This window comes from Triturus cristatus, chromosome 12 (assembly GCF_964204655.1).
Source record: "Triturus cristatus chromosome 12, aTriCri1.1, whole genome shotgun sequence".
Classification (NCBI taxonomy): Eukaryota; Metazoa; Chordata; class Amphibia; order Caudata; family Salamandridae; genus Triturus; species Triturus cristatus.
The window spans coordinates 591871290-592015468 of record NC_140595.1 but is presented as its reverse complement, the minus strand read 5'-3'; positions in this window follow the sequence as shown (position 1 = coordinate 592015468).

Here is a 144179-nt window from a genome sequence, read left to right as displayed (position 1 = left end):
CCGGCGGGAAAAACAAGTGAGGAAGAGAGGTGTGCCCACCTCTGTCAACTCCACCCCTAAGGTGGGGGAGGCGAGGTGAAGCACAACCTCGAGTCCCCGCCATCTTGAGGATGGGGGGACCCAGCCAACCAGGCACAGGCTCCTTTACATGTAACACCCCTAAATTTAGTATTTAGAGGCACCCTGAACCGTCCTTCCTCAGATCCAGCTACAACAAGAGAAAGAAGATAAGAAGAAGGACGAGAAGCCGTGCAGAGCTAACAAGAGGACGACGACCACTGGCTTGGCCCCAGCCCTACAGGCCTGTCTTCCCTCGAACCTGCTCCTGCAAAACCCCGGCGTGTCCAGCGGACAGCAACCTCAAAAACCTCGGAGGACCTGCCTGCCTTCACTTTCCAAGCTGTTTCTCCCGTGAACACCGGACGTGTTTGTAATGCAGCTTCTGGTGCCAGCCAGGACCCGCGAATCCAGCCCACTCTGCACCCGCCGAACCGGACCCGAGCTCGAGTGGAAAAACACCACAAGGAGGTCCCCCAGCGATCCTGACCCAAGATCCGGCGACCCCTGACCTGCCTCAAGCCTCCTGACAACGCCTGCAGCCTCAATCCAGAGGACCCTGTGGAAATTTAGTTCGTATCTGAACATTATCTGCGCCATCTTGTCTCTCCCCAAGCGCCACACGCAGAAAACGCGCGACGGCCATTTTAGGCGCCATGGTCTCATTGCCGATCGCCAGCGCGTCCCTCAGGCGCTGCAAACATCCCCCGCGCGCCGGCCACCCCCGCTCTCTCATACATGGGCCATAAAACCCTCTCCTTCTGCGCGACCCTGCCATGGAACCACATCCCGCGCCTGACCAACACTTCCTTTCATCCCATACATGGTCATACATCCTTTTTGATAACCCCCTTCCCCTGCGCCCGATTGTTCGAACCGATCCCAGGCCATCACCTAGCCCTGCGAATGCAGTTTATTGCCCCTACTGTAAGGGAAACACCTCACATCAAAGGGATTACAGTAGATCAAGGCCCCCACCCCCTGAGACCCGACCAGTCGCACACACCCCCGGGAATTGGCGGAATGTCCAGCTGTGTGATAGCCATCTCCTACTGTGGGTGGGGTGGGGACTTCCACTGTAGATATGTTTGAGAACGAGCTTGAAGTGGAGATTCCGAGGATGTTCTTTCATGTATCAAAGCAATCTCAAGAATGTGCCATGTACAATAAACCGGTAATAAAGCAATAAACCTATGTATAAGAGGCCAGGCCTCAGAGATGTGGTTAGAGCACCTCGAGACGATACCTTGCTGTCCGATCTGATGTGTTCTGCTCCGACGGAATAAAAACTTGTTTCCTGCCTTCCAGTCTCCGGCACCTGCCTCTTTTGTTGGTTAATCATCGAATGGTATAAGAGGCGATTACCGCCGGGCAATACTTGAAAGGTTATCGACTGAAACTGCCGCTACCATTTAACAATTGGCGTCCCAAACGTGGGGCCCATCAGCGACACGTGGATCCAACGGGAGAGGTCCCGACGACAGAGTGAACGACTGCAACGATCGGGAAGAGCTCCTGCCCGATAGACCCTCGTCTGGCAGCCGATCATCCGAACTTCACTGGTTCCGAGCAGACCTCTCTCAAGTGATCTACGGTCCTGACTGGGAACCATCAGGAGTGCCGCGGCAAATACGGAGAGTAGAGGACGATCGGGCGCTGGAGGCGGAAGACGAGAAACTGTCCATGCGGTCCGGGTAAGGTCGTGTAACACGACAAATTGCAAAACGATTGATTGATTGATTGAAAATACTAGTATTGCTTATTTGATTGTTCTTTTTGAGATATTCGCTGTCTACAAACGGGGAAGAGTAGAAACACTCTCTCTCCCTTTGCAGATAGTGAAGGGTAGGTAACGCGGACTTTTGTCCCCCGTTGTAACCCGTCGTGCCTATTATTCTCCCCACTGATTGATTGTCTGAACATTGATTGTTTTTGACGAATAGTGCTTTTTGAGATATTCTCTGTTTGCAAATAACGTAGAATAGAAATATTCTGTCTAGTCTTTGCAGATAGTGAAGGATAGGTAACGCGGACTTTTGTCCCCCGTTGTAACCCGTCGTGCCTATCTCTTTCTCACCATTTGATCGATTGATTGTCCGAACATTGGTTGTTCGATATTGGTTCTTTGGAGGTATTCTCTGCTTACAAATAACGTGGAATAGAGATATTCTGTCTAGTCTTTACAAGCAGGGAAAAGATAGGTAGAGCAGACTTTTGTCCCCGTTGTAACCCGTCATGCCTATCTTCTCCCCACTGAGTAGTAGTTGGTTCTGCCCGGACCGCTTATTAGAGATGAACCATCCGGCTCCACTGGAAGGCACCCCTAATAAGGACATGTTTACTAAATATGGACTAGTCGCTGTAGCTTATAGCAAACTATGGCATAAATATACAAAGAAGGACTCCGAAAGTCAGTGGCCACTGATGGGATCCTTTGATGACCATAAAATAGAAACGCTAGAAATAGCTCTACGTAGCAATAAAACGACGCCCACTATGCTCGACAGTATCGGCATGTGGCGCAAAGATACAACGTAACGGAAAATGAGAGAAGAAGTAAAGGCATAAAATGAACTACGAAAGGCAGCTCACCTTGCCGCTAGAAAGTTAGAGGAAGAAATAAAGGAGAGAAAGGAAGCTAAACAAAAACAAGAATCTGAAACGTCAGGCCAGTGCCCTGTTAGGACCCCCTCTATGCTCTACCCTGAGTTGCCTTCCAAGCAACGGGCGAACGATGAATTGCTATTAGGTCCTCTGATCATCTACATGCCCCCTCCATACGCTCCCTCCCAACCTATAGTGCAGCACCCACAACCCCCGAACGCAAGCGAAAGCAGTACCAGGGCCTCGGTCCTCACGACCTCCGCGCCGGCCGAGCCTCTTTTACTGAACACAACGTTAGCAATAACGTTAGATGACCCTGAGACGAGAAAGAAAGATTCCGCCAGAATGAATCGGCTAACAAAGGGTGAACGAGCCGGAATCGATAAAGTAGTGAGAACACTAGTAGAACGGAAGGAAAGTGAGGAATATGTGACAGATATGTATAACTCGTATGCCGACAACCACAGACGACACTTAGTCGTATGACTTTGTTATCACACTCTGAATGCCTATGAGGATAGGTACCAGGATAAAGCTCCCGAAGGCTTAGCAACCTTGTATAGAAAGGTTGATATTGGGGAAGAGGGAGAGGGTGATGTGACGGACCTCTTCACGCGTACACTCGAAGTCTTCCGACATCTTAAAGAACACAGGCAAACGACCAAGGCAGAAACCCCCATAACGACTGAACCCCAGGCAGGAAAAGCTGATACCATGATGCCCATCAAGGAAGCCGCTCCTTACTGGGTCTCCCCACGAGGTCAGGGAACACACGATGACATCAACCACCAAGATGCGAAGGGAAGGGTTGTATATAACTGGGTCTATCAGCCATGGGACCGACAAGACATCCTGACCTTTAGAAAAACCCTACCCGACTTAAGAAAGAACCCGACTGCCTTTTACACAGAACTAGGTACGGCCTTAGGTTCAACTATAATGACCTTGGCGGATATCGATTTGTTCTTCGGGTTATGTCTGCCGGCTGATGTGTGGAAGCAAATCCGGAAAGTCGACCACGCTGGGCCGTTCGGATATACCTGGGTACAACTCGATACCATAGACAAGCAGCGAGAACCTGGACAGAAACCTCTAAAGGCCATATTGGAACTCCCAGACAAGATTGTTCAGAAATTAAAGACCCTAATCCCAGAAAGGAAGGTAGACTGGTCGATTGTGACGGCTTGCCGCCAGAAACCCCAGGAGGATGTATCCGAATACTTCTCTCGATTCGAGACAGTGTTTTCCAATTACAGTGGCCAGGACATGACCACTGCAACCGGACATCACCTCTTTGTCCAGAATTATGTGAAGGGTCTATCACAGGAAGTCTCCCAGAAGTTACAAACCAGCGAGAGTAGTTGGGCAGCCTCCAAACCCGCGGCTATCCTCCAGATGGCCCAGTACTACGAACACCAAAAGAATGAGAACGATAGGGCGTCCGAGAGAAAGAAAAAGGAGCTGAAGGAAAGGGTAATGATTGCACAGTTGCAAGGGGTGACCATAGGGAGGGAACCTCCCAAGGGAAACTACCAACCGACTGCTCCTAGAAAACTACCCCCTAGAGACCATGCACCCACACCCTACATTGGACGCAGGGACTTAGACGAGAATCAGTGTGCGTTCTGTAAAGGGTTCGGACACTGGAAATCCCAGTGCCCGGTCCTTCTGGATATGAACAAGAATAGGGACACAAGAGACATAGCAAACAGCCCCAGAAATAGAGGACAGGGACGAGGGTACACGAACGACACCACCAACGACAGGCCAGACCGACCAAACACCTTCGACCGCCCCCGACAGAACCAGTGCCAGCAGTCCGACTACGAAAACGCCCATGACTTTGCATAGGACCGCCAGGGGCAAGGGAGGGATCCAGTCGAACTCCGTGTTGACCAGCAAGGTCCTTACGTCACTGCTAAGGTCCTGGGCACAAAGTCTCCATTTTTGGTAGATACTGGGGCGACACGTAGTGCGCTATCTAAACAGCTGATCCCAAGGGCACCCTTGTCTGGCTCACATGTAACCTCAATAGGCTTTGATGGAACGCCCTCCACTAATCCCTTGTCTGCACCAATCTCCTTTGACTTGGAAAATAACACCACTGACACAACATTTCTGCTCTCCTCCAACACCCCCGACGCCATTATGGGTCTTGATTTACTAAAACATTTCCGGGCTACCATCAGATGTTCCCCAGACGGAGTTCGAGTCATACTGCACGATAACCCAGATCTGTTCAGGCCTTGTCTCGCACGACGTATGTTCTCCATAACCGATGCTGACCTGTCCCTACTTGACACGTTACCCACACATCTATGGGCTAAAACCGACTCAGACGTAGGACGCATGGTGATCGACCCTGTACACATAACTGTCTGACCGGACGCAGTGCTCCCAAAGCTTCCACAGTATCGGATATCGCCCGAAGGCGAGAAGGCGTTGGTGGAAATCATCCAGTCCCTAGTCGATGCAGGAGTGGTAGAAGAAGTAGTTAGTAATGTTTGCAACAGCCCTATCCTACCCATTGTTAAAAAGTAAGGCGAGGGAGATGAGAAAGCATACCGCTTCATTGTCGACTTACGAGAGGTTAACAAAGTAGTCATACCTCAGTACCCCGTAGTCTCAGATATCACCACCATCCTCACCCTGATTCCGTCCACTGCCACTACCTTTACCGTTATTGATCTCAAGAACGCATTCTTTTCCATTCCCATCCACCCAGACAGCCGCTACCTTTTCGGCTTCACCTTAAAAGCCCGTTCGTACAGATTTTGTAGGGCGCCACAAGGCTACACTGAGAGTCCCAGCATATATAGCCAAGCCCTCAAGAGACAACTGGATGCAGTTCAACTACCGGACGGAGTGGTGTTAATACAGTACGTCGATGATATTCTTTTGGCGGCCGACACCACTCCGCTTGCTGTCACAGCCACCATCCACCTCCTCCACTTCCTCGCGGAGAACGGTCACAAGGTCTCCAGGAAGAAGTTGCAATTCTGCCAACCCCAAGTGACATACCTAGGCCACCTCCTATCCAAAGATGGGAGGAAGCTTACACCTGACCGAATTCAGACCATCCTAGAAACCCCTGTTCCTAAGACTCAGAAGCAAGTGCGGTCTCTGGTAGGCCTCACCTCCTTCTGTCGACAGTGGTTGCCAAACTTCAGTCTTATTGTAAAACCTCTGCTTTCCCTGTTGGCTAAAGATGTCCCCTTCCCCCTCCCCTGGACACCCGAATGCCAATCCTCCTTCAAAGAATTACGGGAGGCCCTTTGCTCAGCACCAGTCCTAGGAACCCCAGACTACACTAAACCTTTCTCCCTCTTCACCCACGAAAGAGAGGGATGCGCGTTGTCTGTTCTAACCCAGTCCATAGGTCCCAAGCAACTCCCTTGTGCCTACTTCTCTGCCACTCTTGACCCTGTAGCCAGAGCTTTGCCCGCCTGCCTTCGAGCGGTAGCCGCCGCTGCTGTCTCTATCCGACAAAGTGAGGGGATCGTGCTTTCAAACCCCCTCACCGTGCTAGTACCCCATGCAGTTGACACCCTCCTGAACCAGACTAAGACTCAACACCTGACTAGCGCACGACTGACTGGTTATGAACTGACTCTGCTTGCGTCCCACATCACGTTGAAACGATGCACCACTCTGAACTCAGCCACTCTGCTACCTCTCCCTAACAATGACCCCAATGCGTCCCCTATACATGACTGTGTGACCCTCACCGACGAACAGACCAAGAGTAGGGTTGACCTCCGAGATACTGCCTTCCCAGATCCTGACGGAGAGCTGTGGGTAGATGGCTCATGCATCAAGCTCCCCGATGGCACCACTTCAGCCGCCTATGCAGTCACCACGGCCCGAACAGTTGTTGAGACAGCCCGCATCACACAGCGATCCGCACAGGCGGCTGAACTGATTGCTCTCACACGAGCATGCATCCTAGCAGCGGGGACAACCGCAAACATTTACACCGACAGCCAGTACGCCTTCGGGGTGGTTCACCACTTCGGGCTCCTATGGAGGGAGAGGGGATCCCTGACTTCCCATGGCACACCCATCCTACATGGAGATCTAGTCTCCGCCCTGACCGAAGCAGTCCTCCTCCCCACACGGCTAGCTGTGATCAAATGCCAGGCACACAAAAAGGTGACGGACATTATAGGTCAGGGAAATGCGCTGGCTGACATCACTGCCCAAACCACAGCCGAGAATAGGTCAACAACACGCATGTACGTGACCAGATCACAAACTGAAAAATGGAAGGATGCTAGGGAAACCATTAGAGACATACAATTGGCCAGCTCACCACACAAATTGACTGAATGGGCACGGGTGGGATTGAAAGACGATGAAGGTTGCTGGCGAACTAAAGACACGAACAAATGGTTGCTACCTGACTCATACCTGATTCCCATGCTGACCATGACACACTCCCCCACACACATAGGGTCTGCCCCCATGATTGAACTCATCTCCAAAGTCTGGCACAACGAGAAAATCCCAGACTCAGCTAAACGCCTAGTCCAACAATGTCTGATATGCCTCCAACACAACCCTGGTAAAGGAACTGCTGTACCTCGGGGAGGGTTTGGGGTTCCTAGTCGCCCCTTTGAGGTCCTACAGATGGACTACATTCAGTTAGAAAGGTGCCAAACCCTGAAGTACGTGCTCGTCGTTGTGTGCGCCTTCAGCAAATGGGTGGAAGCCTACCCAACCCGCGACAACACTGCTATGACTACCGCAAAAGTACTACTGAAAGAATTCTTCCCCCGTTACGGCCTTTGTCGAATTTTGTGGAGCGACAACGGCCCCCACTTCGTAGCCGAAGCTATCCAATTCATCTTAAAGGGGTTGGGTGTAAAACAGAAGTTTCATGCGGTCTTCCACCCCCAATCTGCAGGCTTGGTTGAGCGACATAATGCCACGTTGAAACTCAAACTAGCCAAAATAGTTGCCACCACAGGACTGAAATGGCCAGACGCCCTCCCACTAGCATTGCTATCAATGCGTTCCACTCCTACCAAACACCACTTAACCCCCTACGAGGTCGTCTTCGGGCGACCCATGAACCTTTGGACCGCACCAAAACCAGCATCCATTCACGACGTCCCGGACGTCCTCATGTCTGACTATCTGTACAATCTAACTAAAACGTTGTCTGTTATCCATCAGCAGGTGCTGCAAGCCATTCCCGATGCTTCCAGGGGCCCCGGACACGACATCCAACCCGGTGACTTTGTCCTAGTGCGCAACTTCCAGCGCACCAAGAGTCTGGAGCCCCGGTGGACGGGCCCCCTGCAAGTCCTGATCACCACCCGAACAGCTCTTCGAGTGGAGGGGAAACGTAATTGGCTGCATGCACACCACTGCAAGAAGGTATCATCGATCCTGACGACCACCGACAACATCACCGCCCAAGAGGAACTTCTGGACAAAGACCGACCATCCCTGAGCTGCTACCCGAATACAGAGACACTTGAATTGACTGAATATCCCGATCCCACTGTGCCATCCAAAGAAGGGTATAACCTACGACGAAAGGAGGGAACTTCGGCTAAGCAGACCACGAACTAAAGTTGAAATCTCAGAGCAGTAGCCTAGTCACCTCAAAGGCCTCCAGGAGAGAAACTAAACAAAGTCTGTGGTTCTGCCCGCTACCGAGTCCCTTGAAGGTGATGGAAGCGCCCGATATGAAGATGATGGAAGCAACCGGACGTCCGAAGATCCACTACAAAAACCCAAAGACTGACTAAAAATGCACAGCTCAAAGACTATTGCACTCTTTATTACCCTTCTCCTTTGCTTCCTTCTCATGGTCACTTTCTGGATCATGGAAGAAAACGCACCTGTTCATAAGACATTACTGACCACTGCTCAACCCACCACCATGAAAGAACACCATCTGATTTCTCTTTCACCCCAACTCCGAGAAAGACGTAAGGAGTTCTGGAATAACTCTTTTGTGCAACTGCTCCACCAACACAATCTTGCCGCCAATGCCACTAACTGCTGGATCTGTGGATTGCTACCACATGCCACTGGACACTCTATCCCTTTCATCCCTTCGCCCTTCTCTGTCCATGGCTCCTGCCTCACTTGGCTAATCCTCCTGCAAGAAAGTTACAAGGACAATGCCATTTCCGGCAAAACTGTGTCGCACTTCTATCATGGGTTCTGGCTGAACCAAACTGGAAAAACCTCTGCCCCCTTTTGTCCTCTGAGATCAAACACCTCTTTCCATATAGACATCCCTGCCAAGGAGCGAGTTGAAATGCAGGTGTTCAACAACCCAGCCAGACCCACCTTCTCTTACCTCCGGAAACGAACGGCCGCCACCCTAACAGTGGCCCTATCCGTCGTCAACATCACAGGTCTGGTGTGCCTCGAAGGCCTAGGAACACAGCCGGTAGGCCACAGTTCCTGTCTCGTCACCCGAACATTGGACTCAGTTGACCCACCCTCCTTTGTTACCTCCCCAAACATGTACTTCGTCTGTGGTACTAAGGCCTACACTTGGCTTCCGAAAGGTTGGGGAGGCACCTGCTACATCGCTTTTATCCTTCCTCCAACATATGTGGCTTCAGTAAACCATCACCGGCAGAAACGTGAAAAGGACATTGTACAAGCCGACTCCACTGGAGCACAGTTCATGGATGCAGTGAAGGGACTTGTTCCACTGTGGGGTCCAATGGCAAACAGCCGTGCCATCCGGCACCTAACCCAGGCAGTCGAAACCACAATGAACATTACAGCCGGCATCCTCACCAACAACACCGCTGAGCTTCAGGCCGTCCGCCTGGTAGCTCTTCAGAACCGCCTCGTTCTAGATGTGGTTCTGGCTGATCGTGGAGGAGCATGCCGCATCATTGGGTCCAGCTGTTGTACCTACGTACCAGATAACTCACCTTCAGTCTACAAGGCGATCGAACACCTCCACAGACTTTCCGCAGAGGTTCATCAGGAGCAAGAAGAATGGTCGCTTGGGAGTTGGTTTTGGGACACTATTAAAAGTTGGGGGTGGAGGTTGTTTACATTTATCATGATACCAATTGTGATACTGTGTGGGTGTTGTCTGGGAATTCAGTGCTTGTCACCTTTATGTTCACTTTTCACGAACTACATCTGCCCTAAGACTCTGAACTTTGAAGCAGAACGAATGAAAGCCCTGTACGAAGTAGAAGTACGTGGTATTATGGGGATAGATCCGAACTAAACAAGCTGGCGAGATATGTTAAAAGGGAGGACTGTGGAAATGTAGTTCGTATCTGAACATTATCTGCGCCATCTTGTCTCTCCCCAAGCGCCACACGCAGAAAACGCGCGACGGCCATTTTAGGCGCCATGGTCTCATTGCCGATCGCCAGCGCGTCCCTCAGGCGCTGCAAACATCCCCCGCGCGCCGGCCACCCCCACTCTCTCATACATGGGCCATAAAACCCTCTCCTTCTGGGCGACCCTGCCATGGAACCACATCCCACGCCTGACCAACACTTCCTTTCATCCCATACATGGTCATACATCCTTTTTGATAACCCCCTTCCCCTGCGCCCGATTGTTCGAACCGATCCCAGGCCATCACCTAGCCCTGCGGATGCAGTTTATTGCCCCTACTGTAAGGGAAACACCTCACATCAAAGGGATTACAGTAGATCAAGGCCCCCACCCCCTGAGACCCGACCAGTCGCACACACCCCCGGGAACTGGCGGAATGTCCAGCTGTGTGATAGCCATCTCCTACTGTGGGTGGGGTGGGGACTTCCACTGTAGATATGTTTGAGAACGAGCTTGAAGTGGGGATTCCGAGGATGTTCTTTCATGTATCAAAGCAATCTCAAGAATGTGCCATGTACAATAAACCGGTAATAAAGCAATAAACCTATGTATAAGAGGCCAGGCCTCAGAGATGTGGTTAGAGCACCTCGAGACGATACCTTGCTGTCCGATCTGATGTGTTCTGCTCCGACGGAATAAAAACTTGTTTCCTGCCTTCCAGTCTCCGGCGCCTGCCTCTTTTGTTGGTTAATCATCGAATGGTATAAGAGGCGATTACCGCCGGGCAATACTTGAAAGGTTATCGACTGAAACTGCCGCTACCATTTAACAATCCCCCCACCACGACCAGAGCGGGTAAGAAAATCCGACGTCCCAAGGCACCCCTGCACCCGACGGCGCACGACCTTGTGTGCCCAACCAAGAGGTGCCTAACCAACCCTCTACATCCCTACTTACCCCTCGAAGTGGTGGTCACTCCTGGAAGATCCTCATCCTCGAGCCTGCAGTGTTTCTTTGTCCCGGAGAATCTCCATTAAAATCAACAGGGCACCTGACCTCAAAACAGCACCCTGCACCCGGCCGCCCTAGTGCCGCTGAGGGTGCCCCTTTTGTGCTAACTTGGTCGCCAACTTGCCCTGAGCTTAACCCTAGGAGCTTTGCTCCCACAACCCCGTGGCCTGCTTGCCAGCAGCCACCAACCAGAGTCCCCCTATCCTCCATAGGATAAAATTGAGACTCAACACTCTGCACCCGGCCGCCCTAGTGCCACTGGGGGTGCAACAACAGTGCATCACTGACCCTGGGAGACCCCTGAGTCTAACCCCAGAACCCTAACTCAAAAGACCGATTACCTACCTGGAAACCGATAACCTCTTTTTCCTCATAGAATAACTGACACTTTTTCTCCCAAAAAGTTTTGAAGTGTCGACTTTTGAAAATTACAAATATTCCTCAAAAATCATACCTCTAACTAAAACACATTTACTCACCTAGTTCAGGAAATGTCCCAGGGCTGAATCTAGGATCCAACCCTGTGTTAGTAAAAGTAATCTGAAAAGCAATTAACTGCATTTTACTTAAAAAGCCCATTCATTTGAATGTACTATACCTGCAATGTGTTGCATACTGCCTATTTAAAACTGTAACCAAAACCAGTACAAGTTACACTGCAATTTTGAACTGTGTTCATACAAGTAATTTACTACTGAAAAGTATTTATTTTTGCTTTCCTGTACCAGGCTTGCTTGGTTCTAAAAATAAAACAACAGTATATTTGTTTTTTTTTGTAAATATTTTTTTTATTGTTTGCAGAACAGTTACAACAGATGACACTGATTCGAACCATCGCACACAAATCCTTTGACCAACTGTTATCCAAATGCACAATCCCTCAATCAACCCCAATGCTAATAAGGCGACACAAAACGCGCCTCGCCACCCCCCCACCACCCTGTCAGCTAGTTCAACCATCCGAGTCAGAGGAGTCCTCATCAGATATCGATGGTGGGTCACATATTCCCCCCCTATACTTGTTCCAGGCCCCCCAAACCTTTTCCCACTTGCGGGGGCATCCCCGTCTGATAAAGACTGATCGCTCAGCGAACATGGCGACATCCATATCTCTCCTCCATTTAGACAGCAACGGCACCTCCACCGCTCCCCATTTTTGGGCTATGCTCCTCTTGTCCGTCATCGCCCCCAACGTCACCCAGCTCTGCGCCTGGCGGTTTAGATAATTGGATTCCCATACATTTAATAGACAGCGCCGAGGCTCCGGTAACAACGAAACCCCGCATGCCTGCGACATTGTTCGCAACATTCGCTTCCAGAAGTCTTGTATGACAGGACAATCCCAGATAGTGTGATAAAAGGTGCCCTCCTCCCCGCACCCCCGCAAACAGAAGGGGTGTAGCGCCCTGCCCAGTCTATGTAGTAAGCACCTGGTATAGTACGAGCGGTGCAAAATACGTAGCTGCACCAGCCGCAGCCGCGACGCTATGCCCGCCTCGCGTGGCGAGGCCAGCGCCTCGCGCCACTCCGGGTCATCAAAGTCACCAACCTCAGCGGCCCACTTCTCCCGTAGGGGTCCCATAGGGTCCGGTCGGTTGTTGATAAGTTTGCGGTACGTGAAGGACGTAGCCTTGTTTGGCATATACTCCGTCAATAGCCTGTCCTCCAACGGTTCAACAGTATATTTTTTATACAAAACAATTGGCCTTGAGTTCAGTTCTTGAGTGTGTGAATTCATTTGCTGACTGAGTGGGTACATCAAATGCTTAATACTGTCCTCTGATACTGCCTTACTGCTCGACCAAGCTACCACTTTAGAGAGTAAGGTTCTATCTAACTTTAACCTCTGCCAAACCTCTGAAGACCCTTGGACTCTATACACACTGTACCTCACTTTGGTGCAGTATATATAGAGCCAGTTTCTTACAATCGCACTACGCTACTCACTCCACTCGACTCTGGGACACTCTACTCTGGGACACTCTACTCTGCAACACTCTACTCTACATCACTCTACTCCATGCCATCCCACTCCGCCACCCCACTCTTCACCACTCCATTCTACGCCACTTTGCTCCTCACCACTCTACTTTTACTACATGCCACTCTACTCCACGCCACACAACCCTAATCTGTGCCACCCCACTCAGTCCCACTCTTTTCTTCGCAACTCCACTTCATGCCATTCTACTAGCCACGCCACTCCACTTCATGTCATACAGTGCCATTCTGCACCACTCTATACCACTCCGCTCTCTCCACTTCACTCTACACAACTCCTCTATATTCCAATGTACTTCACACACTCCACTCTATGCCAGTCAACCCTAATCCACTCCACTCTACCCCATTCTACTCCACGCCCTTCTTTGGCAGTGTACTCTACTCCACTCTATAGCAGTCTAATCTGTGCCACGCTACTCTACTCTTTACCACTGTATGCCACTCCACTCAACGCCACTCCACTCAACACAGGGCCACTGTGCGGCACTCTATAGCACTCTACCCCACTCCACGCCACTACACTCCTTTCCACTCACACTATGCCACTCTACTCTACGCCACTTCAGTCTATGCGACTCTACTCTGTTCTACGCCACTCAAAGTCTACAACAACTTCGACCTTCAACCGAACCCCTGCACCCTTACCTCCAGCCTAGCCACAAATAACCACGGAAACTCCTTAAAAACCTGGGAAATAATCACCACTGAAGCAGCAGCCAACATCATGAGGACCATCCACTATGGGGCACTGACAGTCCCCTGCCCCCACTACAACTACATTATGGGTGCCTCCCTAATCATCAAAATCCTCCCACACATCCTGAACAACTCAATCACCAACGCAGCGTTTGCGGGTGCCTGGAAATACATGATGGTCAGCGCAATGCTAAAGAAACCTTAATCAGACCCCATTCAGCTAGCAACCGCCAGATCTCCCTTCTACCCTACAAATCTAAGTTCATGGAGAAAGCCATCAACAAGCAACTCACTAACAATCTTAACACATACCAACTATTAGACACCATACAATCAGGTTTCCGGGACAACTACAGCACTGAGACAGCACTCATCATAGCAACAGACAACATCAGGTTGATCCTTGATCATGAAGAAACAGGGGCACTCATACTACTCGATCCTCTCAGTGGTCTTCGACACAGTCTCCCTCTCCTTCCTGCTTAGAAGACTACAAGAAACAGGCATCCAAAGGACCCATCCTCAACTGGATCTGCTCCTTCCTTACAGGTAGAACACAAAATGTCAGCCTGCCACCTTACACGTCGGAAGCTAAAACCCTCATCTGTGAAGTCCCCCAAAGATCCTCGCTCAGTCCAATCGTATTGATCATCTACATGACCCAGCTGGCTGACTGTAGGAAGGTGGAATCTGACTGCATGATTGCCCCCACTTTTTTCTTGGTGTTTTGCTGGTTTTCGACTTAGTTTGGCTGGGATCCTGCTATTCAGGACCCCAGCCTATCTGCTTCCCCTTTAAATTGATTACCAGTCCTTTAGGTACACTCCAGATTGGATTCTGCGGTACCCTTATAAGTCCCTAGTATATGGTCTACTATGTACCCAGGGCATAGGTACCCCAGAGGCCTACCAGGGGCTGCAGCATGTATTATTCCACCCCTGGGAAGCCTTCCAAAATGACACCACAGGACTGCTACTGCAGCCTGCGTAAGGTAGTGCATGCACCCCTTACTGAGATATAGGTTCACTATATCTCTCAATATCACTGCACATATAAACCTATCAGTCACCCCTATGGCAGGTCTTACTAATCCTGAAGGCAGGGTGCTGGGTTTTATGTGAGAGGGTGCCCATGTATGAGCAGAGCCCCTCTGCAGCATTCGGAACCTTTATTCCTGGGTTGTTTGTGATGCAGCCAAACCATATACTCTTAAGTGCATTATAACCAAAGGGAAATGCTAACTTTGGGATGGCTGCACGGAAACATGTCGTGTTTGGTGTCAAACACCTTGCAATCATACCCCCACACCAGTAACTGGTGTGGGAGTATGATCCCACCCTTCTAGAGGGAGAGACATGACAGCACCGGTATACTCAGTACCAGCTAACAGAGCCCTGGCATCACAAAATGGATGCTGCCAGCCACAGACACGAGTCTGCCCTCCTGCTGCTGGACGAAACTCCGGCAGGGGAGGCCTGGACAATAGGTTTCCTGTCACAGGGAGGTGTCACCACCTCCCAGACAGGCTTTAGTGTATTGGGGCTGGGTGGGTGCACTCCAAACAGTGCTTTGAAGTTCAGCACTGGGGGCACATTTGGTGTCCCTTTGCATAGTCCAGTTCAAACCGGTTGCAGGGGCTACCAGCCCCTGCTCTTGCGCGAAACTGGACAAAGGAAATGGGTGTGGCCACCCCTCTTTCCTGACCTTCCCATAGGTGGGTCCCCAGAGTATGTCCAACCCCTACCTTGGGTATAAAGAAGGAACCCCTGACTACAGGACTTTAGATTACACTTGGACGAAACTCTGATACTGAATCCTGGAACTTCGACAATCTACACTGAACTAGATGACTGAAGAATCTCTCTTGGAGTAAAGGAGTTACTCCCCTGCTTGGCAGGCACCAAAGACGCATCTGTCCGATTTGCATCTCCGAAGCTCCCACCGGACTCCGAACAAATTTTGAGACACAGGAGGCGGGTTTCCGTGGTCTCTGAGGTCGATCTGTGCACTCAGCAATTCTGAGGTCTGTATCCCTCGTGGAAGACCGTGCAACCCGAACCCCTGGACACCGCAACCATTTGCAGAAGCATCAGCTTTCCAACGACTCCTACAGCTGAGCTTTGGGTTACTTGTAGCCCTGACCCCGAGCCGCATTTGCACCGAAGATTGCCCGCCTACACTCCACGAGTGTTCCGTGAGCTGGCCCTTTGTGTTTTCTCTCGAGGTCCCTTCGCGATCCCTGGTCCCTCGACTGGTGGGTCCCTGTGAAGGTAACTTTAACTTTAATTGGGCTTACCTGGTTGCTCCAGATGTGCCCTGACTCTCCATCCCTTGGGGAATCCCCAGGACCTTGCTGGTCCGCACCGAAGCATCTTTTCACTTCCTGCGTGGGTTGCTGTTGCCAAGGCTTATTGGGTCCAATCCAGGCACCGACACTGCAGCACTCGACATCCTTTGTGGGACAGCTCAAGTCCAGCTCCTGGTTGTCGTCGAGGCCTCCTGGTCCTCATGCTTAATCTTCCCGGCAGCCCCCAGCGCCTAGAGACCCTTACGGGTGATTGTTTGCGCTTTATAAATGTGGATTATTATTATTATTATGGCTGCAGAGTCAAGCTTCACCTCTTCAAACCTGAAACACTCGACATCGGTGGGAATTCGTCTATCGTGCCCCTGGTCACTGGCAAGTGACCCAGACTTTGTCCCCTCTGCTTTCAGGTTCTTCTGATCTTCGATCCAGGCTTGGATCACACCGGACATTTCTCTCCTTCCCGGCAGCAGCACTTTGCAGCAGATCGCCTTTGAAATCAACGACGATTCCCGACACCATTTGACACCTATGCACCCGGCTTCCCTGGGTGAGGTAACTCGAGTACTACGGTGCTCCCGTGGGTGCTGGCCCTAGAACCCCCTAAGTCTAAAGGGGTTTGCTCAAAGTCCTCTCCTAAGTGTCCTTAACTTCTAAAATTCCAACCGCGACTTTCCCATAGAATAGAACGGGGCTTTTCTCACACTTCACACGTCCCCAGTGGGTCTCCTGTTTTACTACCTTGGGTGGTTCCTTGGGGTCCCAGCGATTCTACGTGCTCTAGGTACTGTGTCTAGTCAAGTCATGGTTCTTATACCACTTTCTTCATGTATGGTTTGGTCCTCCCCTAGGGACCATTGTATATTGTGCTATTTACTGTCGTTTTAGAACTGTATTATTGTGTGCCTGGCTCTCTAATCTAATAAAGGGATTAGTAGAGAGTGTTTAGAAATAAATACATATATTTTATATATATATATACCTTGTGTGGTTTTCCTTTCATTTAGTGATTCAAGAGGTTATAATCTGGTAAACCAAGCTGCTTTACACTCCTTCAAGACTTAGCCTGAAGGCTGCTCTCCATAGCTACCACTAGGATAGCTTTCAATAAAGGTTGTCTTTAAAACCTATCATCAATAAGGGTTGTTTGGACTGGTGCAAGGTGCCCACTATAACTAGTGGACAGCATATGCCAGGCCAACTTCTCACACTGACCTTATCAGGTCACACCGAATCAACATACTTTCTTACAAAGATGACACTCAACTGATACTCTCTCTGTCGGACAAGACTCCGCCAACAAAAAACAACTTTGCAACTTGCATGATGAGATACAACTGCCTCAAACTCAACATAGACAAAACTGAAGTGGTGATCTTCGGAAGGAAAACCTCTGCTTGGACTCTACCTGGTGGCCATCACAACTCAGTCCCACACCTACCACCACCACCCACACCAGAAATGTAGTTATCATCATGGACGACAAGCTTGATATGACTACTAGGTAAATGTAGTGACCTCCACCTGCTTTCTACACTCTAAGGAGGCTGCGAAAAATCTTCAAGTGGCTACCAGGAAACATTAGAACTGAGGTTACGCAGGTCCTGATTACAAGCAAACTTGACTACGGTAACAGATTCTACACAGGAATCAATAAGAAGCTCCTGAACAGACTCCAATACCCCGCAGCAGGACTCATCCTCAACCTACCTCAACACACACACATCACCCCACACCTCAGAGAATTTCACTGGCTACCCATACACAAATGCACTCAGTTCAAACTTCTCACAAATACAAGGCACTACACAACATTGGTCCAGCCTACCTCAACAGCTGTATACACTTCCCCCTCCCTCCCAGGTACCTCTGCTCAACCACACTCTCACTAGCACATGCAACCCGCATCCACAAAAACAAAACTGGGGTCGCGCTTTCTCTTACAACTCCCCCAAAGCGTGAAACAACCTCCCACATCATATCAGAGCCTTCTCATCACTTTTTGAGTTCTACAAGAAGTTGAAGATCTGGCAGTCGCGTCGGCTGCCTGAAAGCAGCAGTGGGGCGGTCGTGGGGATCACTTTTAAAAAATCACTTACCTCCCGGCACGCCTGCTGGCCGGCCGCCGCCGCCGCCACCTCTCCTGTGTCCTCTTCCTGGCTTCTTGTGAGAAACAGGAAGCACCAGGGCTCCAACGCTCCCCGCAGCCAATCACAACACTGCAATGCAGCGTTGTGATTGGTCTGAGCACCGTCACATAGCGCTCACCCTGGGGCTGTAGGGGTGGGCATGTTCTCCATGCAGGCTGTAATGCAGGCTGCATTGAGACCAAACAGTAATTGCGCACTTAGGAGGGTTGTACCACCCCTCCCCAGCTCTTCAGAACCCCCCCACGCAAGCTGCCGCAGCAGAAGGACAAAATAAAATTAAAATAACATTAGTTATTATCATTTTATTTTTTCCTTTCTTTTGCTGCTTCAAGGCAGTGGGGCGATGCTCCTCCGCTAGTTGCCACTGAGATATGGCTGTTCAAATAAACTCACCAGGGAGATAGACACCTATCCACCTGTAAAGTGCTTTGATACCCTCGTGGGTGATAGGCGTGCCATACTAATAAGCATAATAAGCCACTCCACTCTATGCCACTCTACACCATTTTGTGCCACGCCACTAACTTTTGGCTATGTTGAACAGCAGCCACACTGTATTACAACATGATTCAAAGACATCAGAAAAGCTAATAGCATTCACATAGATGAGACCCATTGGCTTTGCCATTACTTGTTTCTGGGGTGATCGACCAGAGGAATTTTCTAAGAGGCTACAGTACTATGGATATTCAAGTAGAGCAGGTACTTACGAATATAGGTAACTAATGTTTTGTCAGATGGTAGGGGAAATGAGATGGAGATAAACAGGAGTAAATCAAGAACTAAAGAGCAGGTGAGGAATTTTGGGTGTTGGGAAAGGAAGATATCAGATTAGAGATGCAGATTCCAACGATGGAACAGGACTGTCCAAGAAGTTCTACTGGAAATAGGTAATAAAAAAAGAGGTTCTAAAATTTGCAACTCATTAAAACTGAATAAAATTACAGTTCTCATGTTTTTTTTACAATATGCTTGGGGAGTTGTACATCCTCATATAAAACCAACAAAATCTCCTTCCTCGCACAGCGATGACACTGACTTTATAATGCAAATCCATCCGCAGAGCGTGTGTTTTATCAACTCTGGAGAGAGGGGAATGGGAAAAAAGTCGCCAGAGGAGTTTGTTTGGTTACATGAAGAAATTCTGATTGAAAAATATTCTGAATAGATTCCAGAACTTAAAAATGTCGGAGCTTGGAGAATACTCTGAAAGTGAAAACAGCTGCTGAATCTGACTGGAATTAACACTGAGACCGCAAGAATCGAAAGTTTAATTTGGACTGAGTTGGAAATCCACTCCACAGAGGTACAATGTTGTGTTTTTCAGAGCATCGCTGGTGCTCCTTTTGGTAGGCTTCTGTCTAATATTCCCCGGAAGCAGACTTGCCGTCCTGCCACGGAGATCCCTTTGCTTCCGGCGTGTGCACTGCGCGGCCTTGCAGTAACGGTGGGATATGAATGGAAGGATATTGGGAGAGACTGTCAGGCCGCGAATGAGTAAGGCGGAGGCCGGGGGGGCTTCCTGTGGAGAGTATCTTTAATCTTCGAAAAGCACAGTAATATTATGTATATCGATTGGGATCCTGTGGAGTGGGCTTGCTGTGCTTTTTCATTACCCTTTGACACTGTAGCCCGACGATCTTTGAAAAGTGACCAATATCAGAGGCCACTTGACATTTTCAGAGGATTATGGCCATCTTGGTAGCTTTGCACAAGTTTCCAAATTGACAGGGCTCTTAATTTGAAAGTTAAGCCGAGGGATCACTTGGTGCAGGGTTGACATCTTGGAAGGGTGCGAGGTTGGTAAAGGTAAGAGCAAGCCAGACTGGTTTAATATAGGCATTCAGTCTTGGAGAGCGCTTAAAATGCGCGTGCATGCTCGTTTGTGCGTCTCTGTGTTGTGCAGGTGTGTGGGTTGGGTTCGAACCACAGGTTTCTTCTCTGGTAAGATGGAAAGTGTGGAGGCCTGAGATGTTGTGACAAGGTGTTTCAGTTTCTGATTTTTTTTATAGCTGTGAAGGTAAGAGAGGTGTTTCTTTGAGGAGAAGGAAAGAAATTATATTTTGTCGATTGATAAAGAAACAAAGGGTTGAACTGAATATTCTCACCATTTGAGGAAAAGATACTGGGAGCTTCGGTCTTAGAACAGACACTTAGGGTGACACTGGAAGTCATATTTATCGGAAAAAGAAGATCAAGGCACAAGTCCTAAAAAATGTTTTAAAAAAGTTGGGGGACTTGCCAAATTAGGCAATACGCAAATGATATCATGGCGTGTGACATCACAGTGGATGACATCACGGCGTGTGGAATCACAGGAAGTGGCATCGCAACCCATGACCTCACAAGAAGTGATATCGGACCTTAAGACCTCACACATGTTTACCAGGTCTATCATGAGTACATTTCAACGCATTGCAATCTTTAACAAATTAGATTTTGCGTCAGGGGTGTGTTAAAGAAGTGATGCAACCCAGATGCAAAATCTGGGCTCAACGTCTACATTTATTTTTTAATACCCTGCCACATAGAAATTGGCAACAAGGAGAAACGTGTCAGTAAATCTGTTCTGCTTAATTGGTTATAAAGCCTGCTTTTTAAAATATCTTATGGGGTTAAGGCACCTGCTGAAGAGATATTTGTGTGTCCAGTTAATCTCAGGAATAATAATAATTGTAAGATAACTATTTGCTGGAGAGGTCTGTGTTTGTCTAGTAACAGTTGTGAATCAAAGTAGCTAAATATATGTCTCCTGCAAAGCACTTTATGTAATATGTAGATGGAAGACTTTTTTTAAATGTAAATGGTAAGTGGGTTGGTTACTGCTTTTAACACTGAGATCCTTTTGTTGCAGTTCATAAATTGTAACCCTTCTAATATAGCATAGTAAGCTATCAAGAACATGTGGCTCCTACACCTTGTAACCCTCACTGTCTTGCGTAACACACCCAGTACATTGATTTACGGGGAACAACCTTTACAACGCAACTTTTACAACGCACTACACTTACAACGCATTTTTTACAACGCAACATCCACTACAACGCATTCCATTACATAGCATGACACTACAACGCATTTTGAAAAACTACCTTTACAACGCATTTCATTACATCGCATACTACCTTTACAACGCATACCATTACAACGCATAATATTACACTACACTATCCAACACTTACCCTACTGTTGCACCCCCTGGAGTTAGAATAGTAATTTTTACCCCTATACTATCCAACACTTACCCTACTGTTGCACCCCCTGGAGTTAGAATAGTAATTTTTACCCCTATACTATCCAACACTTTCCCTACTGTTGCACCCCCTGGAGTTAGAATAGTATTTTTTACCCCTATACTATCCAACACTTACCCTACTGTTGCACCCCCTGGAGTTAGAATAGTAATTTTTACCCCTATACTATCCAACACTTACCCTACTGTTGCACCCCCTGGAGTTAGAATAGTAATTTTTACCCCTATACTATCCAATACTTACCTTAAATGCAATTTAATATTATGCGTTGTAATGGTATGCGTTGTAAAGGTAGTATGCGATGTAATGGAATGCGTTGTAAAGGTAGTTTTTAAAAATGCGTTGTAGTGTCATGCTATGTAATGGAATGCGTTGTAGTGGATGTTGCGTTGTAAAAAATGCGTTGTAAGTGCATACGTTGTAAAAGTGTGCGTTGTAACGACATACATCCTTGATTTACACACACATGATTTATTGTCAATGTATAATGTGTACGTGTGATGTAAAACGCTCTGACACCCTGCAGTGGGATGAGTGCACTATATCACTATAAAAGAAATAAAACAAAATATTGGTATATAAATTGTTATTTATGTAAATACTGGGACAGGCCAACACACTTGGCATTCTAATAGTGCATGCGTATCTCATATATAAGGGAACTGAATAAAGTCAAAAGCATGCCTCTCTTAAGTACCTGTGAAGTGATAAGCTGTGTGCCTTTGTTTCCCTTCCATTGAATTTAGGTGTGAAGCTCCCAATAGCTACCAGACAGGATACTCCCACAAAATGAGACATGATGGCCCCTTAACTTAGACCTTTGCTATGGGATCAGGTGGAATCTGATAAGCCCCCTTGGCTGCATGCATGTTGCTCCGTCGAACGAGAGCAGGCAACATGCAAGCGCTGTTAAATGTGTCCTGGTGTCTGAAAATTGCACCAGGACAAGTTTAGCATATTTCTGTTGGGCCCAGCCTCTTGGCAGGGTGGACAGTGTCCACCCTGTGAAAAGAGTGGGAAGGAGTGGGTAGATGCAGTCTACCCACATATAATACATCTTGCCCTTGATTTCTACAGTGAAATCGGTGCTTAATTTGTAAATTATAAAGTGCAAGGGTTCTGACTAGGAGGCCACTGCAGCTTGTACCACCCATCGCCCTTGTCATCGCTGCCAAAACAACTACTAACCATCTCTCTCACATGTAAATGCAACACTTCAGATTATTTCAGGTCCCCAAAGCTAAAGGAATGGCTGGGGAGGCAGGTATTAGCGCTATTTTAATGTATATTGTATTCCTAAACAACCGTTGTTCTGCTCATCTCTGAATTAGATGAGCATCACAACCCTGTGGTAGACTGTTCTAAGTTTGGTGGTGACAATTAAGTGCTGTGCTGAGCACCGGAAACCAATTAAGTGCTGGTGCTGAGCACCGGAAAGCACCGGCTCAAATTAAGCACTGAGTGGAATAAGACTGGAAAGCAAGTGTTTGCTTCCGAGATTGGTCAAGGAAGAGCTGAGCCTGAGATTTGGTTCCTGCTGTGGTAAAATGGGCATGTTTTTGTTTTGGGGAGATTAGGAAAGGGAGGACAATTTGGTCTTAATCTATGAGGTAAAGCTGAGACATTGGTTCCAACAGTAGAGGAGAAAGGGGTGAACTAGAGCTTAGCTTCAACAGTCAAGGAGAACGCGGTAAATAATGCTTATTGTTTGGTTTCAAAAGTAGAGGAGAATAAGGTAAAACTTATACTCTTTCATAGAATCAAGAGGGAAGATGTAAACTTAAGAACTGGCTTTCAGAGTACAAAGGGGTAACATGGGAATGTGGCTTTAGTGGCAAGAACTTGTGGTAATCCTGGGAGCTCAGAACAATAGGAGTTTGGTTCTCAGCCAATTTCATACCATCTTATAGCTCTTTATTGTTTCTCAATATCCCTTATATAGGACATTGCATTTGAAGTGTTTTTAATACTTTATTTTAATTATTTAACAAATATAACAGCTATTATTGACACAGGGTCGCCAGTATAGCCAGTAAACAGCAGTTTCTCACAAAGTTCTTCTTACCAACGCCATATTGTATCGTTTAGTAGTGGAGAGATATTAATTTACCCTTATAACAACTAGCACAGCTGTCAGCTGAGCAACATACAGTTGGCCACACATTATGCAATGTAATTTACATTATGGAGCTTCCCGGCTCAACAAATACCCTTGCAGCGGGTCCCACATATCTCTTCACCTCAACTTCTTTGGTAACAGCAGTACATATACTCCTGAAGTATTAGTACAATGTTAAATCTTTTATCCAGTCTTTTACAATTGATATTTTGTCACGACCCTAAGTCATGGCGATCTTTCTCATCATAAGTAAAGCCAGTACAATGTATTTCCTGTAAGACTTGGGTATTTCTTTTACCGATCCCAACAAGAGGAAACATCTCAAGCCTGAGATTAGTCAGCCTTGCAAATCTCTGTCAGCCTCGCCTAGACTATACAGTTAACAGTATGAATTTCCAGGTTGAATCTCTACAATTTTTATTTTATTTTTACTTTTTTACTATAACAGTATTTAATGGATTTGGATCTTCAAGAAGTATTTCAGTTTAGTTGTGCAGGGCATTCTTAGTATAATGAACTAGTGTTGTCTGAATTTTCCTGGGCTATTAAAAAATGCACCTCAACATTCAGGGCTGCAAAACCACACCTCCTGTAAGGTAGCTGCAACATATTCCAGCTCATACAACACTGTTTACCTGCCCAGGCTAGCTTTATCATAAGTGCTCATAAATGTAATCGCGGCATTCTGGAACAGGTATATCAATTTCAATAACATCACCATTTTCATTAGTGCTATTCGCCTGGCTATGGACAATGGCAGCCTGTTCAATTTTTCTACTTGCATGGCTATATTGTGCATGCATTTGCCGTAATTCTCTCTGATGACTAAATCCAGATACCAGTGATATTGTATACCAAAGTGTCTGATAGGTAAGTTTGACAATTGAATCGGATAATCAGGCTCAGGTAGTGCAGTGTTTCTGGTAATAGGCATCATTATAGTTTTAGCTCATTTTATGGTTAAGCCAGACCAACGGCATAATGTAATGATCTCATGAATTATAAGACTGTGATCAGCATTCTGGTCTTTGACCATAAGCAGGACATTGTCCGCATATATTGATGGAAGGATCTTGCGCAAACCAAATCATAGACCTTTGTCAGGGACTGAATCGAACTTGCATGCAGACTCTTAAGGGCTTCTGTAGTAGGAGCAAAAAGGATCGGGGACAGAGGGCAGTCCTATCTGGTTGCCCTACCAATTAATATTGAATTTGGTAAGTGGTTGTTTGTTTGTTTTAATTCTGGTTGTAGGGAAAGTGTATAGCAATCTATTGCACTTTATTCTTGCCTGTCCCGAGCCTTTTCAAAATTGCAAGCAAGAACAGCTACTCTATGGAGTAAGATGCCTTGGTGGCATCTAGGAATAGTACATCCGCTTTAATATCTGAGTTAATTTGGTGTGTGATCACGAAGAGTGTCCACAGGTTATGTTCCATCAACCTACCCGGGATAAAATCTGATTGATGTGGGTGTTCCGTGCCTTGCATACGAGGCAACAACCTATTTCTGATAATTTTGGCTAGGGTTATATTGTCAACGTTATCCAGCAACAGTGGTCTGAAGGCGTCATAGAGGGGAGGAGACTTATTAGATTTTAACAAAGTATTTTAATACAGAGCTAGAGGTGCACCACCATACAATGACATCATGTTAATAAAGAATCCTCATTCAAATTCCACAATGTGTCCAATTCTTCACTTTGTTTTCTTATTTTTTCACCTTTAAGAACATCATAGATTTGCAGAAAAGACAGTCAACGCTTTTCGTCCAAAAAGATGGACTTCTTCAGGGCTATAATGCAATCAGAGCAACAAAAAAAACAATTCATGTACACAGTACTACAAAGCATATTTACAACATACAAGAATACATAAAAACACGTAGGCGACAGACACCAATTGCAATAATGGCACCTCTTAGCTTATAAAACAATACAATAAAATATATGACCCAAAATACATTCCCACCCATGAGTGACATATGACAATGTGCACCATATCAATGTGCACACCAATACTCATAATTGCTTTGACTTTTTGTTTTTAATTGACACAAAACATATTACAAAAAACACATGTACGTAATGTTGTTCATGCTGTACTGAAAATCATTACATGTGTACATCAAAAGAACCAAGTAAATTTAAAAAAACAGCAGTTTCCTGTATACTATACTACAAACAACTGTGAATAAATTACACTGAATGAAACAATCTTTGAGGTTTTAGAAGGTTCTAGCAGCATTGATGAATGGCTTTAGTAATCCTTATGATAATGACATTATAGACTTTAACTTTAGTGTTTGTGAGCACTTTTTGTTCTTGGCCAACTGGGTGCTTTATTAGCCTGGGCCAGTCCATGTATTGCTGCATTTAAAATGTCTTACTGCTTGTCTATTGTCAACTTTACTGGTTTGGTTTCAGATTTGAAGAACTAGGCTGGGAGGAGTATGGGTATTCGTGCTTCAGAGTCACTCTGCCTGCGATTGGAATTACGTCTGCGTGTGGCCCCAGCTGACTAAAATCTGAGGCTGAGTAGCGGGGAAGATTTTAAAACGATGCTTCTCTGCAGTGTCTGGGCTGTGCTCACCCTATTAAGTTTTGCAGTGCGGATCAAATAATGTCTATGAATTTCCCCAGCCTAGCTAGGGTCTGTGGTGTATTGGTGGACATACACAGGTCCAAAGCTTCTCTATAATGTCTGAGGCCATTGGGCCAGCATAGAGGGGTTAGCAAGTGACGGCGATCGCTGGCGAGGTTGGGGCAGCAACACAGCAGATGAAACCAGGACTTTTGATGGTAATTGAGTAGTCAGTAGGATGTTAACACGTCCCTCTGTGCCCATACGGTTGAAGCCCGAGATGGGTAGCGTAAGAAGCCTCATAAAAATTATTTTCCATCGTGTCCGGGCTGATAGGAGTTGCGCAAAATAGGCTGGGCATTTCCCAAGGTGTAGGAGGCTTCCAGAGCTGTGAAGATGGATCCTCAGCAGAGCCTTTCTAAGTCCTGTTCAAATGAGACTTTCATAACCTGCACATTCACTGCTTTTTTCAGGCTGGAAATGGTATATCCTGACTGTGGAGGTTTGAGGTCTCAGTTTTTAAGCAGCTAGAAGCAACTTTGAGCTGTGTGTTCCATGGAGAGCCCTCTTCTTTTAAAAAATCCTTCGAGTGTGCTTTGAGGGAGAATCCTGGGGCCCGCAGGTCCCTGATAAAATACTTTGTTAGGTCCCCTAAGCATGTTAGATCTGGGCTGCCAAGTCCCAGCTCCAGCCTCTGCCTGGCTCTACTGCCTTGCCGAAGAAATTGGAGAATTTTTTTGTAAGCTGAGATTTGCGAGTTCCTGAGATACGTGTCCAGTGCCGTGGGGAAGGCTAAGTGACCATAGTTTAGAGAGGGGATTAATTTTTTTCTATGAACTTTTAATATTGGTTCTGCCATTGGGCTGTATAGCTCTTGGTTTAGACATTTTAGGATGACCCAGCCCCTGGTTTAGCCCCTTCAGTGATCCAGACGCCTAGGTAGTTATAACTTGTGTATGTAGATATTTTCCGGTCTCCGAGTTGCTATTGGGCTATTTTTTTGCATGGGTATTTCCAAAAGATGACAATTTTGGTCTTCCCCTGGATCACCTGGAGTTTGTTCACTTGTTGTGCCTGTGGAGGGCATTGAGGGCTCTCTGTAAACCGATTCGAGAATGATCCATAATTGCAATATCGTCAGCGTACTGCAATATTTGAATACGCACTTGCCCCAACTCAGAGTTATTAGACAGGCGCCTTCCAGTGTTTAGCCCAGATCAGCTGTGTAAAGATTAAAAAGAAGTGGGGCCAGCACACAGCCTTGCTTGAGGCCATTATTTGTTGGCACTTTATCAATTGCTGTGGTGGGACTGGTTTTTATCCGTACCCAAGTCCCCTGCTATAAGGAGGTTATGGCCTTGAGGGGCAGTGGGGGGGATCCCCCAGGTGGTTAATTTCTCCCACAGTAGTCCCCGGTCCGCCCAGTCAAAAGCTGCACTATAGTCAACAAAGCAACAAAATAAAGAAGGTTGCTTGGAGCCTGTAGCTCGGCGTGACAAATGTGCAAATGCTAGAATGTTATCCGTGGTGGAACTTTCAGACCTGGATCCTGATTGGAAGATAGAGAGAATGCTGTTTTCAGATGCCCAGGCTTTCAACTCTCCTAATTTAATTTGGGCTTTAGCTTTTGCTTCAAGGTCTAATAAAGCAATGAGCCGGTTGTTAGCCGGGTTCGAACGATCTCCCTTTTTGTGGACTGGAAAAAGAATGACGGAATCATCGCAGTGGCAAAGGCGTTGTTGAAAAGTGGAGTAAGCAGCCCAGCCCAGAAGATTCGTGGTGATTTGAAATCTGTGGCAGGAACCCAGTTGAGTCCCGGGGCTCCATCGTTCCTCTGTTTTTTTAATGGTGTCAATTACTGAGGCCTCTGAAATACTGATGGCTTGGAGGGCCAGACAGGGTGTCATAGGAGATGAATGGGGTGGAATATTTGCTGTGCCCGAGTTATTTGAATATAACTGCTTTACATAGTTGCTCCACACCCGGTCTGCCACTTCGTTCTCCTTTGTTTTGCTAAGGAAGCTACGTTTGTTGATGTACTTCCAGAGCTGGGCATGGTCTTTGTCTTTTTAGGAGAGTGAAAATGTTAAGACATTCTGCTTCTATCATCTTTGCTCTTTTCTGCCAGACTTTGTCTGTGGGCTGCTCTGAGTGCTTGTATTGTTTGACCTTGATGTAATTTGCCAGCTCTTTCTCTTGCCTTCAGTGCCCTTTGGAGTCTGCGCTTGCTTGCAAGTAGCTCCTTGGTTTTAATGTTTGGTAGAGAAGATCGAATGGGGAGGTCCCACCTCATGGGAGCCCCAAGTCCGCCCCCCCCACCCCCCCCAAAGCTCGTTGATGTTCTGCGAGGAGGTCCTCCCAATGCTCTGGGGTGACTGCACTCAGTGGTGTGGACATTAATTCTTTTATTGCCATCCACGCAGAGACAGTTTTGAGCTAAGATTTACAGACCATTTGATACTATAGAGAACATTGTAGCATACTTCCCCAGTGGGTTCATCGAGTGTCAGTAATTGTGGCAAAGCTTTGCTTGCTAATTGCAGTACTGCCCGTAATATCTGTGGTAACTCGCATCCCTGTCGTCTACTTCGCAGTTGTTAAGCTTGTGGGACAGCAAGGAGCTAAATAAAATGTTGTCCATTGTAGATATGTTCTTGAAAGTGAGAAGAGTTAGCCATTGTGGGTCGTGAGACTCTTTAACAGTATGTGCGGAGCCTAAGCTGTGACTTTCAAGAAAACTCTGCAAAACGGCTGCTTCTGTTCATGGCCTAGGATGTTTAAGTGACTTGCCAAGTGTCCTGTTGTTGAAATCCCTGCCGATTATTGGGAGATGAGAAGCATATTTGTTTAATAGTACTTTGATATTAGCTGCAAGGGAGTTTAGAGCCTGTTTTTGTGATGCGAAGTAGGGTAGCATAACAGTTGATCAGCAGTAGTCGGAGGGGCTGGTTGTTACTCTGTAGCCTATTGATAAGTAGTGCTTGCAACTCGGGCATGTTATTGTATATTGCGGATGCCTCTACATTTCGGGCATGTTTTATGAAGATGAAAAGTCCCGGGCATATTTTATGAAGATGAAAAGTCCACCGGTGGCCGCCTGAAGCTGTTGCGCTTTATGGCTGGAGTGTGACTTTCGTAGTATCCTGTGAGAGTTGTTGTTTCAGTTGCCCAGGTCTCCTAGAAACAAAGGATGTCACTGTTATAAAGGTAGTCAAACACTGATTTGGCTTCTGTGAGTGTTTTAATGCCTGCCACATTCCAAGATGTGATTTAAAAGTGGGGGCTGGGTCCTGCCTCCCTGATGAATTTGCCTTTTATGTTGGTATTGATGGAGTTAAGAGTGCCTTTGTCAGGGGCAGCAGTCTAGGGGACCCCAATATCTGATTCTGTTTTTGTGGAGGGGTCGCAGGGAAGCACGGCCCGTTGGTCAAGGGTACAAATGATTCTAAGTGCGTTGGGAGGCTTGGGACAACCAGATGTTTGTTGCCCTGTTGGTGGCCGTTTGCTTCTCTTAGAATAGAATATGCTCCCTTCTTTTGCACAGGGGCATTAAGCACATATAGGTGTTTCTCTGGTTGAAGGGCTTTGATGTCTATCCCCCATTCTGCCAACTGAGTTGCCTCCTTGATCATGGCAGCCCGAGGTGGTTGTTAGCACAGCCCTACCATGGTTGGCTTACCATGAGTGTCCCCGGAGAGTCTAGAAAATGTACCCAGGGTGAAGTTATCCGATCGGATATGGGCCAGGGAGGGTATGTGCTTTAGTAGGTGGAGTATGTTGCTCCTGTTTAAGATATGATATTGTCATTTGATGTGTTCTCTAGGAATTAGCACTACCTCATAGATCACTTTTGGGGTTATTTGGTCCGGGGATTGAGCTCTGTTTGCCGGCTGGGTGCTAGTCAGAAGGGCATGAACGTTTGAAATGAGTCCAGAGGTTTGTAAAACATTAGGTGAAAATAATGCTTGGGCAACCAAATTTATGGGGCCCCAGGCAGATTGCACGCCAATGCTGTGGAGGTAGCCTGAGAACATGCGTCTGTCTTCTCCTTTGTTGTTAGTGGGGATTGTTTGTTTTCATGGGCCGGGCTTTTTCTCGCAACCTGTTCTCCCTTTGTGGAGTCAACGAAGGATGAAGCTTTGTTATCTTGTTCCTTTGCTACGATGTCTGATGGATTATTAGCGACTGACTTTGCAGCGAAGTTAGCCTACTGCTGTACGGGACCGCTTGCAGCTTGAAAAGGCAGATTCTGGGTAAATAGCAGGGATGCCACTATTTTAGTAGTTGTAGCCCTTCTGTGCATTTTCTTTATTTTTTTCTTAGCCCTCCTTGAGAGTAACGCGGCTGGCTGTTTGGGGCCAAGTTTGATCTCCAAGATTTTATGGGCTGTGGTCTGGATGCTGGTGCTGATGTTTTGCCCCATTTGGCAAAAGAAGAAGAGTTGACAATTGCAGATGTGCCTTGATTGCCCAGGTTTGATTGGGGGCTTTCAGTTAGATCTATTTTTGGATTGGGTGAAAGACCAGCTATTCTTTCAACTACTGAACTTGTGTTGCAGTAGGTTGTAGATTCACTATCTAGTGAGGTAGCGACTTTGGACCTGATTGTGACTGCCAAATTGATTAGAACCTCGGGGAGGGTTGCACATTTATCAGTTATGGCTGCGCATGAGCATGACCAAGGTTCTTGACTGCTACAGATTTTGTTCTTAATGACAACCACCTTGGTGCTCAACTCTACTAGTTGCTGTTCAAACGATTGAAGGAGATCTATTTGTAGCTCCATTTTAGAGGATTACCACAGTAGTGCTCTAGCCGTGGTGTATTGTGCTTCACTAATTATTGTAATTTGAGGGTCTTCCGACCTGTTGGGGTTTTGGGTACATGGGGAGAGTTGACTGGTTCCTTCTGGCATTCTGAATAGCTTCGGATTGAGCTCCAAAGTTTTTTTGATTTTGGATTCCATGTTTTGTAGAAAAGAGGCTGATTCCCCCAGCTCGAATTTGTGGTCAGGTGCGCCCTCCCTGGTCAAACTGGATGCAAGTTGCTCGGGAGAGCTAACCAGAGTGGAGGTCTGGGAGGTAAGTTTTTGCTGACGGTAGATTTGAACTGAGACTACATAAGCCTGTCTCAAGACCTTCTCAGTATTTAGTGTGCCTTCTAAGGCAGTTGAGTACAGCATCTGGGACTCCAGTGTCTGAGAATTTGTGTACACGTGGGTGGAGATGTGAGGGAGCCAGGGACTTATTGGTTTGTTTCCTGTGGCACTGCCCGACCTTTAGCAGGAGTTAGACCTGTATTTCCCTGTTAGGCTGCTCTGGACGTGTGGGGCATGTATCTTGCTTGCAGTAAAAACTCCCAGAGAGGAAATCCCCCTCTTTCCCGTCAGAATTACTTGTGAGTAGCTTATAGAAAATTCGTAATGCGGCCTGCTGTTTGAACCTTTGGGGGAGTCTTTGGGCTGAGGATGCCTGGGCAATACTCCGGGTGTTCCAGAGAGCTTCCAGGTTCTGGGAGGCTTCCCCTTCAAGGTAATATGGTTGGGATCCAACGAGCAGAGCACTGTATTCCTCCCGAGGGAGGGGTTGGGGGGTTTGGCGGAAATGGGTGCAAATTCAGGAGGGTGAGTGTAAATATTCAGGATAAAGGGTCAAAATTCAGGACAAAAATTCAGAACAGAAGGTCAAAATGCAGGACAAAACTTTGGGACAAAAGGTACGTTTGCATATAAGTAAGTAAATAGACAACCACTTAAGTACAAGACAAAATAAGTTTATATTAGGTTGAGACAATTGTGCACTTCACGGTTTTTCGGTATGGGTGCAGCTTTTAGCAACTGTGCAGGTCTTTTTTAGGTATTTCATATGATAATAATATATTTATATGGTTACTGATGAATTGTTGAATGTACACCAACATTCAACAATTTATCAGTATTCTGCTACGTAATTGTATTGTGGTTCGGCCACGGGGAATCTCCGTGACTCAAAAAAACATGAACCTGATCTTGTATAATGTGGTGCACATATTAAGCACCCCAATGTCCTTGGGGCGAACTCACGCTATATAAAACCGCCAAATATAAACAAATAGTATGTTATCTGCGTGGCTTATTGCCCCACCTTTTCATACTTTTCTCAGTTTTCTGTTGATGGTTTTATTTGTATTTCGTTTTATGCATTTGCATGGTAGTACTCAGCATCATGAGTTTTACAGTGGCCATACGTAAAACAAGTATTAAAATGCCCTTTCAGCGCTTTGAAGTATAGTAATTACGAAATTACTTTATCTAAAAACACAAAATAAACAACAGATTTGTATGCTTCAATCCCTCGCATGGAAACGTTATATATTCATTTTAAATTGCGGGTGTTCAAATTGTGCCTCTGGGGCACCTGATTCCAAAGATGACATTGTCCCATGCTCTTGGAAAAGTATGGTGTGGAATGTGGATGACGCTGGAGCGATGCTGGTGGCACCATTCAGGCTGGAGTGGTTTGAATGTTCCTATGTGCATCCCCTCCTTGTCCTTTTATTACCTAGTGCCCTACGCATTTCTTTGATTCTCTGGGGGCCCATGACTCTACAGCCGGCATACAGAATGACAATGGGCGGGGTGGGGCTGCTCTTGTGCTCAGAGGAAGAGTGTGAGGCAGCCCCAGAAGGGAGCTGAGGCTTCTCACTAGGGAACAACGCTGTTCCCTTCAATCTCCAAAATTACGGACAAAAGGCGTCTGTAAAAGGTATCCTCATGGACAACGGATGTGAGATCCAAATTACAGACGGTCCGTAAAATTTACGGACAGTTGGTCACCCTAGGCAAGGGAGCTTGCCGGTCTGAAAGCTGCACCTGAGACTAGTTCAGGCTGCTTCTGCAGGCTCGGGGCTCAACCAACTCACAATAGAACATAGCCACTGCTGTGGAAAGTATAGTTCCCAGGCAATGTGAGATTATCAAATCAACAGTATAGTACAGGAAATGAGTTAAACAACAAATAATAAAAAATCACAAGTTTAATTAAGAAAACATATATAGTGACATAGTGTTAAAAATACATGATCTAGTGTCACCAAAGAGTCTGTTTAATATATAACAATGGCGGAAATAGAATCTTCTAATGACATCAATGGATCTATTAAAATACAAAGGTGGCAGAAATGGGTTTCTTCTTAAATCAAATCTTACCACGTTTGCCATAGAGAGCACATGCACTTTACACTGGACAGCAGTGATAACGTGCCCAGAGTCCTAAAACCACCAGCACTAGGTAAAAAAAAATACCAGAAGGAAGGCAAAACGTTCTGGGATGACCCTGCAAAAAGGGCCAAGTCTAACACTAACCCCAGCTTATATGTTAGACAGGTATCAGATGGGGAGAGAAGGATACCTAGGAGCTCTTTATTCAAAGGTCCGGAGGGGGAGATATGTGGGCCCCACTGCACAAACGGTTGGCATTTGGCACCAGGCAAAGAAACGCTTGGGTTGGACGGGGGTGCTGACCCAGGCCTCACCCCTATGGTTTACTCAAAAACTGGGGCTCCTGTGTTTTCAACCGGGTTTTGACAAATGGGATATGATTGGTATATCCCACATTGGTCATTTAGTGAAGAAAGGCAAGATCCTTACATTTCAGGAACTACAACAGAAATATAAATTAGCCCAGGGGGAAATGTTCCGATATCCCCCTTGGAGGACCGGATAGTCTCTGAGTCAATGCCCACCAAAGCCGTATCCCTGACGTATCTAAAACTATGTAACAATCTGCCATATCCCTTTCAGGCACTGCGTGATAAGTGGCAGAGAGAAATGGGGGAAACAGAAGACGAGGACTGGCAGACAGCACTGATGTCTCCAAGGGAAGCTGCAATCAATCCCCGCTTTTGTTTAATCCAATTAAAAGTCCTTCACAGAGCGTATTTCTCGGGGGGGGCCCTAGTGAAAATGTGCACTAGGCAAAATTCCCTCTGCCTACGCGACTGTCAACAAGAGGCAACATTTTTTCCACATTATCTGGGACTGTCCACTCCAACGAAACATATGAGAAGCGGCGACAAAAACAATTGCAGGACACCACGGGGAAGCACATAACTCTCACACTATCAATTGGGCTCCTCAATATCTGGGACGCTACGGATCTTACGGAACTAGAACAACAGTTAGCTACGTTGGGATACACCCTGGTCAAAAGAGCGATAGCAATGAAATGGGGGGCAGCGGAGCGACCATCGATCAGCCACTGGGTAGCGGCAATGGACAAAATCATGGTTGCTGAAAAAACGGTGTATAGAGCCAGGGGGTGCCCATAAAAATGGGATACGAAATGGGATGGGTAGAACATACACAGGGGAGGTATATGTGTATCCCCGACTGTGGAATTGGATATGTCAAGGCGAACAGAACCAGAATTACGGACATTTACACAATTGAATGTTTAATGTTTTATCATGACGTTATAATGCTATGCTTTTATGAATATTATGCTTACCAATGCTTTGTGATGTTTGAAACAATTCAATAAAAAAATCGTTTAAAAAAAAAAAAAAACAGTCTAACACTAACCGTCTGTAAATTTCACAGACCATCCGTAATTTGGATCTCACATCCGTTGTCCGTGAGGATATTTTTTACGGACGCCTTTTGTCCGTAATGTTGGAGTTTGAAGGGAGCAGCGCTGTTCCCGCAGACATCCACGGACACCCTTGTGAATGGGTCTGCTCCTTCATCTCCGGAAGAACCCAAACCTTCAACATGGCCCCCCGTTCCTCTGAAGCACAAAAACTCTTCTGTGGAGTAGATCTCCTTGCTCAGGGCAGCGCTTTTCAAAATCTACATGACTCCACTAGCCGATGTCATATGGACTCACAACATAAACATCCTGACATACGGCAACGACACACAACTGATACTGTCCCTCTCGGGCAAAATACCCAACAACAGGAAGAAGTTCGCCACATGGCTAATCGAAGTGGCCACTTGGATGAAATCGAACTGCCTCAAACTGCACTCGGACAAGACCGAAGTGGTTGTCTTCCGGAAAGATGCCTCACCATAAGACTCCACCTGGTAGCCCACAGTCCCCAGACGCTGCTCACAAGCAAGAAACCTCAGACTCATCAAATACAACAAACTAGACATGGCTGTCGAAGTCAACGCAGCAGCCTTGTCCTGCTTAACACTCTAAGGATGCTAAAGAACATCTTTAAGTGGCTACCACACAATACCAGGAAGACTATCACTCAAGGCCTCATCACCAGCAGACTAGACTATGGGAATACCCTGTACACAGGGATAACCAACTAGCTCACAAAAAGACTGCAGCCTATCCAAAATACAGCAGCCAGACTAGTCCTCAACCTCCCATGCTGAGCCCACATCACATCACACGTTGGGGATCTCCGCTGGCTCCCAATAGACAAGCGCACACACTTGAAACTCCTCACACACACCTACAAAGCACTAACACATGCCCTGCCTACCAGAACAGTTTCATTAATTTCCACCATCCTTCCAGACACCTCCACACTGCTAATCTAGCACACATCCCGCACAAACACAAAAGCAGGAAGATCGTGGCTTCTCATACCTGACTCCTAAAGCCTGGAACAACCTCCCCAACACATCACAGCCTCCTCCTCGACTTTCGCAAGAAGCTGAAGACCTGGCTGTTCAAGTAACCCTCCCGAGTAGGCCTCACACACTGGCTACAGAGCGCCTGGATACCCTCACTGGTGATTAGAACACAATAAAAACACAGATAACATGACTGCCCACCTTATCCTTTTTTATATATTTTTCCTGTGAGTTTGACCATGTTTATCTCCTAGTCTTAGTCTTATCAGGGTTCCCAAGTGATGATCCCTCTTAGTGAAGCTGCCTTCTACAGAAAATCTGCCACCAGAATCCATCCCCTGAAGTAAGAATGACACTTCCTTCTCGCAAGTAATAGAGATGTGATCTTGAGCTAGGGAAGAGCCCTTGCACTGAACTTATGAGGAGATATGAGTATCTTCAGTAGTTCATGCAAATTCGACAACACGAGTGGAACTGAGGGAGGTCAACGGAGTTAAGAGGTGGACACGTCCTGCTCTCAATTATTGGGTTGGGGTCGGTGCAATTTCTGTGGTCTATGGGCAGAAGATAAAGCAATGCGGCCCGATTCACAAAAGTAATCTGGAACAACACCTGGACCATGCCAGAAACCTCAGCATCGTACTCAACTCCTCCCTCTCCTTGAACCAACAGGTTAACGCCGTCGCCTCCAGCTGCTTCAACACCCTCCGCATCCTCCGTAAGACTTTCAAATGGATCCCCCCCTCCCCGAGGCAAGGAAGACAGTCACCCACACACTCATAACCAGCAGACTTGCCTACGGAAACGCCTTCTACGCCGGCATCGACAAGTCTCTACTCCGCAAGCTCCAGACGATACAAAACACTGACGCCAGACTCATCCTCAGCACCCCTCGACACGAGCACATCAGCCAACACCTATAGAATCTCCACTGGCTCCCCGTTGAGAAGAGAGTCACTTTTAAGATACTCACCCACACCCACAAATGCCTTCACAACACCGGCCCCCAATACCTCAACGAGAGAATCACCTTCCACGTGCCCAAAAGAAACCTCCGATCCGCCAACCTCACCCTCGCTGAAACTCCACGCATCCACAGAGCAAGAACAGGGGGAAGAGCCTTCTCCTACATCACGGCCATGACCTGGAACAGGCTCCCAATCAACATCAGACGCGCCCCCCTCCCTGAACTCCTTCAAGAAGGCTCTCAAGACCTGGCTCTTCGACTGAACGGAACTGCGGACCCTCACCCCCTAGCACCTTGAGACCCTCACGGGTGAGCAGCGCGTTTACAATTCCCCTCATTGATTGATTGATTGAGACAAAATCCTAACTTCACAACTTTCGGTATTCACAGAAGGCATTTAGGAGTACTAAAGTTAAGATTTTGTCTCAGATAAACTTAAGTTTTGGTCTTAAGTTAAACTTAAGATAAACTTAAATTTAACTGAGACAAAATCCTAGTCGTAAAGTTAGGATTTTGTCTCAGTTAAACTTAAGTTTGTCTTAAGTTTAACTTAAGACCAATACTTAAGATTAACTAAGACAAAATCTTTACTTTGGTACTCCTAAATGCCTTCTGTGAATACCGAAAGTCGTAAAGTTAGGATGTCGTCTCAGATTACTTTTGTGAATCGGGCCCATGGTGAATAGGTCTAAAATGGAGCAGCCCTTGTTTTGCTATGATTGAAGTTAAATATATGAAACTTCGGTGAACTATGCAAAGAAAATGATACAAAAGTGGAACAGAGAAGGTGAACAATGCTAAGCAGTAGACTCTTTGAGATGTGGTGTATGCATTTTCAGTGGTCAATGGACAATAGAAGACAACATTGGTGAATGAGTCTCAGAAGTGAACAGTCTCTGCTCTGAAATTATTGGGATGAGATCTGTGTAGCTTTTAATGGTCCATGCAAAGAAGGTTACACAGAAGTGGAGCCTTGGGAGATGATTGAAGCTAAGAGGTGGACACTTCCTGCTCTGAAGTGATTGAGATGTGGTTTGTGCATCATCGGTGATCCATGAATGGAAGAAAGCACAAGAGGAACGAGGGAACGGGAATGGAGCTATGAAGTAGGCACTGGAATGAAGGGAACTAAAACATTATTCATTAGCATAGGTGTTTCATGGACTAACCTGTTAACAGTGATTTTACACAAATAGGGCCCCTGCTGCAGGATTACTCCCCAGTGTCAACCTTTCCTACTTCACACCCATAGCTTTTTACTCCATTGTTGACAAATTTGGATTATCATTAGTTGCAAATGTTTAATGTAAAGAATGGCTTTGTACTCTTAAATTGCTGTAAAAAAGTCACTAAGGCAGTCCGTTTCAGGGTCTGTCATAGTGTAACCCTCAAAAAGAAGAAGGACTTGGTCACTGTATCCAAGGCGTGCCTCAGCCAGATTACATCGGGCATGGTGACTGTGCCTTTTGTGCTAATAGCTCACCTTTCCCAACGTACCATCATATACACCTCCACTTTAACATCTGAATATCTCACAGACTCCATCAACAAACATTGCATTTCCCATGTGCCCCTATGAACAAACGTTGCACTTTCTACCTGTCCGTCTGACTAATCTATAAGGATCTTTGTAAACCTATACAATCTCTAAACCTCTCCCTAATCTCTATAAACAGCATTAGCAGATACCCATATCCTATAAACACACTTTAAAGCACCCTGTACCCCTGTGATTTCATTTTGCCTCTTCCTCATACTCATGCGAACTTGTATTGCACCTCTTCAAGCACCTATTAGCATTGCTTGCACCTTCTCTTCCCCAAAGAAAGTCCCATGCCCTCCTCTGTGCCTGACCCCATGAATCAACATTGCACATCTTCCGCACCCCTATGAACAACCTTCGCTTCTCCTTCTTACTCTTGTGGACACCTTTTAAACACCCCGAGTATCACTATGAAAAACCTTGGGCATCAACCTGGCATTATTTATGTATTGTATTTATGTCTGTTGAAAAGCACTACAAACTATGAATGCCAAGTCAGAGTGCTAAGTGAGAAAAGGAAATGTGAGATGCATAACATGGGAGGAGTGAAATGTTCCGTGGATCCTGAAGTACAAAAATGGTGGAAACCCCTATGGCCACTAAGGCATACATGATTATACTTTGCAAAGTCCATAGGGAGCATTGAATGCAGACATACAGATGTAGTTTACATAGAAAAGTATTGAATTTGCCCAAGGTGGTGCGAAAGGTCTTAATCATTGGAGTGGTTTAGTAAAGATCTGATGGTGAGCAAGAGTTTGCAATGTGTTCCTAGTCACGAAGGTGATGGAGCAATGCACATTTACTATAAAAAAGCAGAATAGCAAGTGACAAAGTATGGCAGCTGATAGCAAAATCAGAGGCTGCGCAGCCTTATAAAGGACAGATTCTATATACTGTCACTTGCTAGGGAGAGTTCACTTTCGGGTAAAAGTTCAAGGCCAGGCCACGCCACTCCTATTCTTCTCTATCCTCCCAAAGATAGACAATACCCAGCCCCGTCAGGCCAACTCGGGTAATGCCCCAGCTGAACTAGAACCCTGTACATAACAAGGAGAAACTTGAACAGATGGAAGACTACTACCTTCACAATCTGGCTCTGACGACCCCTCTTTTCTACCCTTGGCTGACTGCACATTCAAGACTCACCCCTCCAAATAAATGGTACCTCTCAGCTTCCGCTGTAAATATCTTTTGCACCAGCCCATTCTAAACAACGTTTTCATATTGTGACCGAGTAAAAATGCTTTGCTCCTCCCTGTGCACTGATGAACAACCTTTGTTACTCCCAGTGCCTATATCAATTACCTTCACACTTCCCCCTTCCAATTGTGAACATAATTTGGGCCCCTGCCTTACAATATGAAGAGCAAATGCAACCCTCCCTTACTGACATTATTGCAAACTGGTTGTTTCTTCCTTGTGCTATCAGTGACCGTTGACACTCTCCTTCCCCGTATGAACATTATGTGACCTCCTCCCTTCCCACTGTGAGCAACCTTTGCACCAGATCCTCACCCTTGTGAATAGACGCTGCACCTTTCTTCATCCATTTGAACAAACGTAACACTGATCCGTTTTCCCTATAAACAAACTTTGCCCCCAAAACTAACCCATTATAATGTTTTACTGTATTTGCACTTCTCTTAAAGTTATACTTGTTATGCATATGTCCATATCCCTACGAACTTAATCTGTGCTCCCTACAAATCACAATGAATATCTCTCAATGTCACCACCCATTGTACTCATGGGGAACCTTTATCTTTTCCTTTAGGTCTACTAAACTCTGCACCTCTACACCATGCTTTGCAGGGAGTGGCTCCCCAGTGGATTCATGGGTAATAGCTACATTTTTCCAGTTGTCTACTTCTGTAGGAGGATTCCTACTGTTCAAACTCCGGTTGATCCCACTACCTCCCTTTCCGCATTGTGCTGGAGACATACACCCAGCCAGGCAGCCAAGAGGAAAATCCCCCTCCAGTGTTCTCATGTGTAACATTTACTTTTTCCTAGTGACTTAGTGGTTTAAAACTCTTTATCCAGTTGCTTTCCAACTACTTCTCCCTCTTTCCCTGGCACCGCGCTAGAGATGCAGGCCAAACCACACAGCCTCTGCAAGACGATGAGCAGAGGAAAAGTCACAATTCTCCATTAAACACAGAGGGTGTATTTATTAATAGTGGTGCAGGGGGCTTGGCCCCAGGGGGCTTAGGGACCTGCAAAACCCAAATTTCAGCTGCATTTAAGTAAAAATCTAGTAGATGAGGCGGGGGTTATTTGTCTTGCTGGTACACAGGCCCTTGCTATACTATTGTGGGTAAATTTTACGTTTACTCAGTGGTCTACCTCTGTCCCTCCCATAGGGCCCTCATTACTGCAATTTCTGTTGCTCCATTTCCTCCCTGGTACAGTGCCGAAAGACTTATGGCCGGGTATGCTGCCTCGAATAGATGCTAATCTGGGTAGAGGTTCCTCCAGTGGATTCATGTTTAATGTCAACCTTTCCCCAATGGGATACCTCTGCAGTGGTATCCCACAGTTCTTCAGACTCCTACTGCCTCCCACTCCATTCCTCGTCAGCATGGTGCCAGAGATGCAGGCCCAACAATGCAGCCTCTTCAAGATGCCCCCCGCTCCCTCCCACATTACAGTGGTCACATCGATAACTTCTATCTTTCCCCTGCGGTGTATCCCTGCCACTCCAGTGGGAACCACATTGTTTTTTCCTGATGTACTGCTCACCCCCTGTCCAAATGCAATGCTAGGGATATAGGCCCAGCTACGCTGCCTATGAGAGATACTGACCTGTGGATAGGCTCCCAGCAGGCTCCTTGGTAACTTCTACTACTGTTCCTCAGTGGTCTCCCCTTGCCCATCCAGTGGGATCCCTACAGTTCTTCCAATGTATGATGTTCTGCTTCCTCCATCACAGGTGAAATGCAGGAGACGCAGGCCCAGCTATTCTGCCTCTGAGAGATGCTGACCTGTGGATAGGCTCCCAGCAGGCTCATGGGTAACTTCTACTACTGTTCCTCAGTGGTCCCCCCTGCCCATCCAGTGGGATCTCCAGAGTTCTTCCAATTTATGATGTCCTGTTTCCTCCGTCACAGGTGCAATGCAGGAGGCCCAGCCATGCAGACTCTGAGAGATGCTGAGATGGGGATTGCCTCCTCCCCCGGAGTCTCGGGGATAACTTGTACTGTTCCTCGGTGGTCCCCCTCTGCCCATCCAGTGGGATCCCCACAGTTCTTCCAATTCCTGATGTTCTGCACCCTCCATTACAGGTGCAGTGCAGGAGACACAGGCCCAGCCACGCCGCCTCTGAGAGATGCTGAGATGGGGATTGGTTCTGCCCCACAACCACCCTTCCTGGAGACTCGTGAGTAACTTCCTCTGTTCCGCAGTGGTCTCCCTCTGCCCATCCAGTGGGATCCCCACAGTTCTTACAATTACCCATGTTCTGCTCCCTCTGTCGCAGATGCAGTGCAGGAGACACAGGCCCAGCCACGCAGCCTCTGAGAGATGCTGAGATGGGGATTGGTCCCTCTCAGGAGACTTGTGGATACATTCTCCTGTTCCTTAGTGGTCTCCCTCTGCCTATCCAGTGGGTTCCTCACAGTCCTTCAAATTCCCGATGTTCTGCTCCCTTGTCGCAGACGCAGTGCAGGCGAAAGCAGGCCCAGCCATGCAGCCTCTGAGAGACGCTGAGTTTGCCCCCCCCGCTGCCCCCACAGGAAACTAGAGGGTAACTTCTCCGTTCCTCAGTGGTCTCCCTCAACCCATCTAGTGGGATCCCCACAGTTCTTCAAATCCTGGTGATGCACTCCTCCCTCCAGTGGTGCAGTGCTAGAGACGCAGGCCCGGCCGTGAGCCTCCGAGAGGCTGCGCAGGAGCCGCAGGTTGTAAGGTGAATAGGAGGACATCGCTTATATTTACTGAAGCTGCTCTCTATAAATCAATACCTTGTTTTTAAATTCAAGTCGATAAGAATGAGTGAGAAACAGCCAACAACTCTGACAAACCTTAAACCAGCACTTTCCAGCTATCGATTTCTAAAGCAGTCTCTTTCCCGGCATCAGTCGCACACCCTGGACCAGCAATTCCGTCTCAGCAGAACATTGAGCGGAGCTAAATATACGCGCATTTCTGTTTCTGGAGGCATTACTGCTAAACTGATTAGTTCCCTGCCTGTGAGTAGGTGCAGAGTCTTCCCTTTCCGCTCCTGAAAGCACGGTAGTCATAGGATTGGACCCTGAAGCCGCTCGCCAGACGACGGCCGACCCTACGCCTCAAACTCAGGGGAAAAAGAATTCACCGATATTACGAGAATACTTTTTTGGGCTCCTGTAGTCCAATGACGAGGCATGGTTCCTCACTGACGTTTGCCTTTATAGTGCTTACGTTCACTTGTAGTCACACCTGGGACTAGGAGTCCTATAAAGGGGAAGGAGTAGGTTCAACGAAAAACAAGCATTTTGCAATACAATAGGTATCGCATTTGGGAGAGTTAGAGCTACTGGCGTTGTAAATGACGATGTCTTTTACCTTTGTGTTTTGGTTTGGAGGGTAGTGGATGTATGTGGCGTGGGCTGGAATTATGTGGATTGTATTAGAATTGTTGTGGAATTCTGTGGGGTTGAATTGTGTGGTGTGGAGTGTATTTGTGTAGTGGAATTATGTGGCACGGTGAAAAGATAGGGGTGAGACCTGCACAGAATTTATAGAAAAAAGATAGAGAGGCATAGGTAGCTTGTGCAGGAAGTGGTGAATGAACTCAAGACAGAGGAGCAGAAAGAGTGTGTGAGAAAGAAGGGGAGAGCTGGCCGCAGACGCATAAAGAGGGAGGACCTGTATACACAGAAGACAGCTTAAGAAGAGGAGTTTGTGGGTTTGAGGGACAGAAACAGTGGCGTAATGAAAGTTGAGGTGGCCCCCCTGCCAGGTACACGGAGGGGCCCCGCTCTGGATTTAATCTGGAGCTCTCAGGCCTGAGTACTTTGCTGAGGGCGGCCCCTGCAGCTTGGGCCCCCCCGCACCGCAGGGGCTGTGGGGGCCTGTGTTACGCCCCTGGACAGAAACCTTGAAAAGGCACAAGAAAATAAACTGTGCTTACCAGGGCACAGGTCGGGGGTACACGGGGTCCAACCACTCTTTTCACAGGGTGGACGCCATCCACCATGCCAAGAAGTTGGGTCCCACAAATATGCTGAATTAGTCCTTGTGTAATTTGCAAACACCAGGACACATTCAGCAGCGCCTGCACATTGTTGGCTGCATTCCGATCCGCAAGGACTTGCAGGTGGGGAGGGGGCTTTCTTAATTCAGACTCCTGCTGGGCCCATAACAAAGGCCAAATCTGAGGGGTCATCAGGCCTCCTTTTGTTCGAGCCTCCTGACTGGGAGCAGTCATGAGTCTCACACCTAGAAGCAAATGCAGCAGAGGGGAAACATAGGCTAACACCTTGTTAGTACTTCACACATACTTAAGAGAGGCAGCTTTTCACGTTGTTCAGACTCTTTTTAGGAGGTACACATGCACTGTAAGAATGTCAGATGTGTAGGTTTTTCCCAGTATTTACACAAATTAAATAGCATTTATATAGTGCTTACTACCCCTGAGGAGGTGTTGTAATAATTTAAATCACTATTTTTTCTTGTAAAGCACTATGGGTAGAGGAAGTTTACGCTGTCAAAAGGCAACATTGTTCTATGTGTAGCTTACAAAAGTGTGAATCTTCATAAGGGTTTCCCTGTATACTGAAAATAAATGTGCTACAATGTACTAATGATAGACATGTTAAACATATATGTGAGGGCTTAAGATCTGATGACACTTCTTATGATGCCACTTCCTGTGATGTCACGCGCCGTGATGTCACATGCCGTGACGTCACTTGCATACTGATTAGCTAGGTTAGTCCCACCACTTCTTGTTTTAGGACTTGTGCCCTGGTGCTCAGTGTGTGTGAGCAGGCAGTATAGAGAGGAGATAGAGAGTGGGAGGGATGAGAGGGGGCAGTGGGATTGCGAGATGAGAGGGGGTAGTGGCAGTGTGCAGGAGAGATGAGAGGGGCAGTGGTTGTGTGGGGGAGATATTTTTGTATAACTAATACATCAGCACAATAACTTTACAAACAGTTCAAAAAAGGGTCAAAGTATTTGAAAAAAATATAATGAAGAGCTATCCTTAGAATGATTCTATGTTTTACACACCGTTCTAACGGAAATAAAAGAGAAAATAAAGGGAAAAGTGTTGCCCAAGTGTAATGCTCTCTCTATGAAAATAACGTGTTATGAACAATTCTATACACATTCACCATTTGACCTAAAAATAAATGTACTTCTGTTTATGTGAAGGGTAAACCAGATCAGTCCAGATGATGGATTGTGTTAAAAATAGTCAAATCTATTACATTAATCTTTTCCAGTGGTACCTGGATATCCAAAAAACACATTGTTTGGGATGGGAATCCCAAGACTATTACCTTCAGTGAGAGAAGGGCTTCAATCTGTGACCTGAAGAGTCAAGTTTAAATAGAAAGCAACTTGTATATTTAACTCAAGTGCAAATGATATGTGAGGCTTTGGGACAACAGAGGTAAGCTATAGTATCAAACACAGATACTGCAGCGTAACCAGGAACTGACGGAACACCTAGAGAAAAAGTCTCACATGACATATATCAAGCCAAACTGATCTCCATCATGTCAGCTTCTCCCACCTCCACCAACTGAAGAGTCTGACGAGGATCGATCATTTCACCAGGTGCTTTTAAAGGTTACCTGGCTCATTAGCCACACTTTTTATGCTCAAGATCCCAATGTTACATAGATGCAGATGACACCTAGATATACCTCAAACAAACAAAAAGGATCTGTGGAACTCATCAGTACGCAAACTGCATAAAGAAAATATAGCCCTGAAAGCAACGAAATTAGCTCCACGCTCATAGACCTGATGGTCCCCATACCTCTTGCTTTTATCTGGCCAGATCATGCATTCTGAACGCACTGCCAGCCCCAAAATATTGCAATGTTGGTGTGCTGCATGGCGTGAGTTTCATACACACTATGACACTTAGTAATAATTCCCCTACTGACTAATGCAATAGAGATACCCAGTTCCGTTACTCAAGTAAACGCAGTCACGAAAATGCATTCCTCAACCTATGATAGCATAGCTATGAAGTGTTTCCACTTCTGTGCCTCGCACACAAAACGTTTCTAGTTCTGGCTGTGGTCACATCACCAAACAAAACTGAAGGTGAAGAGAGAGGGAAAGTTTAACAGGGAATAGCAGTACATCATTCCCAACGAAATGCCTTAAGACACTATATAACGCTACTTGCTACATTGTCATGGTACACCCCTCACTGGAAGCAGTTCTGGTATCCCGCCCCAAGTGTAGCAGAACGTGAGTGTTTTAAAAACATATATATATATTTATATACTGTATACAAACACAAATACTGTTGCAGGGTTAGCCACAACTGGCATAGGTCGTTAGTGCAATGCTGTAAATGTGGTTCTCATCCAGGGGATACTCATCAATAGTCATAATCTATGAATAATCCCCGCCCATGTGCGGGATCCCGGAGCATATAGAAAATACATATATATAAATATAGTACAGTATTATCCTCATCTGAGCTGCAACTCCTTTCCTTGGGCCTCTCCTTTTGCCCCAAACACCGTTTTTCCTATAACCAAACCAGAATCGATTTGTTCAAGTTTGTAAGAAAAATAAAATTAAAAAAATACTTTCAATTGAACACTTTCGAAGGCAATACTTCTGGCTCTACTAAGAAAATCAGCACTCCATCGGGACCTTTACAGGTCAAAGACATTCCTAATTTACAGGTGCTAATTGATCTCCATAATGAAGTTGAGGGCACGGAAGTCACAAAGGCAATTTCGGATACCATGTGCTCCAAGACTGCTTCTAGTCCTTTTCGTCCCACTTCAACGTTTCTTCCTCTTATGCCCAAAGATGCAGTCGATGTCTTCAGTGACCGTGTTATTACTGAGCTCAAGGCATTAAACAGGAAGATACCTTTTCAATCACGTAAAAATGACTACCGCAATAAACAATACCATGCTTTGATTTCTAAATTGCAGAATAACTCCAATCTTGTTATCAAGAAGTCTGATAAGGGAGGCAATATAGTACTATGGTCGTGTTCTGACTATTTAGCGGAGGCTAAGCGACATCTCTCGGATACTTCATGTTATAGACATTCTTCTAAATTTGAAATGAAGTCTGCAGAAGAGATAACTCGCAAGAAAATCCTTCACTGGAAAAGAATTGGTCTTCTGTCCAAAGAGGAAATGAACTTTTTATGTATTGACCATCCGATCACTCCCATGCTGTATTTTTTACCAAAGGTCCATAAAAACAAGGTTCCTGTCCCTGGCCGTCCTATAATTTCTGCACAGGGCAGTATGAACGAAAACTTATCAAAATATGTTGACTTTTTCTTGCAGCCCCACATGACTTCACTACCATCGTTTATTAAAGATACCACAGATTTTTTAAATAAAGTTGGGAATATTGCATGGTATTCAGATTACCTATTAGTAGTGATGGACATTGAATCCCTTTATACTAGTATTGACCACAAACAAGGCATGAATGCTACAAAATCCTTTTTGGGTAATAGGGATATCAATATGCTAGAACATAATAACATGCTTCTAGAAATGATTGAATTATGTCTGTCTACTAACTTTTTCCTTTTTCAGAATGACTACTTCCATCAGGTGCGCGGGGTGGCCATGGGGGCTTGTTTTTCCCCCAGTTACTCATGTCTTCATGTTGGCTGGTGGGAGAGCAATGTCCTCATGGTCACTCACGAGCACTGGTGGAATCATGTAGTCCACTATTGGAGGTATATTGATGATATTTTCCTGATTTGGAAGGGTTCTGAGGAGGATGCTAAGACTTTTGTTAAAGATATCAATGAAAATGATTTAAATCTTAAATTCACTGTTTCCATTGATAGTTCTTCTGTGGAATTTCTAGATGTCCTGGTATATATTGATAATGATAAATTGTGTACCAAATTACATAGAAAAACAACTGCTGGTAATTCTATTCTCCACGCAACTAGTGCACATCCCAGGCATTTGATTAATAGCATACCTTATGGCGAATTCATTCGTATTCGAAGAATTTGCAGTTCTGAAATGGTTTCTACTGAGTGTCAGATGGCAGCTTTTGCTAGATTCTTGGAGAGGGGCTATAAAACTCATCTTTTGACCCTCGCCCTTAACAAGGCCAATAGTAAACCTAGGGTCAATCTATTGCAGTCCGTTACCAAAGATACCACTGCAATTTCAGAACCGTTGTTACAGCAAATACGCTTGATTACCACGTTCTGTACCCAAGAAAATGCTATTCGTAAGATAATTTATTCAGAATGGCCTATAGTTCTTACAGACAACATTCTTGGCCCTGTACTCCCTAGTCTCCCGTCTATTACTTTCAGAAAAGCCCCTTCAATGAGAGATGCCCTTGTGAGACCTATGATTGCTCCCAATGTTAAAGTCACTTGGCTAGACAAAAAAGGCTTTTTTAAGTGCAACTCTTGTCGAGCATGCACTTTTGCCACTAATAGCACCCACTATAAAACAGCTTTTAGTGATAATGAGATAGCTATTAAAGAGTACCTAACCTGCCGTACAGAGTATGCTATATACAAACTCAAGTGCACTTGCAATCTAGAATATATAGGTAGCACCAAACTTCCTGTGCACAAGCGCATTCTTCAGCATGTAAGAGCTATAGTTAACTCTGATCAGAATTACCCAGTTGCCAGGCACTTTAAATCCGTTCATGATAACAAATTAAGGGATCTTAATTTTACAGTCATTGGGTCAGTTGCTAACCCCGGACGGGGTGGCAACCGTGACAAGCTTTTAAGACAACGGGAGTCCCATTTTATACTTGCTCTAGATACAAGAGTTCCCAATGGTCTTAACATGAATGAAGATTTGCATAACTTTTTATAATCGCTGTTTGTAGTTCATGGGCATCTTTTAGAGTCATTGTCTGTTATATTATATTGCACATGTCGATTCCACTCTTGATTGTTTTCCATCTGTTGCTTTGCTGCTATTGCTTATTTTATCTTATGTATTATACAGCGCTATTTGCACTGTTTGTTCACTAGCACCTTAGTTTTTAGATTTCGTACAGACTATTTATTACAGTGGTACTTTTTACATGATGGTTATTTATTAATGATGAATTTTTTCCAAATATTTTCTAGACTACTTTTTATCCAGGGATTTTAGCTATTTATGAAGTCCAGCAGTCTTTATTGTTGCACTGATATTGTTGAAATCTTTTTATATAGATTTTACCTTGTCACCATTTGTTTTATCCTTTTGGAATATTTTAGTGGTTTTTTAATTGGTGACACTTTTAGATTTTTTGGTCTAGTTATTTATATTTGAGTGTGTTATTTGCCTGTCCCAACATTTTACTGGGAATGGGTGGCTATAACCTCTTGTCTTTCATATTCAACTACCTCATTGTATATATGTGTACCCCTTAATAATGCTTTGTTCTTATTTTTTGTGAATACCCGCAGTTGGTCAAATCAAATGAAATTATTATTCATTGCATTTTATGAGTTGGTTGCAATCAACCATGACGGGACATTGGTCTTTGTTTTGTTGGTTTTTTCTTATATCTAGGTATTCACTGAGGCGGCTAATTTGCACTATGTATTAATTATGTTTACCGCCAAGTATTTACCTATCTACATATATTATATCTTTTGGGTATTATTCTACCTGCATACCTTCTCACATGTGTATATATTTATATATTTGCTTCATTTGTTATTTATTGACCTTGCATTGAGGGTGTTTTTTGGATATTTCCAGACATTTCCGATTAGTCTGTTTTTCATTTTCATTACACTTTGGTGCTGTCTCTCTATTTATTTTCGTCATCAAGTTGCGACGCATCATGTGACCAAGCTCCCTGCGAGGAGCGAAACGCGTCATGGAGGACACTTGTCCTATGATTGCCATTGACTTATTGATTGGATTAATAAATACCTGCTTCACCCGCTAACTGTTGTGGGACTTTGTGACTTTTTCACGGAGGAGAGAGGTCCGCACCTTCATTCTTCTGCTCAAGAGAAGAGCAGAGAGGGACTATTTCTAAATATATATATATATACATATGTGAAAACATATAAATGCAGCCTAATAATGTTCAAAACATGGCAATGCTGTAAATTACATATTTTTGCATAGTAGTGCCCCCGTAACCCGTAAGGAAAAAAGGAAGCATCAGGCAAATTATAACACAGCACTGCTTTATTGCCATAAAGCAACATGTAATTGTAGGCATTCGCCAGTAGGCTGCAGTAGAGTATCAAGAATCCAAGAAAAACTGACACCTTGCCTTTAAGGCATTAGAGTAGGGGGACCGTGCCTTTAAGGCCTGCCCGTGACCCCCTGCTCCCATGATGCACTACAGGTGACAGTTGGGCCAGTTCTTTTTTCCGGCTCCTTCTGTGAGGATCCTGGAGCTTGAGCTCTTCAGTTTTTTGACTGAAATTTTGAATTACAGCTTTTTCTAGCTTTTTTCGACGTTTTCTGGCTTATAAGGGCTAATTCTGCTGGTTCCAGTGAATTTTCCAATTTTTTTCCAGTCAGAATGTCTCCTTTATTTAGGAAATGCCCTTCTTGTGGTAATAAAATGGCACTGGTGGATCCACACTCGGTGTGTATTGTGTGTTTACCATCAAAACACGATCCTGACCAGTGTCCCCACTGCCAGAAGTTCTCAAAGCGCACTCTGAGGGACAGAGAGCGCATTAAACTGCATGCAAGACTGGAGAAGGAACGAAGCCGTCGTGAAGGCGAGCATTCCTCATCAAGACCACCTTCTTCAGCTACGCAAGTACAGAAACGGCGACATACCAGCTCCCCGGGCTCCAAGAAGACCAGGAGTCCAAGAGGTTCGCCGTCGACGTCGAGGATGCCGGCGAAGAGGCAGAGAACTTCGGCGTCAAGGGATTCATCCCACCATCAAGAGTCTCCGCCGCGCAAAAGTAAGTCGGCGTCGAGAGGCGGCCCTTCGGGCTCGAAGGCTGCTAGTCTGGTGACATCTGATCTGTCTCCGTCGACGTCGAGGCTTCCGTCGACGTCGAGACACTCTCCGCCACCCTCGAGGGGGTCGACGTCGAGAGATGCGGCGACGTACATTCCGCCGCGAGTGGGCCGGTCGCCGTCGATGGTTACCCCCACTCGGCGACATAGAAGGTCGACGTCGAGAGGAAGATCGACGTCAAGAAGTCGACGTCGAGAGAGGTCGCCGTCAAGATCACCACGTCGACGTCGAGAGAGGTCGACGTCGAAGTCGCCCAGTCGACGTCGAGAGAGGTCGACGTCGAAGTCGCCCAGTCGACGTCGAGAGAGGTCGACGTCGAAGTCGCCCAGTCGACGTCGAGAGAGGTCGACGTCGAAGCCGCCCAGTCGACGGCGAGAGAGGTCGACGTCGAAGACACGGCCGACGTCGAGGTCATCTAGCCGACGTCAGGTGTCAGAGAAGAGGAGATCGACATCGAGGTCTCCACGACCGGCGTCGAGACCAGAACGGCATACCTCACACTTGCCGATGGTGACGCAGACGTCGTCGACGTCAAGGGATTCGACGTCGAGGGCGAAGACTGGACCGCCCGCGGAGAGGTCCCCAGGAGAACAGTCATCATCTCCGGGACTGCACATCGTGCAAATATCTCCAGAAAGATCACCCGAGGCTCCAGAGCGGTTTGGACTGTCACCGCGCTGGTTACGAGATGTGGGCGCTGCCGCATGTCGGAGTCCGGGATCGGACTACTCCCGCATGTATTCCCCACCGCGCAGGAGTAAATCGCCTCCGAGGGATCCACGGCCAATTTCACCACGCCGGTCTCGTTCCAGGGACCGTCGCACCGCGCCAAAACGTCCAAGATCTCCGTCCAAGCGCAGATCAGGATCAAGGGCTTACCAAAGCGAACGCTCCCACAAGAGGCGACGCACCGGGTCGTCCACTGGGACTGCATCCACAAGATCCTCAGTCCGGGACTACTCACCTACTTTTTCATCCACGCCTCCATCGCGAGTGTCCCCGGTGGATGACATTATAACTTTCTCGGACGTCCTGGGTAGAGGGGCGCAAAAGTTGAACATCGCACTGCACGCCCCTCAGGCACCCACTTCTGTGATCTTTGACACTTTACACCATCGGTCAGCTCCCAGACCTCTGCTCCCGTTGGTGCCAGGATTGTTAGAACCAGCGATGGCCACGTTCCTTACACCGGCTACAGCGGGCTCGGTCCCCTCGAGAATAGCAAAGAAGTACAAGGCTCCGGCCGAGGACCCTTTATTCTTGAGGGCGGACCCGCCAGCGGATTCGGTGATAGTGGCGGCGGCCATGAAGTCTCACTCAGCCTCAATATCTGCTTCTGTCCCCCCTGAGAAGGACAGCAAGCTGATGGACTCCTACGGCAGGAGAATGTGCAACACATCTGCCGCGCACATGAAGGTCGCTAGCGCTTCAGCCCTGCTAGGGAGGTATGATCGTTCCCTATGGGATTCCCTGGCCAGATTCGTGGAGAAATTGCCTAGGGAGGACAGGCAGGATTTCACGGAGATCCTACATGAAGGCGGACTGGTGGCCAACCAAGTAATAAGCGCAGCGGCGGATGCATCAGACCTAGCCGCGCATGGCTACTCCCATGGCATCTGCTCCCGCCGTTCAGCCTGGCTCAGATTAACAGCCCTCAAACCAGATGCGCAGAAAAGGATTCTTAACCTGCCGTTTAATGGATCATCGCTATTTGGAGCTCATGCGGACGACCAAATGAGCAAGATGAAAACGGAATTGGACACTGTAAAGGCTGTGGGACTGGAAAAACGCAAAGAGTTCCGCAAGCGCTTTCGCCAGGGCGATAAACGTGCCTTTCACCAGCGCGTTCAAACGCCCCAATGGTCCTCTCAAAACCAACAGAGGTCCCAGTTTCAGCAAAGGGGCCGGGGCAGAGGAAGAGGAAATGCTAAACAGCAGCAGTCCTCTAACAAGCAACCTCCCAAGCAGTGAAAACTTACTTCCTCCGCACTCGTTCGCCACTCCGGTGGGAGGAAGTGTCACCGCTCACCTGGCAGAGTGGAATACAATTACAAACGACAAATGGGTGCTGAGTATTGTAGAGCGTGGCTACTTGCTGAGGTTCAAATCTCCCCCTCCGCAGGTACCCCCACGGAAACAGCCACTCCCTCTCAGCCAAAACAAGCTTTTAAAGGACGAAGTTGCCACTCTCCTCTCCAAAAACGCCATAGAGGAAGTTCCAAACAGGCAGAGAAATCGGGGAGTGTACTCCCGGTATTTTCTTGTTCAGAAAAGAGGAGCGATCGGAGACTACAGACCCATCCTCGATCTCCGCCTACTCAACAGATTTCTCAGAAGGGAAAAATTCAGGATGCTAGCACTGCACCAGATCTTCCCACATCTACACCAAGGGGACTGGATGTGTGCCATCGATTTACAGGATGCATACTTCCACATTCCTGTCTCAGCGAAACATCGGAAGTTTCTCAGATTTCGCATCTTTCACCAACATTATCAATACAAGGTCCTGCCATTCGGCCTCAAGTCCGCGCCACGAACGTTCTCAAAGTGCATGGCGGTGGTGGCTGCATTTCTCCGCAAACGGAAGATATTCGTCTACCCATATCTAGACGACTGGCTCTTAAAAAGTTCCACCCCGGTTCAACTCCAGAGTCATCTCTCGTTCTGCCTAAACCTTCTACACTCGTTGGGCCTTCAGGTCAACTACCGGAAGTCGATCCTCAATCCAACTCAACGGATCCACTACCTGGGCGCCTCTCTAGACTCCTCAAGCGCAAGCGTGTGTCCTTCGGAGGAGAGGTTATCCTCCATGCTGCAAAAAAGCTGCACGCTTCTCAGCACGGAATATCCCACAGCCAGACAAGTGTCATCTCTCCTGGGATCCATGGCCTCGTGCATCTACATCGTGCCCAACGCACGTCTGCACATGCGTCCTCTGCAACAAGACCTAGAGGATCAGTGGTCGCAGAGGACCGGCCGCTGGGAAGATCACATTACCCTTCATCAAGCCGCCAAAGATTCCATCCGGTGGTGGATGAAGCGCTCCCATCTGCTTCACGGCGTCCCATTCCATCAGGCGCCTCCGACACAGACGGTGGTCACAGACGCCTCCATGCAGGGCTGGGGGGCTCATATGGGCCGGCTTCAAGTACAAGGTCTCTGGTCCGCTACCGAGCAGAGCTATCACATCAACTTCTTGGAGCTACGAGCAGTCCATCTCGCTCTCAAGTCCCTGTACCCATCCCTGCAGACCGACTATGTTCAGGTTCAGACGGACAACACCACAACTATGTTCTATCTGAACAAGCAAGGAGGGACCAGATCACGGGTCCTGTCTCTGGAGGCCCAGTCAATCTGGAAATGGCTTCTGGCGAGAAACCTGACGATCGTCGCTGTTCACCTGCCAGGGACCCTGAACGTGCAGGCGGACGGCCTCAGCAGAGACTTCGTCGAAGCGCACGACTGGGTGCTCAACGAAGGCGTCGCTCAAGACATCTTCCGCTTGTGGGGCATACCAGACATCGATCTGTTCGCAGACGCGGACAACAAAAAATGCCCCGTCTTCGCCTCCAGGTTCCCTCAACGGGGGTCGCAGGGGAACGCGCTTTTGATCAGCTGGTCGAGGACATTGCTTTACGCTTTTCCTCCTCTCCCTCTCATCCCGGCTGTGATTCAGAAGTTCTACAGGGCCAGAACTCGGATGATCCTAATAGCACCGGAGTGGCCCCGGCAGTGGTGGTACCCGGATCTACTCCAGCTGTCGGAGGTACCACAGAGGAGGTTGCCATGCCTGCCGAACTTGCTGACCAAGGACAAGGGGAGAGTGTTCCACCCCAATCTCCCCTCCCTCCGCTTGACGGCATGGCTCCTGAATTCATCCAGTACGGACATCTAGATCTTCCACCGGACTGTATGAGCATTCTTCGGGAGGCAAAGAGGCCCTCCACGAGGAAGTCGTATGGCTTTAAATGGAAAAGATTCTGCTTCTGGTGTAGAGATAACACCCTTGATCCGATCCGGGGTCAAGAACAGGTTATTCTCCCCTACTTACTGTACTTGGCGAAGTCTGGGTTAAAGTACTCTTCCATCAGAGTACACTTAGCTGCTATTACAGCCTATAGGAAGTCTCCTACCCAGACCTCATTCTTTCAGATGCCAGTGGTAAAGGATTTCTTAGAGGGGCTTAAGAAAGTTTACCCACCTGTGAGGTCTCCTTCCCCTTCCTGGGAACTGAACATCGTTCTCTCTAAACTGATGGGAGGTCCTTTTGAGCCGATTCATAAGGCCTCCTTGCAACATCTGACCTGGAAGGCTGCCTTCTTAGTAGCCATCACTTCGGCCCGTAGGGTTAGTGAAATTCAGGCCCTCTGCTGCAAGGAACCTTACACGGTGTTTCATGCTAATAGGGTGGTGCTCCGTACTCATCCGAGCTTCCTGCCCAAGGTGGTTTCGGACTTCCATATTAATCAGGTGATCACGTTGCCCACCTTCTTTCCTCAGCCGACCACACCCCCGGAGAGAGCTCTACACTCTCTTGACCTCCGGAGGGTTTTGAAATTCTATCTAGCTAAGACCCTTACTCTTAGAAAGTCAGACAGGCTCTTTGTTAACTATGGACCCACTAATACCGGGCTGGCTGCGGCCAAGAGATCTATCTCTAGATGGATTGTCTCTTGTATAGCTTTGGCTTACCAACTGTCCCACAAAGTTCTGCAGGGTAAACCTAGAGCACACTCTACTCGGGGGAAGGCTTCTACGGTAGCACTCCTTCGCAACGTTCCCATGTCTGAGATCTGTAAAGCGGCTACATGGCGCTCAGTCCATACTTTCACGCGCCATTATTGCCTAGATTCAGACGCACAGGCCGACGCCCAGGTGGGGCAGGCCTCTTTGAGGAACCTATTTGCATAACTGTAATACAAGAAGTGTCTTTTAATGTATGTTTTAACTGCTTTGTTGCTCGTCCGCGAGACTTTGGGTATGGGCTTGCTACTCTATTCATAGATTATGACTATTGATGAGTATCCCCTGGATGAGAAGGATTAGTTACTTACCTGTAATCCTAGTTCTCATCCAGGGGTATACTCATCAAAGTCATAAGCGACCCACCCACCTCCCCGGACGAGCAGTGTTTTCTCTTTAAATAAGTGATGTATGGAAGGCAGATCTACTCAGGTGCGGAGGCACCGCCAAAAAGAACTGGCCCAACTGTCACCTGTAGTGCATCATGGGAGCAGGGGGTCACGGGCAGGCCTTAAAGGCACGGTCCCCCTACTCTAATGCCTTAAAGGCAAGGTGTCAGTTTTTCTTGGATTCTTGATACTCTACTGCAGCCTACTGGCGAATGCCTACAATTACATGTTGCTTTATGGCAATAAAGCAGTGCTGTGTTATAATTTGCCTGATGCTTCCTTTTTTCCTTACGGGTTACGGGGGCACTACTATGCAAAAATATGTAATTTACAGCATTGCCATGTTTTGAACATTATTAGGCTGCATTTATATGTTTTCACATATGTATATATATATATATTTATATATATGTATTTTCTATATGCTCCGGGATCCCGCACATGGGCGGGGATTATTCATAGATTATGACTTTGATGAGTATACCCCTGGATGAGAACTAGGATTACAGGTAAGTAACTAATCCTTACCCTCTTGCTGGTGAGATTTTGGTAGAGAAGGAAATGTAAGGGGGAAAGGACAGAAAAGTTAGAGATGAAAGAGAGGAAGGGGATAGGACAGGCAAGCAGAACGTGTGGTTTTGTTGATGTGGATTTTTTTATTAAAATATGCGGAGCCCTCACGCACACTGTTCACTTCATTCTTGGATTCACTCCTTTGTGGAAATGCAAATCCCACTCAAACGAGGGAGAGCGAGGAGACTGTCCAACACTTCAGAATTGGAAAACTAACATTGGTAAAGCCAATAAGTCTGGCTTTAATGTTCCAATCCATAGTCAATATCAAACGCTGTTTGCATGTTTTGCATAAACAAATGCTTTGAGCACATTATAGGCAGCCCAACTGGCTCTGTCTCAAATAAGAAAAAACAGTAAAAAAGGATACATTCTCCGCAGAATGCGTTCAGATGATAAAGAACTGAACGTGACAAAAACTTTGATGTTTGAGAGCGTAATTAAGAGTAGTCTCTATTGGAAGCGATTACTATCACATCAACAAAAAAAAAGTTTGGGGGATTTATTGATGCAATGGTTGTTGCATATTCTGTTTTTTGAGAATAACATGCAGATTTTAGTGCTTACTGCACCAAAACTGGTATGTTTTATGAATTGAAGTGAAGGTATGTACCAGTACATTTCGGACCTTTTTCCCTTGTCAAATTCCAGTAGGTTTGACATACTGAAAATAACGAATGTGTATTCTTTATCGCACCTGTTAATTACTGGGCATGAGAAATATCATAAAATTAGTAACTGCGATCCCTGCTCAAACAGTTTGCGTAGGGATCGCAATTTAACGGGCCAATTGTAATCATGCCATATGTACATTTTAAAGAGTTGAAAACAATAAATTATGCAGACAGTTGAACTGTCAGGCTAGACATAAAACACCTCCAACAGAAACAAGCAGAACTTCTAACAATGAAACTGAGAGTCAGACACTCGCCTGTGAAAGTTCTGTGTAGCTCCTCAAAACATATGCAAAACGGAGCAGTTCTTTTTGGAAACTAATGGGAAGCATCTGAACCAACTCTTAAAAACGTATATATCAAGAATATGGGTCCCATTATCCCGTGTGACACTAGGGCAGGTCTAGATGCACCACAATAAAGAAGCATTTGAATGTGGCTACATTATTCAAGAATTATGATAAAAGCTGGAAACACCACTAGTGTTTCAATGATGTGCCCAGACTATTTAATGCTCCTTGCTGTCTTTACATCCTGTATCACAGAACATTGAGGCCGAAAAAAGCAGCACGCAGTGCTTCTCAAAAAATGAACCAGCTCGATGACGCTACCTAGGTGACTCGCACCACTTTACAAAAACCATCAGTAAATAATGGAACGAATACTACATTTTCGAGGCAGTCTCCCCCCCCTCCCCCCCACCCCCACACTCATTCTTAGTGGTTCCATAGAGTTCGATACATGTTAGCACTGCCGAATAGGCAGTAGATTTCAGACTGCTTTAAATCAAGCTGTATGTAATTTAAGATTTCTCCTGCTTAAATCATCCACAGCTTCAATGCAATTTACATGGCCCTGCAATTCATATACTTTCATATTTCTTTAAGCTGCTACCAATTGTTGGCATGTAGGTAATGTACTTTAGGGTAGGATTGACACATCGAACCTGTCGAGGACACCAAAATGTTTCCAGTACTGGGCTTTACTTTAACAAAGGGGTGCATTCTGAAACTGGTAGCCTGTTGACTTGGAAAAGCAATTCCCATTACTGAGTACTGAAGCTGTCATCGTGTCATAGAGCTGAGAGAGACGCACTGTGCTCTTCTCCTCTTTTCCCTTCTGGTACTTCCCAGCAGGGCTGGCTTTAGCGCAGGGGGCGCCCTGGGCGACAATGTCTGTTGGCACCCCCCCAATGACCACCTCTGCCACGGGTTCCCTCACTAGCACCCTATAACGGAGCCATTTAGTTTTATAGCACCACTCATACCAGTGTAAGGTGTCAGAGCACTTTACACCACATACACGTTGCACAGAGACAATCATATGTGTGTAAATCAGTGTATAGGAAAGTTACATCAGATAGGACTACAAGGTGTAGGGTATGAGTGACATGTCATCGAGACAGGGTTTCGCCCGATCTCGGTGACTCCGGTCTTCGCAACCCTTCCACTTTCACACCAAACAATAGTATGTTCCACCTGAGATTTTGACTTTTGAGAGGGCGGTACTCAAAGAGTTATCCGGTTCCCCTAGGACTAACCCATTCCACAACCTCTCTAACAATGAAAGGAATGCTGCCACGACATTGGCTACCGATACCAGCATCACCATCAAACAGGCTGACAAGGACGGGGCAACTGTTATCCAGTCTACTACAGACTATGACAGAGAATGTAGATGCCAGCTTGGGAATACACAACATTACACACCCTTGTCGGTAGACCCCACACCAAGACTCGCATCAGAGATAGCGACAATGGTCCTCGAGGCTGAAAAAAATGGCTGGATCACAAAGAAGGAGGCGGACTTCCTCATAACAAAAGATCCTAAGACATCATATTTCTATACCCTCCCCAAGATGCACAAAAACACAACACCAGTCCCAGGGAGGCCTAATGTATCAGTGATTGGGTCTTTGCTGGAACCACTATCTAGGTTTTGCAACCAGTTGCTCCAGCCCCTGGTGAGGAAAATACCATCATTCATGCAGGACACAACAGACGTACTACGTATTATTGACAACACTGAGAGCCTTAACGAGGTTAACCTGCTAGTGACACTTGACATGGAAGCGTTATACACTAACATTCCACAACGAGTGACCCAGAATGCCATTGAGGTAAGTCTGCTGAAGGAAGAATGGGATTCACCGACTACGGTCTCCTTCATAATGGGGTGTGCCACTTTAGCATTAATGGAAAACTTCTTTGAATATGAGAAACAACTATTTCACCAGTCCCAGGGTACTTCAATGGGGAGTACCTTCGCCCCAAGTGTGGCCTGCCTGTATATGGCAACTATTGAAGAGGAGGTCATTATGAACCCTAACAACCCCTATAGAAACAACCGGACACTATGGAAACGATTTCATAGATGATATCCTCATTCTCTGGAGGGGAGACATGGCTACGTGTGAGGCCTTCTGCCAATGGATCAACACACAGAACGTGTTTCTTAAATTCACACACGCCATATCAGACATGAGTATCCCCTTCCTTGATCTAAGGATAAGACTGACCAATGAGGGACTGAGTACGACCCTTTACAGAAAAGACACAGACAGAATAAGTCTCCTTCTATACGATAGTCACCATCCGATGGCCCTCAGGAACAACCTACCTTTTGGTCAGTTCCTCCGCATCAGGAGGAACTATAGTACCTTGACTGACTATAAGACAGAGGCCCAACTCCTACAACAGAACCTTAGGGAGAGGGGATACCCGGCACGTCAGGTCAGGAACTCCTGCAAGAGGGCTCTAAACAACTCACGGGAATCTTTACTCCATGGTACTACTAGAGAGCAGACTGAAGTTTTAACGTGTGTCACTCATTCATGTCCCATTCCACACTAATCAAGAGGATTATTAACAAACACTGGGGAATAGTAAACACAGGAGATCTGAACCTCCCGAGACCCAGGTTTGCTTTCAAACGCACGTAAAATCTCGAAGACATCCTAATACACACCAGGCCCAAGGCTAAGGAACCATTGACCCAGAGGACTTTATGGGACCTCCCTCCTGTAACAGGGCACTACCCCTGTGGCACTTGTTCAGTGTGCGAGCAAACTAGTTCCGTCAAGGAGATCGCATTGACTGACACGTTCACATGGAGGATGAAGCGTCATACCAACTTCAATACATCCAAGTGTATATACATGTTGGGGTGTCCCTGTGACAAGAAATATATAGGAATGACGATGAAGGCTGTGAAGGTACGCATCACTGAACACAAAAGCAATGTGAGATGCATGAAAACAACCACCAAAATGTACACACACTGCAAAGAGCTCAATCATTCAGCAGAATCCCTAAAGTGGGTGGTCCTTGAAGCACACCCCATGATCACACAACAGGCCCTCTTTAAAATAGAACAGAGATGGGTCCACCATCTCTCTACCAACTCACATGGTCTCAACGATGACATTCCCTTGGCCGCTTTGGCAAGGAGATAGTTCCATCCCTACACTTCGCAGTAACCCTTGACCTTGTTTAGGGCCATTACTAGTTGATAACTGGATGGGTGCATACTTGAAACATGACAGCTGTAATACACGAGCCTCCCCCTAACACCTGCATGCCTGCTTTAATTAACAAGAGCATGTGGGTGCATGTACCAGCCAGTCATTAGTGATGTGGACAGTCCTGATTGGGACTTGTGTGATTAATTCTCATGTTTGTATCCTTGTAACATCTAGAGAGCTCCGGTATGGGTGCAGCAGTGAACTAACCTACTGGCTAGATCACGCATGCAGATCGGCGTTCCCACGTCGTGGAGGATCTCGCATGTGTTTCCCATATTTATTCTACTCTACTGGATGCACACAATGACCAGGTAGTACACGGGTAATAATTTCCGGTGACTGCATACTCTATCTGCACACTCTAAGATGGCTGCTGTGTTTTCTCGGCCGGTGTATTCCAGGTGGCAGAGACGCCCACTGTGCCACGTGACAACACGTAGCGTGATGCCGACCCCCAACGTAACAGGCCGCGTGAAGCGAGGAATACCTATAAATCACCACTCTGATGGTAGCACGGGTATGATCCGGCTTTTGCGGCTCGGCGCGTGTGAGGTTTACCGGCACATGTCCAGCGTGGACAGGTGAGTGAGAGTGCTGTTTTGGGGTGGCCGCGCAATTATCCACATTGGCGTACAGACCGAGTAGGTCCAGTATGGAGGCGTGACTAGGACATATTTGAAGTGCATATTCTTGCCGTTTCCTAAAAGATTAATATATAAATATAAGAGAATAGGATCTTAAGAGCTATAGGTACCGATAATGCGGTTTTAAGATCTTTTTCATTATATACATAGTTTCGTGTACAACCTTAATTGATCGAGCCCTCCAGCAAGGGTCAAAGTCTACTTGTGTGACCCTTCAACATTGACGCACAGCATAACAAGAAGCACGACTGGAATAGGAACGGTAAGGTCAACATCAGCACCTCTCATAACATTCTTATAGAGTAGGAGCTACTATTTCCACCATACATTCACGATTAATTTTATTACATATCATTCTGCAGGTTATCATCTCGCAACATTGTCAACTTAACATGAAGCGTTTAGAGGTTCCATTATATATATTTTTTAATTAAGGTAGATATCTTTTTAATTCTTTTTTTAAGAAAATATATATAAATCAAATAGGGGTGGTATTTCATTGTCTTTACAATCGTCTAGGGACACTTTGAGAGCATAATTGTGTCCACCTCTTATTTTCCCTCTACATAGTTCCCTGACTTTAAGGGACACGAGCTCTTATCAATGCTGATGACTGTACACGATCTCATCTTTGCCACAGTAGTGACTAGCAGAGGTAACATTCTGCAATACGCATAAATTGAGAATTTTAAATTGATAATTTTAGTATTCACACACACAGTTTCTTTTGCATGAATATTATCACTAACCACACAGCTGATTCTCCTTTTTCTTGCTATTGGCTCATATAATTGAAATCTATGATCAGCTATTTGCGTATCATATAGGTTATACACATGAATAAAAATGTTTTAGAGTCATGTATAGTGTAAAGATATGAAAGGGCTAATTTGTACTCTAGATTAAAAATTATTTTTTTCCCTTGTTGAGTTAACCACAGTGATGGAGTCCTGACGAAGGCATTGCCGAAACGCGTTGGTTTTCAACATGTGTCACCAATCTCTGCACATTGTATTTTAGTAGATTAGACTGTGCAAGCAAGTTATTGAAATATTGGCAATAGATTAATCATGAATGTTGTATAACTATACTTTGCCAGCTGACTGCACAAGGATGCTTAATGAATTGGTTGCTTAATATCATTTCTTGGATTAGATGTAATTACAAATGTGGTTCTAACTATTATCATTGGGAACATGTATTCATCAATTTCTTTTATGTATTCTCATAAGTCAAGGTTTTTCTATTTTGATATGACAAATAATTTTTATATATAAAAAAAAGAATGAATACAAATATAATGATCAAATTGCCATTCTTTTTGAGGATACTGATCAAGAGTTTAAGCAATTAGATATCTAGAGTACACATGCCCTTCTATTGTAAAAAAGAACTGTAACCGGTGTTTCGCTTTTCAAAATTAGTATTTTCCTTGGTAGGGTTGTATCCTATTTTAAGGGGCCCCGTTTGTTTTCCAGTAGGGGTGACTAGGATGCCCAGTTTACCCCAATACTCCTGCAGTGGCCGTGTGTGTGACTCACGGCCAATATGGCTCCCGGGCCGGACTTGCGGCTTGAGGCAGGGCGGGCGGGTTGCAGGTAAACCAGTCCTCGATGCCACGGGCTGTAAGTGCTTCACTGGGGGTGGCCGCAACGTACGGCCGCAGTGACAGTGGGCAGTGTGCTTCTAACCTTCTCCCCATACATGGACGCCAGTTTCAGCCATATTCCATTGCATAACTGGATTAGTTAACCAGTGTTAAACTCTCTATTGTATACCTTGCCTCCTACTCTGCAGGACACCACGATACTTGTGTCTGGAGCCCAAAATACCAAATGGAGTGAGTTTTACCCTTCAGTTAGATGAGTTACCTTCTGTACATTTTGACCCCCTTCTAGAGAATGCCTTTGACTTTTACTTTTCCACTAGTCTCTCTTTTAGCCGTGTTTCTACTCCAGTCTCCGTTTTAATCACGCTTTTTAACTAGGGGTCAGACTATAATCTGAGTTTGCTCACTAGATGGACAACTGTTATGAGGATGTTGGGGTGAATTGACCTGTCTGCAAGATGGAAGTATCTAGTGACTATAAACTGCTTTTCATGTCATCACCCCTGTGTAGATTACCACTAGGATTGGCGGGACTTCGCGCTCGCATCCATGAAGTGTAGTAGGTAGGAGTCTCCTTTCCCACCACCACGTGTAGATAGTATAAACAATAGTTCCTGATGAAATGCAATGGCTCAGTATTGACCACAATGCATGAAACATTTCGACCACACTGTGAGAGATGAGCTAAGCTCCACTGGACGAGAGAGCGGCCACTCTGTTTGCTTTTAAGAAGGTGGATATCCACCCTAATAAAAAGTTTATTTGGATTATCCAACCTTTTTTAACGTCACCCACCCACATCACATCTACACTGTTTTTTAGGGCCCTCACACCCACGCACCATATGGCAGGAACAAAAGATCTCCGCTAAAGAGACCCTTTACGGGTGCCCGACGGGTATTGCAGCACCGACCCGACGAGGAGCAAATCCATATGATGAAGCATTACACCTAGCTTGCTGGGTGTGTGAGGACTCTTGTTCCGACAAGGAGAATTCCCTCCCGCTACCTCCTTATTACCTTGTCCGCCCTGGGGAACAGCATACTCTTCATGTAATGTATTGACTGGGCACGTATGCTGGACCCTGTTAACAAGCCCTACAGTCCCCCTTCTTTGCTAGAGATACTTGCACATGTGATCCCCGTGGGACAGTAGTAAGTAGGTTACCATACAGTGTGAGTTACCCGTATTGGCCCAACAAATTGCACGCTATACCACCCTCTAGATTCTAAGTGGATAGCAGGGTGTCCTACTAGAGATGGAGGATACCCCGGGACTCAGCTTCAAGGAGGAAGCCATAGCGGACATCTTAAGAACAGCCCCCTCCCTTCTCGGATCAGGGGGTGCTGTGGCCTCAGGGTCACTGTCCGAAGACTGGACGTCGATTGCGGCACTGAAAAGAGAATGGCTGAAAGTCACTCTACACAGAGCTCTCATGACAGAATATTTACGAGCGAACATTGCACCCCGTGGCCTCATTGTCAACATCTTGCCCAGAATTTTTCTGGAAGATGGGCCCTTCAAAAAAGACTGGTGCCAAGTATCTTGAAAATGCACCAAAGACCTACTAGTCCTTAATCATCAACACTGCCAATAGGCTGGCGGATGTACTTCTCGCCAGAATTCAGGTAGCTGAAGCTGCATTGAAATCCTCCATCCCCAAAACAGCCTTTAGCTGCAAACTAACTGAAATAAACAACGAGATCACTGAAAACCGGGAGTACCTCCTCAAACAGAAGGTTACTAAACTGCACAAAAATGTAGCTAAGTTCGACAAGGAGAAAGTTTATCCTTATTTGAAGGATGACTACGCTGCACCTAGGAGTAGTTACTCCTCTGATGAAAGCTCTGACAACAGTAGGAGGGGATCCTCGAACAGCGTTTCGAGCACTGGTAGCTGGGGCAACCATAACCAACGCAGACCTAACTACCAGCCCTAACCCAACTACAACAATGGTCCAGCCTTTCAAGGACCGATTCCACCACCGTGGCAATACCCAATGTACACTCAGGGCCCACCACAATACTTCCCTATGAGTAACCCCCATTTTTTAGGCAGAGGTTGGGGCAGAAGAAGAGGGCGAAGAAGAGGAGCACAGAAGGGTGTTCAATGGCAAGACCAGACCCCACACTCAGTAGAGACCAGGAGTGTGAGCAAGGGAAAAAGGGCTTAGTAGTTAATCTCTCGAATAGGAACCTGACCAGCACGGAAATGACAGTCCTGGAAAAAGGCCTTGGATTTGTCCCGACTCCTAAACTTGATAAATTCAGTGAGATGTGTGAAGAACAGGAATTCTTCAGGAAAGTGCGCCTCAAGGCTTTCTTTCAAGACAGGGTTTCGCCTGATCTCAGTGACTCCGGTCTTCGCAACCCTTCCACTTTCACAACAAACAATAGTATGATTCCACCTGAGATTTTGACTTTTGAGAGGGCGATACTCAAAGAGTTATCCGGTTTCCCTAGGACTAACCCATTCCACAACCTCTCATAGCTGGATTAGTTAACCAGTGTTAAACTCTCTATTGTATACCTTGCCTCCTACTCTGCAGGACACCACGATACTTGTGTCTGGAGCCCAAACTACCAAATGGAGTGAGTTTTACCCTTCAGTTAGGTGAGTTACCTTCTGTACATTTTGACCCCCTTCTAGGGAATGCCTTTGACTTTTCCATTAGTCTCTCTTTTAACCGTGTTTGTACTCCAGACTCCGTTTTAATCACGCTTTTTAACTAGGGGTCAGACTTTAATCTGAGTTTGTTCCCTAGATGGAAAACTGTTATGAGGATATTGGGGTGAATTGACCTGTCTGCAAGATGAAAGTATCTAGTGCCTATATACTGCTTGTCATGTCATCCCCCCAGCGTAGGTTACCACTAGGATTGGCGGGATTTCGCTCTCGCATCCATGAAGTGTGGTAGGTAGGAGTCTCCTTTCCCACCACCACGTGTAGATAGTATATACAATAGGTCCTGATGAAATGCAATGGATCAGTATTGACCACAATGCATGAAACATGTCGACCACACTGTGAGAGATGAGCTAAGCTCCACTGGACCATAGAGCCAGAGAGCGGCCACTCTGTTTGCTTTTAAGAAGGTGGATATCCACCCTAATAAAACGTTTATTTGGATAATCCAACCTTTTTTAGCGTGACCCACCCACATTACATCTACACTGTTTTTTAGGGCCCTCACACCAAAGCACCATATGGCAGGAACAAAAGATCTCCCCTAAAGAGCCCCTTTACGGGTGCCCGTCAGGTATTGCAGCGCCGACCCAACGAGGAGCAAGTCCATATGATGAAGGATGACACCTAGCTTGCTGGGTGTGTGAGGACTCTAGTTCCGACAAGGAGGATTCCCTCCCCCTACCTCCTTATTACGTTGTCCACCCTGAGGACCAGCATACTCTTCATGTAATGTATCGATACTGGCAGGCAATATAGTTTGAGTCTTCATTCTGGAAAAGCACAAATTCAGAATTTAAAACGTAACATCATTGTTAGGGGTTCTCTTTCATAATAAGAATTGTTTTCTACTCAAATTAACCCTTTTCACAAGATTAGGATGATTAAAGACTGGGCAAAAAACCTATAGCTCTAACATATACCTTGCATTGCATGCAGCTCTCGGATGACAGTTAATAGCTCAATGTTCTATATTAGGATTTTGACTTAGAAACAACAAGTAACAAAAGGAGCTCTCTCACAGAAGCAGTAACCCACTTACCTATTTACATTATATGCACTTCGTTATCTGCATGGTACACGTTCTTAGCAGTAGGCATGTTAACCCTCTGCACTACCTTAGGATGAGTCATAACTTCCAAAAGACAAACCTCCGATCTCTTTCCAGGAAGATGATAAATTACTGGAGTTATCTTGACGTTTTAATTGATGTCTGAAAATTGCTGGAGGCCAGGAACGCGGCAATAGGTGCTTTTAAAATGATAGTATACATTTTCAAAAATGACGCCCCCTACCCCAAGTCAACGCCCGGTGCGGTTGAACCGATCGCACTGCCCTAGATCCGGCCCTGCTTCCCAGGCTCGGTCACCTTTATCTAACTCCATCAGTGCCTAGTTGGCATCCAGCTCCTGCTCACCATGCCTGACATCTGCCAGGAATTACCTGCCCGAAGCCATGGTGCAACTCTGTTTCTGCATCCCTGGAACAAGAACATCATGCGCACAGAGCCTGGAGCACTACACAACACTGCTTTTAAACAGAAAGAGGACTAGGACCATACAGCAGTTTGCGAGCAGCAGAAACAAGGCAGCATTTGTTGTTCTTCTTTTATGTGTATTTAAGTAATTTCTAGTGTGCGGGCTATTTTTTACTACAAATAAAAGGGCGAATGTGCATCAATACTATCTGGTGGCATTGATAGAGTCAGTCGAAGTTGGCAATTTAAATTGCTGTTTTCTAGGAAAATAGGACAGTCCCATCGCTTTTGATGATCAAGGAATGTTTAAGATATTTGTTACGCCTGTCAGTGAGTATAGTATGCCATATTGAAGTTCGTAGACTATTTCAAAATCTTGTACATTCGCTCTGTTGCGACCACTCATATAGGAAGTGACAAAAGAAACAAGTAAAAACAAGCAGCGAGCGGCGATAAGAGAACAATGACACACACTGCAAATAACAAGCTGTGAGGGGCTGGAGGTGTTGTTGCGGGAACGGCACGTGGAGATTAAGTGAAGTGCAAGTGGCAAGGAGAGAACGAAAGACAAAGTAGTGTACTGAAGCAAAACATATGGCTGATAGTGAAAGGATCCATGTAGCAGGAGCAGTCTCCAGGGTGGGACAAATGCATGCTATTCACCAACAAAAACAAAGGAATTTGCAAACGCAGATGAAAGAACCAATGGTAAGCACTGGGCATGTTCAAATCCCATAGACTGAATACCACATGTCTTGAAGACAGCGCAGGCGCTGCCTCTGCGAAACCTAAAAAAGTTTTTATGCTCCAAAGAGAATGTTCAAAATTAGACAGACATTGAAGAGCTACTGGGAGCACATTTCTAAACTATGGGCAGAACGCTTTGAAAATCTGCCACAGCATCTGACTGGTGTGACGAACGGTGGTAAAAAAGAAGCTGATTTACTGATTGGAGGGAGCTAATGAGCTGGACAAAAACTCGGGCCCAGTCTGAGGAAAAAAGCGCAGAACACTACACAATGCACTGCAAACTGGATGCATTGCTTAACCGACAGCCAGTGCACAGCAACTGCAACATGTTCCCATTGCCAGTGGCCCCAGATCACTCACTGCCAGGTTTTGGAGTATTTGAGGTCTATTTAGAGCCTTACCCGAGAGCCCCAGATGAATGGAATTGCAGTAGTCTAAGTGAAAAAGATTACAATTTTTTATACTATCATAGGCACAGAAGTAAGTAGAAAAGGGAGCATCTTAAAAGGAATTTAAGTTGTAGGAAGCTAGCAACCTTGTGGCTGGGGTACTTGATTTTCAATGTCAAACCTATATTGGATCTAAGGTAACTCCCTCATTTTTAGGTCTGAGTTTTGACATTACATTTGTCAGTGTGACAGATTGTTCACAATATAGAGGGGGCTTTTGATGCTCCCTATACTGGCTTTCTTCAACCAGCCTTTTCCAGCCACTTTGTCAATCGCTTCTTGGCTCTGCCTAGTTGAATATTCATCTCTCACGTAATGCTAATATATGTTTGGGTGCATCGTTTCACCTCCTCTTGATGCTTATATTGAACTGCATGAGGGACTACTGCACACCTACAGCCATTTTTCTGCTCCTGATTTCTCTCTCCTGGGTGTTTCACTCTAATATGCAGTGTGCAAACACTGCAAATATTAGCACATTAAACCCAGAATTATTGGCATTGCCAAAGCTTGTTAACAGAAATTGCAGACCTGCCTGAATATGGGGCCCAAGTTGTCAGGCCAATATTCAGCTGACCTGCTGGAGAGGCCAGTTCAGACAGCCAAGTCACTCTAGATTTAAATGGCAGGTGAATGACCTGGAATCTGTTGTACAGGAAAAAACAGAACCATCTGAGAGCTGATGCCATAAGTCCTACTTTCTTGAAGTAATCAATCAGGATTACATGATAAACTATACTAAATGCGACAGAGATATCAAGCACCAAGAACCCTCCTTGATGGTCGTACCTCATTTAACTGGCCGTAGTGGACAGAAGTGGTAATCAATGTGATAGGTGACCTATACAATGGTTCTGTGTTTAGGTCTTCTTGAAACTATGTGTGCACAATTGACTTTGACGATGCCACAGTGTTGGCATTATCATCTCCTGAAACACTGGTGAGCAAACTAGGCTCAGACCTAGCTGCCCTCCTTGAATCGTCCTTGCACAAATACATACACTTCTAGAGGATCAATCACAACCTCTATCAGATTCTTATCAATTCCCTATACTCGAGTAATGCTAGACAGGAGACCAAGACACACTAGCTGGTTAGATTTAACGCATACGGAACGGATGAAGACTGGAGGGACCTTTTAGACCATCATGATCGAGATCTGAGGGAGGCCCAATTGAAGTTCACTTACTTTAAGGTGTTGCATAATTGGTGTTAGACTACTTATAAACTTAAAAATGCCCTTCTCCAGTCACATGCTAATTGTTGCAGATGTATGGAACCTAAATGTGACCTGCGGCGCATCCTTTAATCATGCCAGAGTTTGACTCAGTACTGGTTGGCCATTTGGCACACATTACATAATACCATTCGGAATGTCTTTCTGAATCAGCCTAACTAGCCATTTTACATGACATTTCAGATGTAAATGGCAGTACTGTTCACAATGGAGTTTGACTGCCTTGATGGTTGCAAAAATCTGTATATTAAGACATTGTAGCTCACCAAATGTACCTACGCACCAAGAATGGCTGACTGAACTCTTTTGATTAGCCGCATATGAAAGGAGAATTTATAAAATTCAAGATAGACTCTTTCAGTTTTGAAGAATTGTGGGCCCCATTTCTATGATTTTGTGGCTCTTGAAAGCCTCATAACTGGTATTACTGGGTAGCTGTAAAATATGACATCGGGATGTAGAGCTTTCACTCTCAAAAGGGACTCTCTTTAAACACACAGATATGGGCCACAAACTTTCCCACAGGAGGTCTTTCCAGTGGAAGGATGTGCCCGGACAAGCTTACTTAGACACAGTCTCAACCAGATATGATACTCTTGTCTTTGATTACTAGATATATGTACTTGTAGTGGATCTATATTGAGAAATGAGGAAGATTTAAATCACTGGAAAATGGGGGGAGACACAAAGATGGACATGAACTTTGTTGACACCGCTTCTATGTGTAAATGTATGTTTTAATGTATAGCTTTATTCTTCAAAACTGTGATAAGATATGACATGATTTGTATTTTTGAACCCATCATATGTACACCCGAACTAATTAGGTGGGACTATTGTGTTTGTCCTGTTATATCATAAAACCAATAAAGAAATATTACAAAATATTTTTATCTGGAATAGTCAAGACTACAGATTCCATACTATATTTGGGTCGCAGCCTGCTGGTGTCCCATCCAGAAATCAATATGTCTCCAGGTAGTTAGACAGCAAGTGTTTGCCAGTTGTTTTTCCATCACTTTAAAGATGGCAGAAAGTACAGTAATAAAGCCATAGTTCTTAATCCCTGCTAAGTTGAGGTTGCATTTTTTTAAACAAGGAAGTATCAATTCCCCTTTTCTAGGTTAGAAGCACCCCAGCCAAAGTCAAGAAGAGGTGATAATATAACAGCTAGTTCTGCCTGACCCTTGGACAGGGTCCTGTATGATTGCTGCTGGACAGATGTCATTAGAGGACCCAGATGTAAAGGCCTTAACGAGTAGAACACATTCTGAATTCACATGGGACAAAGTAACCAGTGTGCTACAAACGCAGGTGGTTAAAGCCCGGTACCCCATAGTAGGATCTAGGATGGCAGTTTTAGATATCCTCATATTCTAGCTGCAGATTCCTCACCTTTTGAATATTCCCCAGGCATCAGACTGGATCCAGAAGCTTTTCCGTAGTACCTCTGTATGCCAGAAGGTGATGTCAAGCCACTCTGCACTGAAGCCGTTCCGCTCCGAAAGTGACGTGCGGAGCCTAAATTGGCACCACTTCTGCATCCTGACATAATTTTCTTTCTTTCCACGCCACCAGATGCTGATCCAGAGCTTCTCTTGTCTCTCCAAGACCCCTTCTCCAAGTTTTTTTCTACAAGCTTTTTCTTCTAAAATTGATCACAGTATTCAAGGGATGTCACCCTCAAACGACAGTGTGTAAACCCCGTAAGACTGTCATGAACAGATGTTGGTGATAGATTCCCACCAGGTTTGACTTTGGTACTTGAGGTTGGGACATGACACCAAGACCTGCGGAGACTGTGCGTTGATTAATCGGAAGGCCATCAGGGAACACAAGGTGAAACTTTGTCATCTAGCACAAGAAGATATAGCGTGGGGACCGCGCTAAGTCCCTGTCCAAATCCAAGAGTCAATCCTAGTGCCACTCCTGTTCCCGGAGTCAACAGTCTTTGTCACCCTCCAAATCCCCCAGTAAGCCTAAAAAACACAAGAAGTGGAGTTTTGCTCCTCTGTGTCATTCCCACTCTCTTGATGAAGCGCTTAGGCGGTATCAACCATCTCATGCCTGCTCTAAAAGTTGGCCTACTGGTTCTGGCACTACCCAAGCCTTCAGCTACGTAGTGCTAGATCGAAGAGTTTTGATCTTCTCCGACTCATCAGATCTCTTCCGATTTCCTCTGGTGCCCCTTCGGGCTGCACAGAGCAGAAAGGCCTTCCACCTGGACTATCACTGGCAGGTACACCTTCGGCACCAACTGGACCCTCTGACCCACTTCTGCCCTCAGCTCCACTCCTGAGGCTGCCCCTGGCGCCTGTGCCCACACCAGGTCCAGGTATGTCGGCGTCAATGACTGACCTCACCGCCTGCAGAGGTGGCTGCGATTGTCCTCTCTGATGCCGATTGACTCTTGTCTGTGTTTGACCAACGTAGCACCTAAAACCGTCCAAGGTGCCAATTTCTGCATTGGCATCACCATAAGGCAGGCAACAATCTTTGTATTCACTTTTTAGGACTAAACTCATACAACAGCTATGATCATGGTGAAGAGTTCAGTCCTATTACAATGACAATTGGAATGAGGACTTGCAGCAGGCTAGTAAGCTGGATACCATCTCAGAGACAGCCCTTTTCTCCCCTCCTGGGCCAGCCACAGAAGAATGTGCCCCTATGCTATGGTTACATATAGGGCGGCTGAGGTCCTTGACCTTCAGCTCCCTACCATGGAGGTAAAAACAAAAGTATTGACTGAAGTCCTGCAACGAGGCCAAACTGCTTCTGAGCCCTTCTCCCTTTCCATGAGACCATGACTGATACCCTCCTTGGGGATTGCCCCAAGCCTTGGACTGGACCCACAGTTAACAGGCAAACTGCTAGACACCATTGCCCTGTTCCAAGCAACCTGCCCTTTTTGTTGTAGCCCTCTTCTCCGGAGAGCTGTGTGGTCCAGGCCTCCACCAGCCAGACCAACCCCAACAATTTCCCTACCACTCCCCCTGATATGGATTCAAAGCGAGTGGGTACATTTCGGAAGTGCCTCTTCTTATTAGCCAGTTTAGCCCAGCGATTGATCAGTGCCTCCTGTTTGGTAGGTCATTCCACTCATACCCTCTGGGACTCTGCAGGACATGTCCTTCCTGGTGTACTGGAAGACCTTCGCCCTGTCTCTTTGCAGGCAATTCGAAATGGTTGTGATGCAGCCAAGTTTACAATGTGTTGTGGCTCGGACACCACCAACTCCATTGACCAGGCTATAGGCAACAGCATTGCCATTCAACGCCATACGTGGATAAGATCAACTGGCTTCTTTGGCAACGTCTAGTCCTCCCTGATGGATATGCCCTTGATGGGAGTTGCCTGTTTGGAGACAAGGCTGACTCTGCCCTTTAATGTTTCAAGGAGAGTAGGCCTAATACTTATTCTCTGGATCTCTCTGCCCAGCCCCTCTAGCTGTATCAATTTCACCGTTCCTTTCGCAGCTTTGGCTGAAGCATACCTTACCGCCAACCTGTTGCGCCCCAGAAAGGAACCCAGCAGTTTAGTGGAGAGGTTGAGGTACCCATCGCCTCATGGCCAAGTTAAGCATGCCACTCGGTCCACAACCGCAGCCTCACTCCCAAAACCTTTTTAGTATACCCTTACAGGGTCACTTCCATCTAGTAGGAGGCAGAATCCACAGATTCTATCAGGTTGCAAACGATCTAGTCGGACAGAAGGTCCTGCTGATCGTCTTCAGAGGTTATGCCTTACCCTTCCTTTCTTCCTTGCTGCCCCTTCCACCGTCAACCCAGTGACTGACTGAGGACAATCTCTCCTTACTGCGGCAGGAAGTGCAAGCCCTTTGGGCCAAAGAGGCTGCTGAGAGCATGCCTGCGCCAGAAGTGGTGCATGGTTGTTATTTCCGCTAAATTCTGGTGTCCAAAAAGGACAGAGGTCTTTGGCCTATTCTTGATCTGTACCCTCTCCATGCCTTTCTTCAGAAGGAGAAGTTCAAAATGCTCACCTTGGCCAAGTTCTTGTCTGCTCTGGACCCTAGAGACTGGATGGTGGGGTTGGACCTGCAGGGCGCCTATTTCCATATTCCTCTCCTGCTAGCCCATCAACACTACCTGCATTTTGCGGTGGGAGAAAAAGAATTTCAGTTCTCAGTGCTCCCCTTTTGTCTCACTGGTGCCCTTCAGTTGTTCACAAAACTTAATGGTAGTGGTAGCAGCACACCTATAGAGATCGGGAGTAACAGTCCTCGATGGGCTGTTGAAGGCATGCTCGCCCGAGGCCGTCATCAACCCTCTTCAGACTACGTCGAACCTCCTATCATCCTTGGGGTAAACTATCAACGTGCCAAAGTATCACCTCACAGCTTCACAGACACTCCCCTTCATCTGATTCGTTCTGAACACGGTTCAGTTTCATGCCTTTCCCCGGGAAAGAGAGACCAGGACATTCAAGCTATGATCCCATACTTTCAGCCTTGTTCCTGGATTTCAGTGAGGTCAACTCTGAGGATGCTGGGACTGATATCTTGCTGCATCCTGCTGGTTAAGCATACCAGGTGACATACAGGGGCTCTTCAGTGGGATTTGAAGTCCCAGTAGGCCCAACATCAGTAGGACCACTCTAACCACGTTCAGATTTCGGAGGAGACTGAAAGATCTGCCGTGGTGGCTCCTGGACCAAGATTGGGTCAACGGCAGCCCCCCTCCTTTCCCCAGCCGGAGATGACAGTGGTGACAGATGCATCACTTCTGGGCTGAGACGGCAAGCTTGGAGAGGTGGAGATCGCAGTCCTATGGTCTCAGGCAGAGTCTTGGCACCATACCAACCTTCTGGATCTGAAGGCCATTCACTTGATGCTTAAAGCCTTCCTGCAATTCATTGGGGGAGGCATGTAAAGGTGCTCAGGGATAACACACTGCCATGTGGTACTGCAGCAAACAGGGCAGGATGGGTCATGGACTTTGCGCTAGGAAGCCTTGCTCCTCTGGAAATTACTGGACCGCCTAGGTTCCTGGTGATGAGCTCACTGAACACCAGGGTGGACGAACACAACCTTTGGCGCCTCGCATATTATGAGTGGCAGTTACACCTGGAAGTGGCACAAGGTCTCTTCCACAAATGTGGAGAACCTTTGCTCGATCTGTTTGCCATCACTGAGAGAATGTAATATCTGAAAGAGACTATTGGTTATAGATTCATGACCTTAGAATTACCCACAGGTGTCAGACTGGATCCCCCCCCAAAAATCTCAGCAGTACCCCTGTGCATTGGTAAGTGGCGTCGGTCGACTCCGCGTTTGTCGTTGGCCCCTTGATCACCGGAATGACGTCGCAGTATCTACATAGACGCCGCCCCTGCGCGCTGGATTTAGTTCTTTCTTTTTCTGCGCCAGCCAGCGCAGATCCGGGGAGAGCGGTACCCTTAGTCACTTTTTGACTAAAGCTTTTCAACTTTTGTCAACATCTTTTTCGAGTCGTTAGACTCCTGGTGCACGTAGGGATGTTCCATCACCGGACCGGCTTCAAGCCTTGTGACTCCTGTCACAAGCTGATGTCTGTCACGGATCGGCACCTGGTGTGCCTCTGGTGCTTGGAGCGTGACCACGACCTGAAGTCGTGCTTCAACTGTCAGGCCATGAACCCGAAGTCTTTGCGGGAGCGGTCCCGAAAACTTCTGGAGGCCCAGCAGTCAGCTCCGCGCCGCTCGATGTCCTGGTCATGAGGAAGGTCATGGTACCGGTCGCGGAGTCACCACCATCATTCCTCATCGAAGTCTTCGTCATCGGCTAAGTCGAAGCACAAGAAGAAAGCGAAGAAGCATCGTCGCTCTTCGCCTTCTCCCCGTCCGTCGACCTATGTGACACGGGACGCAGAGGGTCGTCATCCTCGGGCTCTGCCCTCAGAGCCTGCTGGGATGGCTTCGAGCTTCCCTCCCTTCCCGGGAGCCGGAGCATCCCCTGCCCAGCTTCGTGCCTTTTACGAAGCCCTCCATTCCATCTTTGGGAAGCCCAACTCCACTGGCGCGTCCTTGGGCCCCGCAGACTCGGCTGGGGGCTCTAGGCCTTCGATGCCGGCGGCTCCGGCTGCGCAGCCGAAGGGCCCCCAAGGATCCAGGCCTGGATCCGGATCGGTGCCGGTCGACCTGACGGTGCCTTTCCCTGCGCCGATCCCTCTGACGCTGCCTTTGCAACCTCCGATGCCGTTTGCATTCTGCGGCCGGCTTCGACCCTGGCCTCCCCCTCGACTTGGACACGCAGCCGGACCAGCATCGGCCGATGTCGGTACCGGCGCCGGCCGATGCCGGTACCGGCACCGGAGGGTACTTTTGTACTGCTGTTCTTCCCTGGCAGTCCTTATCGCCTTGAGTGGTGGCTTAAGGAGGGTGAGGAGGACTGGGAGGGGTCTGTTGACCCTCTGGCAGACCAGCTTGAAGAGCCAGACTTGAGAGAGGAGTTGGGTGATGCCAGTGGTCTGGATACTTCCCCAGACTTTGGTATGCTTTCTCCCCCTACTGTGGCTACGGAGAAGGGGGCTTCCTATGTTGTGGTGCTGCGTAGGGCGGCTGAGGCCTTGGGCCTTGAGCTTCCTACGGTGGCGGTCAGGACTAACCTTCTGACTGAGGTGCTTCAGCCGGCAGCTGCCTCTTTGGAGCCCTTGCTGCCTTTCAATGAGGCCCTCACTGATGTCCTTCTGGGATGTTGGTCCAAGCCCAGCACTGGGGCTCCTGTGGAAAGGATGATCACCTGATGCCACCGCCTGGCACTGGGTGACCCACTTTTCCTCATCTTCGAAAGGAAGCGCTTTCCCGACAAGCTCCTCAAGATAGGGAATCCAAGAAGCTGGACCATCTTGGGAAGAAGATGTTTTCTTCCGCCAGCTGAGGACTGTGGTTGGTGAACACCGCATGTCTCTTGGGCCATTACACACATTCAGTGTGGGATACGGTTGTGCAAGTGCTGCCACAGTGCCCAGAGGAGGTCCAGGCCATGCTCGCCCGCGCTGTTGCTGAGGGTCGAGATGCAGCAAAGTTGACCATCCAGTGTGGGCTTGATACTGGCAACTCTCTGGGTAGGACGATTTCCACGTCGGTAGCCCTGAGGCGCTATGCCTGGCAGAGAACCTCTGGCTTCTCTGAGGATAACCAATCTACCCTTTTGGAAATGCCCTTTGATGGCCATTGCCTGTTTGGTGACAAGGCGGACTACGCGCTCGAGCGATACGGCCAGGTCCTTGAGCCTTGCAGCAACTTCTTGCCCCATGCAGATTGCCTTTCACCCCTTACATGGCCACAGAAGGGGTGCCTCACCACGTTCCACCCAGAGCCACAGGGTCGCACGAGCCACCCAGCCTCTGCGCGGCCAGGTACGTGGGACCCTGCGTCGTGGGTCCGGGGGCCAGAGGGCGTCTTAGTCCAGCAACGCCCCCCCCCCCCCACAGCTGTCTCCACCAGTTGCCAGTGGGCGGCAGGATAGTCTGAAGGGGCTACTCCCTCCCATTCGAGGCTACCCCTCCCTCCATGCCACCTACATTCCATCGCATGTCGGAGGATCACTTAGCCCTTCTCCATCAGGAAGTTACGGCTCTCTTGGCCAAGGGAGATATCGAGCCAGTCCCTGTGCCAGAAGTGGGTGTGGTTGTTATTCCCACTACTTCCTGGTATCCAAGAAGGACAAAGGCCTGTATCCTGTCTGCCCTGGACCCTGGAGACTGGATGGTATCGTTGGACTTGCAGGATGCTTATTTCCACATCCCCGTCCTGCCAGCCCACAGGCGTTACCTACGGTTCACGGAAGGCTATGAGCATTTCCAGTTTACCCTGCTCCCATTAGGCCTTACCAGCGCCCCTCAGGTGTTCACGAAAGTGATGGCGGTGGTCACAGCTCATCTGCGCAGATCAAGGGTTCCAGTCTTCCCCCACCTCGGCGACTAGCTGTTGAAGGCAAGCTCTCCCCCGGCTGTCGTCTCCCACCTCCAGACTAAGGTGGCCCTCCTGCACTTGCTGGGGTTCACTATCATTGTGCCGAAGTCACACCTGATTTCCTTTCAGAAGCTCCTTTTCATTGGAGTAGTTCTGGATACAGCGTAGTTTCGGGCTTATCCTCCAGAGAAACAGGTCCGGGATATTCGGACTGTGATACCGATGTTTCAGCCTCTATCCTGAATTTCAGTGAGAATGCCCCTGAGGTTGCTGGGCCTCATTGCCTCCTGCATCCTGCTGGTGGATCATGCCAGGTGACATATGCAGGCTTTGCAGTGGGACCTGAAGTTTCAGTGGACGCAGCATCAGGGGAATCTTTCCGATTGCGTCCAGATCTTGGAGGGCACTGCACACCAATTGCAGTGGTGGCTAATGGACCAGGGGATGGGGCGGCTACATGGGAGAGGCAGAGATCAGAGGCCTCTGGTCTCCGGCAGAGTCTGGGCTCCACATCAACCTTTTGGAGCTCCGGGCGATTCGACTTGCATTGAAGGCATTCCTTCCTTCTGTTAGAGGAACGGTAGTGCAAGTGTTCACGGACAACACCACCGCCATGTGGTACTGCAACAAACAGGGCTGGGTGTGGTTGTGAACCCTATGTCACGAGGCTCTTCTCCTTTGGGCGTGGCTGGAACATCAGGGCATGTCCCCGGTGGTTCAACACCTGGCAGGTTCTCACCAGGGCGGACAAACTCAGCCGCGGGTGCATAATGGATCACGAATGGCGTCTTCACTTGGAGGTGGTGCAAGGTCTCTTTCAACAGTGGGGAAAGCCTTGGTTAGATCTGTTCGCCACCGAAGAGAACGTGCAATGTCAGCAGTTCTGCGCGTTGGAATTTCCAAGGCGGTACTCACTCAGTGATGTTTTTTGTCGCAAGTGGAATTGCGGTCTTCTATGCGCCTGTCCACATATACCACTTCTGCCCATAGTGCTGAAGAAGATAAAGTACGACTGGGCCAAAGTGATTCTTGTGGCTCCAGTCTGGGCATGAAGAGTCTGGTATCCCGAGCTCTTGAACATAGCCATTGATCCTCCGATCAGACTACCTCTTCGGGAGGATCTTCTGTCGCAGCGCCAGGGGGCGGTCCTCCACCCGAACATGTCCAACCTCCACCTCTTTGCGTGGAGATTGAGCGGCGACAGTTGACAGCTTTTTACCTTCCTCCCAAAGTCTGTAATGTCATCTTGGCTTGGCAGCCAGGCGTTCCTCCACTAATACGGTATACGCCTGTAGATGAAACACATTTATGGCATGGAGCACAGCAAAGGCTGTGGATCCCCTTTATGCCCTTCTTTCAGAGGTTCTCCTCTTCATTCTATCTTTAGCCCAGCAGGGCTCTGCTCTGGGTGCCTAGATGCTTGAGTGCGACAGTTGGAGTATGGGCTGAGCAGCAGGCAGACTGCTCCTGGTGGGGCTGCATCTCTACAACTCAACTACCTGTAACTGAACTTAATAAATCTACTTAAATCTACATCCTGATTATGGACGACATTAGTACACTGCCCCACCCATCCTCCCGTTCTGCGAAATGACTTGTAGAGTAAGGGACTCCCTTTCAGGGCCCTAGTTTTGTGCACCAGTGGTCAGTGTCTTGCATGGCTCTGCACTTCTGGCGTGGAATGTCGTGTAAAGAACTTTCGTCAGCGCGCAGATGCGGCGTTTAAGTAGATTCTGCGACTTCATTCCTGCGATCACGACGGTAACGATAAACGAGGATTCGACCGATGCCACCTACAGACACGCAGGGGTACTGCTGAGAAAAAAATCTCCTGATCCAGTCTGACACCTGGGGGTAATTCTAAGGTAAGGAATCTATAACTAATATGTCTCTTACAGATATATCGTTACCGAAGGTAAGTAACTTGTTCGTATGTATGTATGTATGTATAAAATATTTATAGAGCGCACTGCAACCCTACAGGCATCCTGGCGCTGACGACACAGTAAGGGGAGGGAGGAGAAGAAAAAGGGGTTAGGCTCTGGGGAAGAGCCAGGTCTTGAGCTGCCTACGGAATGCTGTCAATTCCTGGACCTGTCGTAGCTCCATAGGGAGACTGTTCCAGAGGCGAGCTGCCGCAGCACTGAAGGCACGTCCCCCCAAAGTAGATCTCTTTATCTTGGGAGTAATGGCCAATCTGGCTGCAGAAGAGCGCAAACTGCGCATGGGAGTGTACCAGCTGAAGAGATTTTGTAGCGGTCTAGGACCAAGGCCATGCAGAGCCGTAAACACTATGCACAGAGATTTAAACAGAATTCTCTGTTGCACCGGAAGCCAGTGGAGATCAGATAGTGCCCTGGAGCTAGATGAAATGCGAGGTCTCGAGAGGCCGAGTTTTGCCGCAGCTGACTGAATGCGTTGGAGACGCTGGACCAGGTATCCCGGGGACTCGAGCATCAAGGCATTACAATAATCCAGACGGCTGAGAATTGTGCAGCGAACCACTGTTCCTTTAACATGGGGGGGGGAGCAATGGTAGGAGTCTACGTAGGCCTCTCATGATCATATGGCAGTTGGAGGCCACCTTGTTGATATGAGACTCCAAACTCAGCTTCTCATTGAAGCAAACCCCCAGGTTACGCACAGTTTTCACAGGAACCAAGGGAGTATCCAAGGGGAAGGGCCAAAAATTAGAAGGTAGAACTTGTGGCACCTTGCCCACTGAGCAGTGTAGAATCTCGGTCTTGGCACTGTTGAACTGCAGGGCGTTAGATCTCAGCCATGAGGTCATTTCACGCATGCAATTGTGAAAGAGAGTTAAAGAGTCCTCCTGGTCATCTTCCAGAGAAACAATCAGCTGCGTGTCATCGGCATAGTTGACAGCCATGATGTTATTAGAGTTGATAAGTTTAACTAGTGGTTGCATATAAACGTTAAACAAAATCGGGCTGATAGAAGAGCCCTGAGGGACACCATGTTTGATGGGCAGGAAATCTGATTGGTACGGGGGCAGAGTCACTGACTGCCGTCTATCAGAAAGATAGGAACCAAGCCACTTCAGAGCCATGTCAGTAACCCCCACCTCGGCGAGTCTGTGTAGGAGGATGTCATTATTAACCGTGTCGAATGCGGCGGATAGGTCCAGCAAGATCAAGGTTGCGGAATGCCCCTTATCCGCACGCATTCGAAGGTCATCCAAAGCGGAAATCAGTGCGACTTCGGTTCCGTGCCCAGGACGGAAACCGAATTGGTCAGCACTTCTACGAATTTCCAAGATGTCTCTTGCTTAGAGACGCACGTTGGAGTTTCCATGATGTTCCTTGCTCAGAGACGTGTTCCGCCTTAAATGGAACTCTGGAATCTTGTGTACCTTTCCACCAATACCATTCCTGTCCCGAGTCCTCAAGAAGATAGGACCGACCAGGCCCATGACAAGCCCTGCACAATCTCCACCTTCATGCATGGAGATTAAGTGCACCAGCTGAATGGCTTTATTGTCCCTCTGGAGGTAGTTGGTATTGGCAGCCAGGCATCCCTTGACAAAGACTGTATACGGCAATCACTGGGAGAAGTATGTGGTTTGGTGCAGTGCACACCAGATTGATCCCCTCCAGGCCCAATTGTCATATGTCCTATTCATTGTTCTGTCTCCTGCCTGGCAAGGTTTTGCTTTGGTCACTGTTAAAAGTTATCTTTTGACCCTGCGATTGCCTGATCAGCCTTCATTATTTAAATCACAGGTTGTGATGAGGTTTTTGAAAGGGCTGCAGCATATGTTTCCCCAATGGAACCTCAATTTTGCCCTTATTTATTTAATTTGTACTCCGACCTACTCCACAGTTGCCCCCTGCGGCTTCCTAATTGTCGTTACCTCAGCACAGCGTGTAAGTGAGCTTCAGGCTCTGTGTGTCTAGCCACCTTACATCACCTTCTTTACCAATAAGCTGGTTCTGCGTACCTTGGCATCCTTTCTAACGAATGTTGTGACGCCGTTTCACGTTTGTCAGACCATCAACCTGATGGCGTTCTATGCTCCCTCTCACCCTTCTAAGGAGTAGGAGGGGCTCCGTCGCTTGGATCCCAAAAGAGTGTTCACCTACATTTATCGAACCAAAGACCACAAGGTGAATGATCAGCTACTGGTGGGGATCGCCACGCCAGAGTGAAAAAAGGCAAGGCTGTGCCGAAGTGTACCATCTCAAACTCAAGCGTGCTCTGCATTAAGATTTGCTAAGCATTGGCAAAGAAGCAACCTCCAAAAGGGCTGTGTGCCCGTTAATCTAGGGCCAGAGCTGCTGTTACTGCAGTGGCACGCAGAGTCCCTGTCCCTGTCCTAACCATCTGCCAGGCAGTTAAGTGGCCATCTCTCCATATGTTAACGAAGCACTATTATCTGGACATCCAAGTCCGCCAAGAAGGGCACTTTGCCTGCTCTGTCCTGCAATACTTTCTGGTTTGAGTCCATTCACAGCTCACCTCCTATTAGGTATTGCTTTGGTATCAATTCAAAAGGTGAGGAATCCGCAGCTAGAAGTCTCTATCAGAAGAACAAGTTACATAACCATCAGTAATGCACTTTCTGATAGAGACACTATCTAGCCACAGGTTCCTCATTTAACGTCTCATCCTCCCCGTTTTGTGATTGGACTCTATCAATTAATAAGATACCAAGCCTAGGAATCTCCTAACTGGTCTATCAATTTGCTTTTAGGGCTCCACATCTGGGGGTGTGGACAGTCTAGAAAGCAATTGTCGTCACTGCACAGGAGTGGTGTCTACAAAAACCCTGCATGTCACTTCAGGAGCGGAACAATGTCAGTGCGGAGCTGCATGGCGCCATCTTCCGGTGTGCAGAGGTACTGTGGAAATGTTTCCGGATCAACTCTTACACCTGGGGAATGTAAAAAAGGTGTGGAATCTGCTGGCTTGATCATCTCTACAAGAAAGAACATTACCGAATGTAAGTAACTTGTTGATTAAAGAAAGTCTCCAATTGGTCAACCAGTTCTAGAGCAGGTTGGGCAGAGGAGGCGTGGAACGCAGGTGACAAAAAAAATCTGATAAAGGAGAGTTACTTGAAGATGTTAGAGGCCTGTAATGTGAGCAGTACTAAAGTTTAATTTCAATTCCTGCAGCTTTGCTTTAGAGCCAGCCAGCCAGACCACATAGCTAGAGTGCATTTCCTCTGAAAAGCCAGAATTTCCTTTGATTCCCTGTGTTTTTTGCCTACTATACTCTTACGGTCGATTTTGGCACCCATTCCTGCCCATTATGATTCAGCTAGTGAACAGTTAATTTGTGAACACGCTGCAATCACTCTACCTGCTTTGCCGGTTGTTCCTGGCCATTTTAGGACAGTCCCTTATCCTTTCATGGTGTTCCATTCCTCATACTGATGGAACGGATGTATGACGTTACAACGCATGCTGTTACAACGCATGCTGTTACAACGAAAGTTTTACAACGCGAGTGCATTGACAACGCAGGACATTACAACGCAAGTCTTTACATCGACTTGCACTAGATGGCGTGCTAACATTAAAAAAGTGTAATTTACTATTCCAACTCCAGTCCACGTAACAGTAGGGAAGGTGTTGGGATAGTAAACTACACTATTTTTAATGTTATCACGCCATCTAGTGCAAGTCGATGTAAAGACTTGCGTTGTAATGTCCTGCGTTGTCAATGCACTCGCGTCGTAACAGTTTCGTTGTAATGGTAGTGCGTTGTAAAAGTTGCGTTGTAAAGGTTGTTCCCCGATGGAACTCCATTGGCTTCCCTAGCCGGCTCCCACCATCTTCAAAACTAGCTGCATTATTTTACAAAGCCATTACGACCAGCAGACATCTTGCAGACAAACTAAAAAAATCTGGTGGTTCCACATACATACGCAGCCAGGACACCATCAGACTGTAGACTAAAAAGTATAAAAATGAGAAGACAAGACAGCAGGCCTTTTCCATCTTTGCAGTCGGGATCTGGAACAGCACTCCAGCACTGCTCCAATTTAAGAAAGAGTTGATCACTTACTTCTTCAAAGAACACTACATCACAGTGCATTAACTGTCTTAAACCCAGCTTACTCTACTATTCCTTGTTGACTTTATGATTGTCTTTGCCAATGTACAGGTCTCTGCTGCCTTTTACCAAGGTTTGGTGTGTGTGTGTGTATGTGTGTGCGTGCGTGCGAGCGTGTGTGAGTGTGTGTGTAAAAAGACACTATCCACACATCACATATAGAAAGACAGCTTCCTTGGGAGATATTCTTAAACAAAGTCATCTTGATATAAAACAACCCACAACATTATTTTGGCTAAATACACCAGGCTTCTGGAAATGTCAAAATGTTGAGCATGTGAACATGGTCAAAATTCATTATCTTACAAACTTCGGAATGGAAAGATTGAGAAAATGAAAGAACATATTACTTGTGAATCGAAGTTTGTAGTTTGCAAACTGGAATATCCCTGTGGGAAACAATACGTAGGAAGCACCATCAATAAGCTAAAATTGAGAATTCTCCAACATTTACGTGCTATAAAGAATAAAGATCTTTCCTATCCAATTGCTAAACACTTTTTAGATCATCACACAAGTGCTAGCCAACAACTGAAATATTTTGGAATAAAACACGTAGGAGAGAAGGAACAAGGAGGTGACAGAACTTTAAGTCTAAGACGTACAGAATCTTGTCTCATTCTAGCAATTGAAACTGAAACTCCATATGGACATAATATGGACGCAGAATTACATTTACACTTATAGAAGTGAAATTAACTTAGGAAAGTGGAATCTTACCTGACACTATAATTAACAACTGCTCCTTTACGTCAGACTCAATAGATAGGAAAACTTAAGATTGTAGGAAATCTAATAACAGGATTACATAGAATCTACACATCTTTATAGCATGGTGTTATAACTGATACAAATAAGATTGCCAGACCAAGCAAAATACAACTGAGCAGATCAGTTTTAAATTATGATTGCACTATTACTTTGTATATATATGTATAGGAATTGATGGTTACAACAACCAATACAGAAGCTCTTATGGAAATTTAAAAAAAAGTCCAGATTAATTTTTTTTAGAATTATACGTAGTGGAAGGGTGAAGAAATCAATTATATTGTACTTTACATACAATTGGGAAGAGATTGATGATATTAACAACACTTTATTTTCAGAATTGATGATATATAGAATTATCACAATTTATAAAATATAAAATAAATCTCCCCAATTTGTACTTCACCACTTTCACGTATTACTTTAATATAGAATGTAATCATGAATTTAACTTGGAAAAATATTTTTTATAAATGTAATGTATTTCTACTCTTGAGATTCTATATTATATTTATAATTAATTTCATGGAGTTATCTGTTGGAATAATATTTTATCAATTCTTGTAAATATTTCAAAATGTATGCACCTGCACTTCCATAATCAAGACAGACCATGTTGAAATGAATTTGTAATGTACTTTACATTTATACATTAACATGACTCGGAAATGTTACCATCAATTGAGAATGAAGATTAGCAGTCTAGCAACGGATTGTAATGGAAAGCAATGAGAGGTTAATGCACATGAGCACTTTTAGAGACGTTCTAGACGCAAGGACTCTATGGTCCAGTATAAGGCTGGGAGCTGAAACGCTTAGACCGTCCATCTGTGTGTTTGCACTATAGTGTGATCAGGAAAGAAGAAACCTGCTGTCTATGGTGCCGTGAGTTTTTCCTTGTGGAGAGAGAGAGAGAGAGAGAGAGAGAGAGAGAGAGAGAGAGAGATATCTGTATACACACACACATTTTAAAAACTTTTTTCGGTTCAAAAGGGGCAGTGTCCCGCATCGAAGTTTAAGGAATAAACTTGTATCACCTGGGACCGTCAAAAAGTTAGCGAAAGGCTTGAAAGCAGTATGTGGTTTAAATAACAAAAAAGCATCTGTTAGAGGGCCACAGTCTTGCCTTCGGATTTCTGTGTCCAAAACCAATTTGCAGTATTTTTTTTTCAGTCTCTCTCTAGGTAAAGGTGGAGAACCATCAGCCCAATAATCACCCAGCCAAGCTCCGCCAGCTTGTCCTTGATACAATTCAACCATTTAATGGTACAGGATCTGTCAAGGGCCACTATTTCCTTGAATGCCAGATAATATTCTATCAAGGCAGGTGTATGTTTAAGCCTCCACTATAGAAGGAGAGGCCATAGTTTGGCTTTAGTGGCCACTGGTTGGAGGCCCAAATCGTGGAACAATGGTAAAAGTGGGGTACTTATGGGTAAATTATCCAACGTACACAGAAATTGATTTTCGGCCAAGCTAAGATCAGTTACCTATCCACACCCCTAGATCTCTGCACTATATAGCGCACCATCCCTCAGCTCTGGACCCATAGACTCTCAGAACAAGCAGGACGTTCAAAAATGGCCACCACATGGTGGGTCAGACTGAGGACACTTTTCCTGAGCTGCGATGGCCAGGACATATCTTTAGACAACGTAATTCCCAAGTAATTGAAATCTGTTACCCTTTTCTTTTTTATTAACGAGCATTTTCACAGTTTATCAAACATTTCCATGAAACGTGCATATATCTAGTTACATAGAAATATGTAATACACATTTTATATGGACGGTCAATACAGCATAGTCATTCTAGGTAGGACATGAAGGTTAAGTTAAATTCTCTCGTGCCAGTATCTGCCTCATGCTCGGACCCTGAGTAGCGACGATGTATGCTATGAAATTTCCCGTTACATTAAACCATGCTCGCTGAGACTTAACCCGTACCCCAATATGTATACTAGTGTACTGCAATCTGTTACTCTTTCTAATTGTGCATCCTATAAAGTAATGGAGCCCATGAACAATTTATGCAGATATACAGACATATACTTTGTTTTATCAGAATTAATCACCGGTCCTCTGCAGTGGCAGAACTCCCTAAATCTATCTACCAACGTCAGGGAGGGTCTTAAAAATTAAAAGGGTATCATCAGAAAATAGAAGTAGGGGGATTTTCTTGCCTGCCAACCTAGGTGCGTCATTTATGCATTCCTCCAGATATGATACAACCCCATTTAAATATAGGGAAAACAAAGTAGGATCCAATACACATCATTTCCGTACACCCTTCTGAATACCTATCTTATCTGTGAGTTCGGCCTTAGGGCTCCACCGAACCTGGGCAAAGGTATCTTGGTACAGGTTCCTGATGACATCCAGGATATCAAGCGGTAACCCCATGTCTTTCAGGAACTCCCACAGTTTTAGGCAGGGGACCAGATCGCTGTTCTCAAGTCTATAAAGACCAGGTATAAATGAGATTTTTCCAATAAAACAGTTTTCCAGTAAATAGATGTAAACCTAAAATCTGGTCTATACTGTTCACTTGACTTCTGAGCCCCCCGTAAGTATGACAGCACCCCTTAACCTACATCCACTGCTTCAATTCTTAGAGAATCTGCCTGCTGAAAACATTTTGTGTTACATCTGTCAGACGTATGGATCTGTAGTTTGCTGGGGAGTCCATTTGGGCCTTCTTAAAAACTTGTACAATTTATGCTCCCTTCCAACTTGGCAGTTTATCCAACCCAGCTAGAATTGCATTAGTTAAGATATTTATATATTTGGCCCACGCCTCAGTGTCAGAAAGGAACAAATCTCCTGGGACCCCATCGGGCCCTGTGCCTTCCCACCAGCTATAGATGTAGTTGCCCTTACAGTGTCAGCCAAAGGTAGATGGATTATATGGGGTCTTCGTTTCATATAACTTGTAGCACAGGTAGATTGCAAAATGGCTATACTATCCTGAGTATTTTCCTATACGTGCCTCAGCGCCGGGGGTGTAAAGGTCTGAAAAGTGCTAGAACCAAATTTCTGATTGTGCCCTATATTTGATATCAGCTGCCAGAATCTCTTGGAGTCCTTTTTTTATTGAGGCATTGTGTAAAACATCCCAGAGCCTACACTCCCATTCAATCTGAGCTTTGTGCTGTGTCTGTTTATAATGAGCGATACGATCTTCAATAGTGGGGATATCACCTTTCATAAGTGCCTTACACAGATCGAGTTTGGCCCTGCTGCACTCTTTATTAAACCATGTGCGTGAGAATTTGGGGGCATTGGCTCTAGAGATGTGCCTTGATGTAAAGCACTCCCCTACTTTAGAGAAAAGTGTATGGTGTATCTCAAAGGTAGCTTGTAATGTGCTTCTACTAGGAGTCAAGATTTCGAGATCATATGTAGCCTTCACCAACACCTCATTCATGTGTCCCATCAGATTATATATATACATGCTGTACACTCCGTCACCAGCTTCCACGTTCCCGGGAACAGACGAAACAGACCCAGATTTCAGTGCAAGTATTCTTGTTTATTTGCCACCCAGCACTGCCGCCATTACACAGAGCTGGATTGCAGAGAGGTGGTCCGGGGCCACACCCCTTTTTACACCACTCTGCAAACACGCCTCTTGGCGCACTGCTGGTGGGGCGATGAGGTCCTCTTGTGTCCTGAGGACCTCAGGACACAAGTGGACTTCATCCTCCAAGCAGCAATTCGCCAGGATTCGTTTTGCAATGCTGATTTTCTTTCTTGCAATCAAAACAAAGAAATACAAAAAATGCAGTCTTCTACTCTTGACTTCTTCTAATCTTTTTTCTATCTCCAGTTTCCTTGCGTCAGGACTCTGTTGGCAACCCTCTGAAAGATAATAGTTCAAGTAAGTTGGGTGTAATAAAAAGGATGGTCCTTCTTTTTAACTTGTCTCACACCACGTAGTTGTTCCTTCAACAGAGGGGAAGTTTTGGTGGTATCTCTGTGACAATCAAGTTGATTAGTCATGGGATGGATAGTGAGACTTCAATTGAAGTCCCCCTCGGGGGTTAACAAACTATCACAGGTGGAGAAGGAAAATTAGTGAGGGTAATAGGACACATCGGAATTTTTTTTACTTATTGTTGCACACTTTATCTAGCTGATTTAAGAAAAAATCGGAATTATTCTTTCCAGCACGTAATAAGCTCAACCTTTTTCTCTTATGCACATGTGAGGAAATAAGCTGCTCTAGGCGATGGATAGTTTTACGTGGCAGGAGGGAGAATACACCATTCATGTCTCTTCTCAACCATTGCCACCCTCATTCGGTATTACCAGCACTCACCCGCATAGCGACAGCCACAGTCCTTCCCCAACTGCAATGCCTCTGCCAACGGGGACTACCACTCTTCGCTCCACTTCTCTTCCTCAGTCGTTTCTTCTTGTCCCCAATGGATGCCGACCTCCTCCCCTTTCTTCAGCTGCATCCTTGTAACCCCTGTTGAGGGTTAAGTCTCTTTTATTTTCTTTCTGGGGAAGTCCTCCTCTTTTGTCCCCCCACCCTGTGTAGTCTCTAAGTTCCTGGTTTAATTTCCCTTGTTTTCTAAAGATGTCCTCTTTCCCTTTCTAGGTTGATTGCCAGCGAAGAATTAGAGAAGTTTTCCCAGCCAAACCGCTTTATTCTGGTAAGTACCTGCTCCTCTGACAGTTAAATAACGTGTCTGTTGTCACTATGAATGTTGCTTGTAATTGGCATTTACATAGTACATATCTGCCAATGGTATGGCCTCATGGCACTGTGGACAGCTTGATGTGTCCTTTTCAAAATTTGCGTCTTTCCAACGGATTAGAGTCTGAATCATATTTTCTGATGGATACTGTAGGAGGCTGGCTTATTATATGGTGTACACTTATTTAAGTGAGGCACCTTGCACTAATCCAGACAACCCTTATGGTGATTTTAAGGTCTTTGAGAACCCTAGAAAGCTCTCAAAGAAGTAGCTGTGGAGAACAGCCTTCAGGCTTATTTTCAAGGCGTGTTAAGCAGCTTGTTTTATCAGTTTAATCTGTAGTGTAAGTTTAATGAAAAAGAACCACACAGTGTTTATATAAAAATACTTCTATTTATTACACAACACTCACTAACACATTAGTATATCTCCTACCCGGAGATATCAACACAATACACAAGAATACTTCAAATGCAATCAGGTAAATAGCACAAAATACAGTGGTCTCCAGGGGGAGACCAAACCATATACTAAAAAAGTGAAATACGAACTGCAAGGGAGAACGGGACTTGGACCAGAAGACCCAGAGGAGCAGGGGACACAAGGAACCACCCAAGGCAAGTACCCAGGAGGCTGTGTGCAGAGTGGAAATACACTCCAGGAAAGAGAGAGTTTACCCCAGTTAGTCCAAAAGGGACTGGGTACTTAGCAGAAGATAAAAGAAAATTTCCCTTTTGTGACCACGTTTTCGTCTTATCACTAGTTTGCACTAAACCATGAAATTCTACACTACAACATTAAACATCTACACCAGGTCATTGAAAAAAGTATACTTTATTACATCAGTTGCACAAAAGACCTGCTTGTAATTGCAGTAATATTAAAACATTGTGAAGGCTAAAAATACATTAAAAATCATTTATATAATGATGCACATTTAATAAAAATCATAATATTGGCAATGCAAGTATTTTACAAGTGTATCGTTGATGCAGACACTACCACTTTAGTATCCAAGAAAACAGTTAATTCAAGAGTTCAAATTCTTAGCAACCTATGTTATATTTATATAATTTTCAACATGTAATATACACTTTCCACAAATTTATTGATATGCTACAAAATCCCGTTATATGTCAGAGTGGAAACACAGCCGCATGCCCAATGGAAATCAATGGAGAAGTCGCGGTTGCATTTTTCAGAAGAAGGACCCTTCCCAGAGGAACCCGAAGAATTACCTTGGAGGTCGGAAGGTTGGAGCCACCTCACCCGTGGATGCCCCGCGAACCAACATACCTACACCAGGGAAGCCAGGTGCATAGGGGTTAAGAGACGTCGGAAACATCCATAGACAACAATGAAAGAATTAGAAGAAAATGTCTCTGGAGAAGACGGTGAAGGAGTTCGGTGGAGTCCAAGGGTGGATTAAGGTAGTGAAGAACCTGCAAGCAGAGGGGGCAGAGGTATGCCACACAGACGTGACCAGTAGGCACGAAGACACTATGCCCACATATGTCCGGAGGTTCAGGAGAGTCGACGGTGTCCTTGTTGCTGCAGCTGTGAGGACAAGGCGACACTAAGGAAGACCAGAAGCCGTGCACGAGCTGTCCCATGTCGGATGTCAGTGACTAGGTTTTTGGGGTCCAGTGGGAGCACCAACAAGCTTTGGTAGCCTCAACTGGCTTTGAAGACAAAGAAGTAGCAATGTGGGGACCAGCTAGGTCCAAGGGACTCACCAACAGCAGGAGGGTCAGAGCAGGCCCCGAGCAAGCAGGAGAACCCACTGAAGCATTAGCCAGCCCTCAGGGGGACCCACAGGCCGAAGGCACAGGAGTTGCAAGAGGACCTCGAGCAGCTCACCAAAGATGAAGGCCTTCGTTGCAGAGGATGCGGTGAAGATGTTGATCTTAGAGGGAAGAGATACTGGAGGCTGGAGCTTCTTGTAGCCCGAAAATCTCTGGAGTGCAGATCCAACATGCCTTGGCAACGGCAGGTCGACACTGTGCACAGGGGTTTCTCCCAGCTGTTCTGAAGAGGGATACTGACCTCATAATCGCAGAGAGGACAGGCCAGGCCTCGAGGGATTTGCAGAACCAACGCCTGTGTTGCTGAGCCTCGGGAAGTCCGTCGGATGACAGGAGCAGCAGACTGGTCAGCTTTGTTGTGGTGCCTGCAGATGCAGTATAGTGACTCCTTCACTCCAAGGGAGATTTCTTTAGGTGTCCTTGATGCCAGGAGGTCTGTTGCAGAACCTGGAAGAAGCACAGACACAGACAAAGAAGACTTGAGGAACAGCAAGACCAGGAGCAGCAGGAGTCTTACTTGGTGCAGTCTTGGTTCCAGTCGAAGTCCAGTGAAGTCAAAGTGTCCAGGCGGTCAAAAAGCGACGTAGTTTCAAGCTTGAGTCTTGTTCCACGACAAATCTAAGGACTCACCCACAGGTAAACCCTTATGTACCCTAAGGAAAGGGCTGGAACAACTCGGGCCCCTTCCAGAGGAGGGGCTGGACAGAGGGAAGGATACTCCCATGTCCTTTGTCCAATTGTGTCCCAGAGTTGGAGCTGGCTCAAACTGGAGTATGCGAGGAGGGCCTCAACTGTTCCCTTTAAAGCAGTCTGGTGGTGTTGGCAAGTGCCCCCACCCCAGCCCAATGCACTAAGTCCTGTCTGGGAGGTGGTCACACTTCCCTGTGACAGGAAACCTATTATTCTACCTTCCCCTGCTCATGCTTGGCTCAGCAGCAGGAGGGCAGAATCGAGTCTGTGGTTGGCAGCAGCACTAGCTTGCAGGCAGACCCTGAAAGGCTGTTACTGGGAGTACAGGGGCGTACCCAAGTGAGCCCCGTAGTACATGGGATCATACTTTCAACACTGGCCGGTCATCGAGCCGAAACCCTGGAAATGCACATTTTATAAAAATCTACTGGACATGGAATCCATGGCATTCTGTTGAACCATACATGATTTCTGAATACGTTTATTATGAAATTAATAAGGAAATACACATTGTATAACAATCTACTGGATATGGAATCCATGACATTCTGTTGAACCATTCATCGTTTTTGAATACGCTTATTGTGACATGAATGAGCCCTGAAGAAGTCTCAACTAGAGCCGAAACGCGTTGGCTATGGTCTTGTGAATTTTAAAACTTAATAAAGGACAACCCTGCAAAGAAATGAACATCTGGGATCTGAACATCTTTTGTGTGCTCTCCGTTTTGGACATTGTCTTGTTACTATATTAGAAAGTGCTGAACCTTTTTGCTTTTAATACTTCCAACACTGGAATTGGTGTTGAGGTATGAGTCCAACATGTTTGATACCAAACATTACCGGTGCTCTGTGCAGCCACTATATAGTTAGACATCTCATAATGACTGAAGGCCATTATTTGTATTAAAATGGCTGACCGCACTTACAAAGCCTGGAGAATCAACTCTGGGCTTTGTAGGGGTGTCCTGCTCATGCAGGGGCACCCTCACACTTATAATCAAGCGCCCTGCCGTCAGTACTGGAGAGCCTGCCATAGGGGTGACTTATACGTTTTAAGTGCAGTGAGATCATATATAAGGAAACTTATATCTGTTGTGAGAGGGGCAAGCACCAACTCACACAGGCTGTAAAGGCAGACCTGTAGTGACAGTTTAAGTGGACTCTGGGTGTCACAATATATGCTGCAGCCCATACGAGACCCCTGGTGTACCTATGCCCTTATAGTAGGGACTTATAAAGGTACACCAGTAGCCAACTATGGAGGCACAAAAGTACTTACCACGGTCAATTTAGAGGAGAAAGCACAGTGACTGGGGTCCTGATTAGCAGGAACCCAGTCAGACTAGATCAAAACACACCGACATCAGGCAAAAAGTGGGGGTAACTGTTAGACCTGGCACCATTGGCGTGGGTCTCCCTTCCATTTTTCGCTTTTGTCTCCTCTGTGCTTGCCGTTGTTAGGTGCTCTGGTCGCTGTACCACTGCCATTCAGTGCCACAGCGCGAATGCTCCCTAATGTAAATTGACTGTATGAATTGGTATAATCCTAATTGACCCAAGGAACATGATAGGAAAATCGAATTTAGTATGCCTGAGCTCCAAATATTAAAGTGCATCTTTTAGTGACGATTATTTCTATATTCTGTGTTTGAAACTACCACTTTTGGGAATTAGGTATTTTCGTGCCTAAGCCTTCCCGTGTGCTCTGCTGTTATGTGTATTAGCTGTCTGGCTTTGGAGGGTCAGGGCAGGCTAAGACCGACCTGGATTAAATAGAGAGATCTGCAGTTGGAGTATGGGGAGGGGTGACCCTTTGATCTGAGCAGGGCTGTACCTGGCAAGGTGAATGATGGCTCCACCTCCCACTGTGCGTCTGATGGCAGACCCCCTCTCCCTGAAAGGCAGGATGTAGCCTCGTAAATAAAGTGCTCCAGGATGACACCAAACTGGTTCTGGCTGGGTTCAGTGATTTGTGACTTTTTGTGAACAAAGACTCTAGGGGTATAAAGATCTGTGCTAAAACCCCTACACGGGGTGTTACTTCAGGATGTCAAGACGAACCTCTGTCCGTGTAACGAGAGGGAAATGACTTTGAAACTTTTATCCATCTTGCTGAAGCCACTACCCAAGGGCCTAATTTGAGCTTGCCTCCTGCTGAAGTCTCAGGGACATTAGACTTCACCCATCAGCCGTCCAGATTCCTATTTGAGAGGGGTTCTACTCGCAGGTGAGGCCTCTGTTGAGAATTCCAGAGCCTCTGGTTCTACTGCGGGGAACACAGGCTGAAAGTCATCTCATCGCTATTTTGGGCCGCCGCAGCTGAGGAGCTGTTGCCGCTGAGAGCCCGCATTTGCCTGTGTTACCAAAGTCATTGTGATCGCTATTGTGGGCCACCGCAGCTGAGGAGCTGTTGCCGATGAGAGCCCGCATTTGCCTGTGTTACCAAAGTCATCGTGATCGCTATTGTGGGCCGCCGCAGCTGAGAAGCTATTGCCGCTGAGAGCCCGCATTTGCCTGTGTTACCAAAGTCATCGTGATCACTATTGTGGGCCGCCGCAGCTCAGGAGCTGTTGCCGCTGAGAGCCCACATTTGCCTGTGTTACCAAAGTCATCGTGATCGCTATTGTGGGTCGCTGCAGCTGAGGAGCTGTTGCCGCTGAGAGCCCGCATTTACCTGTATTACCAAAGTCATCGTGATCACTATTGTGGGCCACCGCAGCTGAGGAGCTGTTGCCGCTGAGAGCTCACCATGGCCGTCCTACGAGAATTATCGCTATCGCTATCGCTATTGTGGGCCGCTGCAGCTGAGGAGCTGTGCCTCTGAGTGCCTGCATTTGCCGTCCTATGAGAGTCATCGCTATCGCTATTGTGGGCCGCTGCAGCTGAAGAGCTGTGCCGCTGAGTGCCCGCATTTGCCGTCCTACGAGAATCATCGCTATCGCTATTGTGGGCCGCTGCAGCTGAGGAGCTGTGCCGCTGAGTGGCCGCATTTGCCGTCCTACGAGAATCATCTCTATTGCTATTGTGGGCCGCTGCAGCTGAGGAGCTATGCTGCTGAGTGCCCGCACTAGTCACCACTTTGAGGATCTTGCTATCACCTGCGTCCCAGGATTATCGTGAGTGCACGCCGCAGACCGCTACGGCGGGGAGCTGTGGCTGCAGCGAGTCCGCCTGTCATCACTGCGGCTTCCTTGTGAGGCTGCGTGCTGTGCCCCTTTAAATCTCAGGTACATTGTGCATCACCGGTTCGCGTGGACCCCGGCCTCGAACTAAGTTAGTTCCACACGCTTTTTGAATGCCTCTAGTGCTATTGCTTTTGAAGTGAATCTGTAATTATGTGCATTGTGGTTTCTTGATCGCTTTTGAGCCTTGTGTTGAGCCTATATAAAGTAACCCTGGGTGTAGATCGCGTAGTAGCGCTACACGTAGCCACGCGAAGTGCACTTCGCACTACGCGAGATACGCATAACACTACGCGAACTGCGTAGTGCGTTGTTCGCGATGATTGCACAGTGCCGGATGCTTGTCTGCACTGTGCAATCATTGAAAACGGCATCTTGCACAGTGCGAGTTGTCGTTTTCTGCCGCTCGAGTATACTTTTACTCGAGCGGCAGCTTTCTCAATGCGGACTTGTAGTTTCTCATCGTGAGTGGTCGCGAGCATGCGCGACCACTCGCAATGAGAAACCTGACCTACCCGCGTTGAGAATCTCGCCGGGAGGTTTATTTTCCACGCTCGCGATTGGCAACTTGATGTTGCTGATCGCGAACAAGGAAAAAGTCTCCCCGGGATGTCATTTTGCTCGCTCGCGGTCGCCAGCTTGACGTTGACGACCGCGAGGGAGCAAAAAATGCCAACAACGCTATGCTACGCGATTTTGCACTGTGTTACGTGCAATTCGCGTAGCGCGAAGTAGCCCAAACTACGCAAACTTCGTGAGTGTATCGTAGTTGTCGGACCAGGGGTAATATAAAGATACTTATTAGGTCTCGCCTGAGCCACTACATGCGCTGCTCTGGCGAGACTTTAAGTAAGTGGGCTTCAGAAGATGCTACCACAGCTTTTTGGCTGGCATAGAGCGTGCGGTTACGCACACAATGATGAGCAGAGGCGCCATCTAGCTTTCCTCTCTGGCTTTTTGCCGCCGCACGGACGCGTGCACCACTCGCGTTCTTTTTTTCTTTTACTTTCTTTTTACTTTCTTTTACTTTCTTTTTACTTTTTTATGGGCACACACGTACGCACCACTCGCTTGCTTGTTTTCTTTTATTTTCGCGTAACTTTCACGGCCGCGCGGCCACTGCTTGTTATGATATCATTATTGTATTAGAGGGCTTTATATCACACTTCCACCGTATATCTGCAGGTAGCATGTTGCCACGTTTAATGGTATTAGTTTAAAGACTTTGGCAGGCAGGAAGGGTGAGTTGGCTTTGCTTGGGCTTATGAATGATGTCGTTGTGCACTCTAATCAGCGGTACCCTATTTTCCTAATATGACACCACTGTCTCGTGTCACTTTTCATTGAGCTCCAGACCCGTCGCACTAATTTTAAGTGTCCTAACCACCTTTTCCACCTTTACCCAATTTGCGCCAGCTGAGCCGCAAACAAGACTACTTACTTTATGAGCTGAATTGCTACTTTCTCAGCGGGAGTGGATTTAGGTTGGGCCCGACCCCAGTGCACCCATGGCTGTGGTGGGCTCAGAAGGGGTGTTGTCCTACGATTTGGGTAACCGTGACACCCCATCGCCCTCCCCGGCATTTTTGTCGATATTGTGTTTATGTTTGCGAAGGGGACAGAATGTACATGTTTTTCTAACAACCCGTATCCCCCGGCGCTCCGAACGCATCTGCTATTCCACATTCTTTCCCCGGTTCGCTAGCCACGTCATAATTTGATTAAATGTGGGTGCTGAGAAGCTGCGTACTAAGGCTGCAGCAAACCGTGTTGACACCCGCCAGCTGTGCACTTTTCTGCATTGAGCTTGTGGACATGTCACGGTGTGCACTTTTGGCAATTGTAGCTTTTTTTTTCATGGCGCCCCGTTTCTAAGCCTCGAAGTAACGGGCGTTACAGTTGCCATGGACCAAAATGTAATCGAGGAAAAATGGTCCTGCTCCCGGGTTTGGTAGTAGACGGCTATATTTGTGGAGCTCTTGTGAGCCCCAGTGCCACTGCATGCTATGCACTAGTGATGGGTATGCCCCTTGTTAATGACCCTCATTTGTATTATACTTTGTCTTAGGTGACTAGAGATGGACTACTTACTGCACAATATGCAGCACACTGTGCAACAAACAGGCTTGGGGCTGCAGGCACACATTGCCTCTTTATCGCCACCTTTCAGGTCTTGCAGGTGTGTGCAGCGGTAAGGGTGTAGCTTCCATCGGTGCAGCTGGTGCAGTGGCACCGGGGCCCAGAGGCCCAATTAACCCAGATTATTGTTGCCTTCCGCCAGGGTCCATGGCAACCTGGCTAGGCTGCTGTGCGGAGCTCTGCATGAGTTGCCTGCTCGGTGCCCAGCAAGGCCCTTCGTTACACAACATTAGTGCGGCACGCGGGCTCTGAACATCGGGCCCGTCGCGGATTAAGAACTTCTCAATGGCGGTTGTATGTTATTACAACGCATTCCGTTGCAACGCATACCTTTAGTACGCATGCATTACAACGCGAATGCCGTTACCACGAATTACATTTACCACGAAAATGCATTTACCACGCATATCGGTAAAGGCATTTTCGTGGTAAATGTTCTTTTTTTTTTTAATAATACCCCTGTGCGACCCCCCGCCCCTTTTTCTTCTAATAAATTCCCTTCCCCTCAACATTAAAAATGTTTCCCTGTGCGATTCCCCCACCCACAAACCCTTAAATTTTCCCCTTCGCTACACGTCCCCCTCATTAATTCCTTAAACTAAATTCCCCCTTACCTCGCTACGTCCTCTCCTCTGGAAGCTCTTCTGATCTGCGTCGCACGTCGTAAAGAGGAAGCGGAAGTGTGATCGTGGCTCTCCTAGGTCACTGTTGGGCAAGTACAACTGAAGTGCACCCGGATCAACCGGATCACCTTTGCACAGCAGGAGTGTGGTACGCCTCATCACACCTGGATTTGCACACCAGCTTTTACACGGATCATCCATTTACTGCATGGTGTTATATCCTTGTTCCAAAAGAACAGACCTCCTTCTTAAACCAGTGCAGAGCAACCATGTTGAACCCAGAAGCATCTGTCCTCAGACTGCAGCCAGTTCAGTGTACTGCACAGTGCATCAAGGCAGCACACGCTATTCTGTTTATGTTTTTCTACTCCACAAGAGCAACCAGGGATATCTTCAGAAAAGCTGGGCTCTGAAGACTGTATTTGGAATTTCATTCACATGGACTTTGACCCGGATGGGATTTAATCTACCTTGTTTCGTTATGGATTTGCTTGCTCCAGTTCGATGTCGGCTCCCTCTGTCCAGGGGCTGGAGTGCTGCATTGTACCTCTGCGTCTGTTGTTTAGAGTACCACACAGATCTGGCTATCATTTGCAGCTTCCTTCCAGTGGCTTGTAGCGGTGGCTCTTATATGCTGATGGAGCAATATTTAGTTCTTGGAGGAGACCTGCCTAAGATAAGTCTACGTAGCATTGAGACGCCTGCTATCCACTTAATGTGGAACCTCTTTATTGAATAGTTACTAAGGTGTATTTCACTCAGCACCACCACAGCATCACTCAGCGACACCACATCATCACTCAGGGCCAAGACTGCATCACTCAGCGCCACCACAGCATCACTCAGCGCCACCACAGCCACACTCAGCACCACCACAGCCTCACTCAGCACCACCACAGGCTCACTCAGCACCACCACAGCCTCACGCAGCACCACCACAGCATCACTCAGGGGCACCACAACATCACTCAGCGCCACCACAACATCACTCAGCGCAACTACAGCAACACTCAGCACCACCACAGCGTCACTCAAGCCCACAACAATATCGCTCGGGCCACAACAGCATCACTCAGCGCCACCACAGCATCACTCTATACAACCCCAACAACACTCGGCACCACCACAGCATCACTCAGCACCACCACAGCATCACTCAGCACCACCACAGCATCACTCAGCGACACCACATCATCACTCAGGGCCAACACTGCATCACTCAGCAACACCACAGGATCGCTCAGCACCACCACAGCATCACTCAGCACCACCACAGCATCACTTAGGGGCACAACAATATCACTCAGCACCACCACAGCCTCAGTTTGCACCACCACAGCGTCACTCAGCAGCATCACAGCATCACTCAGGGCCAGCACAGCATCGCTCAGCACCACCACAGCATCAGTCAGCACCACCACATCATCACTCAGCACTACCACAGCATCACTATGCTCTACCACTGCATCACTCTGTAGCACCACAGCAAAAATCAGCATCACCACAGCATCAGTGTGCACCAGCACAGCATCACTCAACGCCACCACTGCATAACTCAGGGCCAGCACAGCTTCACTCAACGACACCACAGCATCACTCAGTGCTTCTTACACTTTTTAATTACAACTTCTCAGCATGCTGCACAGCAGCCACACTTCTCTACAGCACAGCTTAGAAACACTGGCAAAGTCAATAGCTCTACCTAAACACTTATAAGGCCCCCACAATGCATAGCCAATAGGTCTCGCCTTTAGGACATTATAAGTGTTTAGTTATCCAGCACAATATCCTTCATAAAACTACATCAAGTGTTGCATGGCTAATCACTTATAAGGACCAAAAAGCGAGACCTATTGGCTATGCCAATGCTTGTTTTTCTATAGCTACTTGTGTGATGACCCTTTGTAGTGTCTTCTCTGCGTTATTGTGTATGGTCTTAAATACTTCACACACTGCCTCTGAGATAGACCTGTCTGCTCGTGCTACGTTACCACAGGGTTGGGCAGGGGTTATCAAAGGATGTAGCCCCTTACTCTGACTTAGGAAGAAGGATCCCTATTTGGACATTGGCGCCAGCCGCTACCAACGAGTGATCCCCATTTCTAACAGTAACCATGCCAGGAGGATCCTACTTTCCTACAGATACTCACCTTGTGAATGCCCCCAGGTGCCAGACTGGATTCGGATATTTTTTCTTCAGCAATTTCCCTCACACACCGGTAGGTGGCGTGTTGTGCAGATTGATGTCTGTTTCTTTCTTACCGTGCCTTCTGACGGTGATCTGGAGCTCAGTCCCTCGCTTCTGTCACCTGACAGAAAACATTTTTCTACAGTTTTTCCAGGGTGCAAGGAACATTTATCCCCCCAAAACAACAGGGTTTGAAGCCTTTGAGGACTGCCACTTACAGATGTCAGTGAGGAACCTTCACAAAGTCTGTCTCTGGTGTCTGGGATCCTCACATTAATCAAGGTCATGCACGACACTTCTTGGATTCATTCGAAGGCTATCCAAATTCGCACAGTCAAACTCTATGTTGCAGGGCATTGTAGGAATCCTCGGATGGCCCGATCTCATTCAAAGACACAGATGTGTTCCCACTCCCAAGTCCATTATCAAGAGAGGTACTCGCCACATTTAAAGTAATCAGATAAGTTCAAGTAAAAAAGCACAGAAAGACGAAACACTGTTCCCCTCTTTCTTGCTAATCTCCGGAAGAATAGTCACACTTTAGTCCTGAGTAAACCCGAATTCAGTGGTCCATCAGTGACTCTGCAGTAGATCCAGGCTATACTATGGATTTTTAATATTCCACCCGATCTCTCAGGCATGCCTTTAGGCTCCTTGGATCCGAGTGGGGCTCTAGTCGGGTTACCATCTGCAGAACTGTCCCCTACGCCAACTGTGCCCTGCTCCATAGTCTGCAGCGCCATTGGTCCCATTATGCTTTGCCGCCGGCAGCAAGGCCACCGACACCGGAACAGGAACCAATAGTCCTTTCAGACTCAGAAGCAAATCCAATGCAACATTGTTCAAAGATGCACCCCGACCTCCAGTCCAACCTGAATCGGATTCTGATATGCTTCCCATAGACTACAGCTATACAGAGGAACAGCAAGACGAGGATGACGATGACAGTTCCTAGGTACAGGATGATGAGAATTTATTCATAGATTTACAAGAGGCATGTCTCCTAGATACATCACCAGACATTGGTCTGAAGTCTCCTCCTGGTCCTTCCACTGAAAACTCTGCCTCCTTCATGATGGTTACTAGAGGAGCAGCCCAAGTACTTCGACATAAAAACTCCATCAAACAAAGGTGCTTACAGAGGTCCTGCAAACAGATCAGACCTCTCAGGAAAGTGTAATTCCTTTCAATGAGACATTGATGAATACACTTCTGGGCACCTGGACACAGCTAGGTTCTTGCCCTCCAATAAATCAGCTAATAGCCAAAAGATGTAGGCTTGCTCCAGGAGACCCATCTTTCCTGCCGCAGCACCCAACACCCAAGAGCCTGGTAATTCAAGCCTCTACCGGCAGGCTAAATCCCTATGCGTTTCTGACCACCACACCAGACAGGGAGTTGAAATGCTTGGAAGCTTTTAGTAAACTGATATTTTCATCTACCAGCCTTGCCTTCAGTTCCATAAATTCAAGTTTCCTTCTGGGACTTTATCCGCATGTGTTGTGAGACATGATGGCTAATATCTTGTCTGCTGTCCCTGAGGATCTTCGGGCCAACCTTCCGCAGATGTTTCAGGATGGACAGGACGCAGCAAAATAGGTGATCTAGTCGTGCCTGGATACCACTGACTAGGTAAGGCAGTTGACACAAGCTTGGTGCTTTGAGGATACGTTTGGATTCGTTCCACTGGATTTTCTAGCAGTCTAGCAATCACTGATTGATATGAATTTTAATGGCACCCATCTCATCAGAGACAAGGCGGACTCAGCACTAGAATGCTTTAAGGAGAGCAAAGCAATAGCGCGTTATCTCTGCTTAGCACTGCCCAGGCAGCAGTTTCCCCAACAATTTCATCCTTTTTGAGGCGTTAAAAGCGCAGCAGAGGACACAACAAACCTTGCCATAACAACAGAAACCCAAGCCTTTCACGGCAGAGGCTGAGGATCTGCCCGCCATTGACCAGGTTCCCAAGGACAATAAAGTACCCAATCTCTGCCTCTCTTTCCCATGTGTAACTTGCCCTTATCGGCGCATACTAACCTACTTGGCCACCAGATGAGCTTTTACCTCTACTAGTGGCAGAGCATCACATCAGACAGATGGGTGCTCCAATCATCTAACATGATTACACCCTACACTTCATTTCCACCCCTCCAAGCATACCATCTACACCACAACTGCTATCGAAGGACTACTTATTCATTCCCCAACGGCAAGTTCAGACTCTATAGTCATAAGCACCGAATAGTCCCGCCCACGTTCGGGGACCTCGGAACAATAACAAATTATATGCATATACCTACATATATATATATATATATATTATCTACTGGCAGTCGCCAGTAGATAGTTATAGTTAGGACCGAGTTTCCATAGGAAATCTGAAAATTCTATTTTGAATAACTTTCGCGCTGGTTGACGAATCCTCGCGAAATTTTCAAAACTAATGGGGCGCTCCGTTCAGCTCCTACCCTGAAAGTCTCGGGGTGATTCATCAAGCGGGGGCCGAGAAAAAAGGGGGGTCCCAAAACGCATTTTCCCCATACATTTTTCCATAGGACCTTTAGTCGAAGGTACAGCCCGAACGGCTGAACAGAATTACTTGAAATTTGGCAGAGAGGTAGTCCTCAGGTCAGGGAAGTGCCTTTTGCAAGTCTGGTGTCAATCTGTTCAGTAGTTCCTGAGAAAATAGCATTTAAAAGCATATAAATATCTATAAGCGCGCACCGTGCGAGCACCCTAACGTGCGCGAGCGTAATTCTGATTGGTGGTTACATGTTAGTCAACGTTCGAATCGGTCGAAATCAGTAAGTGTCGGCCGCCATTTTGTTTGTTTTCAGTGCGAGAGTGAAAAAGGAAGGTGGCGAACGTGAAAAAGGGGGCAGGGTAGAGAGTTCCTGACCCCCTAGCCTTTGTCAGGGGGTCCCTGAAGGACCCCGAAGGCAGAAAAAAAATTTAACATTTAAAAACCAAATAATCTGTCCTTATAATTTTCCAATAACCTTATAAACTCTTGTCTTTTTTCTCATTTGGTCACGTTACAAAAGGTTATGGTTCTTTCACTGGGGTTCACTTTGCACTGCGAACGTAGGAAATAATTGTGTTTTGTATATATAAGATGTTTTTATATGTGATTTAAATATTGTATATTAAATAAAGTAACCTCGGCTGAGGTTTTGTAGATCTCAAAAGAAAATAGGTCTTGTGTGGGCTTACTGTGATTATTATTAATTTGGCTTTACTTTATCTCAATTATTTCAATGTTCTTGACTTGCATGTGTGAGATTGACTCAAAAGCAACCATTGATGTTGTATTCAACAGATGAACATTTATAAATGAGTTCCTTGTGAATGTTGTTTGCAGTACTTGGAGCATACTCCTAGCAGGTCAAAGTATCCGATCATACAATCTGTTGATTCGTCTGTGGGACACGAGCAGTGTGCCACGCCTCAAAGATCGTCAACTTCGAGAAGGTGTAGATCAAGATCTCCTAGGAGTCGGTCTTCAAGAACTTGCCACCGATCTCCTAGAAGGCGAAGCCACAGAGCTTCTATGTATGTTGTCCTCAGACTCCAGACCTTCAAAAACAGACTACTCTCCCACTCTTTCTTCTTCTCCTCCACCGAGTAGAGTGTCGCCTATGTATTACATTGTGACCTTCAATGAGGTCTTATGTAGAGGGGCTGCAAAACATAATATTGAGATGCATGTCTCTGTCCCTTTCACATCGGTCATCTTTGAGACCCTTCATCATAGGTCTGCATCTAGGCCTCTGCTGCCCCTGGTTCCGGGTCTGCTAGAGCCTGCTCTTCAAAGATTCCTGACTCCTGCATCGGTGGGAGCAGCTCCGTCGCAGATCATCAAGAAGTACAAGGCTCCTGAGCAGGACCCACTCTTTCTGAGAGCTGACCCTCCTCCTGACTCGGTCATCGCATCAGTAGTACGGAAGAACCAGACGGGGGCAGCATCATCTGCGGTACCTTCAGATAAAGATAGTAAGGCCATAGACTCCATGGGCAAGAGGATGTGTAATACATAAAAATCCTATATGAAAGTGGCCAGCGCCTCATCTTTACTGGGCCATTATGACTGTTCTCTGTGGGAATCTCTGTCACGCTTCACAGAGAAGCTCCCGAAGGAAGACAGGCAGGACTCCCAGGAGATCCTTCAGGAGGGGGGGTCTGCAGGGGCGTAACAAACGCCCCCGCAGTCCCCGCGGTGCGGGGGGCCCCCAGTCTTCGGTTAGGTGAAGGGGGCCCCCTCAGCTCTTCGGTAAAGAGCTGGGAGAGAAATGCTTGCTCTAGAAAGCAGGTGCAGTCTGCAGCCTGCACGGAGCTCCCGGCGCTGACCCAGGGCTGGACTGAAGAGAAACAAAGTAACAAGTTACATTGTTTCTCTTCAGTCAGAGCCCGGCCGGAAAAAGGATGGGGCCCTGCACTCTTCAGAAACTGCGGGGCTTTCAGGGAGAGAGGTTAGACTTGTAAAGAGCAGGACAGATAACATTCTGCAGCGTTGTCGGTAAGTCTAGCAGTTTTAATTGTGAGTTTTCATTGTGAGCTCCTTCAAAAAACATGCTATGTTGTGGGTTGATAACAAATGCCTAATATGTTTTAAAATGCAGCATTTACATTTCTACAGATAGGTTATCTGGGACTTTAATTAGTCCCAGCTGTAAATATCCCCTGTCGCTGACCCTTTTCTTTGTCTCACACCACTAACAAGTGCAGGATATGTTACCTCCTGCCAGGCCCGGTTCTAGAGGGTGGGGTGGGCCGGGTGGGCCAGGACCACCCAAACATGAGCCTGGCCCACCCAAACATGAGCCATGGCCCTCCCAGTGAATCTGCCACCGATGTACAACTACAATAAAAACTGTGCAGATAACTGGTGATTTATGATCCTGCTGCAGAGTAACCATTTGTCTGTTGGTAGTTTGTAAGTGCTGATAAACTGAATTTTATGAGAATAGCTCAGTGGGTTACTACCTCTGTCACAGATATCCTTGTGTTACTTGCAGTTCAGAAGTTACTATCCTAACATAGGACAGTGACCTATGAACTGTCTTTAAAGAGCTGCATACAAACTTCGCTTTTTTGTATTGTGATATAGTTAGAACTTCTCCATTCCTTCATTATTCTAATGTTGCCAAAAAGAGTTTGTTTGGGCAGTTATACATTTTAATCAGTAAAGCTGACCCCCAACCACTGGAGTACTCTTTAAATCCTGAGTTTGTGCTTCTCCAGTCCAAACCCCCGTAAAATATATTGCCCACCAGTATGGATGACGTGATTTCTACACCTTGTAATCCTCATTGGCTTATGTGACATTCCCCATAGACTGATTTATTGTCTCTGTATAATGCGTGCTGTTATGTAAAGTACTGTGACACCCTACACTCATATGAGTAGCGCTGTACAACAAATGGAATGGATATGAGAGAGGGGCAATGGAGAGATGAGGGGCACAAGTGGAGGGTGGCAGTGAGGGAATCCGAGGAAGAGGTCATGGGGTGGGGAGCTACGGAGAGATGAGGGGCGCTGGTGGAGGGTGGCAGTGAGGGAGTCAGAGGAGGAGGTCAACGGGGTGGGTGGAACTACAGAGAGATGAGGGGCACTAGTGGAGAGTGGCAGTGAGGGAAGCCGAGGAGGAGGTCCTGGAGTGGGGGTGGAGCTGCGGAAAGATGAGGGGCACTAGTGGAGGGTGGCATTGAGGGAAAACGAGGAAGAGGTAATGGGGTGGGGAGCTACAGTGAGATGAGGAGCACTGGTGGAGGGTGGCAGTGAGGGAGTCAGAGGAGGTGGTCACGGGGTGGGGGGAACAGCAGAGAGATGAGGGGCACTAGTGGAGGGTGGCAGTGAGGGAATCCGAGGAGGAGGTCACAGGGTGGAGGGGAACTACAGAGAGATGAGGGGTACTGGTGGAGGGCGGCAGTGAAGAAATCTGAGGAGGAGGTCATGGGGTGGGGGGAACTACAGAGAGATGAGGGGCGCTGGTGGAGGGAGCAGTGAGGGAATCTGAGGAGGAGGTCATTGGGTGGGGGGGCTATGTAGAAATGAGGGGCACTAGTGGAGGTTGGCAGTGAGGGAAGCGGAGGAGGAGGTCATGAGGTGGGGGAACTACAGAGAGCTGAGGGGCACTAGTGGGGGGTGGCAGTGAGGGAATCCAAAGAGGTCACGGGTGGGGGGATCTACGGAGAGATGAGGGGTGCTGGTGGAGGGTGGCAGTGAAGGAATCTGAGGAGGAGGTTATGGTGGTGGGGGGAATTATGGAGAAATGAGGGGCACTGGTGGAGGGTGGCAGTGAGGGAATCTGAGAAGGAGGTCAGGGGTGGGGGGGAACTACAGAGAGATGAGGGGCACTGGTGGAGGGTGGCAGTGAGGTAATCCGAGGAGGAGGTCATGGGGCTCGGGGGGAATTACAGAGAGATGAGGGGCGCTGGTTGAGGGAGCAGTGAGGGAATCTGAGGAGGCGGTCATGGGGTGGGGGGGCTACAGAGAAATGAGAGGCACTAGTGGAGGGTGGCAGTGAAGGAATCTGATGAGGGGGTCATGGGGGGGTGAACTACAGAGAGATGAGGGGCACTGGTGGAGGGTGGCAGGGAATCCGAGGAGGAGGTCATGGAGTGGGGGGAAATACGAAGCTATGAGGGGCGCTGGTGGAGGGTGGCAGTGAGGGAATCTGAGGAGGAGGTCATGGGGTGTGGGGGAGCTACAGAAAGATGGGGGACACTGGTGGAGGGTGGTAGTTAGGGAGTCTGAGGAGGAGGCCATGAGGGGGAGTGGCTATGGCGAGATGAAGGGTACTGTTGGAGGGTGGTAGTTAAGCTATCTACAGAGAAAGAGGTCAAAAAAGAGGTCAAAAAGACGTTTGCACCAGCAATAAAGCCGGCCCTGTCATGGCCTTTCTGTTTTCATTTATTTAATTAACAGTCAGGTGATTAGGACAACTGTGGAGCATACTTTATCATGCATGCTAATTATTTTTACTGCTATATTCAATGTTTCAAGTTTGAAGGTGATTTTACTATTGTTTTTTACTGGGAATAGTGAAAGTGGAACTGAATGGTGGCTGATATGGGGCTAGGGCCCAAGGTCAGGTGTGAGATAAGGTGTGATGGAGAAGGGTGGGAGAAAAGTGGATAATCAAGCCTGTAAGAGAGTGCGCTGCAGAGTCAGAGGTCAGGTGGAGGTAGTAATGAAGAGGGTTTCTCCCTGAAGGCTCGCACAGAGGAAGCCCGGGTAGTGTCACTTGCTTGATACTCCCACCTTAGAAACTTCCTCTTCCCATCAAAGGGACATTGCATGGAAGAAAAGCACTTTTTGAGAGTGATAACATTTAGAAAGAGACTTTGAAAAGAGTGGGTTTTACTGTGCCTTGTAAGAGTAAGGAGAGATAAAGGAGGGCCCAGAAGCAGACCTGACTAGATATATAAGCGATAAATTGGGCCAGCAGTGGCCCACCCGAATGTACCCTTGGCCCACCCAAATAAAAATTCCTGGAGCCGGGCCTGCCTCCTGCCCCCAATTTTACCATTCCCCGTCCCACCCTTCGTGTTAGTTGGCACTAGCTTGGTTTTATTTTACCTTTGCCAATGCTTGATTACTTGCTTCACAAGCATTGGCTGCCGCTGCATGGCTCCCACGTGCTGGCCTCACACTTCGGAGCTGAGGAGACCCGTCCCCTGTTGCTGTAGACGCCTCGGTGCTGTTGCTCCACCCTGGTGTAGGCTGCCAGCTCCTCACCCTGCTCCTAAACCTCTTACTCATCAGCTCACAGCCTCACATCTACCGGGGCACATGAGCTGAGCTACCGGGAGCCGTTTGTGTTGGTCTTGGCGCTGTTCTGTGGTATTGCTTGCTGTGCTGGAAGGAGAGAGGGCTCCTTCCTGTCCACCTCTAAACAGGTGCCGGGGACTACAGAGAAAGGGGGCCGGGATTGACAACCCTTGTTGCATGTGACAATAAATGACCTAGTATTACATTCTCTCTATAATGGTGAGTTCAAATCAGAACATGCCAAATGTGGCCCTCGGGGCAAACGCACTGCTACTGGGCGCCAGAGACACACAAAAATCACTATTCGGCTCCCGGGCATCGGCTAAGCTTTATCCAAACAGTTCTGAAGTGCTGCTCACGTGGTATTAAGAAGTCATTTCTTGCACTTTTTCGTCGAACAGCACGTCACAGAGACCGGTCTGTGTGCAACCCATTAATAAAACAAATTGCACCTCTGCCAGTGGCATAGTGTTAACTTTTGTTGAAATAGTGCCAAGAAACACGCTTATGCTGTTTGTGAGCGCTATAAAACACATAAATTGTACCTATTTCAGCTGCACGCAAGTTACCAACTGAAGCATGTTACAATAGTGCTTAATGGAAGGTCCTTGCTCTTCATCTGATGTGTACATAAAATGAAAAGCATGTCACGCTTTGTTAGCACTGGAGTCGTAGAAGAATATGGAAGGATTTGCTGTCTTCGTCTTTCTTTTCTCATCTTGGTCTCTTTCAATCTTACTTTCATTAATCTTGCACTTAATTTACTAACTTTTTCTACTTATGCCTACTGCTGATTTTTGTTTCTACTCATATGTTGCATACTTCCTCTTACTGTGCTACGTAACCTCTTAATTTTACCTTTCTCTTACACCTCATATTTGTTCCCACTCTTACGTTTTATTATTCCAACAGACTCTTGCTTCCACTTACAATTTATTACGCCTATTTCCTCCTGCTCTTACTCATTTCTCCTCTTACTCCTATTACGTCTTCTAACTGCTATTCTTACTCTTGCTACCGTATTTACCAATGCCCTTATTACCATTAACTTAGTCCTACCTACTCCTACTTGCACTCTTACTCCTGCATACTCCTACTTGAACCTACCTTCCACTACTTTTACATCTAAATACTTCAGCTCTTCTGCTTAGCCCTTCTTATGCCTATACTTACTCATACTTGGGAGAGGAGTTGGCCTAACGGCTAGGGCGGTCGACCTCGAATCTGGGGAACTGGGTTCGAGTTTCAACAATGACGCTGAACATCCTGTGATTCTGGGCAAATCACTTAATCTACCTGTGCCTAACAAATATGAATGTGTCCTCATGTAACGCAACTGGTGCTCATGTAAAGCGCTATGATACCCGATACGGGTCAAGTTCGAGCTATATAAAACTCCATAAAATAAATAAAAATAAAAAAAATTAACAGGATCTGCTCGGTCGCAATGGAAGGTAAACAAGCATTTGCAATGCAATTGGTCTCGCATTTGTGAGAGTTAGAGCTATTGACATTGTAAAGGACAGTGTATTTTACCTATGTGTTTTCTGCTTGGAGTGGAGTGAATGTGTGTGGTGTCAAGTGGACATATGTGGTTTGGATTGGAATTGTTAGTTGTGGAATTGTATTGTGTGGATTGGATCTGTGTAGCGAAATAATGTAATTATGTGGATAGTAATTGTGTGGTATTGAGTGTACTGGAATTATGTGGAGTGAGATTGTGTGTCATGGAGTGGGATTGTGTGTCTTGGAATGAGATTATCTGGAATGGTATTTTGCGTTGTGGAGTAGTATGTAGTGGAGTTTACTTATGTGGTGTGCTGTTAAATATTATAGCATGATGTGGAATTTTGTGGTGAAGATTGGATGTATGTGGTGTGTTATGTAATTCTGTTGTTGGTTTGAATTATGTAGTTTGTTGTTGAATTATGTGGTGTGGAATGGAAATGTGTAGAGTTGAAATGTGTGACGTGGAAGTGTTCGCTGCTGGGTGAAAATTATGTTGAGTGGTATTATGAGGCATGGTGTGAAGTGTAGTTATGTGGAATGTTGCTACGTGACAGACTGGATTTATGTGGAGTGTATTTATGCAATATGGATGAGAGCATAATTATGTGGAGGTTAATTATGTGGTGCTGAGTGGTATTATGTGGAGTAATTATGTGTGATGAATTGTGTGGGGATGAATTGTGGAATTGTGAGACGTGTGGAATTATGTGGCATGGTGTGGTGTATAATTGTGCGGAGTGGAATTATGTAGCATGTTGCAGAGTTGTATTTTGTGGAGGGTAATTCTGTGTTTTAAAGTTGAGTGTAAATATGTTGTGTGACGTATAATTATATAGGTTGAAGTGAATTATGTATACTTAAATTTTGTTGTGTGGAGTGTAATTATGTGGTTTGGAGTGCTATTAAGTTGTGTGGAATGTTATTATGTGATGTGGACTTATGTGGTATGGAGTGAAGTAGAAATATATGTTTTTTCATTTTTAGGATTGTAATTATGTGGTATGGAATGTAGGGTTAAATTATTTATAGTTGAATTTTGTGGCATGGAATTATGAGATGTTCAAATGTGCTGAGTTTGGTAGAATTAGGTAGCGTGGATTTGAGCAAGCTGTGCACGCTAAGGCTTTTATGTCATGGGGTATAAAGTTGACGATTGTCTATTTTTCTTTGTAAACATTATTTGGGCTGTTTCTTTACCTTCCGGTACATTTCTGAACAATTTGTTTAGCTAAATTGTAATGTTGCTTTGTGTGCGCATGCAGGGAAGAACGAGTGTATGCAAAAAATCATCCTATGTCTCAGTATTAACTTCCACACCTCTAAACAATAATCCCAATCCTAGAATGAGTTATCCGTTTGCTTTACAACAGTTAGTAAAACAAGGAAGTGCTTTGCGAGTCTGTAAGTAGCAAAGCTTTTAAAGGGACTTGTTTTTGTGCAAAGTATTGCTTTTCCCAGTTCAAGGAAGGGATAAAAAAATATCTTCAGATAATAATAGGGGTGACAGGATGGTGCGATAGCAGAATATTGATTTGGGTGGATCTGGCGAGGACTGCGGGCAGCAAGTGCTTGATACGCTATTTGCATAAGAAAATACTATATTTTTTTTTCGTTATCCTCCATTAGTTATTAGTAAGGAAGGGGGAAGAGAAGCGTTCACCAACAGCATTCGGTTAGTCTTAGGGACACAAAGAATGCTGTGGTCTGTGGTAGATGGCGCCCAGAAGGCATACGTATATGTATCAGGAGCTGCCAAAGAAAGGAAGTGGAAATGCGCTTTAGATGTTGCCGGTATTGATGGCTCCTGTGCGGTTGCAGACTTCGCTGGGCTGACAGTTGGTGGGGAAATGCTACGTTGTCATTGTAGGTTTAATTCATGAATCGCTCATTCTCTCTGGTGTTTGTCCTTGGGGTACTTGTTGACTGGTGCTACATATGGGATCTGGTTTGCCTTTGACAGCAGGTATGGTTTAGTGGGGTACATAGTGTAAATTAATGTTGGCGTGAGGAAACAAAAATCTGACCCTTTGTACATTTGATATTATTGTGTGCATCATGCAGAGGATGAAAAGTAGCAGGAACGGCTTTGATGCCGTATAGGCTAGCAGGAAGAAATGTTTTGAGGTGGTCAGTTGCAGAGATTGTTCAACATTTTTAAAACGTCCATAGTGGCATTGGGGAGGCCAGCAGCTGAAAGGCTCTGTCTTTACTGGTAGGCAGTGGTTAGATGGTGACCGGTCATCAGTCTTTCTGTGGGTGATGGACAGGGGAGCAGTAGGCGGCGGTCACAGGTTTGCAGTGACATCCGAGGGGTGGTTTTAGAGGCGGGCAGAAAAGCATAATTGCGGGTTTCATAGGGGTGAGGGTAGAGTGTAATGGATGAGTTAGTAGCAGGCACGACGGAAGTGATCTGCATTTGGAGGTGGTTAACTGAGAGGGCTTAGCTTGAAGGTGGCTCATCAAGTAGGAGGATGTGTTTGGTGGGCAGTGTTATGTAACTTTGCTGGAGGGCGCAGCAGCATTTACTGATGTATGTAAATCGCTCGATGACAGGGCGGATGTGACCAATAGAGGAACCAGAATCCTTTTTTTATGGCTGGGGTGAGCCCCTGCAGTATGGCGGGTCGCTGACCTGAGGGCTCTTGACTGACGAGGAGAATGGGGGGCCCCCTCCATGTACTTTGCAGGGGGGCCCCCTCAAGTTTCATTACGCCACTGGGGGTCTGGTGGCCAATCAGGTCATCAGTGCTGCAGCGGATGCCTCTGATCTCGCTGCCCATGGATATTCACATGGGATCTGTGCCCGCCGCTCTTCCTGGCTGAGACTGACGGGTTTGAAGCCAGAGGCTCAAAATCGGATCCTAAATCTCCCCTTCAATAGGACATCGCTCTTCGGCGCTCACGCAGACGACGAAATGTCTAGAATGAAGACCGAACTAGACACTGTGAAGGCGGTTGGTCTGGAAAAGAGGAAAGACTTCAGACAACGCTATCGTCCCTATGACCGACGACAATACCACCAAAGGGTTCAAACCCCTCTGTGGTCTTCCCAACAACATCAGGGAAGATCCCAGTCAAACCAGTGTCATCCTGGTAGAGGACGAGGAGGAATCTCCAGACAATCCACACCTGCTGCCAAACAACAACAGAAGCAGTGAGTGCTTGCTTCCCATAGCTCCGTTACCCACTCCGGTGGGGGGAAGTATCTGTTTTTATTTGGAAGAGTGGACCAAAATCACACTTGACAAGTGGGTGCTCAATATTGTGAGGAATGGGTACTCCATCAGATTCAAGTCCCCGCCACCTTCTATTCCTCCTCAAAAAACTGTCATACATCGCATAAATGGAAGAGAGAAGAAGTCTCCGCTCTACTCCTAAAGGAGGCCATCGAGGAGGTCCCATGGCATCAATGTCGACAGGGAATCTATTCCCGATACTTCTTGGTCCCAAAGAAAGGTCTAAAAAAGGAGTTCAGGCCTATACTAGATCTCAGGCTTCTCAACAAGTTCGTTCTGAGAGAGAGGTTCAGAATGCTGGCGTTACATCAAATAATGCCGCACTTACATCTAGAGGATTGGATGTGCTCTATAGATCTACAAGATCCCAGTCTCTCAAAGGCATCTGAAGTTTCTAAGGTTTCAGATTCAATCAGACCACTTCCAGTTCATGGTCCTACCTTTCGGGCTGAAGTCAGCCCCTCACACTTTCTCGAAGTGCATGGCAGTAGTAGCTGCATTCTTTAGGAGGAAACGAATCTTCATCTATCCTTACCTAGACGATTGGCTTCTCAAGAGTGCGTCTCCAACTCTTCTGCAGGAACACCTCGGTTGCTGCATTCAGTTTCTGCATCAGTTGGGTCTGCACTTCAATTTTAAAAAATCCATCCTCAATCCAACTCAGAAGATATATTACCTGGGCGCAACTTTGGATACAGTAAACGCAAGAGAGTATCCTTCAGAGGAGAGACTATCATCCCTTCTCCTCAAGTGTCAGACCCGCCTGAAGATACTTCATCCCACGGCCAGGCAGGTTTCATCTCTACTGGGTTCGATGGCCTCGTGCATTTTTCTAGTCCCAAACGCCAGACTTCACAAGAGACCTCTGCAGCAGACTCTGGAGGATCAATGGTCTCAAATCTCCTAATGCTGGGAGGACACTATAACCCTGCTTCTGTCAGTCCGGCTCTCCATCAGATGGTGGATGTGACGGACCCATCTTATGATAGTAGTCCCCTTTCAAGAGGAACTGCCCAAGCAGACTCTGGTGACGGATGCGTCCCTTCAGGGATGGGGCGCTCACATGGGGTCCCTACAGATCAAAGGAATGTGGCCGAGAACAACTATACCACATAAACATGCTGGAGCTCAGAGCGGTGCATCTGGCTTTCAAGGCGTATTTTCCTTCCATCAAATCGACTACTCTGCTTGTTCAGATGGACAATACAACAATGATGTATTACCTGAACAAGCAGGGGGGCACCAGGTCCAGACCCCTGTCTCTGGAAGCAGAGGCAATTTGGAAGTGACTTCATCAAATAATGCCGCACTTACATCTAGAGGATTGGATGTGCTCTATAGATCTACAAGATGCCTATTTCCACATCCCAGTCTCTCAAAGGCATCTGAAGTTTCTAAGGTTTCAGATTCAATCAGACCACTTCCAGTTCATGGTCCTACCTTTCGGGCTGAAGTCAGCCCCTCACACTTTCTCGAAGTGCATGGCAGTAGTAGCTGCATTCTTTAGGAGGAAACGAATCTTCATCTATCCTTACCTAGACGATTGGCTTCTCAAGAGTGCGTCTCCAACTCTTCTGCAGGAACACCTCGGTTGCTGCATTCAGTTTCTGCATCAGTTGGGTCTGCACTTCAATTTTAAAAAATCCATCCTCAATCCAACTCAGAAGATATATTACCTGGGCGCAACTTTGGATACAGTAAACGCAAGAGAGTATCCTTCAGAGGAGAGACTATCATCCCTTCTCCTCAAGTGTCAGACCCGCCTGAAGATACTTCATCCCACGGCCAGGCAGGTTTCATCTCTACTGGGTTCGATGGCCTCGTGCATTTTTCTAGTCCCAAACGCCAGACTTCACAAGAGACCTCTGCAGCAGACTCTGGAGGATCAATGGTCTCAAATCTCCTAATGCTGGGAGGACACTATAACCCTGCTTCTGTCAGTCCGGCTCTCCATCAGATGGTGGATGTGACGGACCCATCTTATGATAGTAGTCCCCTTTCAAGAGGAACTGCCCAAGCAGACTCTGGTGACGGATGCGTCCCTTCAGGGATGGGGCGCTCACATGGGGTCCCTACAGATCAAAGGAATGTGGCCGAGAACAACTATACCACATAAACATGCTGGAGCTCAGAGCGGTGCATCTGGCTTTCAAGGCGTATTTTCCTTCCATCAAATCGACTACTCTGCTTGTTCAGATGGACAATACAACAATGATGTATTACCTGAACAAGCAGGGGGGGCACCAGGTCCAGACCCCTGTCTCTGGAAGCAGAGGCAATTTGGAAGTGACTTCTAGCGCAAGATCTCCACAATTCACTTACCAGGTGTCCTCAACGTCCAAGCGGACGGCCTAAGCAGACACTTCGCAGAAGCGCACGACTGGGTGCTAAAACAAGAAGTGGCGCAAGACATTTTTCACAGCTGGGGAACACCAGACATAGATCTTTTCGCAGATGCAGAAAACGCAAAATGCTGCGTCTTCGCCTCCAGATACCCACAACCAGGCTCCAAGGGGAAAGCTCTGTTGATAGACTGGTCAGAGACATTACTCTACGCTTTTCCACCAGTCCCACTCATTCCCCTGGTGATCAGGAAACTGTACGAATCCAAGACAGAGATAATCCTGGTTGCGCTAGAGTGGCCTCGCCAATGGTGGAACCCGGACCTCCTTCATCTGTCCAAAGTACCACACAGGAGGTTACCATGTCATCCGGATCTGCTGACCAAGGCGGGCGGCAATGTGTTCCATCCCAACCTGCCGTCCCTGAGGTTAGCAGCATGGCTCCTGAGTTCATCCAATATGGACATTTAGGTCTCTCTCAAGACTGCATGCAGATCTTAAAGGAGACACAGAGACCTTCTACGAGAAAGTCTTACGCTTTTAAGTGGAAGCGTTTTTATATGTATTGTACTGCTGAGGGTCACAACCCTATTCGAGGTCAGGAACAGGTACTGTTACCCTACTTACTGTATTTGGCCAAAGCAGGTTTGCAATATTCCTCCATAAAGGTTCACCTGGCAGTGATAACAGCATATAGAAAGTCCCCCACTCAGGCTTCTTTCTTTCAGATGCCAGTTGTTAAGGACTTCCTGAAGGGTCTAAAAACGGTCTACCCATCAGTTAGGTCTCCATCTCATTCCTGGGAGCTTAATGTGATCCTCTCTAAGTTATTGGGTCGCCCATCCGAACCTATCCACAAAGCCTCCCTGCAACATCTTTCGTGAAAGACACAATTTCTCGTGGCAATCACATCTGCTCGCAGGGTGAGCGAGATACAAGCCTTGTGCTTTCCATGCGAACAGAGTGATGCTTAGAACTCACCCGAGGTTCCTTCCTAAGGTGGTCTCGGAGTTTCACATCAACCAGTCAATCACTCTGTCTACTTTCTTTGCGAACCCTGTCACTCCTGATGAGAGAGCTTTACACTCTCTAGATCTGAAAAGAGTGTTAAAAAGTTATCTAGATCTACGTCCAGAGTGCCCTGGGGAAAGAAATAATCCTTACACCGCAACTGGATCTCCTTAACATCTGGGCACCGACGGACCTTACAGAGGTGGAACAGCAACTGACCACACTAGTAATACCCTGGTTAAGCGGGGAATTGCAAGAGGTTGGGGAGCGACAGCAACACCCTCTCACCGAATGTGGGTGAAAGAGTTTGATAAGTGCATGATTGCAGAGATGGAAGTATTCAAGTCACGAGGGTGTCCGAAAAAATGGGATAGGAAATGGGGTAAATGGAATATATATTGTGGTAATCTATGTGTTTCCCCAACGGTGGAACTGGAAATGCACCATACTTGAGAGCGAGACACTGGAATATTGTGATTGTGATTATTCTTTCCTGCACAACTGTGCTGATGTATTAAGCAAGTATTTAGAATGTCTTATGGAACATGTATGCGAATCTAATGTTGAAACTAATAAAAAGATCATTAACATTTTTTTTATCTAGATAAAACAAAGTGTGTACGAAAGACGGACAGGCTGTTTGTTAAATTATGGTCCATTAAACACTGGTTTTCCTGCCTCTAAAAGGTCCATTGCTAGATGGATAGTGTCATGTATCCTGTCATCCTATCAGCTGGCACACAAACAGCACCCGGGCTAGATGAGAGCTCATTCTATAGGGGGAAAAGCCGCTACGATAGCGATGCTTAATAATGTACCTATTCAGGAAATATGTAAAGCGGCCACATGTCGTTCGGTGCACACTTTCGCACGCCATTATTGCCTTGATTCTGACACTCAAGCTGATGCTAGGTTTGGACAAGCATCCTTGAGAAACTTGTTTGGGTAATATATGTTTTGTTAGCAGGTTATGATATGCTGGTATTCGTCCGCAGGGTATGGGGATGGGTTTGCTACTCTGTTCAGTGCTTATGACTATTGATGAGTATCCCCTGGAATAGAAAGATAAGTTACTTACCTGTAATCCTAGTTCTCTTCCAGGGGTATACTCATCAAAGTCATAAGCAACCCTCTCTCCTCCCCGGACGAATACCATGGCCATAAATATTTATCTGTTACCCATGCTGTGCTTACACTGTTACACGCTGTCCAAAAAGAACTGACCTAACTGTCACCTGTGGTGCATGATGGGAGCCTGGGGGTTCCTGCAGGTCTTAAAGGCACAACGCCAGTTTTTTCCAACTGTTCTATATGCAGCCTCTCTAGGCTAATCTGCCTCTATGATCTTGCATTTTCACCTTTGAAAATAAAGGCTGGGTTTTCAAAGCAAACGGAAAGCAGTTTTCTTTCTCTGTGTCATGAAAATATCATGATTCATATTTCTTTATTATTTCAAATGTAAAAGATTTACAATGCAATCGTGGCATATTTGAGCCTAGTAATATGTTTTTAGGCTGCATATGTATATATATGCATATTACCTATATATGTGGATATATGTGTATATGTATATATTCACTTAAAAAACCATAGGTTTCACACATGTTATAGTTAGCTGGACATTTCCCTCGTAAAAAACCAATGAAATTCCCCCGTTATAGTTAGTAAAGGGAACTATAACTCACGCGACCGCAATCCACTGCTGATGACGTCAGATATTACATCACTGTATTTATTCACTTATTTACCCATTTTTCTTTCCTTTAACCTTTAGCTATACATATTTAATAAATATTTATTTTACAGAAAGACACATATGTCATCAGTGATGTAATATCTGACGTCATCAGCAGTGGATTGCGGTCGCGTGAGTTATAGTTCCCTTTACTAACTATAACGGGGGAATTTCATTGGTTTTTTACGAGGGAAATGTCCAGCTAACTATAACATGTGTGAAACCTATGGTTTTTTAAGTGAAATTTGCAAGGTTTTTTAAATGCTAATTCCTAACTATAACGTGTGTGAAACCTATGGTTTTTTCAGTGAATTTGTACGTTTTTTTTTTTTTTTTTTTTTTAATTTTTAAAAACCTTTATTCGGATATTTCAGATACACAGCTATTCAGCCGACAACCCGGAGGTTCGGCAGCTCGTCAATCAACATATGTAGTCTTCTATAGCTGTCATGCAGGAGAGAAAAAAGGTTTCAATTTTTAAAGAAAAACATAACGAGCAAGGCAATATACATCATGTGTTCGCGTCAGATCCCACCGATGAGGCGGCCCCATATCCACCATCAGATCAGCCCTCAAGTGTGGAGGGGAGGGAGAGGCAGAGGCACTAACTTTCTATCAGATTTCATCCGCAAAACTCAAGTCGGAAGTGGGGCTAGGGGGAAAGGTGCTCCTCTGGTGGGTCAGTGGCAGGAGGCAGGCAGATGTACCCCCTATACTGGTTCCACCCCCCCCACACCTTGTGCCATTTCTTGGGCCTCCCCCGTGCACAATACACTGTTTTCTCCCGAAACATGCACCAGTCCATGTTGTTCTTCCATGCATCCAAGGTGGGCGGGCTAGGGGATCCCCACAATCGTGCAATATCCCGCTTGGCCACCATATTACCAAGGGTCACCCATTGAGTCTGCGCAGCATCGTAGTCTGTAGGGCCCCACACGTTCAAGAGACAGCGCCGCGCCTCTGAGTGCAACACAATACCCGTGACCTCCTGCATCACAACATGAATCTGCTTCCACAATTCCGCAATCACACCACACTCCCATATAATGTGCAGAAAGGTGCCCACCATCCCGCAGCCCCTCTTACACAGCCTGTCCTCGGAGAAACCCATGTGGACCAACCGGGGGCCAGTGACATAGACTCTGTGGAGTATCTTAAGCTGGACCAGCCGCAGCCTGGCGGGGATGGCAACCTCTTTCGGGGAGGAGACAGCGCACTGCCAGTCCTCATCGTCCAGCTCAAGACCGTCTCTAGTCCACTGGTCCCGCACCCCCAGGAGGAGATCGGTACGGACGTTCACCAGCTTCTTGTAAATGAGAGAGATTGTGCTCTCCGGCACATGGCCGTCCAAGATCCGGTCCTCCAACGGAGAGGATTCGGGCACCTTCTCCCCCTCAACGAGGACCGACCGCAGCGCATGACGTACCTGCGCGTACCGGAAGTATTCCGTGCCCTCTAGCGCATATTCCGTCTGCAGCTCTGTAAACGACTTAATCCGCCCCTTGGCCAGCATGTCCCCCACCCTGGAGATACCAATCAGGTCCCATTTGTCGAAACCCTTAGAGTTCCAGAGTTTCCCCAGCATGTCCGAGTCAAACAGCGGAGTGGCCAGTGTGAGTCTATCCTTCCACCCCAGGGAGTTCGTGACTGCCTTCCACACGTGCACCGCCACCCCGGTCGGCCCCGTGAGGGATCCAGCCGGGGCCCTTGAATAAAGTGCTCTATAGTAGCCACCACCCCGCAACAACCACCGGTCCATAGCGAAGCCGGGGCTAAGCGCAGGACCGTAGACTCCGTGGTTGACTGCGCTCAGTTGGGAGGCCCAATAGTATCTCCGGATGTCGGGAAGCGCGATACCCCCGTCATACCAAGGGAGAGTTAGTTTTGCTATCGCTATACGCGGGCGGCCGTCCCACAGCAGCGAACGCTGTAGACTCTCAACCTCCCGAAAGTAACTGGCCGGGACCAGCTCCTGGGTGTTCTGCAGGGCATAGAGAAAGCGGGGAAGCGACATCATTTTAAAGAGCGCCGCACGACCGAGGAGGGAAAGCGGCAGCCGCCTCCAGCCTGCCACGTCCCGCCGCAGGCGCGCCAACGGAGGGAGCAGGTTTCGCTCATACCGTACCGTGGGGTCGGCTGAAATATAGATCCCAAGATACTGAAAGCCCTCCCGGGCGATCTGGATCGGGCAATTCCGCGGGGGAACCGGAGCGTCTCCACACAGGGCGTACAGATATGACTTACCCCAGTTGATGGTGAGCCCCGAGTTCCTCCCGAAGGAAGTCAAGATGTCACAGACAACTATAAGGGACTTCCGGGGTGAGGTAAGATAGAGCAGAATGTCGTCGGCATAGAGGGAAATGCGGTCCTCGTGATCGGGGGACCAGCGAATCCCCCTCACGTCTGGGTGCCACCGTATCCATGCCGCTAGCGGCTCAAGGGCGAGAGCGAACAACAGCGGCGAGAGGGGACAACCCTGCCTGGTACCCCTTCCCAAGTCGAAGGGATTGGAGGCCCTCCCGTTAACCGCAACTTTGGCGAGAGGTCCTTCGTATAAGAGCCTCACCCAGCCCACAAATCCGGGCCCGAAGCCGAACTTCGCGAGCGCGGCCCACAAATATGCCCACTCAACCGTGTCGAACGCCATCGTTGCGACGAGCGCCGCCACCACGGCCGGTTCCCGCATCGTCCCGACCCTTGCGATCACACCATGAATGCGCCTAAGATTCAACGCAGTATTCCGATGTGGGATGAATCCAGATTGGTCGGGGTGGATCAGGTCACCGATCACCCTGACTAGCCGGTTTGCGAGGATTTTAGCAAGGATCTTCGGCTCAGCGTTAAGGAGCGAGATCGGCCGGTATGAACTGCACCTGTCTCTAGACTTGCCATCTTTATGGATGACCACGATCATTGCCAGGCGCTGGTCGAGCGGGAGGGAACCCGTCGCCCGCGCCTCCACAAACATGGCTCGTAGATGCGGAGCGATCTTGTCCGGCTGGAGTTTGTAGAGCTCAATGGGCAGACCATTCGGACCCGAGGCCTTGCCCGGACGCAAAGAACGGATCGCCCCCGCAATCTCATCGACCGTGATGTCGCCATCAAGGTCGTCCCTGTCCACGTCGGAGAGGCAAGGCAGGGCGAGATCGCGCAGGAGTGCACATGAGTCCTCCACAGGCCTGTCCGACACGGATGTATAGACCGTGCGGAAGTAATCCGCAAAGCACTGGACTATGTCCTCCGGCTCCGTGACCAGGACGCCAGCCTCCGTCACTAGGTCCGGCACCACTCGATTGACCCTCTCCTTCTTGTCCAGCCACGCGATCAATTTCCCGGCCTTGTCCCCGACGTCGTACAGACGGCCCCGCTGTTCCCTACTCAGAGCCTTGGCTGCGTCAGTCACGAGGGCCCTGTACTCCGATTGCTTAAGGCTCAATTCGTGCAGCGCCTCCTCCGTGACCTCACCCTCCAGGGCCAGCCCTAGGTCTGCGATCTCCGCCTCAAGCTGGGCGACCTCCGCGTCCCTCCGACGCTTGGCCGCTGTAATCAAGGAGAGGGCCTCACCCCGAATCACGGTTTTGAATGCTTCCCACAAGGACACCGCCGACGTGACCGAACCGAGGTTTTCTTGAAAATAACGGTCGATCGCCTTAAGTACCTCACTACGAGTCACAGGGTCTCTAAGATGCCACGGGTTAATTGGGGCCACCCTACCACCCACTCCTCTGGCAACATCCATACAGATCCACACCGGAGAATGGTCAGAAATACCTCGTGCCATGTGCCTGGCCTCAGAGACACTGGAAGCGTGTGCAGCCAGAGTAAGGACATAATCAATTCTGGAGAGACTGCCATGCGCACCTGAGTGGAAAGTGTACTGCCGTTGTGTGGGATGCAACATTCTCCAACAATCAACCAGCCCTAGGGTATCTATGAAATCAGGAAGCCACTTCTGAGCCCCCCCCGAAATCCTCTGCGGGTGCCTGTCAAGCAGGCCTGAGCCGACCGCATTAAAGTCACCACCCACCACCAACACGCCCTCTGGGAGATCCAGTAATGTCCTCTCTAAGTCCGCTAGGGTAGTGGGCTGCAATGCAGGGGGGACATAAACCGACACCAGGACCAGCGTCCTGCCCTCCCACCGTCCCGCTACTGCGGCGAAGCGCCCCCTATCGTCTACAGTAGTAGAGTCAACCTCAAATGGGAGAGAGGACCTGACTAGTATTCCCGCCCCTCTGGAACCCGAGGTGAACCCGGAATGCGCAACAAACTTATAGCCTTTACGATTGAGTGCATGGCACGTGTTGCCAATCAAGTGCGTCTCTTGCAAGAGGACAATATCAGGGGCACATCTCTTCAGAAATTGCAGTACAATCCCACGCTTAATACGATCCCCCAGGCCATTCACATTCCAACTGAGTATTTTGAGGCCCCTACCCCCCATCCCAGCATGTAAGGAGACCACCACCACCCACGTGGAACCCGACCCGAACCACAGGAGCTTGCATCATGACGCCTTGCAGAACCAAAAACAACAACAACCCCAACAACAAACCCCACCCACCCCCCACCCTGCACCCCTGCGTAAGCTCTAAAGTGCCCCCCAACTTGCAGTGTGCCTGTCGCCCCTTATAAAACTAGTCTACGGAAAGAACCCCAGAGGAGGAAAAGCTCCCCTACTGCCCCCGCCACCCCCCGGACTATCAACCTCCCGGAGGGATCGGAGTCGTGGTACTTAAGTCCCGGTTCAATGTTCGTCACCGGCACCATCTGCGCCACCAGAGCGTTCCACGCCAGGCCGCCCTTGGGGCAGAGTGTCCAACCAGTCTCCGACCATGTCGGGTGCCTCAAAAAAGAAAGTTCGCTCTTCGAACACCACCCGCAACCTTGCAGGAAAGAGCATGGCATATTTTAGTCCCATCTCACGCAGTCTTCTCTTGACCGCCATGAAGCCTTGCCGCTGCTTTTGCACCATCTGAGTGAAGTCCGGATAAAAGCTTACAGTAGTGTTCTGGAATGGCAGCGGGCCGGCCATCCGCGATGCTTGTAGTATGGCATCTCGATCCCTGAAATTAAAGATCCGGGCGACAATCGGCCTTGGTGGGGCCCCCACCTTGGGCCTCCCGCCAGGAACTCTATGGGCCCGTTCGACGGTAAAGAACTTGCTAAGGCCTTTGGGTGCCAGATGGTTCACCACCAGGTCCTCCACGAACAGGTCCACCGACTGCTCCTCCGAATTTTCCGGGACCCCAATGATGCGGACGTTGTTGCGCCTAGCACGGCCTTCGAAGTCCTCCAACCGGCGGGCGAAGTGATCATTTGCTGCCCGGAGAGTACGGACTTCCTGCTGGAGGCCGGAGACATCGCCCAGGAGGCCGGCAGTCTTGAGGTCCAAGGACTGAACCCGCTCATTAGTTTTGCCGAGGTCGGCCCGAACCAGGTTGACATCTATCGATATGGCATCTACTTTTTGTGCCAGGGTCTCAAATTGCTGCCCAATCGAGGACTTCATCCCTTCGATGGCCCCCATGATGTCCTGCAGGGTTAATTCTGTGGAGGGGGACGCCGCGTCCTTCGAGGCTTCCGACGTCGGGCCCGATTCGCCCGGGGACCCCCTCTGATGGGCATAGCGGTCCATGGTATTAGTCTGGGTGGAGGTGCCCCGCCTGGTGTTCTTGGGCTTCTGCTTTTCGGCGTCCGACCTGGTCGACATCTCAATCTGCCGTGTAGACAATCTCCTGGCCCGTACAGGGTAAATGGGCATGCAACCAGTGGCTGGCGCCGCGCACGCCCCGTCACGGGCGCCCTGGAGACTGGAAGGCGAAATCGAAAGTGAAAGTGAAATCCCCTCCACCTCCGACGACTCCTCCCCGACCAGGCCGCTGTTGTTCAATTAGGGCACGGGCACTGTGCCAACGCAAGTCCCGGGCACCGTGCGGGGATTAGGCCCCAAACTTCCAGGCAGTATAACTTCGGTCTCCGGTGGGCGATTTCGACCCGGACAACGGTTCCCGCCTCAGCAGCAGATCCTCTCCAATAGTCCGGGCATCAAGTACAGGATAATAGACAGGATAGATGCCGGAGGGAGCGAGGGTCTCGGGAGCTCTAGGCTCACGCGGCCATCTTGATCACGCGCTAAGCTCCTCCCTTGTACGGTTTTTTAAATGCTAAGTTATGTTTTTATTATTTATTTATTTATTTTTTAAGGTTTTTCACCGTGCGTGCTCTGTGGGCGCACGGTGCGCTTCGCGCACCACGCGCCCACATTACGCCGTTCGCGTAATTTTCACGGTTCTACCGTGCGCGCACGGTAAGCGCACTACGCAATTTTTCGTAAAAATATTAAAAACATTTATGGCCCTGACAATGGCTAGGGGGTCAGGAACTGTCCACCCTGCCCCCTTTTCATGTTCTCCACCTTTATTTTTCACCTTCCTCTGACTGCGAGAGACAAAATGGCAGCCGACACTTCCTGGTTTCGACCGATTCGAATGTTTACTAAGATCTAACAACCAATCAGAATTGCGCTCGTGCACGGCAGGGTGCGCTTACCGTACGCGCACGGTGCGCGCCTATAGATATATATATGCTTTTAAATGCTATTTTCTCAGAAAATACTGAACAGATTTACACCAGACCTGCAAAAGGCACATCCCTGACCTGAGGACTACCTTTCTGCCAAATTTCAAGGTTTTCTGTTCAGCCGTTCGGGCTGTAGCGCGGACTAAAGGTCCTATGGGAAAATGCATGGGGAAAACGCGTTTTGGGACCCCCCCTTTTTCTCAGCCCCCGCTTGACGAATCCCCCCGAGACTTTCAGGGAAGGAGCGGAGCGGAGCGCCCCACCTATTTCGCGAGGATTCGTCAATCGACGCAAAAGTTATTCCAAATAGAATGTTGCGGATTTCCTATGGAAACACGGTCCTAACTATAACTATCTACTGGCGACCACCAGTAGATAATATATATATATATAAATATATATATACACACACACACATATATATGTATATATATATATATATATATATATATATATATATATATATATATATATATATGTAGGTATATGCATATAAATTGTTATTGCTCCGGGGTCCCCGCACGTAGGCGGGACTATTTTGTGCTTATGACTTTCATGAGTGTACCCCTGGAAGAGAACTAGGATTACAGGTAAGTAACTTATCCTTATGGTGCCTATCTATGTAGGATGGAGGCCTCCATCATTTTCTAGATCTCAGCCGTCTGAACTTCTTCCTCAAGGTGGACAAGTTCATAATGCTCACCCTTGCTCAAATTCTGTCTAGTCTGGATTGGGTTTGCAGGACGCCTCTTTCCATATCCATGTCCTGCAATCCCACAGACAGATTTCAGGTAGGCCACTGGCAGTGTTAGAGTTGCATCATGGAGTGGTAGATGTCACCTCTGCTTTCCAGACACCTTTCACAAAATCCCTTTATGCTGGTTGCTGGAACAAGTTTGTTAACTGCTGTGATGCCTTAAACACTGATCTCTTAGAGGATAGTCTTTCAGACGTTCTGTTCTTTCTTAAGCCCAGTAAGGCCTTGCAAAGGGTATAATAAAAGGTTATTTGTCAGCTCTTTCAGACTCTGCATTTTGCTGGACCAGCCGTCTTTGTTTAACTCATTAGTTGTGATGCGGTATATAAAAGTTTGACTCACATATTACCTTCTATATAGTTTACGATGCCTCAGTGGGACCTTCACTTAGACTTGACATTTCTTATGTTTTCGCCTTTTTAGCCTATGTATAGTTGCTTGCTGCATTTTTTCCTGACAAATTGCTGCTAAGGACTTAAGCTGTCTTTTTACCAAAACATGTGATTCCCTGCCCGGTCAGCAATCTATCATTCTAGCAAAGCTCCTTGCTTTCCTCCCCTCCTCGAAAGAGGACTAGAGGCTTCATTGGTTGGACCCCAAAAGGGCTTAGTTTTCTTATGTTGATTGTTTCAGGACCCATTGAGAGTAGTATAAACTCCTTGAAGATTTTTCTGGAGTAAAAAAGGAAAGTTGTGCAGAAGAGAGCCCTGTGCAGGTGGAAAGTCCTCTAAATCAAGGTCTGCTACACACTGGCCCACAAATGGCCTCCTTGAGGGCCCATGCCAGGCTGCAACATGGGTGTTCTACGTATGTTCACAAAGCACAACTGCCTTAATAGGTAGGTCCAGTGAGAAGAACACTCCTCTCGCTCAGTTCTTCAGGGCCATTCCAAAGACCTTCCACCTTTGGGAGGTAGTGATTTAGTATCTGTTCTAAAGGTGACAAATCTGCAGTTAAACGTTTCAATCAGAATAGCAAACTAATTACCTTCGGTAATGCTTATTATAGTGGATACTCTGTTTATCTGCAGATTCCTCACTTCCCTTCCAGTACTGTGGAGGGGTCACTTTTTTCACATATAGCTCTTTGTTAATTTTCCATGAAATTCAACATAAAAACACGACTGATACACATGGAGTACAAACATAATTGTACAAGAGGTCACCTACATGACACCTTTCTGCGTTAAAGGCCATCCATCATTTTAGTGTATTACATAGGGCCTCAAGTTATGCAGTGAGGAATAAATCCACATTACACACAAACTAGGGCACCTACTACCCCAACTAGATCAGCTCAATGCACATAAATACATAGGTTTGACTGTCATCGACCGGCTCTCCTTTAGCCATGCAACATCCCATGGAATTAGTATATCTCAATGGTATGCAGTTCCTAAGTGTAAAGGTGAGTGTTCAGGTCAGTGAAAAAGTGCCCTCACACACTCCGAATGATGTCATGCTTCATCATTTGGGCCTGCTGCTCGTTGGGCAAGCGCTGCATTGTCCGACGGGCACCTGCGAAGGGGGCTCTTTGGCAGAGATCTTTATGTTGAAGCTGTTTGGTGCGTGTGGGTGTGGGGAATACATAGTGTAGTGAGTGCAAAGTGGTGTCTAAAATAGGTTTAGGACAACCCTATTGCCTACTTTTTATTCCTAGGGTGAACTAACCTAACTAAAAACAAGGAACCCTAACCGGGTACAATGGTCGTAAAGGGTATGTGCGGTGTAAAAGGTCAACATGTTTCTTGTCTGTGGTAGCTCCTAACGGGTCTTGTGGCAATACGTCACCACCGATAGTTGTTTGAGAGAGTATCTCAACTCTAACACTACTGCAATGGTGGTTCTACAAGTGAAAGAATGCAATAGTTACCAGATTTGCAAGGGAATACCAGGTCCAATTCACCTAGCATTCTGTGACCCCATCAGTTGCGGGTCTGTGATGACGGGAGCGTTTAGTCAGAGCGCATTGGTACTCACGACAGGAGGTGGTGTGGCAACTAACCATACTCCTACCCCGGCTCTGTTTCCTATTCTTTCTTACACTTGTAGAACCAGCATTGCGGTAGTGTTAGAGTTGAGATACTCTCTAAAGCAACTATCGGTCCTGTCGAATCGCCACAAGACCCGTTAGGGGCTACCACAGGCAAGAAACATGTTTTGCGAGTGCCCTTTGGGCACTGCAGCGCCGGCCCTACGAGTAGCAGGCCCAAATGATGAAGCATGACATCATTCGGAGTGTGTGAGGGCACTTTTTCACAGACCTGAACACTCACCTTTACACTTAGGAACTGCATACCATTCAGATATACTATATTAATGTGTTGGAGTATGTGTGCAGGACCTGCTTAAACAGCTCCCGGTTCCTCTCTTTTGGAGAGCATCCCATGGAATTCCAGGTTCTACATTGTTGACCATTCTAGGCCTCCCAAAGTCACCGGGTGACCAGCATTGGAGCACATCAACCTATTATTCCCCGCATCCTCATACCGTGTTACAGTGCAGAGTCCTGCTGCTAGTGTTCGGGGTATATGTTCATTCGACTTGGCGACCAGTGCCACCAGTATCGATTCCCAAATGGACAACTCGACTGCTTGCCTGACCTCCTTTTCTGCATTCTAAGCACTGCCACCTCTTCAGTACCCCATTTCTCCAAATCCTTAATCCAATGTCTCGCACTTGGTGCAACCCTGTCCTTCCAGCCCATGGTGATATTTCTCTTGACTAAGCCTAGATCTATTAAGTGACTTACTTGTCTGGTGCCTTTGTTCCTGACTATGCCTCCTAGTAGACATATCTCTTGCTTGAGCTCCAGCTATTTCTCCGTACCCTCCAGCAAAATCTCATGAATTTCATACCACAAACACTTAATTTCTGAACATTCCCTCACCAAATGCACAAAGTCTGCCTGTGAAATCCCATATCGAGCTCAGTCATCCAGGGCACTGTCATACATACTCACCAGTGGAGAAGGGTGAAGGTAGGTATTTTGTTGGTAGTTAATCTGTGTGGACGTAGACACTATCCTGGGAAGGGCCTTCATATGCTCCAAGGTGCACTCTAAGAGCTCTGTAATACACCAGCCCTCCCAGGTAGTTTTCAGCCAGGATATGTGTCGTCAAAATGCTGGTTTCATTACCATGTACATAAACCGCACCACCAGTCAGGATCCTCATCAATATCTTGGATGTGGCGGGGTTCTGCTCTACTACACCCCAAGTCAGACGTGCCTTTCATTTCACACCAACATAGGACAGGAGTAGGCCAGTGGTCAGATCAAAGTCCTCCTGAAAGGACTAAAACAAAAGAAACGTACCCCTCCTGATAAAAGTCCTCAATGCACAGCAGCCCGGCCTCCGTTCAAGGCTTTTCATCATGAATTAGCGCTACTTCTCTGACCTGGAGAGACACCAGCCCAGCAGCTCACATGAATACAGGGCACAAATTCCAAGTAGTACTACCCCATGTAATTGTGCACCCCCAATCAAAACATTTTCTATGGGAGCTCCACGTATATTATCTTGTATTCCCTCTCCCATGAAATCCATAGCCTCACCAATCCATTTTGTGGGCCAAGTCAGCTACGCCGTTATGTTATATGCCTCAAAATCTGGGGTGCCTAAACTCAGGCACATTTTAGGGATTTTTGGGGCCCTGGGCCAAATATATTTTGGGGGCCCTGTTCATAACAGCTTTGAATTTATGATCCAATTTGAGCCTTTTAATGCCCTCTTTGGCCGGGCTACCAACACTGCACAGGCGGACTGGTCCAAATTCTAAATGTGTTTCCATCTAACATTCAGGGATAGTGATGTGTGTGTTCAATATTGTAATATAGCAGCAGCTCAGTAATATTATTGCAAATAATCTCTGCGACCGACTGCCATTTCTCATATGTGAAGTTCTGTTTTGATCTAAAAGGAACTTTTTTTTATAGATATTGCATGGTGTTGATAACCGAACAACATTTCTCTGCAAAATGTCAGTAATAGACTTCCACACATCACCTGTATTAAAAATGAATTAAAGGAAAATGGCATTTAAAACAATCTACATTTAAGAATAATTCTAGGGCATCGGGGAAGGACTGTCTGGAGAAAAGAGCCAAAACTATCAGGGCCCCCCCTTGAAAGGCTGGGGCCCTGGGTCAGAGCCCACTTTGCCCGTGCCTTAAAACTTCTGTGCATAAACCACCCTTATTTATCGGACGCACCGCTTTTTCGATCGGGGTCCGGCGTCTAGAAGTGCCCCAGATTAACTCAGCTAACCGTTCATTGAGGTATTTAAAGAACTTGCACCCGATTAATATTGGAAGCTGCGGAGTGGTCTCACTTCTGAAAATGTTTCAAGTTAGCAGTCAGCACACTGTCACCAACAGTCGCTTGACACTTTGCGTCTCAGGGCGCGAAAGGGGTAAAGACAAGAAATTGATGTTGGTGCACAGGGGTGGCCCTTATATCTGTTCTCACTCTGTCATTTTCAGGACCTATCGAGCCAGTGTTGAGCCACACAGCGTCACATACAGGCGCGCAGGAGCACTGCTGAAAAATACCCCATGCGCGTCTGACGACTGGGGAATAGTTGAAATCTGCAGTTAAATACTGTATTCGCCAAAAAGAGTTACTGAAGGTAAGTAGCTTGTTCTTTTCAGCCACAGTACTTTTACTGGTAGGTGCAGAGACGTGTTAAGGTATGGTAAAGCGGGCTCTGGCCCAGGGTACCAGCCTTTCAAGAGAGGCCCCTGATAAAGCCAGCTCTGTTCTGCAGAGTCTTGCCCTTATGACCTTAAATAATTCTTAAACATATTGCTTTAAATACATGTTTACCTTTAATGTGTGTTTAATGTGGGTGATATGTGAGAGTCTATTGCATACGTTTTGCAGAGAAATGTTTGTTTCTTTTAGATCAAAATATGACCTCACATATGAGAAATGGAAGGGTATCACAGAGTTTAGTTGCAGTAATATTAATGAGCTGCTGCTGTGTTACAATATTGAAAACACGTCACTATCCCTGTAGACACGTTTAGAATTTAGACAAGTGCGCCTGTGCATTGTGGTGACCTGGCAAAGAGAACTGAAGGAGCTGAAATGGGATCATAAATTCAAAGCTGTTCTAAGCACGGGCCCCCAAAATACGTTCGGTCCGAGACACGTGTTGTGCGTAGGTTCACAAGCGCCTCTCGGAGGAAGACACGCTTCCTTCGACTGCCGGACAATATGCCGACGCGGCCCTCCGTAAACTTAGGGGAGGGTTCTGGTTATTTAGACTACGCACAACACGTGTCTCGGACGCAGAGACGTCTTATCTTAACTGACGATAGGTAAAGTGGTTGTATAGGGTGTCTCTTTCCCTGACTACCACCAATTTCGTTTACATGCACTAGGTCCTGAAGAAGCGCACGGGGATCCATTAGGGACATGTCGACCATCACCCACTTTTAGCTCACCACACACTTTTGCTTACGGTTTGAGAGCAGGTGGGAACACACTAGTCCCTCCCCTCATTTAGTCAAAAGGAGAGTCTCCAAACCCCATTATCTTTTTAATTTACCTCAAGGACCTCTAATTAAACTCATTTAGGTACCGAGAGGTAATTTTAAGCTCACTTTCACCCACTTTCTTGACCCACACACCCACATATACAAGTACGGCACCTCCTTAAAAGATCTCCAACAAAGAGCTCTCTTGGAGAGCCCGTGAGGGACTGCAGCGCCACCCCCACGAGGAGCACCGCCCAATGATGATGCTTTACACTCGCAAGAGTGTGTGAGGGCAAAAAATATATTAGGAGTTCTTACTCTTACGAGCACACTCAAATATCCTTTGGAGACACTTATACCTCACTCTTAACCACACCTGGGTTACTGAGTACTTATCCTCTCCCCTATTAGGAACTGCTACCTTTTTGTGATACACATTGTCTTAGGAGCATAGGTACAGGACCTCTTTTATTCTTTAAGTAGCTCCTAGTCCCCCCTTCTTGTGATATTGTTACTCATTTTAGGGACACTGTGCGCTGTTTCAGATTTTTATTTTTATTTTACTTTAATGCGGAGCGCGGAGCCCACTTCAGGAGCACAGCGCTCAGTTTCACTTTTTTTTTTTACTTAAATGCTGAGTGCGGCACCTGCTTGAGGGACACAGCACTCTGTTTCAGCTTTTTTTCACTTTAATACAGAGCGCGGCACCCACTTCAGGGACTCCGCTCTCTGTATTGCAATAGGTCTTGCATTTGCCAAACTTTAACCTTTTGGTATTGTAAATGACAATGCCTTTTATTATTCCACGTTTTTTAAAACCAAAAATAAAAGCCATTGGCCCACATGCATCAAAGCAAAAACCGGTCGCAAACGGGCAGATTCTCAGAATCTGCCCCTTTGCGACCGGTATTTTTGCATTTTGGATGCATCATCCCAAATGCAAAAATCGCAATTTAAGGAATCTCAAAATAGCGATTCCTTAAATTGCGATCGCATTTAAGGAATCTCAATTGAGATTCCTTAAATGCAATGCATTAACAGCCTCATGCATCAAGCCAAAATCCAGTCGGTAAAATACCGATTCGCTAATAGCTCCCGGTATTGAGTTAAAAATACCCAATCCCAATGCATCAACCCAAAAGCAAAAATCGCTATTTAAGGAATCCTTAAATAGCGATTCCTTAAATAGCGATAGCATTTAAGGAATCCCAAATTGAGATTCCTTAATTTAAGGAATCTCAATTTGGGATTCCTTAAATGCAATGCATGAAAGTTAAAAAATTTGCGAATTCGCTAATAGGGGGAGCAAATTACCATGAAAATGACCTGCATGGTAATTTGCTAAAAGTTTGAAAAATGCACTTTTGTGCATTTTTCAAAGTTTCATGTTGCGCACACACATGCCCTTAGAGCATGTGTGTGTGCAACATATGTGCACATATCAATTTCAGGGGTGCAATAGGGTGTCATTTTGACACCCATGCACCCTTGAAATTGCATGAGCAATTTGCGAGAACCTACTGGTACTCGCTATTTGCTCATGCAATCTCCAATTCCTTCCTATGGGCCTGGAGGCCCATAGGAATGATTGGGATGGCATTCCTTAGTTGCTACTCGCAATTTGCTAGTAGCAATTAAGGAAAGTTAAGGAATCGCTATTTGAATAGCGATTCCTACATGCATAGCCTTTTGCTATTCCTTATTAGCGATTCCTTATTTTTCGCTAATAAGGAATCACAAATGGCATTGTTGATGCATGTGCCCCTACAGTGTAAAAAATAGCGATTTCGCTATTAGCGGGAGCAAATTACCATGAAGCTGGACTTCATGGTAATTTGATAAAACTTAGAAAAAAGCAATTTTTTGCTTTTTTCTAAGTTTCATATTTCACACACACATGCCCTTAGAGCATGTGTGTATGCAACATTTGTGCAGAGGTAACACACATGGGTGCAATAGGGTGTCATTTTGACACCCTTGCACCATAGAAATTGCGGGAGCAATTTGCGAGTACCTACTGGTACTCGCAAATTGCTCCCGCAATCTCCAATTCATTCCTATGGTCCTGGAGGCCCATAGGATTGAATGGGAAGACATTCCTTAATTGCGACTCGCAATTTGCGAGTCTCAATTAGGAATTTGTGGGAATCGCTATTTCTTTAGCGATTCCTACATGCATAGGATTTTTCTATTCCTTAATTGCGATTCCTTAATAATCGCAATTAAGGAATCGCAAAACCCTACGTTGATGCATATGCCAGATGGTAATTTGCAAAAACTTTGAAAAATGCACTAAAGTGCATTTTTCAAAGTTCGATTTTACACACACACATGCCCTTGGGGCATGTGTGTGTGCAAGATGTACTCATATGCAGATTTCAGGGGTGCAACAGGGTGTCCTTTTGACACCCTGGCACCCTTGAAATTGCATGAGCAATTTGCGATTCTCTAATTGAGAATCGCAAATTGAGAAAGTCTTCCCATTGATTCCTATGGGCCTCTAGGCCCATAGGAATAAATGGGGAGGTATTCCTTAATTGCGACTCGCAATTTGCGAGTCGCAATTAAGGAATGTTTAGAAATCGCTATTTTGTAAGCGATTTCTACATGCATAGCCTTTTGCTATTCCTTATTAGCGAATCCTTATTTTTCGCTAATAAGGAATCGCAAATGGCATTGTTGATGCATGTGCCAGCTAGTCATTTACAATGGCAATAACTCAAAATCTCCCAATTGCGCGACCTATTGCAGTGCAAAAGCTTGTTTTACTTAAAGTGATAAAGATAGTTAGTAGTAACCATCCCCCACTTTTTTTTTTTACTTAAAGGGGTGAAGAGCGTTAGTGGTAAACGCCCCTCCCCCCTTGCTGTTATGCTGCCTCCTGCAATAGTGACTCGCCTTCGTTTGAAAAGAAACTCCCGATATCACCTGAGATGCTCAGATTGGCCGACGGCCATTGCGATGAGTGTAAATTACCTGCTCACAGCGAGCATGCCGAGGAATCAATAAGTAATGAAACAGAACCGCGGAGAAGCATCCAGATAAACACGGGGCTTAGAAATCCCAGGGACTCACTTTCATTTTGTAAAAGTATAAAGGAAGATGTTTTGGCGTGTTGCAGCACAGCTGCCTCCCACAAGAATTAGAAAGATAAATTGAAATGAAAAAGCAAAGCAGATACGGTGCGATATTGGGTGGGAGGGAGAGGAGGAGAGGCAGACGATAGGAAGATGACAGCTACTCCTCACTCCTTTGCTCGGGTCCCCAAGGGCCAAAGCCCCCCCTGCTGCAACAAGGGTGGCCTTTTTTCCTAACCGCATCCGCATAGGTGATTTGCATGAGAGTAAGCCAAGGATCATCAGCTAACAGCAGTCAAGCAGGGAGGGGCATGTGTACATTGTTTCAAGTGACTAATTAACTATGGTATGGCCATGCCACTGCAGGGTTCTATGATACTAGACCGAGGTTGGTAATATCAACCTTCAAAAAATTACATCCACCCGGTGAGTATATATTTACTATTTTACCTCCACATCGACTTGCATTATACTGATCTTTGGTTGTAGTGGTTAGGTTAATGTAGGAGATGTGATACTTATATCGTGCTGTATAAGGCATGCAATATAGTGAGGGAGTACCACACTGCAGTATTGCGTTGCATTTGTATTTGCATAGCACTTCATTCCCCCGACTAGGAACTGAAGCATTCCGGTGGACCAGTAGCAGGCTTCTCCGCAGGTTGTGCTTGGTCGAAAGCCTATTGGATTGTAGTATGGTGTACGTGGGCCATGTCTTGAGGTACCCACAATAGAGGTATAAAGAGCATTCTGCACCTGACCGTCATGAAAGTGTCAAGGAAGACAGCTGGCTGGCCTCGCCTCACCTCGAATAACAGAGACTGCAGTGCCACCTTTCATCCGCCTAATCTACCAGAAGGCAGTGCATCAGCACATTACTGACAAAGTGTTAACTGAATTTCTAAAACAGAAACCCTTTTTATCAATCCCATCACTTTAGTGCCTGGTCCGACATCTGACCCAGCATGTACGGAATCTTCGTTTCTAAGTTTGCATTATTTACCTATATACTATTCTAGGATCTGCTTTCATAGAGAGCTCCCCAAAACTCTCAATATTTCCCTATATATACATCCAGCACTTATCTTACACTTCCATCTCAAGTAGTTGCATTGGCTTCCCATCCGGACGAGAGTGGAGTTCAAGGGACTGGTGCTATCCCACAGAGCTTTCTATACACTAGGCCCCAAATATCTAAGTAAGCGATGTCCTCGCTATCACCCATCCAGAACTTTACGCTATGCTGATGCATTGCTGGCAGTGGTGCCTAAGGTGAAGGGTAAGAGATGGGGAGGTGCCTCCTTCTCTGCGGCTAGTTGCTGCAAGCTGGAATGCTCCTTTAAACGCAGCTTGAAAACCTGGCTTTTTAATGGTGCTTTAGTTTCCATTCCTCTCCTGGAAGATCAGCGGTTAATTAACCTGTAGTGCCGGGACACACTGTGGAGTAGCTGTGCGCTTTACAAGCTCAGTTTGATTTGATTAACCAGGTAATACTACTGTTAGGCTTAAAACGGAAGCCTGGGCAGTAAGAGGCACCTGACACTATGGTAAGAAGGGCTCGACCCTTTGATAAGGGATGCCCATCCGTATAAATAGAAATGCCGTGCCCTCTGATAAGAGACATATCTTTAGAAGGCAAGTGTGGTGCCCATTTCCTCATTGGATCTCCATGCCTACACTTTTCACTGTAGACTCCACTGACATGTTCATCAAAGGCTTTCTCGCATGTTTACTTAGTTACTTCCCCCACCAGGGGGGATGTTAGATTGTCTATATAAAAATTAATTAGTGATTGTTCATACAGGGGCAGTGGAACACAACCTTATTGCATACCTTCAAATTAATCATTAGAAGCAATATCGTCATAGCTGGCTCCTCTTGCGCCGTCGACAGGCCTTGTGACTTTGCGTTGTGGCAAAGAGTGCCCGCTGTAATTGATGAGAGGACCATTTCTAGGCCCATAAATGTCCAACTATAGGCTCAAGGCAGGCTCTTAGTTTCTTGGGTTATTATAATCACAAAAGCTACCATTACTCCAGTGGGAACCTGAGCTTCGAAGTAATACACAACACAGTGGTTCTTCTGGAACTCATTTAATCAGGTTTCACTTTTTTTTAAAGAAACAAATCCATGTATACAATTAAAATAAAGGAAACATGATTGCAGTCTCGCCTTTTGATGTTGTTTAATTTGCACAAAGCACTCACACAGAGCAAAAAAGTAATTAATCAAGTGGCACTTTATACAAAATGAAGTACGGGGTTTGTATATACATTTCAAATCAACAAATTGGAAAACTCAAGTTCAGTGTGTCTCAGTGGAAAGAAAACACATGGGGTGAACAAACAAAAGCCTTTCAGTTTGTGTTTTGATGCACACAACTATAGTCACTTTCACAGTTGATTATTCATGCCCATTAACTTAGTGTGCAAAAGTGTTGATGCGTATCGAACTCTTTAGGATATCGAGTTCTCATCTTGACATGTAAATAAGAAGGACATGTGGATGAAGGAAGGACTTGGTCCAAACGATAGCTACTATGTGGTAATATCAGAGTTCTTACTTCTGGTGCAGTGAGGCCCCAAAAAGTGGTACTTGCTGAAATAAGTTCCAGGAGAACCACTTTGTTGTGTATTACTTCATTTCTTGGGTGGCAGATGAGGGCACAAACTTGAACAAAACTGGCACACAAAATAGAACTGTGAGTCACTTCCTCGTGGCCCTTGCCTAACACCACTACTCCTCTTCAGCAGGAGGTGATCAATGGGCTGTGAGGGACCACCACTAGAGTCAGACAGCTATGGTAGAACAGTAGATGTGTCATTGAGAGGCCTGTGCCTAAGGGTGGCAAGCAGGTTTGAACATGTCAGTTTCATATCAGTTGAGATGACAAGCAGCAAAAACATGCAGAAACTGACATATATGACGGTACATATCCAGGTCCATGCAAACATTTCTAATACATGCATTGTCACCCATGCAGAATCTCACGGACTGGCACAAGTATTATCGTGCACAGTGACCATGCTGTTACATGTATAAACCCACATTCACAGTCACACACAAAGAAACATTAAAACATCCATGGTTTCTGTCTCTTTCGCATGACACATTGAACCACAAATAGATATCAACATAGCGGTTCTCATAGACAGAGGGACATTGACACATGCATGGATACACACGAAGAGCTGCACACAAACACATAGGGACATATGCAGGGTATTCCAAAAATGAGCACCCTGGCATATTTATAGAAACACATGAAGGGTCTCTCTCTCTTCCCCATACACACACAAAACAGGTAGACAACCACCAAGTGTCATGTCAGCTGAGGGACATTGAGAGATACATAAACACACGTTCAAGGTCATAGGTGCAATGGCACATGTAGACCCACACATGAATGCACTGACGCATGCATAACATTTTGTAAGTAGTTGCAGAGAAGGTACTATTACAAATGGAAGGCGAGAATACACTCAAATGTACTGATGCAGGCAATACACTTCCACTCCCTGGAGAAGCTGTTCTTGCCGTCAATCTTGTACCGTGCCAAACCAGACTCATCCCAATGGGCCCCATTTTGACTTTATAATTAATACTGTGAGCTAAACCTGAGGAGGAACATCAGAAGACATCCACTCCAGCATTTTCAACGTTTGCAATTATTAACCATATATTTTCTTACATTAGTATGATATTGAGGTTCTCGTCAAGGGATTCTCAACAATAGTCATAAGCATTGAATAATACCGCCCACTCGAGGGCATCCCTGAGCACTTAAAACAATTCTACATATATGTATAACAAACTGTGGACCATACATATGTTTTCAGGCTACAAGAAGGCTCAAGTTTTCATTTTTTTAAAGTAGCCAATTATCTTGAACTGGGTCGTTAATAAAAAGTGACCATAGAAAATCTTTCACAAACCTTTTTTTTAAAGGAAAAGGACTGTGTTTCATTATTAGCCATTAAGCTGCAATGCAAAGCATAGTAGAGACCGATAGTAGAGACCCTGCACTGTGCCTTTAAGAACCTCATAATACACCCTGTATCCCATCATGCCTCACAGGTGACAGTTAGGCCAGTTCATTTTACAGCTACTGGAAACAGCTCCTGGAAACAGAATCCTGGGGCTCCTAGCTCACCATTTTTGGCCGAAAAATATTGGAAAAGCATTCCAAAACCTTTTTTTCTTGTCAGTCATTTGACATTTTCAGCACCTAGAGTGCAGTTACATCCTTTTGTGACAGAAAATAGATTTTTCTCTTGTCATAATGCCTTCACTTTTTGTGAAGTGCCCTTTTCGTGGAAAGAGGAAAGCTCAGACAGGTCCCCAACCTGTCTGTATTGTTTGTCTTCTGGAAGATCACCATCCTTACACAGGTACCCACTGTCAGAAGTATTGCAGAAGAACTCTCAAGGATAGGAAAAATCAGGCTGCATGACCTCCAGTAGTGAAAGTAAGCTACAGCAGCTGGGTCATCCAAAGACCTTGGAGAAGGTAATATTTCTTCCAAAGCGGCCTCTTCTCACTCCAAAGACTTTCATAGAGAGAAATCCAGATTGAGCCGCCATCAGAGGAAGAGGAGACAATCCGGATCGAGAAGGACGTGGAGAACTGAAAAGCTACCGGAGTGTTCACTGTCAACAGGTGCACCATTGAAGACTCTGCTGAGGCATTACTCGACGTCAAAGCACCCGCTGTTCGCCATCGAAGCACACTTCGGTGTCGATGTCAACAGGTCATCGACACACACCTTCTAAACAGATCTTCATGTCATAAGACATCAGACACTCAACGTCAAAGCATAAAACACTGTCCTTCCCAACAAATTCACCATCTCCCACTGAATCGAGATCTCGCTCTGCATCAAGAGCTAGATCTCAATCTACTTTAAGTATCTCCCCACACTAGCTCCAGAGTTTACAACATAGAAGTGTACCATATACATCACACTCAGATTACTCCCTTGCATATTCTCCATTGCAGGGTCACACCTGAGATTCGGCTCACAAGTGCACCATCTTCCAGGAATTCAGTGTTGGCTCACTTCTCTCTGTGTACATCGCTTAATACTACACCACCTACTGCTTTGGCAGTTCCCATGAGAAGCCTGCAACTCACAACTTTGCCACATAGATCGCCACAAAGATCTAAGAGTCCTAGGGGTCATCGCTTTAGAACTAGATCCAGGAGGACATAACAAACCAGATAGACATCCTGACATTCTAGAAGATTAAGTAGGACATCAATGTCTCGACACAGAAGATGATCTCCATTTTGGCCCACAACTACTTGCTCATCAGTCTGATGTTATTCACCTACTCCAGTGGTCTTCAAACTTTGTTATGCCAATCTCCTCCTGAGTAAAATGTTTGAGGGCCGAGCCCCCATCAAACATACGAAAGGGCAGATCGAGACAAGGATAAGAAGGCTAACTAAAGCGTCAGTATATTGGGAATTCCACTGGTTCTCTTACCAAAGCCCCATTCAGATCTTCTCTGCAAAGCACCATTATGATCGGTACTTACAACGTCTTATCTTGAAAGCCCTCCAAATCTGCACCCAGATCATAGATGCTAAGTTTTCCGAATGCTTGTGTGTCACATTTCTATGGTTTCAGTGTTCTTAGGAGTGGCATGCAACAACCAAATGTGCGACACTTAGAGTAAGACTTTCCCATGAGCACAAAAAAGCAACGAAGTGTGTGGAAAGAGCTAGATCTCAGAAATTACACACTCTTAAGCAATAAGAAACATTAAAAGGTCTAAAAACAGTTAAAAGAACATCTGCAATAGAAGGTCACTAACCTATTACCCCGTAAGGACCTGACCAATACAAAAAATTGAGTGACTAATGCATATTAGTGCTGTGATGCGTACAACAGCACTAAAATGCTTTAGTCTAACCACTGATGCATGGTACTCGACAAGGCAACCAGACTTATCCTCCAGAGTTCTCAACAAGACGTCCTCTAGAAAGCCCATTATGGATCCCCTCTGCAAAGCCCAATCTCAACTGTCTCTGAAAAGCACCACACAGACCCAACCTGTAAAAGCAGTATTTGGGCCCCATTCTAGAAAGCACAATACCGACATCCTTTACCAAGCCCCATCCAAAACCCCCTTTGTAAGACATAATTCAGTACCCCTTTTCATAGCACCATCAAACCTGCTAAAAATCATCCAATCTAAAACTCCTCTTCAAATACCCATCCAAAACACTTCTGCAAACTATTACTGGGGTGTCTTTTTTAAAACCGCAACCAACCCTCATCTTCTGACTCTCATCCAGACAGTTGAAAAAAGAATTATAAAGGGCACAGTGCTCAGTCTCGCTGTCTACCCTTGCACTACCTTACATGTTTCCAAGGCTGCTCCTGCTCTTCCTTGCATGAGTCCAAGCCATTCTCAGTACATACCCATCTGCCTTCAAAAATAAGGCCAAAAATGCACAATGACAGAAACAGGCAACAAAATGCACTAATGAAAACCACAAGTCAGTGTGTTCTGGGGCTTCTGCTTGCCACTGGAGGGAGATGGACTGGCGACCCCTTTCAGATTACCCCATGCATTCCCAGGGGGGCGTACCCCACCGTTTGAAGACCACTGACCTACTCTGACAGATACACCTCTGGCAAGAGTCTCTCTAATAGATGATCCTCTTACCTTTAACAATGTGTTAATAAGAGGGGCAGCAAAACTAAATATTGACATACCTACTCCTACTACATTATCATCTGTTATCTCTGAGACTTTACATCACAAAGAGACAGCAAGATCCTCTTGTCCCTGGCCTATTGGAACCTGCAATGCAACTATTTCTCACACTTACACAAGTGGAGTCTGCTCCATCTAGAATTCATAGAAAATATAGCCCTCATGACCAGGACCCCTTTTTCCTTAGAGCAGACCCACCTCCAGATTGAGTCATCATAGCAGCCGCAAAGATGTCTTACACTGTTGCTCCTTCCTCATGCATTTGACTCAATAAAGAAAGCAAACAAATAGATGTGATGGGAAAAAAGACGTGTGGTACAACAGAATCTAGTATGAAATCTGCTAGTGCTTCTTCCATGCTAAGGAGGTATGATAGATCTCTGTGGGATGCGCTATAACGTTTTACAGAAAAGCTCCCAAAAGAGGCGCATGCAGGACTTTCAGGGGATTCTAAATGAGGGCAGCCTGGTATCAAACCAGATAAAAGGTGCAGCAGCTGACACTTCGGATCTGGCTGCTCATTGCTATTGTCATGGGATCTGTGCACAATGAAAATCTTGGCTCAGACTGACTACTCAAACTAGAAGCACAACAATTCACTCTAAATTTGCATTTTTGGGGAAATACGCTTCTATGGGTTTGAACACTTTAAAGGCTGTTAGTCTAGAGAAACAAAAAGAATACCATACATGGTACAGACCCTACTTCCCTCAAAGGCTTCAAACCCCTCACTGTTCTCACCAGCTACATCAGCAACAACAGAGACAATCCTACCATCCTTGTAAATCCTCCGGAGGTAGGAGAGGCCTCATCAATCTGTGTCTACAGGGAAACAACCAGCTAAATAATGATTCTCTACTTCCCCCCTCTCTGTCAGTCACTCCAATAGAGGGAAGTATTGTCAACTATCTTGATGAGTGACTTTTCATGATTACAGACAAATGGGTCTTGAAAATTGTTCAGAAAGGATATTCTCTTTGTTAAATGTTCCCTCCTCCTTCTGTTCCATCAGTCATAATGGCGACATATCAAAGCGATATATAGCAGAAGGAAGTCAACAATATTTTGTAGAAACATCCTGTGGAGAAGGTTGCTTGCCACCAAAGATGATTGGGAATTTATTCCAGATATTTTCTGGTTCAGAGAAAGTTTCAAAAGAAGAATTCAGGCCCATCCTCGATCTTCCAGTTCTAAACAAGTACATTAGCAAGGAAAAATTCAGGATGTTGTCATTACACCAGATCTATCCTCAACTACACCAAGGAGACTGGGTGTGTTCAAAAGACCTCCAAGAGGCCTACCTCTACATCCCGATAATAGCAAAACATCAAAAATGTCTTCGATTCTTAGTTGGTTAAAAACATTACCAATACAAAGTTTTACCTTATGAACTAAAACAGGCTCCTTGCTAAATGTATGGTCATCGTCACAGTCCATCTAAGAACACAAAAAATCTTTGTCTATCCATACTAGATGGCTGGCTATTAAAAGGTGTATCATTAAAGGAGACATGGGAATATTTCCACTCTTGCCTCAAAACACCAATTGGGGCTTCGAATAAATCTCAGAAAGTCTACAGCTAACCCAGTAAAAAAAATACGATACGATACGATACTGGAAACACAGTCCGCAAACGTGTATCCTTCGGAGAAGAGGTTATCATCAATCCATCTGAAGTGTCACAGTCTCTTACACACTTGTCATTCAATGGCGAAACAGATCTAATCCCTACTCAAGTCGATTGCTTCTTGCATTTTTCTGGTTCTACTTGCGAGGCTTCACATGAGGCCCTTACAACAATAACTAGAGGACCATTTGTCGGACCACTGGGGGAAAAAAACGAACCCACTCACAGTCTGCAATACAGTCCCTTTCATGGTGAAAACAACAAAAGAATCTCCTGATAGGAATACCATTCTATCAGGATCTGCCAGTTCAAAGACTGATCACAGATGCAACTCTCCAAGGATGGGCAGTTCACATGGGACACTTGCAAACCCAAGGAGTATGGTCATACAAAGAAAAGACTTATCAAATAAACTTTCTAGAATTGAGAGCTGTTTCTCTGGCTGTGAGGTAGTTTCTTCCATCAGTAACAACAAACTCCCTTCTTGTTCAGATAGACAATACAACAAAATGTCTCTGAACAAGCAGGGAGGAACCCACTTGAGACATCTGTCTCTCGAAGCCCAAGCCATATGGAAATTATGAATAGCCAGGAATTTAACAATAACAGCTAGTCACCTTCCAGGTGTTCAGAACGTTCAAGCAGATTCACTCAGCCGAGGAATTCAAGTAAACCACCACTGGGTTCTACAAGACAATGTCTTGCAAGATGTTTTTCAAGACTGGAGCTGTCCACATATAGATTTGTTTATGAAGAAGCGAACAACAGAAAATGACAGGACTTTGCATCCAGATTCTACCAACCAGGGTCAAAAGGAAACGCCCTTTTAATAAATAGGTCAGGTAGATTTATCTACGCATTTCCCACAGTCCCTCTCATACCGACAGTTTTTATCAAAATCTACAGCTCCAAACTAGAATGATAAGAATACCACTAAAATGACCTCTGTCACCTGTCGGACTGACCACACAAGAGATTGCTGTGCAGACAGGATCTTCTGTACAAGTTCGGAGGCCAGATCCTGCACCCCAACCTCCCAACACTGAACTTAACTGCCTGGCTCCTGAAAGATATACGAATAACCAGACAGTCTTTTCATTAATTATGCTTCAATAAGAACAGGTTTACCATCATCAAAACAATCCATGTCGAGATGGATAGTCTCTTGTATACTTTTTTCATTCCAACTAGTTCAGAGGTCTATACGTGGTAGACCTAAAGTACATTCCACATGAGGAAATCTACATCTATAGCTCTTCTTAGAAATGTTCCCATTCCAGAAATATGTGACGCTGCTAATTGGAGGTCTGTTCATACCCTTTACAAGACTTTTCTATCTAGATTCAGACTCCAGAACGGAAACTCAAGTAGGCCGGGCTTCTTTGAGGAACCTTTTCGGGTTATTGTTAAAGCTGTTTTTATTTCATATCTGCCTATTTGTGAGATGGGCTTGCTATTCTATTCAATGCTTATGACTATTAATGAAAGAGAAGGACATGTTACTCACCTGTAATACTAGTTCTCTTCCAGAGGATTCCTCATCAAAGTCATAAGCAACACTCCCACCTCCCCGAAAAGGAACTATTACAGCTCTCAACAATTGTTTCACTCAGGATCCTCTAATTTCTGAAAATGACCTGATCTCACTGTCACCTGTGATACACAGTGTATTGTATGGTTCATAAAGGCACAGTGTCAGTTCTCTAGTATAGTTTGCATTGCAGCCTACTGGGTAATAATAAAAAGGTTTGTGAACGATTGCCTATGGTCACTTTTTATTAGTCACTTGGTTATAGATAATTGGCTTCTTTTTCTAAATGAAAATTCAATGAAATCTGGCCATTTTTAGCCTTCTTTTAGGCTGCAAACATATATGTAAGATACTGCTCTACAAGGTTTGTTATACATATATGTATAATTTTTTTAAATGCTCGGAGATCTCCATGCGTGGGCGGGACTGATGAGGATTCCCCTGGAAGAGAAGCAGGATTACAGATGAGTAACTTTTCCTTACTGCTTACTTTGAGCGTAGCCTAATGCTCTCTTTATTTCCCTACATACGTATTCAGCCACTTTTTGCTTCAAAACCTTGAGCTCATCACCTGACCTGGCTGGAGCAGTGGTCCAGCAGTAGCCGAGCAGGGAACAGGATGTTTGCCTTACTCTAATGCCTTTCAAAAATACTTAATATAGCACTATCTTCACATGCAAATTATGTTGTATCTTTCTACAGTCTTGCATCCCCGTATTGCATGTTATAAAAAAAACCGAAATATCCCTAAAATCTATCATAAAAGACTTATTTTAACTTAGAACTTCTGATAGTCGCTTCCCCTTTTTTTCTTCCAAATGGCCCTCTTGTTTTCTTCCATTCTTTGCAATGACTCCTCTATCTGAGTCGGTCTGAGCACAGTCTACTCTGCCACATGTATGTTTGCCTTAATCTCTATTATTGTATTTCTGCAAACTGTCCACAACTCTTTTACAAGATCACAACATCTCCTATGAAAGTGATACCCCTGCAACCTAACAATACCTAACTTCCTCTGACTCATCTATTAATCCCAGCAACCACAAAGGCACCTGGTCACCCAGTTTACCACTTGCCTGTTGCCTACAGTTCCTGCTTGTGACACTTCTGCTTCCCGGGTTTTTCCATTTATCGTTCTTCCTGCCAACAGAAGACCCACCCACACCAGGACCTACTTAATGCAGGCTGCAGCGCTACCGCATCAGTAGGCACCTAGGTACCCAGCTTGCCGCTTGCCCGTGCCCCCAAGTTTCTCCTTCCTCCAACCTTATCCAGTGACATCGCCACTGCCCCAGTTTTCCCGACAGGGATTTCCCACTCACTGTTCTTCCCACCAACAGAAGCCCTGCCCACCACAGGACCTACTTAAAGCAGGCCGCAGCGCAACTACGTAGCAGACGTGTGTAGCGGGCGTGCCAAGGGTAAACCCATCTGTGCCTGTCTGCACCTGAGCCATGCCTAGCACCACGACCCCTGGCCCTCCCACCTCCCGCAGATACACCATCACCGACCTCTACACCCTGGACGCCGCAACAAACACTGCCACAACTGAGACCCAAGATCCAAAGTAGGCCCTTTCACCTGCACCCACTGACACAGCACACACACCAGCCTACTGACCAGCCCTACCCTGGACACACCACATACATCACCTGAACAAA